This window comes from Dreissena polymorpha, chromosome 4, assembly GCF_020536995.1.
Source record: "Dreissena polymorpha isolate Duluth1 chromosome 4, UMN_Dpol_1.0, whole genome shotgun sequence".
NCBI lineage: Eukaryota > Metazoa > Mollusca > Bivalvia > Myida > Dreissenidae > Dreissena > Dreissena polymorpha.
In genome coordinates this window covers 6,354,871-6,499,049 of record NC_068358.1, presented here as the reverse complement: position 1 = coordinate 6,499,049, position 144,179 = coordinate 6,354,871, and the positions used below count along the sequence as shown (strand labels likewise).

At 36.8% G+C, this 144,179-nt stretch overlaps 2 protein-coding genes across 9 annotated transcripts in view; one reads left to right on the top strand and one right to left on the bottom strand.

Annotated features, from left to right (window-relative positions):
- Positions 1-30,110, top strand: part of LOC127876395 (chromodomain-helicase-DNA-binding protein 1-like) — an 85,472-nt gene extending 55,362 nt beyond the window's left edge. For 7 of the 8 annotated variants that reach the window (XM_052421592.1, XM_052421590.1, XM_052421588.1 and 4 more), the window contains 13 exons: positions 4,370-4,575; positions 5,900-6,045; positions 6,720-6,861; positions 7,640-7,790; positions 8,759-8,878; positions 11,591-11,950; positions 14,010-14,188; positions 15,118-15,226; positions 18,074-18,168; positions 18,447-18,641; positions 19,035-19,148; positions 23,125-23,286; positions 25,104-30,110. In XM_052421592.1, the coding sequence (XP_052277552.1) occupies positions 4,370-4,575; positions 5,900-6,045; positions 6,720-6,861; positions 7,640-7,790; positions 8,759-8,878; positions 11,591-11,950; positions 14,010-14,188; positions 15,118-15,226; positions 18,074-18,168; positions 18,447-18,641; positions 19,035-19,148; positions 23,125-23,286; positions 25,104-25,212 (2,088 nt within the window). In that variant the 3' untranslated portion in view covers positions 25,213-30,110. The remainder of the gene's footprint in view (positions 1-4,369; positions 4,576-5,899; positions 6,046-6,719; positions 6,862-7,639; positions 7,791-8,758; positions 8,879-11,590; positions 11,951-14,009; positions 14,189-15,117; positions 15,227-18,073; positions 18,169-18,446; positions 18,642-19,034; positions 19,149-23,124; positions 23,287-25,103) is intronic. The other variant, XM_052421595.1, reaches the window with a different exon arrangement.
- Positions 30,111-48,076: 17,966 nt separating this feature from the next.
- LOC127876614 (uncharacterized) lies at positions 48,077-138,634 on the bottom strand. Its single transcript, XM_052421964.1, is given in 16 exon segments — positions 48,077-49,017; positions 49,813-49,953; positions 56,736-56,855; positions 62,975-63,187; positions 63,930-64,112; positions 89,650-89,817; positions 91,678-91,764; positions 108,622-108,773; positions 112,812-112,842; positions 116,837-116,946; positions 118,336-118,483; positions 118,485-118,639; positions 123,562-123,642; positions 124,596-124,861; positions 133,387-135,077; positions 138,502-138,634. Coding segments are annotated over 15 exon segments (3,588 nt in total). The 5' UTR covers positions 135,048-135,077; positions 138,502-138,634; the 3' UTR covers positions 48,077-48,945.
- Between the last annotated feature and the right edge of the window lie 5,545 nt (positions 138,635-144,179).

Genomic DNA, 144,179 nt, shown 5'->3' with positions numbered 1-144,179 from the left:
TAATAATAAGAGAATGTTAATTAATTTCATTATGGGCAAATAATGATTTTATGTACCGTATGATAATCTGGTCTGTGACCAGTTTATTGTTTAAAAAGTTTTGCTCTTGTCTTTCATATAATCGACTACATGATGGTCGCAGAGACAAGAGTGGATTAATACCCGGTGACTTTGAAGACCACAGATGACATGTTGCAGCATCAGTCACCGGGTATCAGGCAAGATGTCGATCGTACTTTACATCGGAAAGTCGATCAACATCAGACCATATGGCGACAACCGTCAGCCGGTCTTTGCCTGATGGCATTGGTCAAGGACATCGACCAATGCCAGACCAATTGGCACCCGCCATACGGTCATTATCCAGTGACAACGCTGGTCATGTCACAGGGGACCGGTCCGGGCAACGACCGGTCACCGAGGACCGGTCCGGTCACCGGTCCGACCAACCGGTCAATGGAGACTTGTCCGGCCACCGGTCCGACCCACCGGTCAACGGAGACCGGTCTGACTCACCGGTCAACGTAGACCAGTCCGACCCACCAGAGACTGGTCCGGTCACCGGTCCGACCCATAGGTCACCGGTCAACGGAGACCGGTCCGACCCACCGATCAACGGAGACTGGTCCGGTCACCAGTCCGACCCACCGGTCACCAGTCATCTGTTACTGATGACCGGTCCGACCCACTGGGCTTCGGTCATCGGGTACTGATGACTGGTCTGACTCACCGGTCATCTGTCAACATGCACCGATCATTAACCCCTCAACAGTTGCTAGTCACCGGTCAATGATCAGAAACAGACGTTCGTCTTTATCGCATTATTCCACTTCTTCGTCGTCAAATGCACTATCGTCGTCGACTAGTTCCGATTATAGAGGTAGACATCGGACACACTCTTATTCATCGAGCAGTCCTCATTCCCGTCATCGTTATGATCATAGTCGATCATTACGGAAAGGATACTCGAGGAGACGTTATTCCCGTCATAGCTGTTCTAGCTCTCGGCATCATAGCCGTTCTAGATCTCGGCATCACAGGAATAAAGGTCGTAGACAAGCTTCACTGAAGCATTGTCGTTCCGACTTTTATGACTGGTCACATTACTATCCTATTTCTGATTGTAATGTCTCCTAACCCTATGCACCAGTTCCCAGTGTGATGTCAACACATATTGCATTCACTGATCCGATGTCACAGCCCTTCAATTCTGGTGTTCATCTCACCACAACGGCTGTTTTGTCTGCACCAAGGGTATCTACTACTATTCCTAGTCGGAAACCCCCGGCTGCTACTCCGTCTTTGCGTGACACATGGGGTCAAGATTCCTTTGGACAATATGTACCTGTCACTTCTGATAATTCACCGTTTATTTCTAGTTTTAATTATCAGTGTGTCGACTTTGCGGATAGTCATTCTTCGTTACCAGAGAATCATCATTTGGTGCAGGATAATCCTTCTATCATTCCTACCACTGACTACGGTCGAGAATTGGCAACATCAGTCATCTGGTATAGGGCAAGATGGAGATCGTACTATGCTAACTTCGTTAGAAAGTCGATCAACATCATACCATATGGTGACAACCGTCAGCCGGTCTATGCCTGATGGCATTGGTCAAGGACTACGACCAATGCCGGACCATTTAGCAGCCGCCATACGGTCATTGCCTGGTGACAACACTGGTCATAGCATGACTGGTTATTCATCGGATAACGGACCGGTCTCTGGTCACTGGTCATCTATCAACAGTGACCGGTCCGGTCATCGGTCAATACTGCCGGTCACCAACAGTACTACTTGGCACCGGTCATCGATCAAGAAGAGACATCGATCATCATCATCGGATTATTCCTCCTATTCTTCTTCTTCAAAGGCATCTGGGTTGTCAACTAGTACCGACAATAGAGGTAGACGTCGTGCACGATCTCCTTTATAGAGTAGCCCTCATTTACGGCATCAATATGATAGATAATGATCATCTCGAGACTCTAGGAGAAGTTACTTTACGAGAGGTCGTTCCCATCGCAGTCGATCTGAAGCGTGTTCAGTAGACGCGTTTTTGTTTGATTGGGACCAACTGGATGCTTACGCTTATCTTCCATGCTAATTCTCCAAATATTGGCGAAAACCAGGGTGAATTTGTGTAGCATAATCCTGATCGCCCCTTGGTGGCCCAGGAGATCGTGGTTCAACAATCTTCTCAGTCTCCTGTACGATTATCCCAGGACACTTCCTCACAGATCAGATCTTCTGACTCAAGAGAAAAACTTCATGCGGATCCAGCAATGTTCCACTTACACGTCTGGCCGTTAACAGGCAACCTCTGCAGAAGAAACGCTTTTCTGTCAGGGCTTCTACCCTCGTTGCTTCTGCAAGGAGAAAGTCCACTAGAGCAGTCTATGATGCTCGATGTAAACTCTTCTCTAATTGGTGTATTCAAGGGAAAATTGATCCCCTCAATCCTTCTGCTAGACACATAGCGGATTTTCTCATCTATCTTTTTGATGATAAGATATTTTCTCTTAGCTCCATCAAAAGATATAGATCTATGATTTCGCATACATTGGCATTTACTAAATCATCACAAGTCTGTGCTGATCCAGCGATTTCGGAACTGATTTGATCTATGGAACTTAAACGTCCTGTTTCTCGTACACTTGCGCCTAAATAGGATTTGGCTTGTGTTCTTGATTCTCTAGATCAAGCTTCTTTACAGTTTCTATCTAGGAAGACAGTTTTCCTTCTTACTATGGCTTCAGCCAAAGGAGAAGTGAAATTCATGCTCTGTCTATCGAGGATGGTCATCTTCGTTTTGATTCCTCAGATGGATCTGTAACTTTTTTATGTCAGCCAGGATTCCTTGCTAAATATCAACTCCCCTCTATGGCTTCTAACCCTTCAAAGTTCCTAGTCTTTCTAATACTTGTTGACATGAAGATGATGATAGACTTCTTTGCCCAGTCAGGGAGTTAAAATTCTATCTTAAAAGAGTGAAGTCTATTCGAGGTTCTCGTAAGATACTTTTCATTCCGTTAAAAGGGGGGGATGTGTCTGCGGCTTCGATTTCTCGTTGTGTAGCCTCGACTATTAAGAAGGCGTATTCATCTCTCTCATCTAGGGATTTATCCCTTTTTAAGATCAGACCGCATGAATTAAGAGCTCTTTCGGCTTCGTGGATGTATATGAATAATGTTCCACTTTCTGAAGTGCTTCAAGCTGCTTTCTGGAGGAATCCGACCACCTTTTCCTCATTCTATCTTCGTTCTCTTGAGTGTCAACAGGACAATTTATATATGTTGGGTCCTCTTGTGGTTGCTCAAATGTAGTTTCTTCCATGGCGTAAATGTACTGGTCCCATTGAGAAACTAAGTACAATTCTGTACTAACGAAGATTGTATGAGGATACATTTCTACTATCTCTGGCTGAAAAACCTGATTATGGGTTTTTGTTGTGCTGGGAAAATATAACGAGAACCTCCCGCCATACCTACAAAATCAGCTAGGGACAGCAGGTATGTATTTATGACATTAAAACAAATTTTCTTAAAATAAAATTCATTTTAATAATTAAATACTTACCTGCTATTGGTAAGTCCCACCTCCCAACCCCGCTCATCGTTTTATATTTTCATAATTGTATGAAAAGAAAGATGAGTTACGGTTCTTGATTTCCGGTTAGGTTACATTGTACTATGTTTAACCTGAATCTGTTTTTAGTAGGAGAGGTGGCCGAATTCCGGCACTTGAAGATTTCTGGAAAAGCTAACCCACCTAGAAAGGTATAGCTAGGGATAGCAGGTTAGTATTTAATAATTAAAATGAATTTTATTTTAAGAAAATTTGTTTTCGTTTAGAATTAACAAAAATGATAAAAGTGGAAAGTGTCGTTTCTGATTGGCTTGTGCGGATTGCAAAGCTAACCAGGGATGACACATTATACCAATCCCGGAACGTGTCAGTATGTACTTGTGATAGACTTGAGGAGAAGGATGGTAGTCAGGGGTGTTACTGTAGCTCCTCTTGCTCCCTAGGCAGCAAACCACACATGTAGAAAAGGGTGGGAGAAAGAGGCGAGCAAGGGAGGGGAGTGTAGCGGGATAAAGTTGAGAATGAGATACAAATGTAGCTTCTGGTACTTCACCTGCAATCCAGGCAGCACACCTTTCTTAAGCATGTAGGGGAGCCAGAGTTTTGTGCTTTTTGATAACTATCTTGTTTCAACTTGTTATGTTTACAATTACTTATGGCATGCGGTACTTTTTTCAACATCTTTTATTTAACTTTGGATGGCTTTATTTAAAAAAAATATTTGCATATTTAATATGAGTACAATCTTTCAGAATCCTATATGAGAACATATTTTCAGTTGGAGAAAAAGCTGGACTCAGATGATGAAGATGGCAACAATGATGAGGACTCTGATAGCGATGACTCCGGCAGTGACGATGATAAGCCCAAGAAACGAGGCCGTCCCAGAGCTGGCGGCAAAAATGACCAGATTAGAGGATTCACCAACGCTGAAATAAGACGGTTTATCAAGAGCTACAAAAAATTTCCAGATCCTTTGTCTAGGTAAACAGTAGATTAATTTTTCCAAAATTCCACTCACTTTTTAATTATTTTCTTATGTCTGTCATTTGTAATAGCGCCGGTCTTAATATGTAATTGCTTTGAGAAATGTTGAGAAGCTTGAATAGAAACAAAAATAAGACTTTATTTATGACATTTTCTGTATAAATATTGCAATAAAAATTGTGTTTGCATGTTCTACATGTACATTTTCTGCCCTTCCTTAAAATGAGTTTGCATATAAAAGTCGCACTGTCTGTCTGTAGGTGTGTCTGGATGTCCTTCCAACAATTCTGTCTCAGCCTTAACTTTGACATATGCTAATGGATTATAGAATAATTTGTCACAAATGTAAACCACCATAAGAATACATGTAACACCCGTCTCTTCACCTTAAAGGTGTATGTCATGCTTAAAGATGTTAAAGGTCAAATATAGTCTTTAACAAGATGTGTTTGTGAAACACAATGTCCCCCTATGACGTTTGACCTTGAAGGATGACCTTGACCCTTCACCACTCAAAATGTGCAGCTCCTTGAGAGCCACACGCATTTCAAATATAAAATTGCTAGCTTCAATATTGCAGAAGTGACATTACATGAGCAATTTTGACCCATATATTTGACCTTGAAGGATGACCTTGACCTTTCACCACTCAAAATGTGCAGCTCCATGAGATACACATGCATGCCAAATATCAAGTTGCTATCTTCAATATTGCAAAAGTATTCATAAAATAAGTGATTTGGGCTACATATATTTGACCTCTGACCTTGAAGGATGACCTTGACCTTTCACCACTCAAAATGTGCAGCTCCATGAGATACACATGCATGCCAAATATTAAGTTGCTATCTTCAATATTGCAAAAGTATTCATATAATAAGCGATTTGGGCCACATATATTTGACCTCTGACCTTGAAGGATGACCTTGACCTTTCACCACTCAAAATGTGCAGCTCCATGAGATACACATGCATGCCAAATATAAAGTTCCTATCTTCAATATTGCAAAAGTATTCATAAAATGAGCGATTTGGGCCACATATTTGACCTCTGACCTTGAAGGATGACCTTTCACCACTCAAAATGTGCAGCTTCATGAGATACACATGCATGCCAAATATGAAGTTGCTATCTTCAATATAGCAAAAGTTATTGCAAAATGTTAAAGTTGGCGCAAACCAACCAACAGACCAACCAACCAACCAACAGACAGACAGGGCAAAAACAATATGTCCCCCACTACTATAGTGGGGGACATAATTAGCTTGAAAACTCCTGTATCAGCCATAACTGGTCCATATACTGATGGATTTTTATCAGGTTGGACGACATTGCGTGCGATGCTGAACTGCAGGAGAAGTCTGAATCTGATCTCAAGAAGCTTGCCGAGCTGCTCAAGTCTCAATGTGACCAGGCAATGAAGGAATACACCACCAAAAAACAACAGGAAGAACAGAACGGGGAGGGTAAGTAACACAAGGGCCCTGTAGGTCAAAATGTTAGCCATTAGCCCTTTCACATTCAGAAGTAAAAATTGCTATGTGCAAACAGCATAAAACCATAACAGGCTGCAAGTAACTCACAGTCTGTTCAGGATTTATGCTGTTTGCTGCTCATCAGCATCTAAGGTTTTGAAATAAAGCCTTTAAAACTTGAATCTAGTAAGAAAGGACTTAAATTGCATTTAACTTTCGAAGGTACTACAAATGCATGAAAATACGTATCTAAGTGGTAAAGGGTTAACAGACCTTTCATCAGGGCCTGTAAGCAAGAATACCTGTCCCTCAATTACGAAATCAGGGGTGCCCATGATCATGACTTTCCAAAAAAATATTTAAAAAAAAACCCTGGAAACTTGCTCAGAATATTTGTTCTAATGATATCTTGGCCAAGTTTGAACATGGATCACAAAACCTACTCAAAACAGTTAAGTTTTCTGAAATCTCAGGTGAGCAACATATGGTTTGAGGTCCTATTATCATTAATATTGCAATACATAAAATACCTACTAAAAAACTATATACTGTTTGATGGTATGTATGTATATTGTTGCACCCCTTCATGTTTTACAAACATCTCTTGTTCTCAATTTTTCTATTCCATGTATGTAGAGTGACTCAATTTGCCCATCTTTTTATAGGGACTGCCAACAAGAAAGGTCCACGAAGCATCTCATGCAAGATTGCCAGTGTTGTTATTAATGTGCTGTCCATAGTGAAGTCAGAGACGGACCTAGAACCACTTGCAAGATACATACCAAAGAACAAGGCTGACAAAAAAAAGTGAGTCAGAGAGTGTTTTCCCACTTATCTGTGTCAATTTGTAAATTATGTGTTTGTAATTTGTTTTAGCACTTATTAAAATTTTACTTGGGCCCAAATTGTTTGTGCCAAAGAAAGATATTACAAGCCCTTTTAGATGAATCTAAAAATCTGAGAAAGCTCATGTCAAAGTTAACCTGTGCTGGGATTTTGGCCTTGTGCTAATTGTTACGCCCCCACCATCTACAGATGTGAGGAATGGCTTAGCAGTATTTTGGCTTTTTGAAATAAGCAGTGGGAATTTCCTTGTGAATGTGGTAAGTCTGAGCATATCTTTGAACTTAATACGTTTCAAAAGTTTAAGCATTCTTTCATTATAAATTCTGTTTATGGGCCCAGTTTAGCGACATTTCTCAGCTGCTTATCAATGCAATAACGCAGAGAAAAACAATAACAATTGCTGAGATACAAAACAACATATTAGAATAAAAGAATTGTTAGTGGCGCTTGAAGATTTCTGGAGTAGCTAACCCACCTTGAAAAGGTATAGCTAGGGATAGCAGGTAAGTATTTAATAATTAAAATGAATTTTATTTTAGAAAATTTGTATTTGTGACGACACTTTCCGCTTGTATTGTACTTTATGTTTCAAGGAAGTCTCTTCTTAGCACAAATCCAGTTTAGGCGGAAAGTAATGTGCCTGATTAGCCTGTGCAGTCAATCTGGGAAAACATTTAACGCACATCCATTTAACCCTGTTTTCCCAGAGTGTGGCTGAAGTGTTAATTGCCTGTTACAGGTTCCGCATAGACTTCCACTGCAAGGCCATACACTGGGACTGCCCCTGGGACATAGACGATGACTCAAACCTGCTGAAGGGAATATCTGACTACGGGTATGGCAACTGGGAACAGATCAAGATGGATACAGAGCTCGGCCTCTATGACAAGGTGACTTCATGCATGTGCGCAATGCGTCATTCCAGATTAGCTTTTGAATAATGTGAAGATGAGACCTCTTCAAAACATTTGTTTATATAAAAGTGGAAAGTGTTGTCCCTGATTAACCTGTGAGGACTGCACAGGCTAGTCTGGGATGGCTTTGTACACACATACATTAAGCCCGATTTGGTCAGAATGAGGATCAATTTAGCTTCTTTGCCATTAGGGTTATTTATATACCCTTGAGGTAGAGCAGGCTGATTTTCTTTGCCCCAAAAAGTACCAGTATTAAGCCAATTGGGTAAATTAAGCATGGAAAAACCCCACTGATATTGGGAAAATGTGTGTCTTGAAATCAGCAGATTAGGAATTAGGGGTCTTTTGTTTGGTAATTAATTGTGCATATCCATCTTCAGTTTCACTGCTCATTTTATGTGTTTACTTCAATGTCATGCTCTTTTGGAACACAATTTATGCATTAATCCGTCCATTCCAAATTTTCAGACGTCTGTCAGGAATTCTGTTAGTTTTACTAAATCGGAAAATTAGTCAGCTAGATGTTCAGAGCTATACACGTGCTGCCTGTTATCAATAATTTCAGTCCCTTGTATGCCTTTGGTTCCTCTTTCATGTGAGACTTGTGTGAGAACATGAGTCTTATGCCATTTGCCAGCATAGCTACAGACCAATCTACCTATTCAAGCAGCCTGGTCAGGAGGTACCTTGCGGTCAGTCCGCATAGGCTAATCAGGGACGACATTTTCCGTCTATACTGGATTTTTGTTTAGAAGATACTTTCTTTAAAGGATAACAATCCATAAACTAGGAAAGTGTCTTCCATAATTAGCCTTTGCAGAATACACAGGCTAATCTGTGACATCACTTTATGCATCTGCATCAATCCCAGTTTTCCAAGAATGTGTCAGATGTATAAAACTGTCCCACTTTTCTAACACGGCCCTTCTTGCCATGTTCAGATACTTCCTGATGGTGACAAGCGACCCCAGGGCAAGCAGCTCCAGACCAGAGTGGACTACCTTCTGAGGCTGCTGAAGAAACAACTGGACGGAGTTGTAGGTGCAACCAAGACCACAGGGGTATGTACATTGTTTGCTTGCAAGATAATTGCGATAAATACAGTTCAACTTCAAATTATTTGGACCTGGAGATCTGTATCAATCGAGACTTGAAATACAATTTAAAATTGTTATTATGCTTCAAATCTGAAATAGTTGGAAATGTTACCCCAAAAAATAAGATCAGAGCAACACTGAATTATGGGTTTATATTTTGTTGGTACATGAAAGAAGATGGTTGCTTAATTTAATCAATAACGTTCAGAATCCTTAGACAAACAATGTTGGACAATCAAAAAGGTGATGCGGTCTATTTTCATTCACAGGTTATTGTTATAAGTTAGGGAGGTGTCCACAGTGTGACATGGTTGTGTGTATAGCTCATAGCATTTCCAGTCCTCTACCTGTGAAACCAAAGGAATGGTAGGTTTATCCCCGTCGGTCTGTCGGTCACTCATTCCATTCCAACCTGGATCCTGCGATAAATGTATAGGTCATTAAGATGGGTTGATGAAAGTCAATATGTGCATAGGGGGCCATATGTCGAAGATGCACATTATTTTAGATATATTTTCCAGAAAAAAATGTGGTTTGCTATGAAAACTGCCCTAAGAAAGTGGATCCGAAGATATCTAAAAAAAGGTTAAGCTAGAATGATGAAACTCTGTGTGTGACTAAAGGTACATATGGGTGAGGGCACTATATTTATTATGCCCCCCTTCGAAGAAGAGGGGGTATATTGTTTTGCTCATGTCGGTCCGTCTGTATGTATGTCCGTATGTCCATATGTCTGTATGTCAGTCCACCAGATGGTTTCCGGATGATAACTCAAGAACGCTTAGGCCTAGGATCATGAATCTTCATAGTTGCATTGATCATGACTCGCAGATGACCCCTATTGATTTTCAGGTCACTAGGTCAAAGGTCAAGGTCACGGTGACCTGAAATAATAAAATGGTTTCCAGATGATAACTCAAGAACGCTTAGGCCTAGGATCATGAAACTTCATAGGTACATTGATCATGACTTGCAGATGACCCCTATTGATTTTCAGGTCACTAGGTCAAAGGTCAAGGTCACGGTGACTCGAAATAGTTAAATGGTTTCCAGATGATAACTCAAGAGCGCTTAGGCCTAGGATCATAAAACTTCATAGGTACATTGATCATGACTCGCAGATGACCACTATTGATTTTCAGGTCACTAGGTCAAAGGTCAAGGTCACGGTGACCCAAAATAGTAAAATGGTTTCCGGATGATAACTCAAAATCGCTTACGCTTAAGGATCATGAAACTTCATAGGTACATTGATCATGACTAGCAGATGACCCCTATTGATTTTCAGGTCACTAGGTCAAAGGTCAAGGTCATTTGAAAAAAAAGTTATAAGCTATTGTCATCACCTTGGCGTCGGTGTCTGGTTAAGTTTTGTGTTTAGGTCCACTTTTCTCATAAAGTATCAAAGCTATTGCATTCAAACTTGGTACACTTACTTACTATCATGAGGGGACTGGCAGGCAAAGTTAGATTACTCTGGCGTGCATTTTGACAGAATTATGTGCCCTTTTTATACTTAGAAAATTGAAAATTTGGTTAAGAAAAATGTATATTTTTTGTGATTGGGAATATAGCCGAATTTCGGCTATAAAATCGGGCCAAAACAAAACCCTGAAACTTCATAGGTACATTGATCATGACTGGCAGATGACCCCTATTGATTTTCAGGTCACTAGGTCAAAGGTCAAGGTCACAGTGACACGAAACAGTAAAATGGTTTTTGGGTGATAACTCAAGAATTCTTAGGCCTAGGATCACGAAACTTTATAGGTACATTTATCAAGACTTGCAGATGACCCCTATTGATTTTGAGGTCACTAGGTCAAAGGTCAAGGTCACAGTGACAAAAAACGTATTCACACAATGGCTGCCACTACAACTGACAGCCCATATGGGGGGCATGCATGTTTTCAAATAGCCCTTGTTAATCTTTTTATGCCTCCGGTACGGTGGCATATAGCAGTTGAACTGTCCGTCCGTCTGTCCATCTGTCCGTCCGTCAGTCTTAAAACTTGAAACATGGGCCATAATTTTTGTGATATTGAAGATGGCAACTTGATATTTGGCATGCATGTGTATCTCATGGAGCTGCACATTTTGAGTGGTGAAAGGTCAAGGTCATCCTTCTAGGTCAAAAAACAAATCCAAGGGAAGTAACAAGCTTTAAAGGGAGATCATTTCTATTTATCATTTGGCAGGTATAGATCATTTTCACAAGGGAAGTAATATTTTTTAAAGGGATATAAAAAAAAAAAATCAAAGTGGCGCAGTAGGGGGCATTGTGTTTCTGGCAAACATCTCTTGTTGTTAACAAAAACTACGGCTGCTGTGGTTACACATTCAAGTGAAACATGTCAAAAAATCATAACCCAAATGATACTTAAGCTAGATTGATAAAACTATAGGGATAGAGGTCAGTATGGGAAATATGCATGTTCATTAAGTTGTTTCATTTGGAAAAAATATGGTTGCTATGGTTACATAAATAAGTGAAAAAAAATCTGGATCTTGCAATGATTAAAAGAATATTTTAGCACAGTTGATTTAACTAACTTTGTATGTGGATTGAGGGCCATATGATGAATATGTTTGTTTTTCCTGTTTTTGTGGTTGCTATGACAAAACTCTTGTTTAAGTACAGAAGAGTGCATGCTATTTTTGTCTCTGTCTGTGCAGCGTGGTCGTAAAAGTAAAAAGCCACTCAAGTCAAAAGCTGAAGTGCCGGATTATATGGATGACTCAGACTCTAGTGCTAAAAGTGCCAATGACACAAACGTGACAATTGAGTCCATCAGTAAAAAGTACTCTAAGAAACCAGATAATAAGACTGATGCCAAGGATGGCAAGAAGTCTGGGGAGGGTGACCACGATCATCATCATCATCACCACCACCATGGGAAGAAGAAGAAGGAGAAGAGGAAGAAAGGCAAGGATAAGAAGGGGGGACCAATGCATTTCACGGCGATCAATGAGCCCGTGGCGATCTCACAGGACGGCGAGTTTGAGGGAGAACTGCCTGAGGATGTGTTCAAAGAGGTAGGCTTGCTTTCATGTTATCCCTTGACCACTTACATAGTTGCATGTTGACGCAATAGTAGTCTCTTAGAAAATCAAATAAGAACTTTGTATTTTTTTCTTGATTCAACTTCGTTTCGTCATTTCAAGATACTGATGAGTAGCAAACAGCATAAAACCTGAACAGACTGTAAGTCACTCGCAGGCTGTTCTGATTTGATGTTGTTTATGCTGGTTGCAAATAGCTGTTTACACTTTTTTTCTAGAAGCAGGGCTCTAGCTGGGTTATAATATTCTTGCACCATCCATTTTTGCCATATATTTTTTCCACTTTAAAAAAATATGAGCCATTTTGTAAACAATCTTTGTATTTAATGAGAGATACAATGCATTTTTTCTTTGTTTTATTATTAAAACCTGATATTACACTAGTCCTTACTTGAATGTCACGTTTTAATATGTGGTCATGATATACAATAAACATGCACTGTAACTCCAATATATGCTACAAACATATATTGGACCGCATTACAAATAAGTTCAATGCTCATGTATTTATCCCCACGTTTTTCAGAGAAAAAGTGGGGATATTGTATTGATGTGCGTCTGTCTGTCCGTCCGTTCGTCCTGGCCACCTGCTCCTCCTACACTATTAGCACAAGAACCTTGAAACTTACATACATGGTAGCTATGAGCATATGTGCGACGGTGATAGTGACGCAATTTTGATCTGACCCCTGGGTCAAAGTTATGGAGGGTTGGGGCGGGGATGGGTCAGAGATTTTCACTCATTTTTTTAGTATGTTATTTTACATTAACTTCTTCATTTCTGCAAAGATTTACTTCAAATTGATACCGAGTCTCTCTTATGACACTAAGGTCAATCTCAACTATGCATGGCCCCATTACCAACCCTGGGGCGCCCCGGCCACATAGGCCACGCACACCCAAACTCTCTTATGACACTAAGGTCAATCTCAACTATGCATGGCCCCATTACCAACCCTGGGGCGCCCCGGCCACATAGGCCACGCACACCCAAAATTGCCTTTTACTATAATTTCTTCATTTCTACACCGATTCACTTCAAATTGATACTGAATCTCTCTTATGACAATACGGTCAATCTCAGCTATGCATGGCCCCATTACCAACCCTAGGGCAACCCGCCCACATAGGCCACGCCCACCCAAAATTGCCTTTTACTATAATTTCTTCATTTCTACACCGTTTTACTTCAAATTGATACTGAACATCTCTTATGACAATACAGTAAATCTCAACTATGTAATGCCCCTTTACCAACCCTGTGGCACCCCGCCTATAATAGGCCACACCCACCCAAAATTGTCTTTAACCATAATTTCTTCATTTCTACACCGATTCACTTCTAATTGATACTGAACTTCTCTTATGACAATACGGTCAATCTTAACTATGTATGGCCCCATTACCAACCCTGGGGTGCCCCGCCCATAATAGGCCACACCCACATAGGCCACACCCACCCAAAATTGCCTTTTACTATAATTTCTTTATTTCAACACTGTTTCACTTAAAATTGATACTGAACCTCTCTTATGACAATACAGTTAATCTCATCTATGCATTACCATTACAAACCATGGGGCGCCCCGCCCAAATAGGCCACGCCCACCCAAAATTGCCTTTTACTATAATATCTTCATGTCTACACCGATTCACTTCAAATTGATACTGAACTTTTCTGTTGTTTGTGTAATTGTTTCTCTCCTGCTAAGTTAGCTGGAGTTACGCATTTTTCTTATCTTATTAAGAAAATGAAAACTTTGAGCCGGGCTGTGGCAAAATGGGTATTAATGCATGTGTGTTTAGTGTAGTCCCATATTGCAGTCTGCACTGGCTCATCAGGAATGACACTTTCTGCATACTGGTATGTTGATTTTATGTTTAAAGGAAGTCTCTTCTACATGAAAACCTAGTTTAGGCATAAAGTGACATCCCTGCTTGTGCAGACAACACTTAACACATGTGCATTAAGCCCCATTTACCCAGATTGAGGCTTATTTAGACTCTTAAGACTTTATTTCTGAAACCCCAGTGCAAGGAGAAGATGCGTCCAGTGAAGCGGTCACTGAAGCGCCTGGACAACCCAGAGGAGGGTTTGTCTGATCGAGACCAGGTGATGCACACGCAGCAGTGCCTGCTCAAGATCGGGGACCGCATCAATGAGTGCCTTGCTGACATGAATAACCCGGAGAAGATCAAACAGTGGCGATGGTATGACCTCTACCTCACGTATAAGTTAATTGTTTATTTAGATATATGTTTATTCAGCTGCAAATCAAGTTTAAGAAAACATATTTATAGCCCCCAACACTAAGTTTTAGAGTGCATATTCAAGGTACTCTTGTTCATAAAATGTCGCTAGTTGGTGGGGAAAGTACTTCCAAAGTTTTAACGGAATTTAATTAAAACTTGAAATATATCACCATGAAGTGAAGATGTGCAAGGCATTTTGTTATGCCCAATGATCCTCTTCAGTTTGTGACTTATTTGCCAACGATAAAAGTTGACAAACCAGTGCAGATTTACTACTCAAATTTTGACAATTCACCATGGGATATATAAGTTGATCTGGGGTCACAAAAACCAAGCTCTTTATGAAATATTGTTTAAGTGTATTTGGAAAGTTTATATAATTTTGTATTTAAACAACTATAAATATATTACAGTACGCATTTGTTGATTATGAAGATAGATTTCAAGCATTTATGATGAAAAGATTAACTAATTTCAGACTTTAAGAATTAGTTGTATTGTGGATACAGTATCTGAAATCATATCAATTTTTATGCCCTTGAAGGAGAGCATATAGTGATCGGACTGTCCATCCATCTGTCTGTCTTTCCGTCACACTTTGAGTTTAGGTTTCTGCGTTTAGGTTTTGAAAAATGCTCATAACTTCTATTTCCCTTCACATAGCCACTTGCTATTTGGCATGCATGTGTATCTCATGGACCTGCACATTTTGAGTGGTGAAAGGTCAAGGTCAAAGGTAAAAAAAACAAAATCAAAGGGGCGCAGTAGGGGGCATTCTGTTTCTGACAAACACATCTTTTGTTGTTTTTGAATTTATTGTTTTGTTGGACCATGTTGGATTTAATTAGAAAGCTTTTTTTTACGATTCAATGTTTTTACTTTTTCAGTTACTTGTGGAACTTTGTATCAAAGTTCACTGAATTTGATGCCAGAAAGTTACATAAGCTCTACAAGCATGCACTGAAGAAACGAGATATGGAGAGAGATAAAGATGAGGTATAATAGCCTGCTGGATGTTTAAAGGAAAAACATTTAAAATACTGAATGTTTATTGTAGGAGATGGGTGGTATTTAATTCATATTATATTATAATGGGTTGTTGATCCTTTTGTGATCATATGTCATCTTAAATGTTTGTAAACATATGAAATATTAATGTATTTATGTTTTATAAATATTTATCTGAACAGATTATTTTTATTATTAAATGTGTACACTTTTGTGATGAAAAGAACAGCGCCTGTTCTTAACAGACTGCAGAGGTAATAACACTTAACGCACATGCATTAAGCATGTTTTTTCTCAGATTGCAGCTCATATTAACAGAAAGTGCCTGCTGAGAAGCCCTGTTACTTCTATTATGGCACCAGTATTGACAGAAAGTGCCTGCTGAGAAGCCCTGTTACTTTTATTATGGCACCAGTATTGACAGAAAGTGCCTGCTGAGAAGCCCTGTTACTTCTATTATGGCACAAGTATTAACAGAAAGTACCTGCTGAGAAGCCCTGTTACTTCTATTATGGCACCAGTATTAACAGAAAGTGCCTGCTGAGAAGCCCTGTTACTTCTATTATGGCACCAGTATTGACAGAAAGTGCCTGCTGAGAAGCCCTGTTACTTCTATTATGGCACCAGTATTGACAGAAAGTGCCTGCTGAGAAGCCCTGTTACTTCTATTATGGCACCAGTATTGACAGAAAGTGCCTGCTGAGAAGCCCTGTTACTTCTATTATGGCACCAGTATTAACAGAAAGTGCCTGCTGAGAAGCCCTGTTACTTCTATTATGGCACCAGTATTGACAGAAAGTGCCTGCTGAGAAGCCCTGTTACTTCTATTATGGCACCAGTATTGACAGAAAGTGCCTGCTGAGAAGCCCTGTTACTTCTATTATGGCACCAGTATTGACAGAAAGTGCCTGCTGAGAAGCCCTGTAACTTCTATTATGGCACCAGTATTGATAGAAAGTGCATGCTGAGAAGCCCTGTTACTTCTATTATGGCACCAGTATTAACAGAAAGTGCATGCTGAGAAGCCCTGTTACTTCTATTATGGCACCAGTATTAACAGAAAGTGCATGCTGAGAAGCCCTGTTACTTCTATTATGGCACCAGTATTGATAGAAAGTGCCTGCTGAGAAGCCCTGTTACTTCTATTATGGCACCAGTATTGACAGAAAGTGCATGCTGAGAAGCCCTGTTACTTCTATTATGGCACCAGTATTGACAGAAAGTGCATGCTGAGAAGCCCTGTTACTTCTATTATGGCACCAGTATTGATAGAAAGTGCCTGCTGAGAAGCCCTGTTACTTCTATTATGGCACCAGTATTGACAGAAAGTGCATGCTGAGAAGCCCTGTTACTTCTATTATGGCACCAGTATTGACAGAAAGTGCATGCTGAGAAGCCCTGTTACTTCTATTATGGCACCAGTATTAACAGAAAGTGCATGCTGAGAAGCCCTGTTACTTCTATTATGGCACCAGTATTGACAGAAAGTGCATGCTGAGAAGCCCTGTTACTTCTATTATGGCACCAGTATTGACAGAAAGTGCCTGCTGAGAAGCCCTGTTACTTCTATTATGGCACCAGTATTAACAGAAAGTTCCTGCTGAGAAGCCCTGTTACTTCTATTATGGCACCAGTTTTGACAGAAAGTGCCTGATGAGAAGCCCTGTTACTTCTATTATGGCACCAGTATTGACAGAAAGTGCCTGCTGAGAAGCCCTGTTACTTCTATTATGGCACCAGTATTGACAGAAAGTTCCTGCTGAGAAGCCCTGTTACTTCTATTATGGCACCAGTATTGACAGAAAGTGCCTGCTGAGAAGCCCTGTTACTTCTATTATGGCACCAGTATTGACAGAAAGTGCATGCTGAGAAGCCCTGTTACTTCTATTATGGCACCAGTATTGACAGAAAGTGCCTGCTGAGAAGCCCTGTTACTTCTATTATGGCACCAGTATTAACAGAAAGTGCCTGCTGAGAAGCCCTGTTACTTCTATTATGGCACCAGTATTAACAGAAAGTGCATGCTGAGAAGCCCTGTTACTTCTATTATGGCACCAGTATTAACAGAAAGTGCCTGCTGAGAAGCCCTGTTACTTCTATTATGGCACCAGTATTGACAGAAAGTGCATGCTGAGAAGCCCTGTTACTTCTATTATGGCACCAGTATTAACAGAAAGTGCCTGCTGAGAAGCCCTGTTACTTCTATTATGGCACCAGTATTGACAGAAAGTGCATGCTGAGAAGCCCTGTTACTTCTATTATGGCACCAGTATTAACAGAAAGCGCCTGCTGAGAAGCCCTGTTACTTCTATTATGGCACCAGTATTAACAGAAAGTGCCTGCTGAGAAGCCCTGTTACTTCTATTATGGCACCAGTATTGACAGAAAGTGCCTGCTGAGAAGCCCTGTTACTTCTATTATGGCACCAGTATTAACAGAAAGTGCATGCTGAGAAGCCCTGTTACTTCTATTATGGCACAAGTATTAACAGAAAGTGCCTGCTGAGAAGCCCTGTTACTTCTATTATGGCACCAGTATTGACACTGTTTCCTCTCTGTGTATATATCAGCCTTGTTCTGGGAAAACTGAGCTTGATGCTTGTGCGATAAGTGTCATCCCAGATTAGCCTGTGAAATCCGCACAGGCAAATCAGGGATGACGCTTTCTGCTTAAAGTGGATTTTTGTTTTAAAGAGACTTCCTTTTAACAAAAAAAAAGCAAGCAATAAAAGTGGACAGTGTCTGCACAGGCTAATCTGGGATGACACATAACGTACAAGCTTTATACCCAGTTTTCTCAGAACAAGTCTGATATTGATGCTTTTATTGCCTGCAGTCCTCATCACGAGTCCATGACAAGCACAGTAAGCGCCCTCATGAGGACGGCAAATCCAACAACTACAACGCCAAGAGACCCCACATTGAAGACAGGTGCGTCCAGCATACCATACTTATTATATATTTGAACAAACGTTTAGTAGTTGCTTTAAAACACTGATCACAGCTTTATTTTATGAAAACTTAGCACATGTTTATACTCTTATACAAATATGTAAGAATATAAGAAAATATTTCCTGTAAAGGAAAGATTCCATATAACTGGTCTGCACAGGCTAATCAGGACAACATTTACACACATGCATTTAGTAAATTTTCCAGATAGAGGCTCAAATATTTTTAATATTTTAATATGAAATCCTGCATTCCAGTTCGAGTAACAGCACCTGGTCTCGTGTGACTCCCACGGCAGCCTCTCACCCTCACGGGGGGCTGACATCCTTCCACAATGCCCTGCCCCCCAACACATCCCAGGTCCCTGCCTCCAGCCCCTCAGACAGGTGGCAACATTCCAGTCCGCTTGATAGGCCCCAGACCGGCGACAATCAGCCATTCAATAGGAAAAGGTATTGAGCAATTTTTGCAGTTGTTTTATGAGTTTTTTTCTAGTTTTGGGAAGAACTGTTGACTAAAGTGTTACTATTGTACTATGTTCAAAGTGTGCATTTTTAAAACAGCAATATTTCGTCTCCATTGAGATAGCAATGACAGTATGCAAAATGTATTTTGGATATTATTGTGTGCTATGGGAAAATGAGTCTGTCTGTTTTATGCGAAACATTCACATGGGTCCCATGTATAATATATCATTTACTGACTTTTATGAAGAAATGAAGTTATAATTATGTGATTCACATGTATATCTTTAAGCAAAATTGCAAATACAATTTAAGTAGAGCTTACCTGATTCACATGACCACAAGCCTATGTTCTGCTCTGATCAATGTGTGTTCCTGTAGATATGACGCTGGCAACAACTCCTACTCAAGAGGTGGGGGCAGCGGCCAGCATAGCCACTACGACCATCAGCGATATCCAGATCACAAGCCACACTTTGCCGGGGACAACCGAGGGTAGGTCGGAGGGGGTATGGGGATCTAATGTTAGTACTGCACCAGTCTGCATGTAATGTTGTGTACAGAGATTATTGTACATTGTTTAAAACACATGGTTCAAGGGCTGACCTATGACTCGCATTTTATACAAATGAATGTTCATTTGCATGATTTTACAAATAAGTGAATATTTCGTGGATCCCCTGATTTCTGTGGAGCCAATTTATTTAAAAAACAATAAGGCTTGGTGTTACAACCGATTCAGCTGCATATTTCATCAGAGATCAGAAAAATCCAACTTTGAAGGCTCTCTGCAAATTAAATTGGAAGCCATATCTGCTTTCAGAATATTTTTTTTAACAAGCAATTTTATTATGCTCCCCCAAAATGAATCTGTCCGTGCGTCTGTCCGTCCGTGCACAATTTTTGTCCGGGCTATTTCTCAGCAACTAATGACCGGAATTCAATGAAACTTTATGGGAAGCTTCACTACCAAGAGGAGATGTGCATATTGTCAGCGGGTTCTATGATTTTTACAGAGTTAATTTTCCATTAACTGTACATATAGTGCAATTCTTGTCCGGGCTATTTCTCAGCAACTGATGACTGAAATTCAATGAAACTTTGTGGGAAGCTTCACGACCAAGAGGAGATCTGCATATTATCAGCAGGTTCTGGTCGGATGATTTTTCACAGAGTTATGGCCCTTTGAAATTTTCCATTAACTGTACATATAGTACAATTGTTGTCCGGGCTATTTCTCAGCAACTAATGACCGGAATTCAATGAAACATTATGGAAAGCTTCACGACCAAGAGGAGAACTGCATATTATCAGCAGGTTCTGGTCGGATGATTTTTCACAGAGTTATGGCCCTTTGAAATTTTCCATTTACTGTACATATAGTGCAATTTTTGTCCGGGCTGTTTCTCAGCAACTAATGACTGGAATTCAATGATACTTTATGGGAAGCTTCATGACCAAGAGGAGATGTGCATATTAGCAGCGGGTTCTGGTCGGATGAATTTTCACAGAGTTATGGCCCTTTGAAATTTGAAATTTTCTATAAAAAAAATTATTGTCCCCCCAACTACTGTGCCCTCAAGACGTTTCCTTTTATCTGAATATATAGTGCAGTATTGTGACAAAAAAAAACCTTTGGGGAGCATCACCCGTCTCCGACGGTTTCTTGTTGGCTGTTGTTTCCCAATCTTCCAATTAAAATATTGGAAAAAATGTGTTTATTGAAGAAATAATAAACAACTTGGTTTTGGTTGAAGACGGCACACAAGATGTTCTTTAGTCGTGATGACATCCATACATTTTGCATACATAACAAGTTTTGATGTGCAGTCATAAAACATAAGAGTTATGGCATGTTAGGTCACACACCGTACTTGTAGAGTTCAGGATGTCCTGATAAAATAGCTATTGAATCAACAAGTTCAAGGTTTGTATCTTTGCACATGATTTAAGATGTTCATGCAGAAGCTTGGCATTTTCCAAGAAGCACTCCCTACTATGTAGGGGCTTTATTTTAATGATTGCTTTATGTGTCCTTTACATGATTATTTCTTGTCAATGTTGTTTATAAGTTTCTCATTTTAGAGCAGCTTTTTCTGTGTTGTGTGTTTTCATCTGTCGTTGCAATTTGTGGAATTGATGTTTTAAGTGTAGAAAGTAGAAAACTGTTTTGTTGACTGCCCTGGTTGATGTTTCCACTTGCCTGCAAACTAAATATGGGCAAAACTATTGGTCTCTTCAATTCATTAATTCTAAAAGGAAGTCAATAACATAGTAACATGCTCTCCAGCTTATGAACCTTGGCAAGGAAGTCAATAACATAGTAACATGCTCTCCAGCTTATGAACCTTGGCAAGAAAGTCAATAACATAGTAACATGCTCTCCAGCTTATGAACCTTGGCAAGAAAGTCAATAACATAGTAACATGCTCTCCAGCTTATGAACCTTGGCAAGGAAGTCAATAACATAGTAACATGCTCTCCAGCTTATGAACCTTGGCAAGGAAGTCAATAACATAGTAACATGCTCTCCAGCTTATGAACCTTGGCAAGGTTATATTTTTTTAATGTATTAGTTAGAAAGAACAGCCGAAAGAATAACAGTGTCCAAACAATTTTTGATGACCTTGCTTGGGTCATCTTGATTAGAAGAAAGTACAAAATGACATGAAAACACAGTTGGAATTTAATTTACATCTCCAATAAGTGGGCACTTAATATTAAGACATATAAATTTAATTTAAGACACTTAAACTTTACTACATATCAGAGAAACAAAGAAATAGAATAGTGAATGTCATTTTAGTAAAGATGTTTTTTAACCATTTAAAAAGTAACTAGCCTATAGCTATTGTTGCTGCTGTTAGTGCTTACACAGGCATGAAGAGAACTTAGCAAATTTTGTTTGCTGTTATTTACGCCTAAACAAGAATGGGTAAAAAATTAGGTGTTGATTGGCCATGTGAGGTTTGTCCAGTGTTTTTCCTCACCACTTTGGGAATGGTTCCGGTACTGGTCAAACGGGGAAAATTAGCGGCATTTTCATTGAAACTGGGAAATTTATTAATTATGCTGACATCTTTATAAAAAAAGTGCAATTAATAAGTTGAATAGGAACATCAAAGTGGTGAATGATTTCGTGTGAAATCCTGTTTCTATCAACACTTAACAACGAGTTTATTACTAGTAGACCAAACACTATAAAATGAAGCCATGCTTGAAAATATCAGCATCTCTTAATCAGGATTCTTAGCTTTATGTTCCGTAGGATAACCTGCCTCTGAAAGAACCAGGTTTGCGTCAGTAGAGTAGACTCGACCGTTGATGAAAATTTGCTATAATTAACATCTGACAACTATGAAGTTGACTCAATATTTGATACATAATCCCTAATTTTGAAAGTCAGTATTGTATAAATACGCGAGTGATGATCAGTACCGGTTATTAATTTGGCTGTTTTCATTTTACACTGAAATTGGTTACATACAAGTAATAGAAGAGTATGGCTCCATGGCACTGAAGATGCGAACGATTATGAATCAGTTATAAGTGAATAAACCAGTGTCACTATCAATGGATAGTTTAGTGGTTTTGTGTCAGGTTGTTGGCGATGCAATACCTACCACACTCAGTCCTTACGGTGTACTCCTCCACGAAAAAAAATCGTGGCCAGTTAGTTAGAAGACTGATGATGGCAACCTGGTGTAAACCTTGTGGAAATTGTGCAGTTCATGCTTTTTTTGGCAAAACATTTATTTTGACAAGTAAAGCCATTTAACAAATGATTAATCATCTAATTACCTGGAACTGTTAATGTTTGTTGCATTATCTTTTGACCATTGTAATCAAAAATACACTTTTGAATTTTAATGTTAACGCCATGTTATCAAATTCTCGTGTTCATTCTTCATCCCGATGCTGCTTAGGCAAAACGTCACGTTACCACATGTAAAGCGTGGGTGTATTGATTTTTGTATAAAAACTTAAGAAGCGTAGCGACAACTGAAAATCAGGACAAAACAGGATTAAGTGTTGTGAAAACATGCTTAGCAGGTATACTGACCTTTTGTGTGGCCTTCGATGTTTTGACACAAGGAATGAACATGTGTGTGCAATTTTTGCCGATTTTTTTTTCCTGCGTATTGGACACTTTATTGATTGGGAATTTGTTACTTTGAAATAGGGAAAATGGTCCCATTGTGAATGGTGCTGTTGTATGGTACCAACTTTATATAGAGGAAAAACACTGTTGTCTATTTTGGTTAGGTTAACATTTCTTTTTTCTGATTTTTAAAACTAATTAATTAATTAATTAGACATTTGGGATTTGGGCTACTAATCAGGCTACTTCACTATAAGATAGTACAGTTATAATGCACATTAACTCCCAGGCAAAGTATTGGAGAGACAAAAACTCAACATATTTAAACTTATCTGGCTGGTAACGAAGGTTTGCCTGTATCTATTTAAGGTTTAATGAGAGGCGGGAAGGTGGTTACCCCCAGAGGGACTATTCCCATAACAGCTTCCGAGATCCTCGCACTAGCAACAGTCGCGATTATCGGAAATTTACAAATTCTGACGGGGTGTATCGTGAGTACCCGCCCGGCCGTGACCCTCACAATAGTGCCAGGTAGGAGACTGTTTGTGGCGTCCTTTTGAATCAAACTGAATCATAGCTGGGGAGGGTAGTTTACTGAAGAATGATATCATTCCATGCTAGTTGTTTTATCCGAAATATTTTATCCACAAAAGTAACATTTTTTCCATATATATTATGAAGCCAACCCGTGCCCATGTTTACGAAAATTAGATTTTAACTTTTATTTTGTGTTTGGAATGTACCATTTTGATGATTATCTTGTATTATTTTGATTCATTGTTTGTATTGTGGTTGTTCCATTACTTTTACACTTTCTGCTCTTTGTTCGATATCCTTCACTTGCTTCAGGAATGTTGATGTTTGTATTGTGCTATTTTAGCTTTCATGTAGTACATCTTAAATGTGATTCTTCTTTTTCAGCTTACTTTATATCTTTGAATACCGACATTCATGTACACATTTTAATGCAGGTTTTGTATCAGACTAATAAGTTGACATTGATCTTGTAAACAAATTACTCTTATACTGTACAGTACAATTTTCCCTTAAATAGGATTATTAGCTCGTCTATTTTTTGAAAAAAAATTATGAGCTATTGTCATCACCTTGGCGTCGGCATCAGCGTCCGGTTAAGTTTTGCGTTTAGGTCCACTTTTCTCATAAAGTATCAATGCTATTGCATTCAAACTTGGTACACTTACTTACTATCATGAGGGGACTGGGCAGGCAAAGTTAGATAACTCTGGCGTGCATTTTGACAGAATTATGTGCCCTTTTTATACTTAGAAAATTGAACATTTTGGTTAAGTTTTGTGTTTAGGTCCATTTATTTCTTAAGTATCAAAGCTATTGCTTTCATACTTGCAACACTTACTAACTATCATAAGGGGACTGTGCAGGCAAAGTTATGTAACTCTGACTGGAATTTCGACAGAATTATGTGCCCTTTTTATACTTAGAAAATAGAAAATTTGGTTAAGTTTTGTGTTTAGGTCCACTTTATTCCAAAAGTATCAAAGCTATTGCTTTCATACTTGCAACACTTACTAACTTTCATAAGGGGACTGTGCAGGCAAAGTTATGTAACTCTGACTGGCATTTTGACGGAATTATGGGCCCTTTATACTTAGAAAATTGAAAATTTGGTTAAGTTTTGTGTTTTGGTCCAATTTACCCCTAAAGTATCATAGATATATCCCCCCGCCCCGAATCCCCCCCCCCCCCAATATTTTTTTTTTTTTAAGATCATCTTATAAATGACCACCACACCCTCACACTATACCCTGCCTCCAACCCCCCCCCCCCCTGATGCATTTTTTTTGCATTTTTGGAAGATAATGTAATAAATTACCACACCCCACACTATACACCCTCTCCACTCCACCCCTCCCTCGTTTGTGATTGAAATTGAGATAGGTCCCTTCACCTTTAAAAAGAAAAATAGATGAGCGGTCTGCCCCCGCAAGGCGGTGCTCTTGTTTTTAATTGGCAGTGACAATGTACATCAAGCAGTTTCATTTCAATCTTTAAACATATATCATATAATTGCTGAATTAAGGCAGAATGCGCTACCTGCTTTCTTTGCTTCTATTCTAATGACAAATAATTTGAATTAAAAAGTTTAGGTGAAGAAAATGTGGGCCCCATGCAAAATTGACACTGTTGGCGCAGTCAGATTTAAAAAAAAATAGTTCTATGATTTTTAGGTGCAGCATTTTGGTCGACTTTGTTACGGCCTTAAGGAGGCTTGCTTGGTTGAACTGTTAATTTCAATGACAACATTTTGGCTTTTCAGGGACCGTTATCCTATTCTCAGTTACTAGCAGCCAGTCTATTTTCTGTTGCAGCTATGCCCAGGACCGAAAGCGTCGCAGTGACTACTATGAGCGGGACCCTCGAGATCCGCGCTACCGGAAAGAGCAACGCCTTGAGGATCACCACCCAGAGAGACATTGACACTCCCGAGTTAGTTGTTATGGAAACTGTGTTGTGAAATCGTTAACCTGCGATAACAAGTTAGGGGATGTAATTATTGATTGAAAAGGGCATTGTTTACGCGTGATAATTGGAAAGATGGATATGGCTATGTTTGTTGGCCCACGTTAAATATGTGATGTTAGGTAAGTGATATGAGATAAATTTGGTTTTAAAATGTGAAGAGAAGGTTTGGGAAAGAATTGTTTGATTTTCATGACAAAGGTTCATATATGACATGAAGAAAGTTGGATGGAGGATACAGGAATGGCAGAGTTGAGGCTCCAAGGCTGAACGGTCAATGTCTTCGAGAAACTGGACTGTAAATGATTCCCTGGCCAACAGCTTGCAACTTAACATGACCATGAACACGTGAAAAACAAGCATGTGAACTAGTTGAAGAATGACAAGGTCCTAACAGTGAACTGCCCAACTGTCACAGAGATGTTATTTGTCTGATTGATAAGTTTTCCTTCTATGTGTACAACATGCTGTGTAAGACTGCCCTATGCCACTGTAGGTCAGCATTGATGTGCTTCATCACGTCTCATAAAGCTGAATAGGCTGGAACCGGAGCATAAGGCAGCTTTCAATTACCCTGGAGTTGTTCATCCATGGCTTTGAGTTTGGATGCTTATGAACTATTAAAAAATTACATGTACATAGAACACAATTAGAGATAATAAGTTTGAGCAGGAGCTTAGTGTATGTAGTTCTAAACTACTTACAAATTAAATACACCAAAGGTTAAGTTAAATAAAAAAATTACATTATAGAATACCTTCCTGCAAAAGTTCTCTATATAAGTAAAATAGCAATGAAACTTCCTGTATTATGTAGACATCTGCAAGCAGAATGGCACATTGAATGTTTTGTGCTTTGTGATATTTGGTATATTGCATTCATTGGTCATGTATCGGGTTCATTCTGAACATTTATCAAACATCTCATTTTGCAAAATAATCACAAGAAAAGCATACAATTTATGGACATGTAAAATATGAAATGATATGATGTTTTTTTACAGTTATAATAAAATTACTTTTAAATAGCACTGCATACTTGAAAACCAAACTTGAAATTTGCGTCCAGAAAAAGTTGATATTTTTGTATGCTGAAATACACTCAATTTCTAGCTGTATTAAACCATGAAATGTTAATCATATGCAAAACATTGTCATGTGAACAAAAAAAACATAGCTTCAACATGAGGAATCTTTCATGTAAAATTAATAACATGTGCATTTATTTCGAAACATTTTCTACACTCAGACTTCACATGTTTCCACCCCATCTAGATTGTAAAAAATTCATGTGACATACATGTACATATTGTTCACAACATCTGTATCATTTCTGTGCATGTACAGGTCTGTAAAAAGTGTAAATACTACATGAATCTGCATATCTGTTTTTCCTTTTGTTGCTCATTTTATGTAAATCTGTCATTTATGTAACCACCCAGATGTACATTCATGTGATTCCTAACATATTATTCTGCTTTTAACCCTTTGCATGCTGGGAAATTTGTCGTCTGCTAAAATGTCGTCTGCTGAATTTCTAAAATAAGCATTTTCTTCATTTTTTTTCAAAGAATACTATCAGAATAGCAAACAGTTAGGATCCAGATGAGACGCCACGTTCTGTGGCGTCTCATCTGGATCCAAACTGTTTGCAAAGGCCTTCAAAATTCGGTTCCCGCACTGAAAGGGTTAAGTTGATCATATGAATTGATGTCAGAAATATTTTAATCATACCGGTATAAATGTTGTGTTTGTGTTTCACTTATTTATAGGATGTGTGGTTGTTACAATACATGACTAAAGAATATGTTTAGTGTACAGTATATAAGCCATGAGATGCAAAAATGGTTCTTGTGCCATATGCGGCAAGCCTAGCTCCAAACCAGATTGCAAAATAGTCACTGGATACGCTGTTGTCTATAAAGTCAGGCAACATTTTGTGATCTCATTGGCTCCTTACCAGACTGCATTGGCTGCATATGGTATAAGACCCATTTTCTCATGATGTGGCCCATATATTATGGTCTTACTAACTACATCATGGCTTTGCTGGACTCAGGGTAGTGGACATTAGAGATCTTAAAGTTTTAAGTTACAATCAACCGATATTGCATTTTATCAATGGGCCGTGCTCTATGGGAAAGGGGGTTTAATGCATGTGCGTAGTCGTCCCAGATTAGCCTGCGCAGTCAGCACTTTCTGCCTAAGAATGATAACTGCTAAGAAGAGATTTCTTAAAACAAAAAAAATATCATTAAAGCGGAAAGTCTCTTAAATGTTTTCAATATCCATTTGGGAGTTTTTTGTATGTTTTATTTTACCAGTAGTGCTATTTTCTTGCTATAATAAAGTGCTGTATTTGTCAGCTATTGGCTCTGTGCTAATGCTTTACAGCTTTATGAGTTCCTAGCACATGGTGAGTTTGTGGTCAGTCTGTGTCTCGCATCTTGAGTGGTGTGGCGTCAACATTTAGCTTGTAAATGCTCAAGAGGCCACATTTTTCATCCAATGTTGATCAAACTTGGTAAGAATGTTTATTATCCCTATAGAAATAGACATAGAAATGGATATAGAAGAAGCGTTGTCCGTCAGTCTGTCACACAATTTATTTTTGGCAGGGGATATCAAACCAACAAATTTGCTTGTTTTGACAATATCTAGGCTTAGTTAGAATCTGGTTCATTTGTGTCATAAATCATTAAATTTTATATCTGGTCAGCTAAAATCATTAAAAAACATTGTTACTACTCTAGAAGCCACATTTTTCATCCACTTTGATGTTACTCTGTAAGAATAATCTAGGCTGAGGTTGAATCTGGGTCGCATGCTTCCAAAAACTAGGTCGTGAGGCAGATTCTTATAAAAACTTTGGTATCGCAATATATATAACATTTGTCATCCATTATCTTGATGAAACTTGATCAGAATGTATATCTTGACAATATCAAGGCCATGTTCCTATCAGGGTTATGCTTGTCCAAAAACTAGGTCACCAGGTCAAATCGAAGAAAAACCTTTTATCCTTTATGGGCCACATTTATTACTCAATTATGATGGAACTTGATCAGAATGTTTATCCTGATTAGAATATAGGACAAATGCAACCAAAAACTAGGTCGCCGGGTCAGATCTTGCAAAAACATTGAAACCACTCTAGATGCCACATTTGTGACTTGGTGTTAATGAAACTTGTTCATAAATAAAATATGACAGTATAAAAGCCATGTTTGGATCTTGGTCAATCTACGTAAAACACTAGGTCACAGTGTAAAACACTAGGTCACAGTGTAAAACACTAGGTCACAGTGTAAAACACTAGGTCACAGTGTAAATCCTTCCACATTTATTACTTACATATTTGACTGTTTTAGTTTTCATGCTCTTATGCCACAACTTAATTGTGTCACATAACTTAATATTTTGAACTCAAAGCCAAAACTAATTGAATACACTGTTATACTTGTGTAACAAATAAGAAATACACAAATGTATATGTCTTTGAATATTTGTGCAATGTAAAGGTACAGGTTACCAATATGCAGTGCTGTTGAATTTGTATATCTACAGTTTTTCTTTTTGAAAAATTTATTTTTATGCATGAAATTGTACATGATTTTCACTCTTCCCATTTTCTCATATCTTCCTAAAATTGTGATATCTTGAAAAGATCTGCATATACCAAAGTTGGTCAGTAAGTTAAATGATATTCATTAGACTATATTGGATAATAAAAACAAAACTGACTGCAGTGGATTGAGTTTTGCATGAAAAAACTCTGTAATTGTGAATGTATGACCTGTTTGGTAAATATCAGCATTAAAATATAAATAATATGATACTACAGCTGTAGTTTCCTTGAAATATTAAACATCTTTGTGTGTTATTCTCACATAACTTACCTTTTTATTGAGGGCAAACTGACTTCAGCTATCTCTTTAACTAAGAGGAAACACTTATTAGATGGATTGTTTTGCATTTAGCATACTTACTGCTTAATCAGCTTATACTTTTGCAAGCGACACAGTTGCTTTAGAACAATTTCGATTGTTTAGACTTACTTTGTTATTAAACTCCTTGCCTTTAATGGTATGCATTTGTTACAATGTGTACAATTTTATCAAATGCCAGCATATGTTTTGGATGATTTGATCTGTTATGAATTTAAGCAATATTGAAATGTATTATTAAAGAAACCAAGTTGTGTATGTATGCCTTTGAGTATGACACTATTTTATGTTATTATTGTGCACAAATTAGCTACATGTCATGTTCATTGTTGATACCATCTTACAACAGTTGTGTCCTACTACATTGTTTCGTTATGTACTATATGATATATAAATGAGCCTCATTCTGGCAAAACGGGGAATTGATGCGTGTGCGTAGGGTCCCAGATTAGCCTGTGCTGATTTGGTATGACATTAACCCATTTATGCCTAGCATCATGAAAAAAGGACATTGCAAACAGCGTAGACCCAGATGAGGGTTTGCACTGTTTGCTTAAAGGAATTTCTGTAAGAATTATTCTAAATACAGAAATAACTATACTAGACATCCCTAATTTTGGAAATACATTGATCCAATTTAGAAGGATGGGAGAGTCCACTGGGCATAAATGGGTTAACGGTACATGCATTAATCCCAGTTTTATCCAGAGGGAGAATCAAATGCATTTCTTGGTACATTGTAGTCTCTCACATGTGCTAGATAAGCATCTTGTTAAAGTCTTCAAGTTTTTCTCGTGTTTTGTTGTGTGATTTGTGATTTATATTTTATTTGCAAACAAATTGTGTATAATTATGAAATTATTTACAAAATCTTAAAAAAGTACAAAAATATTAAAATATGATGACTTGATTGATGTTTTGTTGTGGTTTTCTTGCTTTTGAAACCATCAATTAGTGCAACAAAAATATATCAGAATATATGAACAAACATAATGTTTTGTAGGTTGTAAGTTGGGCGTCATCAACATTTTTGCTTGCCAACACAAGTAGTCAGATTAGTTTCCCAATCTCCATGAAAAGTGATCAAAACATGTCCAAATCATTTTTTGGCCAGTTTGAAATTGGGTCATATGGTTTGAAAAACTAGGTAACTTGCAAGTTGAATAACAACCTTAGGAAACCTGTGGGAGTTGCATTTTTTGCCCAAAACTACATGAAACTTTGTTAAAGCAATAAATTAAGGCTCCTAGATACTTGGTCAAAATTTGGCAAGCTAGGATTAATAGTTTTTTAGCTCCTCTGGCCAGAGGCCAGCAGGGCTTCTGTCATGGTCCTGTGTCCGTCGTGCCTGCGTGCGTCTGTCCGTGCGTATACTCTTTTTAAACATCTCCTAAACTACTGGTCCAATTCTGATGACATTTCTCAGGAATGTTCCTGGGGTGAACCTCTTTCAAATTGTTCAAATTATGCCCCTGGGGTCAAATTTGACCCTGCCCCGGGGGGTCAACAAATTGAAAATTTGCTTATATAAGGCCTATTTTGTGAAAACTTTAAACAAATTCTCGTCCATAACCATTGGGCCTAGGGCTACCAAATTTGGTGTGTATTGACATCTTATAGTCCTCTACCAAGTTTCTTCAAATTATGCCCCTGGGGTCAAATTTGACCCAGCCCTGGGGGGTCAGAAAATTGAAAATTTGCTTATATAAGGCCTATTTTGTGAAAACTTTAAAAATCTTCTTGTCCATAACCATTGGGCCTAGGGCTACAAAATTTGGTTTGTAGTGACATCTTATAGGCCTCTACCAAGTTTCTTCAAATTATGCCCCTGGGGTCAAATTTGACCCTGCCCCAGGGGGTCAAAAAATTGAAAATTTGCTTATATAAGGTCTATTTTGTGCAAACTTTAAAAAACTTTCTGTCCATAACCGTATGGCATAGGGCTTCCAAATTTGGTATGTAATGACATCTAATAGTCCTCTACCAAGTTTGTTATAATTAAGCCCCTGGGATCAAATTTGACCGTTCCCCAGGGGTCACAAAATTGAACATATGCTTATATTGGGCCCATTTTGTGCAAACTTTAAAAATCTTTCTGTCCATAAACATTGGGCCTATTTCTACCAAATTCGATATGTAGTGACATCTAATAGTTCTCTACTTAGTTTGTTCAAATTATGCCCCTGGGGACAAATTTGACCCTGCCCTGGGGGTCACAAAAATGAACATATGCTTAAATAAGGCCTATTTTGTGCAAACTTTAAAAATCTTCTTGTTCATAATTATAGAGCCTAGGGCTACTAAATTTGGTGTGTAGTAATATCTAATAGTCCTCTACCAAATTTGTTCAAATTATTCCCCTGGGCTCAAATTTGACCATGCCCCGGGGTCACAATACTGAACATATGAAGTTTACCAGGGGAGATTACTGCGGCCGTGTGGCTGTGACCAACAACAACAACATCTTGTAAACATGAGATAAAACCCTGTCATTTAGTGCCATTTTAGATCAGATGGTGACTGCTTACAAAGGAATTGAAGTAAGAAAAAGTGTTATGAATGTTTTTCTTATAAACTGAAAAAAGACTGGTTTTATTTAAATATGTCGAAAGTGAACATATATCCAGATAAAAATATTTCGGATGACATGTTAATTTCATGTCTTTTTTTGTAGTGTTTAAACCAGTTTAATAATATCTTATTGATTTTAAAAACACATCTTCAAGTCCAAAATGTGTTGTTTGGTAAAGGGTTAAGGCATTTTGATTCCTATGGGTCTTGTGAATCTGTTTCAAATCAAATACGTATATTTGATCTTTAGCATCTAAAAATATGTGAAATAGAAATAGCAACAATATCTTTTGGAGAGATAAATGTACCTACGTTATAAGCAAAGGACCTGTGCAACAATTCCCGGGCTTTTTAGTCTGTGTAGTTAACACTGTAGTAACTTTTTCCATATATAAAAATGCTCACCCTTCCAACTTTTAATCGCCCAGTGGGACGAGGGATAGAAAGAGAAAGTCACATTCTGAGTACATTTCAACCCATGCGCATTGCATGTTTTTTTTTCGCTTAAAAAAACAGTGGAGCTATACAGGGCCATCATGGCCCTCTTGTTAGCTCATCTATTTTTTGAAAAAAAAAAAAGAGCTATTGTCATCACCTTGGCGTCGGCGTCCGGTTAAGTTTTGCGTTTAGGACCACTTTTCTCATAAAGTATCAATGCTATTGCATTCAAACTTGGTACACTTACTTACTATCATGAGGGGACTGGGCAGGCAAAGTTAGATAACTCTGGCTTGCATTTTGACTGAATTATGTTCCCTTTTTATACTTAGAAAATTGAACATTTTGGTTAAGTTTTGTGTTTAGGTCCATTTTATTCCTTAAGTATCAAAGCTATTGCGTTCATACTTGCAACACTTACTAACTATCATAAGGCAAAGTAATGTAACTCTGGCATTTTGACAGAATTATGTGCCCTTTTTATACATACAAAATTTAAAATTTGGTTAAGTTTTGTGTTTAGGTCCAATTTTTCCCTAAAGTATCAAAGCTATTGCTTTCATACTTGCAACACTTACTAACTATTGTAAGGGGACTGTGCAGGCAAAGTTATGTAACTCTGACTGGCATTTTGATGGAATTATGGGCCCTTTATACTTGAATATTTGGTTAAGTTTTGTGTTTTGGTCCACTTAACCCCTAAAGTATCATATATATTGCTTTCATACTTGGAACACTCGCAAACTATCATAAGGGGACAGTAAAGGACAAGTTGCATAACTCTGGTTGTCATTTTAACGGAATTATGGCCCTTTTTTGACTTAGTAACTTTGAATATATAGTTACATTTTGTGTTTAGATCCACTTTACTTCTAAAGTATCAAGGCTATTGGTTTTTAACTTCAAATACTTGCATGCTAAAATGGCCATTACTTCTTTATTATGCCCCCCTTCGAAGAAGAGGGGGTATATTGCTTTGCACATGTTGGTCGGTCGGTCCGTCCACCAGGTGGTTTCCGGATGATAACTCAAGAACGCTTAGGCCTAGGATCATGAAACTTCATAGGTACATTGATCATGACTCGCAGATGACCCCTATTGATTTTGAGGTCACTAGGTCAAAGGTCAAGGTCACTGACCCGTAATAGTAAAATGGTTTCCGGATGATAATTCAAGAACGCTTATGCCTTGGATCATGAAACTTGATAGGTAGATTGATCATGACTCGCAGATGACCCCTATTGATTTTCAGGTCACTAGGTCCAAGGTCATGGTGACTCGAAATAGTTAAATGGTTTCCGGATGATAACTCAAGAACGCTTATGCCTAGGATCATGAAACTTGATAGGTACATTGATCATGACTCGAAGATGACCCCTATTGATTTTGAGGTCAAAGGTCAAGGTCAGGGTGACCCGAAATAGTAAAATGGTTTCCGGATGATAACTCAAGAACGCTTATGCCCAGGATCATAAAACTTGATAGGTAGATTGATCATGACTCGCAGATGACCCCTATTGATTTTCAGGTCACTCGGTCTAAGGTCAAGCTCACGGTGACCCGAAATAGTAAAATGGTTTCCGGATAATAACTCAAGAATGCTTATGCCTAGGATCATGAAACTTGATAGGTAGTTTGATCATGACTGGCAGAGGACCCCTATTGATTTTCAGGTCACTAGGTCAAAGGTCAAGGTCACGGTGACCCGAAATAGTAAAATGGTTTCTGGATGATAACTCAAGAACGCTTATGCTAGGATCATGAAACTTATAGGTACATTGATCATGACTGGCAGATGACCCCTATTGATTTTCAGGTCAAAGGTCAAGGTCACAGTGACCCAAAATAGTAAAATGGTTTCTGGATGATAACTCAAAAATGCTTGTGCCTAGGATCATGAAACTTGATAGGTAGATTGATCATGACTGGCAGATGACCCCTATTGATTTTCAGGTCACTAAGTCAAAGGTAAAGGTCACAGTGACCTGAAATAGTAAAATGGTTTCCCAATGATAACTCAAGAAAGCTTATGGCTAGGATCATGAAACTTCATAGGTACATTGATCATGACTCGCAGATGACCCCTATTGATTTTCAGGTCACTAAGTCAAAGGTCAAGGTCACGGTGACCTGAAATAGTAAAATGGTTTCCCGATGATAACTCAAGAAAGCTTATGGCTAGGATCATGAAACTTCATAGGTACATTGATCATGACTGGCAGATGTCCTCTATTGATTTTCAGGTCACTAGGTCAAAGGTCAAGGTCACAGTGACAAAAAACATATTTACAAAATGGCTGTCACTACAACTGAGAGCCCATACGGGGGGCATGCATGTTTTTTTAAATTAAAGATCATCTAATAAATGACCACCACACCCTCACACTATACCCCCACCCCAAACTTTTTTTTGCATGCCCCCGGTAGGGTTGCATATAGCAGTTGAACTGTTCTTCAGTATGTCAGTCAGTATGTCAGTCAGTCTGTCCGTCCGTCCGCAAAAAAACTTTAACATTGGCCATAACTTTTTCAACTTGCAAGATAGCAACTTGATATGCATGTGTATCTCATGGAGCTGCACATTTTGAGTGGTGAAAGGTCAAGGTCAATGTCATCCTTCAAGGTCAAATTTATGGTGTCTGTCCGTCTGAAAACTTTAACATTGGCCATAACTTTTTTAATATTGAATATAGCAACTTGATATTTGGCATGCATGTGTATCTCATGAAGCTGCACGTTTTGAGTGGTGGAAGTTCAAGGTCAAGGTCATCCTTCAAGGTCATTTTTTTTTTTTTAATTCAAAGCGGTGTTCTCATGAAGCTGCACATTTTGAGTGGTGGATGTTCAATGTCAAGGTCATCCTTCAAGGTCAAGGTCATCCTTCAAGGTAAAGGTCATCCTTCAAGGTCAAAGGTAAAAAAATATTTTTTTTCAAAGCGACGTTCTCATGAAGCTGCACATTTTGAGTGGTGGAAGTTCAAGGTCAAGGTCATTCTTCAAGGTCAAGGTCATCCTTCAAGATCAAAGGTAAACAAGATTTCTTTGAGAAATACAATGCCCCCCAGTAAGCAAAATCAATAGGGGTCATCTGCGAGTCATGATCAATGTACCTATGAAGTTTCATGATCCTAGCCCCAAGCGTTCTTGAGTTATCATCCGGAAACCACCTGGTGGACGGACCTACCGACCGACCGACATGAGCAAAGCAATATACCCCCTCTTCTTCGAAGGGGGGCAGGTGGTGGTGGAGGAGGAGGAGGAGTAGTAGTAGTAGTAGTAGTAGTAGTAGTAGTAGTAGTAGTAGTAGTAGTAGTAGTAGTAGTAGTAGTAGTAGTAGTAGAAGTAGTACTAGTAGTAGAAGTAGTAGTAGTAGAAGTAGTAGTAGAAGTAGTAGTAGTAGTAGTAGTAGTAGTAGTAGTAGTAGTAGTAGAAGTAGTAGCAGTAGCAGCAGCAGTAGCAGCATTACAATACAAATACTTAAGAATGATCAAATGGGAAAAGGTAACCTAGCACTGGCAGTAAATATGGGGCTCATTTACAGGTCAGATTTAGAATCTCTGCTGTAAAATGAGATTTCGAATGAATTAAAGGGAGGCAAATCTGTAATAAAAAGAACATGCATAAACCGTAGTTGTTTCCCTTGTTTGAACCATGCTTAATCCTTATAATGCCTATTTCCAGTAACTGTGACCTTCACCTGTGACCTTGACCTTTGACCTAGTGACCTCAAAATCAATAGGGGTCATCTGCGAGTCATGATCAATGTACCTATGAAGTTTCATGATCCTAGCCCCAAGCGTTCTTGAGTTATCATCCGGAAACCACCTGGTGGACGGACGGACCGACCTACCGACCGACATGAGCAAAGCAATATACCCCCTCTTCTTCGAAGGGGGGCATAAAAAAATAAATAAATCAAAGTGGTGTTATCAAAAAGCTGCACATTTTGAGTGGTGGAAGTTCAAGGTCAAGGTCACCCTTCAAGGTCAAGGTCATCCTTCAAGGTCAAAGGTAACAAAATATTTTTAAAAATTCAAAGCGGCATTATCATGAAGCTGCACATTTTGAGTGGTGGAAGTTCACAATCAAGGTCATCCTTCAAGGTCAAAAAAATCAAAAAAATCAAAGCGGCGTTCTCATGAAGCTGCACATTTTTAGTGGTGGAAGTTCAAGGTCAAGGTCATCCTTCAAGGTCAAGGTCATCCTTCAAGGTCAAAGGTAAAAATAAAAAAAACAATTTCAAAGCCGTGCTCTCATGAAGCTGCACATTTTGAGTGGTGGAAGTTCAAGGTAAAGGTCATTCTTCAAGGTCAAGGTCACCCTTCAAGGTCAAAGGTCAAAAAATAATAATTTTAAAGCGGCGTTATCATGAAAATGCACATTTTGAGTGGTGGAAGTTCAAGGTCATCCTTCAAGGTCAAGGTCATCCTTCAAGGTCAAAGGTCAATTTTTTTTTATTTCAAAGCGGTGTTCTCATAAAGATGCACATTTTGAGTGGTGGAAGTTCAAGGTCAAGGTCATACTTCAAGGTCAAAGGTAAAAAAAACATTATTTTTTTCAAAGCGGCGCAATAGGGGGCATTGTGTTTCTGACAAACACATCTCTTGTTTTTTTCAAACATGGTTTAAAACACAAATATTTATTTTTATTATTTTATTTTTGAAATACTGTCCAACCATCCCACCCAAGAATCCACCCCCCCCCACCCCCCAAAAACATAATAATTTTTTTTTGCCTTTTTTTGCATTTTTGGAAGATAATGTAATAAATGACCACACCCCTCTCCACTCCCCCCCTCCCTCCTGCGATTGAAATTGAGATAGGTCCCTACACCTTTAAAAAGAAAAATAGATGAGCGGTCTGCACCCGCAAGGTGTTGCTCTTGTTATTGTTATTTTTATGCACCCATTACGGTGGCATAAAGCAGTCGCACTGTCTATCCATCCGGCATTCTGTTTCCGTATGTTTTAAGCTTGACTATTATATATGAAATATATATAGTGGAGCTATCCTACTCACCCCAGCGTCGGCGTTCCTGTTCCCATTAGTGTGCAAATGTTAAAGTTTGCGTACTACCCCAAATATTTCCTATGTTCTTTGACATATTGCTTTTATATTTTGCATACTTGTTTACCAACATGACCCCAATCTATAAACAAGAGCAGACAACTGTATCAAGCATTTTGACAGAATTATGGCCCCTTTTATACTTAAAATATGCATATTATTGATAAATCTATGTTAAAGTTTGCGTACCACCTCAAATATTTTTTATGTCCTTTGATATATTGCTTTCATATTTTGCATAATTCTTTACCAACATGATCCTAATCTATAAACAAGATCAGACAACTGTATCAAGCATTTTGACAGAATTATGGCCCCTTTTATACAAAGATAATTGAACATTTTGCTTAAATTGCCATAACTTCTTTATTTATGATCACATTTGATTCATACTTCCATCCCCAATGCCCCACCCAGAATCCCCTCCCCCCCCCCCCCCCCACCAAAAACAATAATTTTTTTTTTCCTTATTTTTGAAAGATCATCTATTAAATGACCACACACCCACATTATACCCCCCCCCCCTCTCCATGATGGCTTACGTTATACTGTCAAGCCCTCGAATAGTTGAGGGCGTAGTCCTCGGACAGCTCTTTTGTATACGAAACGCTTTATGATCTTAAGCCGTTTTTGGTATGTGAGTCTACCTAATTAACCTAAAGATTAAGTGTATAATTTGTTCCGGTCAGTTAATTTATGAAGCAGATACGGGCCTTAGACTGATAAAAAAAATTGCCAAGGGAAGTAATAAAACTTTGAAGGGAGATATATATAATTTGTATATTTCATTTGGCAGTACAGGTCATTTTTGACAAGGGAAGTAATACTTTTAGATATTGAGCTTACTTTTCGTATGCGAGTCTACATACATGCCCTTCAGATGAAGTGTGAAATTCCTGCCAGTCCGTTTGATTTTTGGCAGAGTTATGGTACTTAGACTATAAAAAATGTTTTTTCAACGCAATGGTTTCAGATAAAAGGCTGATTTTTGGTATTTGAGTCTTACTACATGACCTACTGATGAAGTGAGAAATTTGTTCTGTTCATCGATTTAATGCAAAGTTATGGGCCTTGGACTTATAAACTTTCTCTATCATAACTGTTTTTCGGAGTTTTTTTATGAAAGGCTTTGAGATATTGGGCTGATTTGTTTGCCCCCCATAGGGTGACACACTGTCTCTCCGTCCGGCATTCTTTATTCTAGAGGTTTTCTACGCAAGGCCTTAAGATATTGAGCTGATTTTCTATGTCAGTCTACCTAAATGATTTACAAATGAAGTGTATAATTGGATCCGGTCCGTTAATTTTTTTACGAAGCTACAGGCCTTTGAGGCTTTGACTGATCTAAACTTTTGCCAAGGGAAGTCATAAGCTTTAAAGGGAGATGAATTGGTATTTATTACTTGGGAGGTACAATGTCATTTTTGACAAGGTGTAGTATATGTAGTGTGAAATTCTTTTCGGTTCATTGATGTGTGTGGAAGTTATGGGCCTTGGAATTTTCAGTATGATAACCGTTTTCCGGAGGTTTTTAAGGCAATGCTTTCAGATAATGAGCTGTCTACCTATATGACCTACAAATGAAGTGTAAAATTTGTTCTTGTCCATTGAGTTTTGACAAAGTCACGGGTCTTGAACTGAGAAATTTTCTGTATGATAACCATTTTTTTGAGTTTTTTTACGCAACCCTTTCAAATATTGAGCTGATTTTTGGTATGTGAGTCTACCTATATGACCTACATATGAAGTGTGGCATTTGTTGTGGTCCATTTATTTTTGGCGAAGTTATGGGCCTTTGACTTAGAAATTATCTGTATTTTCCGAAGGTTTTTTACACAAAGCTTTCAAATAGTGAGGTGAGTTTGGGTATTTGAGCTCTACTTACAGATGAAAAGTTACCTTCGTTTTGGTCCATTGATTTATGGCTAACTTATGGGCCTTATTTTCTCTAAAAAAGCTGCTGTGGGACTTAGAAGCGCATTATGGGTGCATTGTGTTTTACCGGCTCAGCTCTTGTTCATCAATTTATTGCAACATATGTGCCAATACCATCCACCTATGACATCAATACTAGTGAACAAGTCCAAGGTCACTTTTCAGCAACGTCACTGGTTAATACGGTAAAGCGTACTGTACACCAGTTGCATCTATGCGGAGGTAAATGATAGTGTATACAAATGTAATTACTTAAAAATCCCATAGTGTTACAAAACAACAATACATGCATTTACATAATATCGCGGTCCGTGGGGTCCAAAGATCACGATATATCCGGCGCGCAATATAACTTGCCAGGTCATTCATGCATGTATTTGTATGGATTATTATAGTTTGGCAATTTCAAAACACGCTATTTACCAACCTAATTGCAGTATGTCCATAAGTTATACATATTTATAACATAAAAACATTATTCTATATAAGTATTTTAAAATGTGTACAATAAAATGTGTTATCCGAAAAGAATTGCAAATTTTTATTGTTAACTAAAGATGGCAAAATTTGGCCACAAATAAACACTACAGTACTCGTGTATTTCCTGTAAATTATTTTCTGAGTAAAAGCATGCAAAAATAAGAGCTCATGTACTATATCACATCATTCTTCCGCATGGAAAGCATGGCCTTTCATTATTGAATTCTGAATACAAACTTCTTAGCGCATGAGAGACAATTCGCTCTAAGATGTTATGCAGGGGATCCAGATTTAAACTTGTCCAGAAAAAAATCTGCACATATTTCAAAGGTTGAGTTACAAATGTGGCCTTTTAGAGTGGTAACAAGTTTTTACTTGAAATTGACCAAGTTAACAATCTGACCAAGTCTCATCAAGATTTGATGAACAATTTTGCCTCTAGAGTGTTAACAAGCCAAAAGTTGACAACTGCAGGACAAAGGGTGATCACACTTAGATCAAAGGTGAGCTTTGACAGATACCCTATTAAACACCAACTAAATTTGTTTTTTCCTCATTTTATTGTCACATTAAATGAAAGACATGTAAAGCAATGAATTCATGAGTGAACACAGGAATGTAAGCAATTCTTGTCATCACAACATCTAGTGCAATTAAAAATCTCCATTGTGTTATAAAACAAAAGTTTACATATACACTTATGTACATAAAATATAAAGCTATATATTGACAAATTCATCAATGCTCAACGTCATGGAGTATTTTTACTTTTCTATTAATCCATGCAGTAATGTTTTTTTCCATGATGACAAATAAGTAAATTAATTATCTGTTCTTTTACTCTTAGTGATGTATATTATTGGAACCCTGAATCTTAAACAAATATTAAATACTATTACTAATAGATATGTCAGCATTATTGCAAGGAACTTTACCACAAGCTTTTTAATTGAACCCCACACTATTATACTTTCTCTTCGAACTTCATTTTACTTTAATAAAAAGTTTGGTAATCCAAGAAATATGCTTTACCACTTCAGACAACAGTATTGAAAAACTATATGATAAGACATAATGCAAGAAAAAAACATGATTTTTGGTAATACAAAGGAAGCATGAAATACTCCATATAATAAGATATTATATGATCAGAAAATTATCACAATTAAACAGGCTGATGGCTCCATCAAGCAAGGAAACCACTTAAAATGTAGAGCAATTCTTTCAAACATAGCTTAACATGCATTTAACCGACATAATTTTGCTGTTTAGATCTTTCTGTCATTAATAAGCCGGTATTATACTTGCATACAGGTTGAGGTACCGTATTTTACCATGCATAGCGCGCAGTTTTTTACCTTCAAATTTTAAAATAAAAATTCAGTGCGCGTAATACATTGACACAACGCTTTCCTGGTTGCTAAATTGCAAAAAATCCATTTCGTAATCGTAAATCTTCACAATTGCCGCCATTTTTTCATTGCAGAAAACTACACCCTATAATATTATAGACTGAAAGGGCCGTTGTCGAAACAACAAAAAGCGGGAAAGGGTAGGAATGAACGGGGTAGTAACAGTTTTGACCCAAATTAAAAGATGAAAAAATGTCTTTGTTGGTGTTTTCACACTTCTTTATTGATTGTTCATTAAAAAAAATCGAGGTATATCAATCCCCGCGTTGTCGCGGTAATGTTTGTTTAAGTTTTTGTTGTCATGAAAACTCGTTGATTTACAACGCAAAACATCTTATTTGAACTGACGCTAATTATTTCAATCATATTTCTCAACTTCGCTTTTGCTTTATTTTGATAATTTAATCCAAATTTTAATGTTAGCAATTCCGAAAATTTGCACTCTATGTGAATTGACAGTTTGACGTCATCAAAGGAAAGCCGCTTCCTGTCTGAAGCAATAAAGCGACAAGTTTCTCGCCGACAAAATTGGCTTCCTTTGTCTAGCAATCAACATGCCGAACCAATCGTGTGTTTGTTCCTCAATGGCAATCGTCCAATTAAATAATAGCACTTGCAAAGCTCCGCCTTCGAACCTTTTTGCAGAGAACGGAGGTGGAGTTAAACGGTTAATTGAGCAAGTGTTATACGTTAGTTGAGTTCCGATTTGCCGAAATTTCTCGGCCCTAAGCATTGAAACGACGAATACATTTATCAATGATTTTCCGATCTCTGCATTAATATGCTACCGTGCGAGTATACTACGTAGGTTACAAACCAACAATAGAGATATAGACTCATTTTAGTTTCTTTCAATAGAGACAAACAAATGATATTTGTCTAATGGCTTTACGCCGATAACACCAACTGTATGGAATTGAGCGTTCGGGTGTATTGTTTGACTCACTATAAATACCGATCAACTAGACGCAGTGACGGCGCGAAATACCGGGTCAAACTGGATTAAATCGGGAGCATCTCTTAATGGGAAAATATTTAAGTCGATGAAAAATAAAATGGGATCAACGGACGATTTGCGTAAAATTGGACATTGCGATGTTGCGGGTCTGCAGAAGACTATGTCATACGATGTTGTGAGCGGCAGGTAATGAAAATGTTACACTGTTCAAATGTGAGGAATAGGTAATAGTGGTTCGAATTTAACGCGCAGGGGTCTTGAAAAAACACGCGCAGTGCGCGACAATAAGGACATATACGGTGTTCTCGAGAGAATAATCTTAAAAATTGTCGAAAATATAGTGCTTTGCAACCCATGCTCCTGATCGTATAAACGCTCCCTACTTTAAAACAAAACATTAAGCACCCGAAAAACTCAGATTAAATGATTGCGCAATATAAGAATGGCGGCCATTTTCGGCCCAATTTTCAGGTTTTTGATCTTGAATTCTTTTTTTTCTCCATTTTTGCTTTAAAAAATCGCATGCGCGTTATACATGGGAGCGCGCTATACATGGTAAAATACGGTATGTAAGGCAGCTTACTGTTTTTGCAACATTGTAGAGTAAATTTCTGTAGGAAATCCAAGAAAATTACATGACCATGCAATTTAGGGTCTCGGAAACTACCTTGTAAGTTCTTATATTGGTAATATTGACGGCTTTAATAACAAGTATTGATACAGTATTATCAATACAAATGATTAAGTATTTTCAATTATGTTTATCTTATAATAATAATAAGCATAATATGCAATCTAAAACTTTTTCTAAAATTATATTAAAAGATATTATTCCTTTACTTACCGGTACCAACCAGCATTTAATTCTCAGACCACATCACTTCTTAATGCTTGATAAAACTATTTACATTTATGTAAACTGCAAAGATTACATTTATGTAAACTGCAAAGCTTAGTTCAGTAACCTTGTCTTCAAGTCTATAAAACTTAGTTAAATATATGTTATTAGTCAATCCAACGTCTAGGTATGTAATATTAAAATCCATTTTAAAATACTGTTACATAGTTTTATTCATTTACAATCAGTCCAGTAATACAGAAAACAGTTACACAAATTTCATTTACCCACTCTGTCCTAAGTTACAACATTACCAAGAACTAATACCATCAAACTAAAAGGCATGTTAAATGTGCACATATGTCATTTTTTTAATAAATAGTGCGAGATGTGTGCATTGTTTTCAAAGAACTTTACAAGTCTTTAAGCAATACATATGATATTACATAGTACAGGAATCTGATTTCAAACATTCAATAAATAAAATAATTAAACAACAACACAAACAATTACAACAATTATACCTCAGCCAAAATTGATTCATTCCAAGCAATTGTTGTTTGCAACATTTCACCACAAAAAATTGACACAACACTGAAGATATTGCACAATGTAGTTCATAAGCACAGCAGGATTTCATTCCTACTAATGACCTTAACAGTCCTGTCATGTTCTATAATATGTAAATTACAATGGTTGATACAGCTTGACATCAGAACACTGAAATGTCACAAAATGCGCAGTATGTCTTCTGATGTATATGTATTAAAGATTTGTCATTAAATAACGAAACCTAAAATAATGAATGCAAATTCCTTACAACATGGGGTCAGGTACGACCAGACATTCAAATGCCTACCAACATGGAGTCAGGTATGACCATCATTCAAATGAAATGTTTGAACTGAGGCATATGAGCCAGTCTCTGGGGAAACTAGGCTTCATGCACCTGCCTGTGTACAGTATCAGCACAGGCTAATCAAGGATGACACTTTCCGTCAAGACTCCATTTAAAAAAAAGGATAAAACCTTGAAAAGAAATATTCCATAAAAGCAGATAGTCAGGGGTGTCAATTAGCCAAAATCTAAAATCCTGAAAATAAGCCTATCGTTTTGGGACCAGAGCAAAAAAGGGTTAATAATTCATGTAACTTTGTTTACTATTGTATATAACTTTGTAAACAATATGTCAAAGTAAAATAATTTGTGTTTAAGATGACATTTTGTGACAATAATCTTAAAATTACAGAAAAAAATCCTCGGATTTATATCAATATCAAAATTGATCCTTAAGGGCGAAAATCCTGATTTCAGGAATAATCCTGAACTTTGATGCCTCTGATAGCGTCATCCCTGAGTAGCCTGTGCGGACTGAACAGCCTAATCTCAGACGATACTTTAAGCCTGCTGCTCCTATGCTTTAAAACGTGTATCCTTAAACTTAATCAATAGGCCATTTGGATTTTGTTTCTCTCACGTAAGGTTGTAACAATGTTTTTGACTTGTAGTAAAATGTACTCCCTTATATTCTTACCACTTACAGTTTAAAATGATATCAGTATTGAAATGCATTTTCAGGAGTATCAAATAAAATATACAAATGAGTTTCTTTACTAACGCAACATATAACAAAAGATGCAACTTATTTTTGCACAGCGACCTCAGATATTTGATGGATAAAGCCTTTAAACAATTAAGGGACATAAGGAAGATACAAGACGAATAGTAAATGATAAGATTAATGAAGACGCAGCTGCCTTTCACCAAACAACGCCACTGCATCATGGCTTGTACATCACACAAAAATTACTGTCAAAAGAAACATCAAAAACTAATGCCTCAGCGTAGTTTTTACAATAAAACGGATCATTATTAAACTCATTTAAAATCTTTTGACTAGTAGTCCACTCAGGTAAGTATAACTATAATAAGTGTCATTCTTTGAGGTTTATTGAATTTGGTGGAGAATGTAACGATTATATATCTTCCCATGTGTTACAAAATGACATGCTGGCTCAGTAGTTTACCCTGTGACTTTTCTAACAAACTCAATACATGTATCTGCTTGGTAGAGGTAATCAAGGGATTCAATAGATTACAAAACATACATGTACAATCCATTGCAACAGGCTGATTATTCAACAGTCTGCCTTTCATAAGAATAGAGCTACATTGATCAGCATAACCAGTATTTTTATTTTAAGGAAGAAATGAAGGCATTTAAAGGTAAAAGAAAACTTAATATTAAAGTGTTTTGGCAAATTAAAATCTTCATGATTAAAACAATTCTATCAGCAGCATACAAAACCATCACAATATATGTCCTCATCATTTTAAAGAATTACATTTTATTTTTCTTTAACATTGGTATCAAAGCTAATAAAATCCCTCTCCCCACACTAAAACTCACAACATAAACAAACTGACAAAGTATTGAAAATAGAAAAAAACACTATGAATAGTTAGACCACAACCATTCTTATCATAAATACATTTGTAATTACTTTGCCCATAGTGTATCTAGTAGAGCTAAAGGACTCAATCATCCTAAAATTTACAGTTTATATTCTTGTAAAATGTGATTTACACTTAATTTCTAACTATCCTTAAACCTTATGGCATTTGAGAGCAACTGTGAACAGTTCAATGAACCAAACAACCTGGGACTATTGACATCCCTTGATGTTCACGCTGTGATCCCTAGCTGTCCAGTGGCATCATTTGGTGGACACAATCGTGACACTCAATTCAGGTCCCAGATCTACAGATATATCCCGATGATGAAGAACCTCAATCATTATCACTTACTGTCCTTTAGTCTTTAGCTTCACATGCTCTCTGTTGATGCACATCAGTTTTTTTCACTTACAGCTGCTACCACTATCAACTATTCGTACTGTCATTACATCGAGACAAATTCTGAATTCTTTGACAAGAGAAATAGACAAGAGCTGTCAGAGGACAGCGCGCTCGACTATTCGAGAGCTTGACAGTATAATGTAAGCCATCATGGGGAAATTGTTCATATTCTATTATTTATTAGACAATCTTTCAAAAATGAAAAAAGGAAATATTTTTTTTTTTTGGGGGGGGGGGGGGGTGTGGGGGTGGGGGGGGGGGGTGAGAGGGGTGTTTAATGTGGGGTGTGGTAATTTATAATAAAAAAAATTGGGGGGCGGGTAGGGGTGAGAGGGGGGTATAATGTGGGGTGGGGTAATTTATTAGATGATGTTTAAAAAAAAATTGGGGGGGGGGGGGGAGGTTGGGGGGGGGAAGGGATTCTGGGTAGGGGCGTGGGGTATTGTTTGGGTGGAATCCATTGTGGTATTCAGGTAAGTGTTGTTTTGTCAAAGTAATAATAAAATGGGATCATAAATAAAGAAGTTATGGCAATTTAATTAAAATGTTCAATTATCTAAGTGTAAAAGGGGCCATAATTATGTCAAAATGCTTGATAAAGTGGTCTGCTCTTGTTTATAGGTTGGGGTCATGTTGGTTAACGAGTATGCAACATATAAAAGCAATATGTCAAAGGATATAGGAAATATTTGGGGTAGTACGAAAACTTTAACATAGATTTATCAATAATATGCATATTCTATGTATAAAAGGGGCAATAATTATGACAAAATGCTTGATAGAGTTGTCTGCTCTTGTTTATAGGTTGGGGTGATGTTGGTAAACAAGTATGCAAAATATGAAAGCAATATGTCAAGGGACAATGAAAATAAATGGGGTAGTACGAGAACTTTAAAGGGGCCTTTTCACAGATTTTGGCATATTTTGAAGTTTGTCATTACATGCTTTATATTGATAAATGTAAACATTAAATTTTAAAAGCTCCAGTAAAAAATCAAAAATAAAATTTAAAAAAGGAAAAAAAGTAGCCCGCAGCAGGGCTCGAACCAGTGACCCCCGGAATCCTGAAGTAAAAACGCATTAGCCAACTGAGCTATCCTGCCAATAATACATAAGATGCGTATTTAATACCTTATATAAGCAATCTTCGTAGTTTCACAAATTTAAACGGCAACAACATAACTCTCCAAATAATTCAATCATTTCGCGTTGCAAGGCTTTATCTTTTTTAGGTTTTTAAATCGTCAAAAGATGCATATAATGGCTATATTAGACCATGGCAAATGTTCAGTAATACTGTTTCCTCACAAATATCATAACTAAACCGAAAATTTGCAAATCTGAAACAACTTTTTTCAATTTTGTCAATTTACCAAACCGTGAAAAGATCCCTTTAACATTTGCTGCATATTCTAAGTGGAAAAGGGGCCATAATTATGACAAAATGCTTGATAGAGTTGTCTGCTCTTGTTTATAGGTTGGGGTGATGTTGGTTAACAAGTATGCAAAATATGAAAGCAATATGTCAAGGGACAATGAAAATAATTGGGTTAGTACGAAAACTTTAACATTTGCACGCTAGCGCCGTCGCCGGGGTGAGTAGGATAGCTCCACTATATATATTTCATATATAATAGTCAACTAAAAAGGACAAAATGTCTGAAGTTCAATGCATCAAACACACAGTTAAGAACAGTGTGGTCTCTGTACACGTACAACCTTGAACAATACAGGTAATGTCCACATGATTTGTTTAGTCCATAATGCATTGTGTCCTCTACTCTGATCAATCTAGCCTTATTCTGGGAAAACTGGGAGCAATAGATGTGTGTAAAGTGTTGTCACTTTCCACTTAAACTGGGCGCAATAGATGTGTGTAAAGTGTTGTCACTTTCCACTTAAACTGGGCGCAATAGATGTGTGTAAAGTGTTGTCACTTTCCACTTTAACTTGGCGCAATAGATGTGTGTAAAGTGTTGTCACTTTCCTTTTAAACTGGGCGCAATAGATGTGTGTAAAGTGTTGTCACTTTCCACTTAAACTGGGCTCAATAGATGTGTGTAAAGTGTTGTCACTTTGCACTTAAACTGGGCGCAATAGATGTGTGTAAAGTGTTGTCACTTTGCACTTAAACTGGGCGCAATAGATGTGTGTAAAGTGTTGTCACTTTGCACTTAAACTGGGCGCAATAGATGTGTGTAAAGTGTTGTCACTTTGCACTTAAACTGGGCGCAATAGATGTGTGTAAAGTGTTGTCACTTTGCACTTAAACTGGGCCCAATAGATGTGTGTAAAGTGTTGTCACTTTCCACTTAAACTGGGCGCAATAGATGTGTGTAAAGTGTTGTCACTTTCCACTTAAACTGGGCGCAATAGATGTGTGTAAAGTGTTGTCACTTTCCACTTAAACTGGGCGCAATAGATGTGTGTAAAGTGTTGTCACTTTCCACTTAAACTGGGCGCAATAGATGTGTGTAAAGTGTTGTCACTTTCCACTTAAACTGGGCGCAATAGATGTGTGTAAAGTGTTGTCACTTTCCACTTAAACTGGGCGCAATAGATGTGTGTAAAGTGTTGTCACTTTCCACTTAAACTGGGCGCAATAGATGTGTGTAAAGTGTTGTCACTTTCCACTTAAACTGGGCGCAATAGATGTGTGTAAAGTGTTGTCACTTTCCACTTAAACTGGGCGCAATAGATGTGTGTAAAGTGTTGTCTTTTTCCACTTTAACTGGGCGCAATAGATGTGTGTAAAGTGTTGTCACTTTCCACTTAAACTGGGCGCAATAGATGTGTGTAAAGTGTTGTCACTTTCCACTTAAACTGGGCGCAATAGATGTGTGTAAAGTGTTGTCACTTTCCACTTAAACTGGGCGCAATAGATGTGTGTAAAGTGTTGTCACTTTCCACTTAAACTGGGCGCAATAGATGTGTGTAAAGTGTTGTTACTTTCCACTTAAACTGGGCACAATAGATGTGTGTAAAGTGTTGTCACTTTCCACTTAAACTGGATTTTTGGTTATTTGAGACTTTCTATCAACAAAAAAATTCCATAAAAGCGGGAAGAAGCGTTCCTGATTAGCCTGTACTGACAGCACAGGCTAATTTGGGACAACTCTTAACGCACATGCATTAAGCCCAGTTTTCCCAGACTAGGGCTCACAGGATGGCTAGCAAGCAGCCAGTTCTACAAGTAGTGAGGGGTCTCCTGGCCAGTGAGCAAGCGGAATATCGATGTAGGCATCGTCTTCATGTGGATCTGTAACATGCAACACAGCCAGGTCAGCAACATAATATATGGTGAGTTATGGTATGTGAAAAATGTGTCAGCAATTATGAATGAATACTAATATACAGCTGCAGGGTCAATCAGATTAAAATGTAGGTAGTCCTTGGTAAGCGTTGAACTAGATGTTGTGAAGTAAACATTCTGACGCATCATGTCGTAATTTGTAGTATGATTATCATATTATAATGTTTTAGAATGTCCCAAATGAAAAAAGGGCATTACTTTTGTAATTTTTTTATCATACAGTAGGACATTACAAATGTGTATGCTTCATAATAAAAAAGGCCTTAAACTCTGAATGTCATACATTGATTAAATTTGCAAATTTAACATCTGCAGAAAGGCTTTTTTTCAATAGACCTCCATGTTTATTCTAGCATTCCCCCCTTACTTTGTTGAGTTGATTTAGTTAGAATTGAAAACTGGAACAATTATCCTTAATAATACTTATTTGTCATGGAACATACAACTTTCCCAAAAAATTCAGTTAACAAGAAATCCATTTAAGTAATTATACGGATACGATAAAAAAACATTTAAAATTTACAAATAACAAAGTTCTGAGAAAATGGGTTTTAATGCATGAGCCAGGCCTGGCATGAGCATAAAGGGTTGTCCCAGATAATCATCTGCAATAGACACAGGCTAATCAGGGACGGCACTCTCCACACAAACACTGGTGCTTCCCTCAGAAAAATTACTTCCTTGAAAAGAAAATCACAAAAAAACGGGAAAGTGTAGTCCCTGAATTAATATTTGACTAACCTCCCCAACTGAGTTTGCCAGCAAGGAGACAATCTTTTCATGTGGTACGGCCACCACAGACTGGTTGTTGATCTCTATGATACGATGTCCCACCCTCACTCCTCCTCTCTCAGCGATACCCCCTCGTAGCAGGCTGCAGATCTGTAGAAAACAAAACTCCACTGTATGTTTGTTTGGATTTGTTATATTTTTTAACAGCATTTCATCATTACCATTATTTGATTACAACCAATATTGGGGAACACATACATGGGCCTTGCTCTGGGAAAATGGGGCTTAATGCAGGTGTGTAATCCCAGATTAGCCTTAACCAGTCCACACGTGCTAATCAGCGACTAAACATTTTGCTTTAAAAGTATTTTTCATTTCAAGGAAGTCTCTACTTAGCAGAAATCACACTTTTGTGGAAAGAGTTGTCCCTGATATGCTAGTGCAGACAACACAGGCTAGTTTGGGCTGACACTTTATGCATGCCAGTGCGGACAACACAGGCTAGTTTGGGCTGACACTTTATGCATGTGCATTAAGCTCCTTTTCCCCAGAACGCAGTGCATATTATTACTTCCTGCACACAAATCAGCTTATTTGCTTTCCTTTAATCATTGTAGTTAATCGATGGATGACAACATGATACAGATCTGATTGACATGTGTTGGCACTCCATAATAACCAATATTATGTAGTCAGAACATATCAAGGTTTGAAAACATGACATGTGTTGGCACTCCATAATAACCAATATTATGGAGTCAGAACATATCAAGGTTTGAAAACATGACATGTGTTGGCACTCCATTATAACCAATATTATGGAGTCAGAACATATAAAGGTTTGAAAACATGACATGTGTTGGCACTCCATAATAACCAATATTATGGAGTCAGAACATATCAAGGTTTGAAAACATGACATATGTTGGCACTCCATAATAACCAATATTATGGAGTCAGAACATATCAAGGTTTGAAAACATGACATGTGTTGGCACTCCATAATAACCAATATTATGGAGTCAGAACATATCAAGGTTTGAAAACATTACATGTGTTGGCACTCCATTATAACCAATATTATGGAGTCAGAACATATAAAGGTTTGAAAACATGACATGTGTTGGCACTCCATAATAACCAATATTATGGAGTCAGAACATATCAAGGTTTGAAAACATGACATGTGTTGGCACTCCATAATAACCAATATTATGGAGTCAGAACATATCAAGGTTTGAAAACATGACATGTGTTGGCACTCCATAATAACCAATATTATGGAGTCAGAACATATCAAGGTTTGAAAACATGACATGTGTTGGCACTCCATTATAACCAATATTATGGAGTCAGAACATATCAAGGTTTGAAAACATGACATGTGTTGGCACTCCATAATAACCAATATTATGGAGTCAGAACATATCAAGGTTTGAAAACATGACATGTGTTGGCACCCAATAATAACCAATATTATGGAGTCAGAACATATCAAGGTTTGAAAACATGACATGTGTTGGCACTCCATTATAACCAATATTATGGAGTCAGAACATATCAAGGTTTGAAAACATGACATGTGTTGGCACTCCATAATAACCAATATTATGGAGTCAGAACATATCAAGGTTTGAAAACATGACATGTGTTGGCACTCCATAATAACCAATATTATGTAGTCAGAACATATCAAGGTTTGAAAACATGACATGTGTTGGCACTCCATAATAACCAATATTATGTAGTCAGAACATATCAAGGTTTGAAAACATGACATGTGTTGGCACTCCATAATAACCAATATTATGGAGTCAGAACATATCAAGGTTTGAAAACATGACATGTGTTGGTACTCCATAATAACCAATATTATGGAGTCAGAACATATCAAGGTTTGAAAACATAACATGTGTTGGCACTCCATTATAACCAATATTATGGAGTCAGAACATATCAAGGTTTGAAAACATGACATGTGTTGGCACTCCATTATAACCAATATTATGGAGTCAGAACATATCAAGGTTTGAAAACATGACATGTGTTGGCACTCCATAATAACCAATATTATGTAGTCAGAACATATCAAGGTTTGAAAACATGACATGTGTTGGCACTCCATTATAACCAATATTATGGAGTCAGAACATATCAAGGTTTGAAAACATGACATGTGTTGGCACTCCATTATAACCAATATTATGGAGTCAGAACATATCAAGGTTTGAAAATATGACATGAGCCTTTCTCAGGGAAAACAGTGCATAAAGCATGTGCATAAAGTGTCATCCCACATAAGCCTGTGAGGTCCCCATGTGCATAAAGTGTCATCCCACATAAGCCTGTGAGGTCCCCATGTGCATAAAAAGTCATCCCACATAAGCCTGTGAGGTCCCCACCAGCTAATCGGGGTCAACACTTTCCGAATAAACTTGATTTCTGCTAAATATAGACTTCCTGTAAATGTTAAATACTATACAAGCTGAAAGTGGAGTCCCTAATCTGGGACAACCCTCTACGCACATGCATTAAGTCCCATTTTCTCTGAACATGCCTCAAATGGAACTATTGCATTGACAATGACAATGAACTGTGTGGCATATACATCACTTTAAATTCTACTCTTTAAACATATTAGACGGCCTTTTCTTGAACACAATGGTGCATTATCAGTTCTTTCCAATGATCATCTGTTGATGCCAATAGAGAGCCAGCAGTTCAAGCAGATCTCAAATACAGACATAACTACCCATGAATTAAACTAATTGCCTTCAATTTATCACAGAAACTGAATAACACCGAAGTACAAAAAGTATTTGCTATTATGTTGCAAGGACCACAACAAAAACAGCTTAGTCAAAACAACAATAGTTTAAACATGTATTGTCTATAAAATCTTATGAAATTAAATTGTGTATGGCCTTTTAATATAATTTGAAAATTTCTCAAATACCATGTAATATCGTGTTAGTTTTTTAATTTAACTCACCTTCAGCAAAACAACTGCAATTTTCTTCACTAACACGTCAAAATATAGATTAAACCAAAAGTATTTATTTTCTATTTATAAAAAAATCAAGATCAAACATATTAAGAAGGTCTTCAGTCTTGTTGTTTTCACAAATACTAATATAAATAATATAAAATCTAGATTTAGCAATACATTTACAAAACATGCATATGATAAAGCCTAGATGTTATTAGACATAAACATAGATTTTCAGTAAAGGTGATTTATACCCCCCGCCCCAATACCACTTTGACAAAGGCATTGGACATCAACAATCGTCCAGAAAAAGGCTCAACCAATACCCTACCACTCCATTCTGTACACTGAAGCCCAGCTGATATATAACCTATCACTCCATTCTGAACACTGAAGCCCAGCTGACATATAACCTACCACTCCATTCTGTGTACTGAAGCCCAGCTGATATATAACCTACCAATCCATTCTGTACACTGAAGCCCAGCTGATATATACCCTACCACTCCATTCTGTACACTGAAGCCCAGCTGACATATAACCTACCACTCCATTCTGTATACTGAAGCCCAGCTGATATATAACCTACCACTCCATTCTGTACACTGAAGCCCAGCTGACATATAAACTACCACTCCATTCTGTACACTGAAGCCCAGCTGATATATAACCTACCACTCCATTTTGTACACTGAAGCCCAGCTGATATATAACCTACCACTCCATTCTGTATACTGAAGCCCAGCTGATATATAACCTACCACTCCATTTTGTACACTGAAGCCCAGCTGATATATAACCTACCACTCCATTCTGTACACTGAAGCCCAGCTGACATATACCCTACCACTCCATTCTGTACACTGAAGCCCAGCTGACATATAACCTACCACTCCATTCTGTATACTGAAGCCCAGCTGATATATAACCTATCACTCCATTCTGAACACTGAAGCCCAACTGACATATAACCTACCACTCCATTCTGTACACTGAAGCCCAGCTGATATATAACCTACCAATCCATTCTGTACACTGAAGCCCAGCTGATATATAACCTACCACTCCATTCTGTACACTGAAGCCCAGCTGATATATAACCTACCACTCCATTCTGTACACTGAAGCCCAGCTGATATATAACCTACCAATCCATTCTGTACACTGAAGCCCAGATGATATATACCCTACCACTCAATTCTGAACACTGAAGCCCAGCTTATATATAACCTACCACTCCATTCTGTACACTGAAGCCCAGCTGATATATAACCTACCACTCCATTCTGTACACTGAAGCCCAGCTGATATATAACCTACCACTCCATTCTGTACACTGAAGCCCAGCTGACATATAACCTACCACTCCATTCTGTACACTGAAGCCCAGCTGATATATACCCTACCACTCCATCCTGTACACTGAAGCCCAGCTAATATATAACCTACCACTCCATTCTGAACACTGAAGCCCAGCTGATATATAACCTACCACTCCATTCTGTACACTGAAGCCCAGCTGATATATAACCTACCACTCCATTCTGTACACTGAAGCCCAGCTGATATATAACCTACCACTCCATTCTGTACACTGAAGCCCAGCTGATATATAACCTACCAATCCATTCTGTACACTGAAGCCCAGCTGATATATAACCTACCACTCCATTCTGTACACTGAAGCCCAGCTGACATATAACCTACCACTCCATTCTGTACACTGAAGCCCAGCTGACATATAACCTACCACTCCATTCTGTACACTGAAGCCCAGCTGACATATAACCTACCACTCCATTCTGTACACTGAAGCCCAGCTGATATATAACCTACCACTCCATTCTGTACACTGAAGCCCAGCTGACATATAACCTACCACTCCATTCTGTACACTGAAGCCCAGCTGATATATACCCTACCACTCCATTCTGTACACTGAAGCCCAGCTGACATATAACCTACCACTCCATTCTGTACACTGAAGCCCAGCTGATATATAACCTACCACTCCATTCTGTACACTGAAGCCCAGCTTATATATACCCTACCACTCCATTCTGTACACTGAAGCCCAGCTGACGTATAACCTACCACTCCATTCTGTACACTGAAGCCCAGCTGATAAATACCCTACCACTCCATTCTGTACACTGAAGCCCAGCTGACATATAACCTACCACTCCATTCTGTACACTGAAGCCCAGCTGACATATAACCTACCAATCCATTCTGTACACTGAAGCCCAGCTGATATATAACCTACCACTCCATTCTGTACACTGAAGCCCAGCTGATATATACCCTACCACTCCATTCTGTACACTGAAGCCCAGCTGACATATAACCTACCACTCCATTCTGTACACTGAAGCCCAGCTGATATATAACCTACCAATCCATTCTGTACACTGAAGCCCAGCTGATATATAACCTATCACTCCATTCTGTACACTGAAGCCCAGCTGACATATAACCTACCACTCCATTCTGTATACTGAAGCCCAGCTGATATATAACCTATCACTCCATTCTGTACACTGAAGCCCAGCTGACATATAACCTACCACTCCATTCTGTATACTGAAGCCCAGCTGATATATAACCTATCACTCCATTCTGAACACTGAAGCCCAGCTGACATATAACCTACCACTCCATTCTGTACACTGAAGCCCAGCTGATATATAACCTATCACTCCATTCTGAACACTGAAGCCCAGCTGACATATAACCTACCACTCCATTCTGTACACTGAAGCCCAGCTGATATATACCCTACCACTCCATTCTGTACACTGAAGCCCAGCTGATATATAACCTACCACCCCATTCTGTACACTGAAGCCCAGCTGATATATAACCTACCACTCCATTCTGTACACTGAAGCCCAGCTGATATATACCCTACCACTCCATTTTGTACACTGAAGCCCAGCTGATATATAACCTACCACTCCATTCTGTACACTGAAGCCCAGCTGATATATAACCTACCACTCCATTCTGTAGACTGAAGCCCAGCTGATATATACCCTACCACTCCATTCTGAACACTGAAGCCCAGCTGATATATACCCTACCACTCCATTCTGTACACTGAAGCCCAGCTGATATATAACCTACCACTCCATTCTGTACACTGAAGCCCAGCTGATATATACCCTACCACTCCATTCTGTACACTGAAGCCCAGCTGATATATAACCTATCACTCCATTCTGTACACTGAAGCCCAGCTGATATATAACCTACCACTCCATTCTGTACACTGAAGCCCAGCTGATATATAACCTACCAATCCATTCTGTACACTGAAGCCCAGCTGATATATAACCTACCACTCCATTCTGTATACTGAAGCCCAGCTGATTTTTAACCTACCACTCCATTCTGTAGACTGAAGCCCAGCTGATATATAACCTATCACTCCATTCTGAACACTGAAGCCCAGCTGATATATAACCTATCACTCCATTCTGAACACTGAAGCCCAGCTGACATATACCCTACCACTCCATTCTGTACACTGAAGCCCAGCTGATATATAACCTATCACTCCATTCTGTACACTGAAGCCCAGCTGACATATAACCTACCAATCCATTCTGTACACTGAAGCCCAGCTGATATATAACCTATCACTCCATTCTGAACACTGAAGCCCAGCTGATATATAACCTACCACTCCATTTTGTACACTGAAGCCCAGCTGATATATAACCTACCAATCCATTCTGTACACTGAAGCCCAGCTGATATATAACCTACCAATCCATTCTGTACACTGAAGCCCAGCTGATATATAACCTACCACTCCATTCTGTACACTGAAGCCCAGCTGATATATACCCTACCACTCCATTCTGTACACTGAAGCCCAGCTGATATATAACCTACCAATCCATTCTGAACACTGAAGCCCAGCTGATATATAACCTACCACTCCATTCTGTACACTGAAGCCCAGCTGATATTTGACATCAGGTCGCTTGATTAGGACCTCCACCACTGGGGGACATGGCACAACTGTCAGCTTCACAACCGTTTGATGGCGAGTACCCTGCAACAGGACAAAACATACACAATTCAGCCTTGTTCTGGTAAAACTGTGCTTAATGCATGTGCAAAAGTGTCGTCCCAGATTAGCCTGTGTAGTCTGCACAGGCTTGTCAGGTTCAATACTCTCCGCCTTGACTGGATTTTCATTAAAAAGACACTTGTTTGAAACAAAAAAACAATTCAAAACACTTTTTGCACATTGCTTGAGCAAGGTTTTTTCTAGGGTTCGCTTTCAGAAGCCCATCTGGGAAGAAACTAACCCCCTTTCCTTCCACAGTTTTGATATATTTGTTTGTTTGCAGTAAATTGGAGCAAATTAATGCAAATTGAATGTGAGTGAATTACTTTTTAAAAGCAGCAAACCTTCTCATATAAGACAATTTACAAAATGTTTAATAACATAACTAGAGCTTTGTCACAGACGTGACGTATACCCCCACATGCCGCATTGACACATAATATTTTGCATGTCGTCTTCACTAAAAACAGCGGACACCATGCTCAATTTTTAAAACGCACTAAGTGACCCCTTGACCTAGTTTTTGACCAAGAAAGGCCCATGTTCTAACTTGGCCTTAAGATCATCTCCATAGAACTTCTGACCAAGTTTGGTGAAGATTGGATATAAACTACTTGAATTAGAGAGCGGACACCATGCTGAATGTTAAAAAACGCACTAAGTGACCCTGTGACCTAGTTTTAGGCTCGGAATGGCCCATGTTCAAACTTGTCCTAGAGATCATTTAGATAAAACTTGTGACCAAGTTTGGTGAGGATTGGATGAAAACTACTTGAATTAGAGAGCGGACAACATGGTGAGGTTTAAAATGCACTACCATACCCTGTGACCTAGTTTTTGACCAGACATGACCCATATTCAAACTTGACCTAGACATCATCTAGATACAACTTCTGACCAAGTTTGGTGAAGATTGGATGAAAACTACTTGAATTAGAGAGCGGACAACATTGTGATGTTTAAAACACCCTAAATGACCCCCTGACCTTGTTTTTGACCCGGCATGACCCATATTCAAACTTGCTCTAGACATTATCAAGATACAACTTCTGACCAATTTTGGTGAAGATTGGATAAAAACTACTTGAATTAGAGAGCGGACAACATGGTGAGGTTTAAAACACACTAAGTGACCCCGTGACCTTGTTTTTGACCCGGCATGGCCCATGTTCAAACTTGACTTACACATCATCTAGTTATAACTTCTGACCAAGTTTGGTGAAGATCGGATTTAAACTACTTGAAATAGAGAGCGGACACCATGATCAATGTGTAAAACGTAATAAGTGACCCTGTGACCTAGTTCATGACCCAACAAGGCCCATGTTTGTACTTGGCCTTAAGATCATCTAGATACAACTTCTGGCCAAGTTTGGTGAAGATCGGATGAAAACTACTTGAATTAGAGAGCGGACAACATGATGAATGTTTAAATCGCACTAAGTGACCCCGTGACCTATTTTTGACCTGGCAAGGCCTATGTTCGAACTTGGCCTTAAGATCATCTAGATACAACTTCTGACCAAGTTTGGTGAAGATCGGATGAAAACTACTTGAATTAGAGAGCGGACAACATGCTGAATGTTTAAAACGCACTAAGTGACCCCGTGACCTTGTTTTTGAACCGGCATGACCCATATTCAAACTTGCTCTAGAAATTATCAAGATTTAACTTCTGACCAATTTTAGTGAAGATTGGATAAAAACTACTTGAAATAGAGAGCGGACAACATGGTGAGGTTTAAAACACACTAAGTGACACGTGACCTAGTTTTTGACCCGGCATGGCCCATGTTCGAACTTGACCTACACATCATCTAGTTACAACTTTTGACCCAGTGTGGTGAAGATCGGATTTAAACTACTTGAAATAGAGATCGGACACCATGCTCAATGTGTAAAACGTACTAAGTGACGCTGTGACCTAGTTTTTGACCCGGCAAGGCCATGTTCGAATTTGGCCTAGACATCATATAGATACAACTTCTGACCAAGTTTGGTGAAGATCGGATGAAAACTACATGAATTAGAGAGCGGACAACATGCTAAATGTTTAAAACGCACAAAGTGACCCCGTGACCTAGTTTTTGACCCGGCAAGGCCCATGTTCGAACTTGGCCTTGAGATCATCTAGATACAACTTCTGACCAAGTTTGGTGAAGATCGGATGAAAACTACTTGAATTAGAGAGCGGACAACATGCTGAATGTGTAAAACGCACTAAGTGACCCCATGACCTAGTTTTTTACCCGACAAGGCCCATGTTTGAACTTGGCCTAGACATCATGTAGATACAACTTCTAATCAAGTTTGGTGAAAATCGGATGAAAACTATTTGAATTAGAGAGCGGACACTTAATACGGACCGACAGACAGACCGAAAGACAAGCTCACTCCTATATACCCCCCTAAACTTCGTTTGTGAGGGTATAATTACATTCAATATACTGATTCACATGTATTGTAAAGAAAAGAAGAATTAACTTTCAAATAAATACTTAAAATCTTCAACTTACAAAAAAATTGACGTAACTAAACTAAAATCTAAAGGCTCCAGGTAATACAAAATAGGGCGAAGAAATTCACTTATTTTTTGGGGGGATCAAAACCAGAAAGGCATTAAGAAACCAATGATGTGATAAACATCACAACTTTTTCACCCTCTTAACATTTGAGCAATGATTGATGAGACAAAAGTGGGAAACTAACATCCACTCAGAGACCCTTCTGATCATTCACCACGCCAGACAGGATGACAGGTTGATTTCCAATAAAACAAAGCCAGGACAAAAACACTGGAATGGCATTTAATGAGCGCCATTTACCACCAGCCATCAATCAAAATCCCCCACTCTGACATTATCAAATACTTCCAGCATGGATCAGATCTATTGTCCTGATCTGATCTTAAATTGCCACTATTGATTTTATTGGTTCAATAGAAGTAGTAAGGATTCATGATTGAAAATGTTCACTCATGTGTGACATGCTCACTGAAATGTTGATAAAGTATTTTTTGCTTGCAATATGGTTAATTAAGAAACCCAGGACTGCCTTTCATCCCTTGGGAAATGGTCAAATGAGATTACAAAAGCTCACTATCAGCACGTTGTGCTAAGCTCAGTTTAATACAATTAGCCCAGAAACTTTCCATATTATATACAGCTTTATAGTTTTCTAAACAAATGACAAAAAGGAAACAATACAATTAAAATCTATGATAAACTTTATTGCAAACATGTGATCATCATTAACTGTCAACATTGTCTTTGATCATTGGGTTTTTAGTCATTTAATAATCTAAAATACATTCATTTAAAATGACTGCCCTTAACACTTTTGAGAAATAAAATTAACTTCCAATCCATTATGTGATGATCAGTTATTGACTTACTATTGTTTTCATTAAGGCAACAAGAACTAATGAATTCAGATTAGCATGCAAAGTGTATATGACCTCATTTCCTGAAATCTTTAAAGCCTTCGCAGAGCACAGGCCTGTTCTTGGAAAGCTCATTTCTTCAATGTCACATGCAAAATACAGTATAATATGGCAATTAGTAATATCTCCATTTAGCATATGCTTTAATTAATATCTAGAATCTCAAGTGCGTTTTGGACCACTACCTAACTATTACTGGACCACTACCTAACTATTACTGGACCACTACCTAACTATTACTGGACCACTACCTAACTATTACTGGACCACTACCTATCTATTACTGGACCACTACCTAACTATTACTGGACCACTACCTAACTATTACTGGACCACTACCTAACTATTACTGGACCACTACCTAACTATTACTGGACCACTACCTAACTATTACTGGACCACTACCTAACTATTACTGGACCACTACCTAACTATTACTGGACCACTACCTAACTATTACTGGGTAATATAAAATGCCCCATGTGTTGATCAACCTACACTTAACATTTGATGTCAATGTGACCATAACCTTATTTTTGGTTTTAAAGTTTCAAACACACATAACAAAGTTCAAAAGTGAGCAAAAATGTTAAGTTTCTTTGGGCCGGAAAACATTTAACCAGTCTAGGCCAATTGAATGGTGGTACATGTAATGTGTGCAAATGGATCGTCAAGGAAAAACATCCCAAGGGAAATGTAAAACAGAATCAAAGCATATGCAATTAAATAAACAAACAGCAAAAGACAAAGTGCACAAGGAATGTTTGGAATACGATGAAGACTAGAACACTCATTGAAGAAAATACCCACCAAATGGGTCATCTCAAGCAGGTGCAAAAATAATCGTCGAAATTGTGTTGTTCCTTTCTTCACATTGATTACACACAAAGTCACATTGATTTTTTCAATCTATTGCAAACATACATGGGCACATAACTCGGCAGCAAATAGTGTGACTTTGACCACAGGAGCTGTCAAAATACAGCGTGCTTGACTAGTCTCACGCTTTGATGGTATAATGTACTGTTTCTGTCTGTCATCAGATATAATGACCAGGGAAAAAGTATTAGAAAATTTACATCTGAAATCATGAAAAATTACGTTATAATATATACCTTAGGAATTAGGCATTACATATATTAATTATTCCCTTGGGCATTTTTTTTTTAAACGGAACATACGAGTTTTCTCAATTGATTTTATCATTTGGAATTTCATTGTTGTTTCCTGAGCTGTTTTCATCAGACATTTTTTTTATTGTTGTCAACTATTATTAATCTGTGTAAATCGTTACCGATGTTTTAAATTGTTGTCGACTCGATAATAGCTTACAAACATGCACGGAACCAAACAAATGTCTGTGCAGAGGTTGGCTACTGACAATAACAAAACCAAATAATCGTTTTTTACTTTTATCTAAGATATTATGAAATTTATTACAGTTCACACAATGACACCGATAATCGAACTACATGTACATCACAGGCCTTAAGTCTCTTAAATTGTTTTGAGATTTTTACAGTTTGCAAAATTTTCAACCACCCTCATTAATTTCGGACGTGTCTTTAATCCGCTGTTCACAAGTTTTTTATTCTTTGTCTGAAGTGCAATAAACCAGTCCTGACAGGTTTAGAGACTGAAGCGATTGGTTTATCACAACTAATCGAGATAAGAAAGTAATTAGGGTGTGTTAGCATGTGCACTGTGTATGTAACTCGCAATCAATTTCATGACATAGAAATTTTAGCAAACAGAATCGGACTGACTGGGATTTTCCATCGTTTTTTTTATGACCCCAATTGGTCTAGGACAGACAAAACCGAAAGAAATATGATCCCATATAATGACATATATGTTTATAGTATATGTAAACTGAAAGCTAACAATGTATCAATGAATGATGAAATTATGCCTTGCCAGGAATCTACATTTTCAACTTTCAACTGTTTACCCATTATATTAGTTAAATTTAATTAACTTTGAAAGCAAGTTCTTCATCTAACCTACTAACACACAAAAAAATCGAACAATACCTCAATCCCATCTTTCACTACTGTATAGTATAGAACACCTACAAATGTAATATTGATAGACAGAAAATTGAGAGACTAGTTCACTTCACACAGTTCCGAGTGCAGACTGACAGACAAACCATCCAACAAACTGACCAACAAGGCGAGTCCAGTTTACGCCTCCACAAACTTTGTGGGGGTATAAATAAAAATGAATGTAAAAAAAAGACTATCAGCTTATATATAATTAAGATAAACAAGAAATACAGTTACCCAAGTTAGAGTTATAAGAAATTGACAGTAAGATAGAAACGGACAAAAATATAAATGTGCTCATATAATTTTTATAAAAACTCCATTCTTGACATATTATCATTATAAAAATGATATAATCTAGAGTGTTGAAGAGTTAATTAACAGATTGCCATGCTTTGATTTACATTTAGCTTTGCCATCCACAGAGATTGGACTTCATTATATTGCTATTCAGAGAGTTTGGACTTCATTATTAATTGTAGATGTCTTTTTAAAACATTTACTGTACACTGTGTTTGTAGAATATTTACCTCAGAAGTCATAATTATAAATCCATTAAATAAATAAATTAATTATATAGTCCCTGGTCAACTGTTGAGTGCGCCACTTACCTTGATATTAGACTGGCAGCTGGACAGTGGCAGTCCAACAAGACTGATGCCATTGACAGAGATGATCTGGTCCCCGATGTTGAGCTGTCCACAGCGGGCGGCGGGTCCTGTGGGGCTCATGTTGGCTAGCACCACTGTGGGGACCATGGAGCCCCAGCCTGACTCCACTATCACCACACCCAGCTGCTCGCCCTTCAACTTGGGCACTATCACCTGAACAGGTAAGGGGTTAGGTTTTCACATAATTTGATGTTCATAATCAATAAAATTCATACTCAAGAAACATGGAAACGCCACAAAACTGCTTTTATAATTCATTTACTTTACAATTTCTGGTTTTCTTTTTGAGAGAAAAATCAGCATACAAGGCAGGTAATTGACCTCTCTCAATGGTGCATAAATTCCAAATACTTGTAATTGTAGACTATATTTAGAGTTTCAAAATCTAGTATTTTTTCTGCAAAGCTTTATTTGATAAAGAATTTAAAAAAAGAGTATCTAAAATGGTTCTGTAAACTTAAGTTCATCAGTAACAAACATTTCATAATACTTATCATTTTTCTGTTATTTTATTATTATTTTTATTATTATAATTTTCTGTTAGAAACATGTTAACAAAAAGCCTTTCACTTTTCAAATGTGAAAATAATATAAATTCACAAAAAAGGGAAACAACTGGTCCATGAAAAGACCTGAAATAGAAATAATTTTCCTTGGCCCCTTATCTGTATTTTTTATACCAAAGAATTATGTATGTAGAACATATAACGTATTGATTTAATAGAAAATCATTCAAGTGTAAAACTCATGTTCAAAAAATATTATATGCAATCATAATATACTGGGTATTATCTGAATACTGATATCACCTTATACCTTGTTACCATAGAAATCATGAGGCAAGGTGAAGGGCAAAGACAGCATTTGTATTTTATGGACACTTCAGCATGTGTACCTCTTTCTGGTTCTCCTTGTTGGAGAACATAGTGAGCTCCTCTCCATAGATCTGCTGCTGATTGAGCACCTCCTGGTAGTCTATCTCCTTCAGCAGCCCAGTGTCCTCTATGCCATTGGCCTTCAGGAACTCCATGTAGGCCACCTGGAACGCCTGCCCAATAGACTGGGCTATCAGCTGGGCCTGAAACAAACCATCAGGAGAGGTGAATATGTGTGAGACAGTCTGCCCAATAGACTGGGCTATCAGCTGGGCCTGAAATAGACAGTCAGGAGAGGTGAATATGTGTGTGACAGTCTGCCCAAAAGACTGGACTATCAGCTGGGCCTGAAATACCATACATACCTTTGTATAGCGCACAGTTTTTTGCTTTCAAATTTCAAATTAAAAAGTTGTTGCGGGTAATACATTGATACAACGCTTTCCTTGCTGTTAAATTGCGATCATTCATTATACGTAATCATAAACAATCATAATAGCCGCCATTTTTATATTCCTGAAAACTACACCCTATAATCTTACAGACTGAAGGGCCGTTGTCGAAACAACAAAAAGTCGGTATCTGCAGATATGAACTGGGTAGCATTAGTTATTTACAATAAAATAAAATGTTTGAATAAAGTATGCGAAGATTTATTTGTCTGTGTTTGTGCACTTCTACATTCGCAGCTTACGTTAGACTGGTAAAGGTATTTGGTCTTTTTTACAGTTAACCATAGGTGTAAACAGGGACTTCTTAAGTGTTTTCCAGTTTGGTCCAGGTTTTTGGCGCATTCATTGTTCATCACATTCACGATAAACGCGACAAACAATAACCCAACTTGTCCAACATAATAGATTAACAGTTTAACGTCAATACTGACATATCTCAACAACTGTCTCCCATGCGCCACAAAGTTTTATTCAGCATTCAAATTTCAAGCCATGCTTTCCCTGAGGAAGAATGACATGATGTACATGAATTCTTATTTTCTCACGTTTTAAACGAAATGCACGAGGACTGTTAATCTGTTCCTAGAAATATACAAAATTGTCAGAAAAGTATAGTGCTATGCAACCCATGCTCCAAATCATAATGACCCTTCCTATTTTGAATGCTTACCGGTAATAAAGCTTTCCAATGCCCCGGATTATTGGATTGCGCAATAGCAAAATGGCGGCCATTTTCGGTCCGATTTGGCGGTTTTATTGTCTATAAATATGTTTTTCTCCAGTTTTGCATTTATAAAACAGCTTGCGCGCTATACATGGGAGCGCGCTATACGAGGGAAAATTCGGTAGACAATCAGGAGAGGTGAATATGTAAGAGACAGTCTGTCCAATAGATTGGGCTATCATATGGCCCTAAAATAGACAGTCGGGAGAGGGGAATATGTGTGAGACATACTGCCCAATAGACTGGGCTATCATATGGCCCTAAAATAGACAGTAGGGAGAGGGGAATATGTGTGATATAGTCTGCCCAATAGACGGGGCTATCAGCTGGGCCAGGAATAGACACACAGGAGTGGTGAATATGAATGTCTTCTTAAAGACTGGTAGAGTGGGTTTGGCCTAAAAAAAGGTAGCCTAGAGTGATAAATTTAAGTGTTACAATGTTAGCAAACAAACTGGACATGTTTTGTGATAATAGGATGGTGTGAACGTTAAGGTTTAAGTATGGTAGCTTTGACGTTCACTGCAAAATTTGGATGTGTGAATTTGAATGAAAATGAAAATCACCACAGTTTTGTCACCTTTTAAACTTATATCTACCACAATTAACTTTTATTTCAGGTTGATCAAAACATCACAAGCTTTCAAAGTATTCAATATTGCCCTTAGAAAAAACAGTAGACCTCTCACTCCAGTTTGCCAATTTGCCTCTGATTATAAATACAACAGCAAAGAGATGTCAAATAAAAAATGAAAGCGGCTTTCCAATTTCTATTTCATCAGCCATAAAGCGTCATTCTATTAGGACTGCTTGTCTAAAAGCACACAATCCCCATCAAGTTGATTCCAATCAACATTTGGTCCTAGAAAAGGCCGTCAATAAAGCACTTCAAACAATTGTTAAGGTCAGGTGTACAGCACTACAATAGCCTTTCTTGGACCATTTTTATGGCGAAATATTTTATAAGAAGATTTGCTATGACGCAGACAGGCTGTGTTTGCTGTTATGGAAATTTTTTCAATAACAATATAAATACATTAAATCATGATCACCACCACCATCATCATAATCATCATCATTACAAACAACTCCACAAAACTCAAACATAAACTGAACAAGAGTGCCAAACTGTCACAAGACATGCCCGTTTGAAGGTTTTGGACAACTTGATAACTTTACCATGACCCATATTTGAACTTGACCTACATATCATCTAGACCCAACTTCTGACCAAATTTGGTGAAGATCAGAATGAAAACTACTTCAATTAGAGAGCGGCCACCATGCTAAATGCTTGAAATGCACTAAGTGACCTCGTGATCTAGTTTTTGACCCAGCATGACCCATATTTGAACTTGACCTAGATATTGTCTAGACACAACTTCTGACCAAATTTGGTGAAGATTGGATGAAAAACTACTTCAATTAGAGAGCAGACACCATGCTAAATGCTTGAAATGCACTAAATGACCCTGTGACCTAGTTTTTGACCCTGCATGACCCATATTCGAACTTGACCTAGATATTGTCTAGATACAACTTCTGACCAAGTATGGTGATTATTGGATGAAAACTACTTCTATTACAGAGCGGACACCATGCTAAATGCTTGAAATGCACTAAGTGACCCCGTGACCTAGTTTTTGACCCGGCATGACCCATATTCGAACTTGACCTAGATCTTGTCTAGATACAACTTCTGACCAAGTTTGGTGAAGATCAGATAAAAACTACTTCAATTAAAACGGTCTTATAAAAATGAACAACATCATAATGAACAGCATACTTATCACCATCACCACAAACTAAATCATCATCATAAGCATCAACATCAATTTTAGCAGCAGAAACACAACAACAGGTAACCCTTTTCCCCATAAGAAGCAAAGTGAAAATGGCTTTTGCAAACAGCATAAAAACAGAACAGCCTGCAAGTAACTCGCAGTCTGTTCAGGTTGTATGCTGTTTGCTGCTCATCAGTATCAGGTTGAAAATGAAGCCTTTAAAACTTGAGTTTAGTAAGAGCTGTATTAAATTAAATGTAACTTTTTAAGGGACTTCAAATGTGTCAAAATACGTATCTAAGTGGAAAAGGATTAAGCATATAACTGTTTTTTGCCTTTCCCCCCAATACATTGGTCACATCCTTCATATGCACAAGCAGAGACCACTCAGACATCTCGAACCATTCATCACTCTTAGAAGCTTCACTTATAAAAGAATAATTGTTCCATCAATCATGCCCATGATAATTGTCTCTGCTATGTTGTTCAGGAAATCCTGCCATTTGTATTCCAGACGGTTTGCCACAGTGAGACCTGTCCCCAACTGCAGGGACAGCCCAAGGCTTGTTGACATTTCAGAGCTTGACAACATAGCGGGTCAACTGATTTTTTTTCCGCTAGATAACACATTTTATTTAACCAATTTATGCCTAGTGGACTCTCCCATCCTTCTAAATTGGATCAATTTATTAAAAAATTTTAGGGATGTCTAGTATATTTATTTCTATATTTAGAATATTTCTTACAGAAATTTCTTTAAGCAAACCGCGCAGACCCTGATGAGACGCCGCAATGCTGTTTGCCAAGGCCTTTTTTCTAGACGCTTATCATAAATGGGTTAAACATGTAAATAAGGACTGGATCATTGCAAGCAAGGAGTACTGAGTCATTTTTTGTCTATTTTCTTTCTTTATCTCCAAACAAATACATAAATCTGAGAGTTATTTAAACACAATATACTCAACAAATGCAAAAAAAAATTCATTGCTGGACAAATTTAAAGTAAAGATTTATCTGATTTACTAATTTAAAAAATCCAAGAAGAATTTTTTTATTCAACAAGAGGACAAAAGGCTTTAAGGCACTCACCTGCAACCACTAGGAAACAAAATTTAAGCAGGTTGTGTTTACAAGATTTTACAATAGATCTACAAGATAAACTGCCTTAACATGTGCAAGCCATTCTTTTCAACACATCATTATCTTGCTCAAACTCAATCCAGATATTATATGAACACATTTTTTGTATGTTCTCAAAAAAAATTCATTAGACATTAGGTAAAAAATTTGACAATTACAGTACTACCAAAAAATGTTCTGATCAGGTTTCATGCTCTGATTTAGTTTCAAACCCAAGGACCCCACCACAAGATATAATTCTGTTTTGTCCAATTCCTGAAGATTGGGCAATAAATGTGGCCTCTATAGTGTTCACAATAAATGTGGCCTCTATAGTGTTAACAATAAATGTGGCCTCTATAGTGTTCACAGCAATAAATGTTGCCTCTAAAGTGTTCACAAGCTTATACATGTGGCCTCTATAGTGTTCACAAGCTTATAAATGTGGCCTCTATAGTGTTCACAAGCTTGTAAATGTGGCCTCTATAGTGTTCACAAGCTTATAAATGTGGCCTCTATAGTGTTCACAAGCTTATAAATGTGGCCTCTATAGTGTTAACAGCAATAAATGTGGCCTCTATAGTGTTCACAAGCTTATAAATGTGGCCTCTATAGTGGTCACAAGCTTATAAATGTGGCCTCTATAGTGTTCACAGCAATAAATGTGGCCTCTATAGTGTTCACAAGCTTATAAATGTGTCCTTTATAGTGTTCACAAGCTTATAAATGTGGCCTCTATAGTGTTCACAAGCTTATAAATGTGGCCTCTTTAGTGTTCACAGCAATAAATGTGGCCTCTATAGTGTTCACAAGCTTATAAATGTGGCCTCTATAGTGTTCACAAGCTTATAAATGTGGCCTCTATAGTGTTCACAAGCTTAGGCAAGTCATTCATCAGTGTGATGAAACTGAAAATATGGAAAACACATATAACAGTTAAAATAGATCAACTAAACCATAAACAATTCTAGTTTCAATATTTCAGCACTAAGGAAATGTTGAGTATGGGACAGATTCCAGCCATACATTTCTGATGTTACAGATACAATGTCTCTGGGGATTTCTGTGAGGGAGCAACTCTGGTTAATTGCTTTGGGAAATGCTTGCTGTCTCTATGCTATTTGAAAATAGGCATTTAATAATTATGTACAAAGTGCATTGTGCATTTAGTCCACAGTTTTGTAAGCTCAATTGCACATGCATAAAAGAAACATAAAACTATGAATTATATTAATATATTGATTCTACAAAACAGCCCTAACCTGTTTACACATTTATAATACAACACGTTTTTGAGTTGTTATGTGGAAAAAACCGATTAGTCTCAGCAACCGATTAGTCTCAGCAACCGATTAGTCTCAGCAACCAATTAGTCTCAGCAAATGATTAGTCTCAGCAAACGATTAGTCTCAGCAAACGATTAGTCTCAGCAACCGATTAGTCTCAGCAAACGATTAGTCTCAGCAACCGATTAGTCTCAGCAAACCGATTAGTCTCAGCAAACCGATTAGTCTCAGCAACCGATTAGTCTCAGCAACCGATAAGTCTCAGCAACCGATTAGTCTCAGCAACCGATTAGTCTCAGCAAACGATTAGTCTCGGCAAATGATTAGTCTCAGCAAACGATTAGTCTCAGCAAATGATTAGTCTCAGCAAACGATTAGTCTCAGCAACCGATTAGTCTCAGCAACCGATTAGTCTCAGCGAACGATAAGTCTCGGCAAATGATTAGTCTCAGCAAACGATTAGTCTCAGCAAATGATTAGTCTCCGCAAACGATTAGTCTCAGCAAACGGCACAGGGTAATCAGGGATGACACTTTTATGGAATTTGTGTTTCAAGGAAGTCTGCACAGGTTATCTGGGACAGCACTTTCCCACATGTATTAAGCTGATTTTCCAAGAGCAAAGTTTATATGCATTAATAATTCCAAATAGTCTCTATCACTGTCATTATTTTTTACCACAATAAGCCACAATGTAGCACCAAAGTTGAATGTTTGGCTTTACAAAATAATGATTAATTTGATTTCAAATAAATACAATTCATTCTTACAAAATAACGAATAAATAAAAATGGTTCACTCGAAAAATCAAGACATAAAAACTACTAAAATAATTTACAAGGACATTGATCTAAAACTATTTAAGAAACACATGTCTTGAGAGCCTGTAATTAAATATCACTTGACTGGTCTATGCTTAAGATGAGACCCTGTTAGGTAAAATCTTCCAGCAATAATTCTAAATGTCTATGCTTAAGTTCAGATGCAGACAGTTAACCACAAGCAATACTTCTAAATGAGTACATATTCCTGTGGGAAATCTTGTATGGTATATCAAATTAATATCAGGAACTGAATAATTTAAACGTTACAATTCTTATGCAACAGTTCTGGTCATAATATTACACTTAATTAAGCCATTTTAGATGTTTGTAGCGAAGACTACAATCCTTTGCTACCTCAAGTGTTTTATTCGACCTGTATTATCAATTAATATATAAATATTACCTTCTTTATTGCATTAAATGTTTCCTTTTGACAAGAGTGTTCACTTTCTGGTAAGTAAACAATAATAATAACTTTTACTTACTGTTTAATATAAAAAAGCAATCTCATTTCTTAACAACTTAAGAAACCAGACTATAAATAATAGAACATATGTATATAGAATTAGCATATTTTAAAGTATTTGAAAGGCCAGGTAATTTTGTAAAATGTTAATATATCACTATATTGCAAAAAAACTTACACATCACTTTTGGTGAACTAAGATTCTAATGACCCAGATGAATTAATGGTCATTTCATCATGTACTACTATGGACTACAATGATAATTCAATGTCATTCAACCATCGTTTACCATGGTAGACCATATTTTGTTTAATGGTACCATGGATTTTATTTGAAAACACACAAGGTCGATAAACACTATGAAATACCATGAAAAAACATGGTTGACCATAGTCACAAAAACAATGGTCTATAATGTTAATTCATGTTTTTATTGACATTGGTTTGCCTTAAAAAACTGTGGTGCCATATAACAAAACACTGTATATTATGTTTAGATGGGCATGAAATATGTCGAAACACACATCTAAATAACTGTTTCATAACACATTTCATGATATTGATGGTTAATTCAATTTTTTTTGTATTTTCAGATTAACATCCTGATTTTAAACTCTGTTATAATGGCACTTTATCTAAGATAACATTAAACTATCAAAATAATTTACTGTAAAGCATTGATCATTTCAAGCTACTGGTATAACTTGAATTGCTCAATTGTATATGTTGAGTGTGAATTGTCTTTACCTAAAGATATGAGAAACTTGTGCATCAGTTTATAAAAAATTTAGTAGACTGAGTGAGAAACTTTTTTTAATTTCTGCATAAGTACCTATTAATAGATTTAATGAAATATTGCCACTGAACATGCGTATATCGCTTGACGTGGTGTGGGCTTGTTAATGCAAGGCTCAATAAACCCACGCTTTCTATGCACATGACGCGACGTTGTACATGCTGCATAATTTTCGCACCCTTTTTATTGAGACAAAGGGTCAACACGAAATAAATTATCACTGTTTATTTGAAGCAAGAATCTGTTAACGTAGAGTTATCATTTACATTTGGAAGTGGGTTTCGGATTACAAATTTAATTATGCTCATTTGAGACAAGAAAACATTAACAGTTGCGTAATGAATGAAACGATAATTTGTTAAAAGGCTTTATGAGTCGAGTAAATGTTTTGACAGTATTATTCATGAAATGCACAACTTCCACGAGGATTACAGCCATCATCATTCATCTTAGTAACTGGACAAGATTTCTGTGGCAATTACATGTACGTCACGAGTTGTCTGCATGATTTAACTGCAGGTAGTGCCTCCCTACAAGTGCTGTCGCTTATACAATGCGTACGCTCTCATTGGCCAATATTGATTTTCAAATACAGCGACGCTCCGCCCTTAAGCGGGCTTTAGTTGGGTAAAGCGTTAGATGTAGTTGACAGAGGATCGTAAATCGCCTTTCAATTTTTTTTGGCGAAGTCGATATTGCTTTGATCTTAAGAATGGCTAGCTAGTTGCAGTAACAGCCAAAACACTGATCGGAAAATTTCAGGCACCCCGCGGACTCTGATTTCGAAATTCAAGCGCCCCGGTGAGCGACCATTAAATGGCCTGTGGAAAGCACTGATGTGTAATATACATTTTAAGCATTTTCATTGGCTTGTTTTCGTTCAATTGACTAATCGCATTTTGTTATTTTGCTGAAATGACGTTGCAAACAACATTCGGGATTTATCATTATGTTTGCGTAAATATTTATTTAATTTGATCATTTAAAAGCATGTGATAAAAAAGATCTGACACTCAATGTCATTTCATACCATATTTTATTAAACTCGTCCAGGAATTTTTGTTAGTAGGCTCGCCAAGGCTTGCTTACTAACAAAATTCCTGAACTCAGTTTAAAACAAGGGACAAAATTGTCACAAAACCACGTTTTCATTGTGAAAAAAAATCTGATAAAGGGAGAAAACTCAAACTGAACTTTTGAAATGAACAAACAAAATTAACCCCCTTTGTAAGTTTGTTTTTTTTTAAATCTATTTTTAGTCGTGGCGACCTTGACATTGGAGATATTGACGTGATTCTTTCGTGCGACACACCGTCCCATGATGGTGAAAAAATGCGCTAAATGATTTTAAAATCTCACAATGAATGACATAGTTATGGCCAGGACAAGCTCATTTATGGCTATTTTTGACCTTTGAACTCAAAGTGTGACCTTGACCTTGGAGATATCGACGTAATTATTTCGCGCGACACACCATCCAATGATGGTGAACAAATGTGCCAAATGATTTTAAAATCTGACAATGAACGACATAATTATTGCCCGGACAAGCTTGTTCCGCCCGCCCGCCCGCCCGCATTCGCCAATCTAATAACCAGTTTTTTCCTTCGGAAAACCTGGTTAAAAATATGGTATGATATGACAACTCAAGCCAGATCCTATATGTATCATATACAAGAATTTTAAGTAGATTGAATGTTAAACAGGTGTGAAACATGTGTGTCACATATGGACATTTTCAGTAGATAAAGGGTGAACCTTTTGAATCAGAATCATTTAGAAATGTTTTGAGGACAGGAATGTGAAGAAGATACAAAGAAGATAAGTTTTATTTGTTTTAGCGTAAGTTAATGTATTATATCTTCACTTGACAAATTGTCCATGAAAGTCTTCATAATCTTCTTTTCATCCATGATAAAACAAGTGTTCATGAACAAATGTTCTTTAAATTTATACTACAGTAAATATGTAAATATTATTAAAACAAGAAATCCAGGTAAGTGAAACAAGAATTTATCATACATGTATTTATATTTGTGTATACTTCACTTAATAACATACAACAAAGTATTTTGAATCCCCATAATCCAGCCCCGTATTCTTACCTCTTCTTGTGCCTCCATGATCAGTCCCAGGGGCTCATACTTGGTATCCTTGTATGCAGACACATGCATGTTACCCCCTATAGAAAACATCCTCTCTGACAGACCCATCGTCAATTAATAATAATAGGACCCCCGCTTGGCTAGGATTCGCACTTACACTGCTTCTCTTTTTATGGCATCCTGGCACTTGCTGGCTTTCAGTGAAATATTAATAATTGCACAGAATTCCGCTCAACATAGTTTGAAAGTGATTTGTTTCAGTTGATATTTTTCGTAATATTCCATCTCCCACACATGTACCAGACTTCTGTTTCAAGTATCAGTTGCATGTATTAGGCTTCAAATCCAAAATTCCAGGTTAACCCATTTATGCCTAGCGTCCTGAAAAAAGGACATTGCAAACAGCGTAGACCCAGATGAGACGCCGCATAATGCGGCGTCTCATCTGGGTCTGCGCTGTTTGCTTAAATGAATTTCTTTATGAAATATTCTAAATATAGAAATAAATATACTTTACACCCCTAATTTTGGAAATAAATTGATCCAATTTAGAAGGATGGGAGAGTCCACTTGGCATAAATGGATTAATTTTCATGCTCCATGTGCATAGCCATGGTAAAATACATGTTAAACATTTTCTTCTGTCATGATAATGTTCACATATCTCAGGGTGTTTTTTTGTGTGTGTGGAAAGTTTTATTTCATTCCGCTTTTTGGGTACAGTAAAACATTTCAGCACACAAAAGCTACCATCCCTCAGATGCAATCATAGAGGATAAGAAAAAAAAAGACATGAATAAAAACAAAATTCTGATTCTTTATTCAAATTCCAATAAAATAATCTCTGAATTTTAAGATGTGGGATAAATCCAGAAACACAATTTCACAACACATTCTACTTGATTTAAGACTTTGTTTCTCTTGATAAAAATGGCCTGTAAATACTTAAACAGATCAAATGTCATTGAAAAGATTGCACCTCACATTGAAGCTGACATCTTACCAGTATGTTTAATTTTTACTTGTATTTTAACTTGACCTCTTCTAATACCAATGAAATAGGCTGATTAAATATATGAAAGGTAAAATGTACCTTATGCTTTTACATCCATACATTTTTCACTACATGTAAATTACACTCAAGTTTCCAATTAGCAGGTAAATAATTTCATGTACATGTATAGTGTTTATTTAATTACTAAGGGTAAAACTTGCCCATCAGTAATAATTTTGTTACAGTCATGTGAATGAAACAGGGCGTATTAAATTTACAACAAATCAAAAAGTGTGTGCTTTCAACAAAATACCACTAGAACATATTATTTTAAAATATTTAACAACTCTCTCTTCTAATCCATTTAAACACCATTTCAAGTTTCTAAAAGACCAGCTACATGCCCCTAGATGGTAAGAAAATGTGAGGATCTTATAATATTATCTTCATATTCTCAGGCCATACTGAACATGTCTTATGTGGCCATAGGGAGCAGTTAACTGGAGCTGAATGGAGGAATGATGTGGTTAGATGACCTGTTAATGAGCATCAATGAAGACTTATAGCTATAAAATAGGCATCTTTAAACATTGTCTCATAAATATTAATTATTTCATCAAATGAAGACATTCGGAGATTACTAATAATACATAAACACAGACATGTTGCTAGGTCGAATGCGAGTTTTTTTTTCTGAACAATAAAAACCAATTATTGTTTCCAAGAAGAAAAAAACAAACTGGTCTTTGATTAGTAAAAACAAGTGAATGATGCAACCCAAAAAGGAAAAGAATATTTAGAACTAACATATACACTAAAAAGGAAAATAATAATTATTACTTGTATATAATTTTACTTACAGTGATTTTTAAGACCCACTTTGGGCTGATATTCAGCCACATTTCTAAGCTAAAAAAATAGATATTTTCCATTTAAAACTGACTTAAAGTTAAAGTTAATTAATAAATTTAAGCTTTATTTTGAAAAAAGAGAAGACTTGATTTGGACAAAAAATTATCAAGTTAGAGGCATTTTAATTTCAATATAGGTTGAAATATTGTTTTAAAATTAGATATTGCAGTGCTTTACTTTACTCATAAAATTGCGCGATGGCGGACATTTGCAACATGCGTTAAATGGTACTGTTTTCATAAAGTAGCGAAAGCATGAATAGTTGCAACATTGCAAAACTCAAGTTTTTATACTACTTACATTTTGAGAAGTTTCGAATGTTTTTAACGTTAATTAGTATTTTGAGCAACAAAAACACATAAATTATAGAAAAATAATAAAATCAGCTTCTTTATTTTAAACAAAGATCTATTAATATATCTTTGGGTATCATTTGAGCAACGTAAACAAAATAATTACAAACAAAATTGAAATCATTATCACACATCAAGAAATGTTGAAGCAGACGCCAGATAGCGGTAATGACGGGGATAATTAGTTGATGGCGATTAAATCATTATTTAATCAAGAAATGTTCAACGTAATCTAATTGCAGAAAAAAACGGCGTGAAAAACTAACCCAGCCGACAATATTTGCGGCGATTTTCAAAATTTACGCTTTGAAAAATAATAATTGGCGAAAAAATAACGAAAATCTAACAGTTACCGATACTTGGTAAAGCACTGGGAGATTAAAGACGTATTTTTCGAAATATATCACTTCTGTCGGACAATGACTCAGAAAAACGCTCTAGGCCACGATGTCGCAGTTCTAAGTTATTGACATGTGTATGACAATACACAGGGCCGAGTGTGTACACAGGTAATCTCGTTATTGATTTTTTCTGCTTGATGGCCCAGATTTACAGGCATTTTGCATTCGCCAGAAAACTAATAGAGGCAAATTTATTTTTGATGTAGGCGGATAAAATAATCGCCATTTTTTCTAGACAATTTTAAGAAATAATAGCCAGTTGGATTAAATAATTGCCATTGGCGATAATGTCTGGCAGCAGCGTGAGCACTGACATTGATATCTATACACCCATGAAGTTTCATGTTGAAATATCGTAACTTATCTGAGATACAGCTCTGCGAAATTACTTATAAAAAAGGGCAAAAAACTCTTGTTTAAGAAATTTAAGGGTTACAGTTCTTGTGCAAGGCCATTCTCCTTATTGATATTTATATACCTTTAAAGTTTCATGTTGAAATCTTGTATGGTATCTCAGATATAGCACTGAAAAGTTACATCATAAACAAGAGATGTGTTTGTCAGAAACACAATGCCCCATATTGCGCCGCTTTGAAATAAAATTTCAATATATCATTTGGCAGGTTTACAAATTATCTCCCTTTTAAAGCTTATTACTTCCCTTGGATTGTATTTTTTTACTTTTGACCTTGAAGGATGATCTTGACCTTGACCATTCACCGCTCAAAATGTGCATGCATGCACATGCATGCCAAATATCAAGTTGCTATCTTCAATATTCAAAAAGTTATTACCAAACTTTAACGAAGGTTTAAGTTTTGGTTAAAGTTTTGGGACACACACATACAATGACAGACAGACAGGCCAAAAACAATATACCCCTGATTTTTCAATCCGGGCCATAAAAAACAACGAAGGGCAATAATTCTTATTAGAAAAAGTGTAGGGTTATGGTTATTGAGCATGGCCCTTCTCCTGATTTGTATCTGTACACCCATGAAGTTTCATTTTGATACCTTGTATGGTATCTGAGAAAAAGCCCTGAACAGTTTGTGACAGATGAATGGTTGGATGGACTGACGGCTGGGGATAATAATTCAAGCACTTGATTAACGTTTTATAAAAAACTAGAAGAACACGAATATTTATTACTTATATACATATTAACTATATTTGTAGGTTTATTATAATATTCAATTTAGCTGTAATACAAATATTTGTGAGCAATTGTACACAACAATCCTGAGTAAAGAATGAAAGTTCAAATACAACAGTATAGATATAGCATTATAAAAAATTGTTCAGTCGCTTTAATGAAGAAATTGGCTGAAGATATTATGCAGATCTGCACTCTTTATTCACAGAAATTTCAGTAGCAAACCAATTTAAGCAATTTTCCAGAGGCTTGTGATGTCAAATTAGTTGTAAAATGCCTGTGTGTTTATGCACTATGTCAAAAGACTTTTAATCTGCTTGCCAGAGAAACATCAAATTAAGGATGTAAATCACAAGTTTGAAGTTAAGGTGTTTAGATTTGTGCACAGCATGAACTATACACAATAATTATCAAAAATTGTAATATGACACTGTGTGATTTGCCCGCAGCAAAAAAAAAATGGCTTCATAAAACACATCAGAAATTGAAATTTATTTCTTAAATAATAGATAATTCAATTTGAAATATGTAAGCCCTGACAACAACTTCAGATAAAAATAATTGTTCACATTATTTTACAGTAATCACAATCTGGTCACTGAAATTTCTATGTTCTTATTCTGTCTTTATATTTAGTATATCCAAATTTATTTCAAAATGTACATGAACATAAAAGTTAAATATGAAAATCTGAATACCCCAAATAAAAAGTATGTATATCAAGTTTCATATTTATGAATCACAAATGGAAAGAAACAAGCATCGAGTTTGCATTACAGGCAAATTCAGTTCCACATTTTCCAAAGATCCATTTCACTTTCACTATTTCATCTGATTAGATCATTTATCAAATTTTTAAAAGAATATTCCACTAAATAATATATTTAATCTCATCAAACTCTTCAAATGAAGGCAGAATTTGCTTACACAGGTCAAACATTAGGCACATCCGCACAGAGGGCTTACTTTCCATCAAAACGATGACAGCAGAGTCAAATGTCTATGTTAAGTGTTGCTACATTGCAACCACGCGCTTGCCAGGGCTCGATATTGATAAAACCAATGACCAAACAAAACCTCTTTCTGAACATAATGAATTTTACAGGAGTCATTGGCTAGGAAAGATGGTTTCACTTAAACATGGTGTCAGGAATGCTGGTCATTTCAAGATTGGATTTTGTTTTCAATGTCAAAGGCAATTAGCACAGACACTTGCACTTTCTTTCAACTTGCTGGCTACAGAGGATTTGGTTTTATCAGGAAAGTGATGCCAATTTCTGTTTTATTCACTTATATAGCAAAACTGATGGAAGGGCACCTATTTGATTGTTTGGATTAAAGGCATTACACAAAATACTATAAGCCTGGATTGCCATTTCTACATAGTAGCAAATATTACATTCTTACCAACTTAACTAACTATAATGAAAGGACAAACTAGACTGAGTTAAATAATTTAGTGCAAAAAAGTAGTAATCACAATTTATTTACATGGTATTTGACATACTTTTTTACAACTGAGCATATTTCAGATGAGTTATTATAGTTGTCTTAAAATCTGTTCACAGAAAAGACATGAATTCATAAATAGTGCATACAAATGGTACTGTATTGAAATGCATGCAAGGGTTGATACCAAAAATATTTCTTCCCAATTAAGATAGGTTTCCAGACTGATTGGTCCCATCCGTCAATTACAAGCATGATTGATGATCAATTACATGAACTTCCCATCGCAGACCAACATAATTAACATGGATGACCGCAGAGGACAATCTGTATGTAACAAGTCAACCAAGTTACCAAATGAGGGAAAATTAACATGAAATGCTTTACTTAAGTTAAGCCTAAATACAAAAGTTGAAGTGTTACATGTTGAAAACTAAAAAGAACAGCCTACCAAACACTGGCCTAGTCTTAATTAAGAGATGAATAGAGATGAACAGAAAATAGTAAATAACTTAATGTAATTAAAAATAACTTCATTATATGACAAATTAGTTTACCAAGCAAAGATCGGAACATAACTTTGTACAAAATAGTAAATTTTCTAATTTCCATCAATCACGAAAAAGATATATAGCCACAGTTTTGGAAGAATTTTGTAAAATTTGGGAGTTTTATGTAAAGAATATTCATTTGGGTCTTATGGTGGGAAATTTCTCCATTATTTGATTGACTATTTGACTATTCATAAAATTCAAGACCTGGATAAGACAGCTTTGAAAAAAAAAACTTCAAACTTTTTCAATCATCATTTAACAAGTGACACTGTGTAAGTGCTGAACACCCCAAAAGAAATGTTTAAAAAAAGAAATATGATCTAGACCTTCAAATTAAGGGAAATCTTTGATTTGGGACGTCCTCTGTGAAAAGGGGGTTTAATGCATCTGCGTTAAGTGTCGTCCCAGATTAGCATGTACAATCTGCACAGGCTAAGCTGGGATGACACTTTCCACTTATATGATATTTTCTATTTCAAGAAAGTCTCTTCTTAGCAAAAATTCATTTTAGGCCGAAAGTGACGTCCCTGATTAGCCTGTGCAGACTGCAATATACTAATTACAGTAAAGGTGGCATGATTGATCGTTTTTGGTGTCCTGCTTTTTGGTCAAATGTCCCGACTTTTTTATGGAATGTCCCTATTTGGACCTGAAAAATTCTGGCATGTATGCTTACATCAGAGTGTGAAAGCCGATTCCATATCTGTTGACTCCATGACAGCTAATTCTAAATAATTGGCAATAAATCCTGAATCAATACAACAGCTACTTTCTGATCAAGGCATTACTCCTGTGAAGAGAACCAAGGCTATGAATGTCTCCACTGAGGTGTGGGGTTGAACCAGGAAATTGGAAGTCAAGAGCCTTTGTTAGAGTTAATCAAGGGCTCATGGGAGGACAGTGCCATGCTTTGGAATTTGATTTCCAATTGAAAGGCATGATAGAAAGCAGACCTAGGCTGAATCCCATGTTTTTCTCTGGAAGCTTTAACCTTGACAAAAGTGTGTAAAACAACCAACATAGGTTATAATTGTTCAATTTCATGTCAATATAAATCTTTTTTAGCTCACCTGAGCACAACGTCGTCCGTCTGTCGTGTGTCCGTCATGCGTCCGTCGTCAACATTTTGCCTTGTGAACACTCTAGAGGCCACATTTCTTGTCCGATCTTCATGAAACTTGGTCAGAACATTTGTCTTATTGATACCTCGATTGAGTTCGAAACTGGGTCATGCTGGGTCAAAAACTAGGTCACTAGGTCAAAAAAAAGAAAAACCTTGTGAACACAGTAAAGTCACATTTGATGCCCAATCTTCAAGTAACTTTGTCAAAATGTTTGTCTTAATTATAAATTATGTTGGTTGAGTTCAAAAATTGTTCCTGTCCTTTGAAAAACATGGCCGCCAGGGGGCGGGGCAGTATTCCTTATATGACTATAGGGAAACCTTGTGAACACTCTAGAAGTCACAATTTTTGCCCAATCATCATGAAACTTGGTCAAAAGATTGGTTTCATTGATATCTCGGATGAGTTTGAAAATGGTCCAGATCGGTGAAAAAACATGGCCGCCAGGGGGCGGGGCAGTTTTATCTATATGTATATAGTGAAAACATGTGAACACTGTAGAAGTCACATTTTTGGTCCATTAGTCATGAACTTTGGTCAGAACATATGTTTCCTGGATACGACGGTTGAGTTCGAAAATGGTTCAGATCAGTAAAAAAACATGGCGTCCAGAAGGGCGGGGGCTTTTTCCTTATATTTATATAGTAAAAAAGCTTGTGAACACTCTAAAAGTCACATTTTTTTACTAATCATCATGAAATTTTGTCAAAACATCGGTTATCTGGATATCTCGGACAAGTTTGAAAATAGTCGTGAACATTTGAAAAACATGGCCGCCAGGCGGCGTGGGGCAGTTTTCTCTATATGTATATAGTGAAAACATGTTAACAGTCTATAAGACACGTTTTTTGCCCAATCTTTATGAAATTTGGTCAGCACATTTGTTTCCTTGATACAACAGTTGAGTTAAAAAATGCTTCAGATCGGTAAAAAAACATGGCCGCCGGGGGGGGGGGGGGCTTTTTCCTTATATTCATATAGTAAAAAAAGCTTGTGAACACTCTAGAAGTCATATTTTTTGTCCAATCATTATGAAACTTGGTCAAAACATTGGTTTTATGGATATCTTGTTATGATATCTAGGCCGAGTTCCTTTATGGTTGTGGTCTGTTGAAAAACATGGCTTTAAATGGCTATATAGTGTAACCTTGTTTACACTCTATAACTAAGAAATTACCAATGTACACGTTGAATGAAATATTATGATATTCATGATCTCCATCTGAATATTAATTCTGCCCATAAGATATACAGTTAAATTGCCAATTTTTTTTATATTTATTTTTGTTTCTTTCTGAAGAGGATTATTATGTTGATGATCGGTTGGGGATGAAGTGCAACATTTTTTTGCCATCTGCAAACCCTTATCAAATATTCTCAGAATTTTAAGTAGTAATATTGATTTCACAGAAAATTAGTTAGGGGAGAAACAACTGTATATAATTTGAATTGTGTTTGACCTCCAATCATAAATGTATGGCTTGTCAGGAATGCACTCTTATTTCTCCAATGATCCCGTTCATCTACCTGCTTATCAGCAACTAATTAATTCTCTATGTGCCTGAATTGTTAATGTGATGTAACAGGCTTGCAGCTTAAAAGCCCTTAGTCCGTAGAAATAGGCCCCAGCTGGGAACTCACACCAAAGACCTTTAGACTGATAAGAGTGGAACACAAATTGTTATGACACACAGTTTATGGATGTCAGGTCAGTAGTTTTGGTGTGATTATCAAAGATTTGTGTTTTAAAAAGGGTTGATTGTTGTTTTATTTGGAAATATCATTGCAAGGTGAGTCTGAAAATAGTTCCAGTTTGTTTAAAAGCAAGCCCCTGAGGTGGGTGGCAGATTTCTTTTTATTGCTATAGTGAAACATTGTGAACTCTATAAGTCACATTTTAGTTCAATCTTAATGAAACATGCTTAGAACATATGTTCCTATAATATCTTGATTTACTTTGAAAATAGCTCCGGTGCTCTGAAGAGCATGGTTTCCAGGGGCGTGCGAATTTCTTCTTGTGAACCTTATGATAATATTTATGTTTCATGAAGTACTTTTATTATTTTGAACTCCACCTTCCCAGAATAGTTTAGTTCCTTTGGGTCTCAGGTGAGTGCCTTAGGGCCCATGGCCCTCTTGTTTTTTTTAATTGAATAATTTCAGCTGCAACATAATGGCAGTACTATTATTAACTATTAAATAAAAACCAATGTTCACTTTTGCATGTATAGGGTAAGAGATCAGAAAAGCATAGCAGGGTGATGTGACTAACACATAAGCAAGAATAACGAGGGTAAGACTATGACATTGACTTTATCAAGCAGATTATTAGAAGTTGTCTTCAGACCGGTATGGCTGTCCTTCCTCATATTGTAGCAGTGGCCTCTATTTTGAGTGATCCTTAGTAGAGTTGTACAGAATGTACAGATTACAATGAAGCAGAATTAAGAATATGATAATAACTATAACTTTGACTATCAGACTACAAGTTTATTTGGACTACAACTTGCAAAAGAATGCACAAGTGTAACCATTTGAAGCGTTATTGTGTAGTTATCAAACACAATTTATAGATGAGCAATGTGTAAAAGGGGGCTTGAAGAGGTTTCTCTCTCTTCATGTTCAGCATCAGCAGTGCAGCAGCTGCCGACTTGAAATATCTTGTACCAAACAGATCTCTGTAGAGGAATCAATCTCCAGAGATTATTAAATTCAGACCTCTCCATGCAGGAAGGCCATTATGTGCAAACATCAATGACTGGGAGTAAACTGGCTATTTCATTCAGTCTAGAGTATCCTACACAAAACAATTAGCTTACAATTTTCCCCAGGATTAATACCCATGAAGCTCTTTCAAATCAATAAAGGATCCAAATAACGTTTGACTGAAGACTAAAAAACCTAGAGCTTTGTCACAGACGTGACGAATACCCCCACATGCTGCATTGACACATAATATTTTGCATGTCGTCTTCACAAAAAACAGCGGACACCATGCTCAATTTTTAAAACCTTGACCTAGTTTTTGACCCAGAAAGGCCCATGTTCTAACTTGGCCTTAAGATCATCTCCATAAAACTTCTGACCAAGTTTGGTGAAGATCGGATGTAAACTACTTGAATTAGAGAGCGGACACCATGCTGAATGTTAAAAACCGTGACCCCGTGACCTATTTTTAGGCCCGGAATGGCCCATGTTCAAACTTGTCCTAGAGATCATTTAGATAAAACTTGTGACCAAGTTTGGTGAGGATTGGATGAAAACTACTTGAATTAGAGAGCGGACAACATGGTGGGGTTTAAAACACACTAAGTGACCCCATGACCTAGTTTTTAACCCGGCATGGCCCATGTTCGAACTTGACCTACACATCATCTAGTTACAACTTCTGACCAAATGTGGTGAAGATCTGATTTAAACTACTTGAAATAGAGAGCGGGCACCATGCTCAATGTGTAAAACGTACTAAGTGACCCTGTGACCTAGTTTTTGATCTGGCATGGCCCATATTCGAACTTGGCCTTCAGATCATCTAGATAAAACTTCTGAACAAGTTTGGTGAAGATTGGATGAAAACTACTTGAATAAGAGAGAGGACACCATGCTGAATGTTAAAAAACGCACTTAGTGACCCCGTGAACTAGTTTTTGACCCGGCAAAGCCCATGTTCGAACTTGGCCTTAAGATCATCTAGATACAACATCTGACCAAGTTTGGTGAAGATCGGATGAAAACTACTTGAATTAGAGAGCGGACAACATGCTGAATGTTTAAAACGCAATTAGTGACCCCACGACCTAGTTTTTGACCCGGCAAGGTCCTTGTTCGAACTTGGCCTAGACATCATGAAGTTACAACTTCTGACCAAGTTTAGTGAAGATTGGATGAAAACTACTTGAATTAGAGAGCGGACAACATGCTGAATGTTTAAAACGCACTAAGTGACCCCGTGACCTAGTTTTTGACCCGGCAAGGCCCATGTTCAAACTTGGCCTAAACATCATCTAGATACAACTTCTGACCAAGTTTGGTGAAGATCGGAAGAAAACTACTTGAATTAGAGAGCGGACAACATGCTGAATGTTTAAAACGCACTAAGTGATCCCGTGACCTAGTTTTTGACCTGGCAAGGCCCATGTTCGAACTTGGCCTAGACATCATCTAGATACAACTTCTGACCAAGTTTGGTGAAGATCAGATGAAAACTACTTGAATTAGAGAGCGGACACTTAATACGGACCGACAGAGAAACCGACAGACCGACCGACAGACCGACCGACGGACCAACCGACTGACCGACCTACCGACAGACAAGTTCACTCCTATATACCCCCCTTTACTTCGTTTGTGGGGGTATAATCAAACTTTATAAACTACTCTGCCATGACATATGTGAGAGGACACATCATTATGTTCTTCAAAGGTTTTGAAAGAGACCGACTAAAGCATAATCATGTACATTCAAGTTTCAACAAGAGATTGCCAAGCAATATGGTCACCTACCGGTGAAACTCCACCATTGTCAGAATCTTTTTTTTTTGTTGTTGCCATAGCAACCATAATTATTGACGTAGGAACAAAATGAAATGACGTGCATTATCTCCATATTGCCATCTATCCATATTTTAAGTTTCATGAAAAAATATAAAGAACTTTTAAAGTTATCGCAGGATCCAAAAAAGTGTGATGGACAGAATGACGGACAGACTGACAGACAGACAGACTGAATGAGCGAAAACCATAAGTCCCCTCCGGTTTCACCGGTAGGGGACAATTAAGCTGCTTCATACGAAAATAGGTCTTATGCCATATGCTGCCAGTGTAGCATTCCCATTAGGCCTAGTGCTACAAAGGATATAGCTTAATAAAAACAAATATTTGCATGACTTCTCAATTAATACAACTGCTAACACTATATACAACTATTTGAAGTACTCTGATCCTATCAAATTACTTGTACAAAATAATCCATAAGCCATTTTCTTATTATCTTAAAAACACAACTACAACAAGGGCTGTTTGTGAAACATGCATGCCCCCCATATGGGCTGTCCGTTGTAGTGGCAGCCATTGTGTGAATACGATATTTGTCACTGTGACCTTGACCTTTGACCTAGTGACCTGAAAATCAATAGGGGTCATCTGCGAGTCACGATCAATGTACCTATGAAGTGTCATGATCCTAGGCAAAAGCATTCTTGAGTTATCATCCGAAAATCATTTTACTATTTCGGGTCACCGTGACCTTGACCTTTGACCTTGTGACCTAAAATCAATAGGGGTCATCTGCAAGTCATGATCAATCTACCTATGAAGTTCATGATCCTAGGCGTATGCGTTCTCGAGTTATCATCCAAAAACCATTTTACTATTTCGGTTAACCGTGACCTTGACCTTTGACCTAGTGACCTCAAAATCAATTGGGGTCATCTGCGAGTTATGATCAATCTACCCATGAAGTTTCATGATCCTAGGCATATGCATTCTTGAGTTATCATCCGGAAACCGTTTTACTATTTGGGGTTACCGTGACCTTGACCTTTGACCTAGTGACCTCAAAATCAATAGGGGTCATCTGCAAGTCATGATCAATCTACCCATGAAGTTTCATGATCCTAGGCGTATGAGTTCTTAAGTTATCATTCAAAAACCATTTTACTATTTCGGGTCACCGTGACCTTGACCTTTGACCTAGTGACCTCAAAATCAATAGGGGTCATCTGCGAGTCATGATCAATGTACCTATGAAGTTTCATGATCCTAGGCCCAAGCGTTCTTGAGTTATCGTCTGACAACCACCTGGTGGACGGACAGACCGACTGACCGACAGACCGACATGAGCAAAGCAATATACCCCCTCTTCTTCGAAGGGGGGCATAAAAATATATTATACAAACCAAATTACAGACCCCAATACATTTATTTGATTTTTAATCTTCATATATAATAGTTTTATACTTAACCTTTAAGGCGGATAAAATGATTTTTATATGGGCCTTGCTCTGTGAAAAGGGGGTTTAATGCATGTGCGTAAAAAGTCGTCCCAGATACTGCAAAGGCTAATCAGTGACGACACTTTCCACCGATACTGTTTTTTTGCTTAGAAGAGACTTTCTTTCAACGAAAAATATCATACAAGCAGAAAGTGACTTCCCTGATTACCCTTTGCAGACTGCACAGGCTAATCTGGGATGAAACGTTACGCACATGCATTAAACCCCTTTTCACAGAGCAAGACCCATATATAAAAAAAACTCACATTGACAACTCCCAAATTAAGGGGTCATGTATGAAGCATCAGATATTTCTCAAATTGAAAATAAGACCAGACCATGCAGCAGAGGAACAGACACCGACATAACAAAAATCCAGAAATCTTTGGAAAACAGAGCCCTTGTGTAATTACTAATCTCATACAATTCTCTCAATTCTGTTTCCAAGAAAGTATATTGTCTTCACCAGATGTTTGGATTGTCACTGCTAATGGAATTAGCAACCACCCAAGATTGTATTCAGTTTTCTTCAGGCAAGAAATCATTACCGCTGCTTCATTTTCACATCAACAATACATTCTGACTGAATCATCTGTCCATGTGATAGGTTAGTTTTTTCCTTCTGAACTCTCAACCTATGCCAACTAAATCCTAAACATTAATGACTCTACTACTTTTCATAAGCAAGGTCATTCATTTATTGAAACATCACAGTTATGCCTGAACATCAACAATATGGCATTGAACAAAATGAAAACAAAATGGAAGATTCAAATGCTAGCACTTAGACATCCCTTTGCATCATATAGAGTGTGAACAGCTAAATATTGTTTTGTGTATTAATTATAAGAATTTAAGAGTATTTTTCTGTGTTTCATTAATAAATAATCGGTCAGGAACATTATGCCTTATATTAGCACACACGCCATCATCTTTTATGCAAATTGAGCATTATTTTATTAACAGTTTACAACCAGATGAAATGAAGAATAATGCTTTTCATGTCTTATAATAAACACCACTTGAGGTTATAGACTCTGTATGTACTACAAACTCAAATTGTATGAAACTTGTGCCATCAAAGCAACTTTATTAAAAGGGAAACGTCGTCATCATTACGAAAAAAACATATCAGCAGAGCAAATATATATTAAACTTGCTTAAATTTGCTACAGACTATAATTATATGAAAATTCTAAACCTGATGTTCACATGAAATTGTTCGTCAACTTGAAATTGAAGATCCTCTGAATAACATACCCTGCTGCATTGGATAAAAAACATTATGTAACACACACCACCCAAGTTGAACTTTTACATTCATGTACAAACCGTTCCATTATGATACCACCCCCAACTAAGCAATTTGTAGTTTTTAGGCCTTGCTGTCAGTCTATTAATGTCAGCCTATCCACAGGGACATGGAGCAATATGTCTTGCATGTTAAACAGAATTGCAGTGTTTCCCCACAGAACACGCAACAAGATGGTGTGTTCTGAAAACTAATCTCAACAGAAAAATGTGTGACTGTATCAGTTTACAAGTCTAAATAAACTGCAAAGGCAGGACAAAAATTAAGATGGCTCCTGTTATCAACTGATCACATTTAATAAAAACTTGCCATAAATTGTTTATTTTTATGACCTTGGGTTTATTTTAATATGGGGAATACATCTTCTAAGTTTCAAAGAAATCCCTAAAGCTATTCCTAAGAAATAAGATTTGCAAAAACATTAACCTGGCTTAGATGCAGACAAGAACATGCATGGGGTGAGTAATATAACTAGACTTATCTTTGAAAAGTCAAGCTCCACACAAAAAAGTTGGGTCTATTCATTGTTATATATCATGGAAATAAAGCCAAAGACAGCTAGTTTCCCTTGAGCAAGATGTATTAAAAGAAGCCCATTCATTGACTTGAAATCCTCCGCTAAATATAATTTGTTAATAAACGGTTAAAAATCCCTTGTTGTATGGTAGAATCCTAAATGAAATAAGGCATATTTAATAAATATGTGTAGTATTTTCCCTCATACCTCCTACACAACCACCATCAGAGCTCCAGATAAAAATTTGGTCAAAATCTTATTTACTACCTATTTCAAAAATTAATTCTTATTTAACCCCCTATTTATAAAATTAATTCTTAACAATATATTACCAAATAATGTTTTATTCATTGTTTTTGACACATCAACAATTCAACATTTTGGTTGATAGTTTTGGAAAAGCCTGGCTTTCCTTTTCCGTTTCTTGCTTTCCCATAATCGGACAGCTTCGCAAGAGCTTATAAGTTCATAAATTATTGACGAAACCATGCTTTGGGTATTTGAATCTAATTGAAAGAATGCATGCAGCGTGGACTTTTGACACTGAAATGGCTTTTATTGCCTTCCACGCTTTGATACACCGCTTCAGTCGACCATTTTGATTTTTTATGTAAAACGGTCACTGACACTTCGGCTTAGGTCATAATGGCCTATTGGTCGCCGTTAAAGTCATATCAAAAACTATATTTAACATTTAATTTTAATGACATTTTGAATAGGTATACAGTATATTACTTGTGTATAAAAATTACGATAAGTGTAATTAAAAAGGTACAATAAACAATAATGACTCGCCTGCAATACTAGGAGAACAGAATCTAGACCGCTTTGCCTTTCGACCGTTCTTAGGTGTGGCTTTTCCTCACAGCAAATGCTTGAGTGACGTTGACTTATAGGTAGTTTTAATTGAGCGCCTAGACGAGTCAGAACCGGGATAAAATGTTTACCGTATATAATTTGCTACTGGAAGTTTTACGCACGTTCGAAAATTTCAATTCGTGTTTTATTTTTTCAATGCGTAACTTTACGCAAAGATTTTAAATCTAAATTGTTATTTAAGACATTTAATTCGTTTTTACGCCTTTACGCATGTTATCTGGAGCACTGACCACCATAACATCATAATTATGTAAAAACACTGTGTGTCAAGCAGTGATCATCACTGCAGTGATAATCAGGTAATTGTTTGTTTGTTCTTTTTTTTTCACCATATTTAACAATAACTTGGTCATATAACTGCAGTAATTTACTTTTCCTGGGTTAGCTGTTTTTTTTATAGAACTAAGCACAGATATTTATGACAATATATAAGCACCAGTTACATGGCTGAGACAGGAACAGAACCAAGAGGCTCAGAGTTGTAGTCCACCAAACATAATCATGTAATTAACTTAGCACCTGTATATAGGGTTTACCTACCTCTTCGCTCTCGAAGACATGACATATGATCTTGGCCTGCTTTCTTCTCCGCATGGAGTCAGTGTCACCAGGGCTGCCAATCAAGCGTCTCCGGGCCATGATGACCAGGATCTCGCCAATGTCCGCAATGTAGGAAATTGTGCGCAACGAATGGTCCATCATGATCTCCTAGAAACATATTTTAGCAATAATTTGAGAAATAGCATAAATGTTTAAATCGAAAAAAATTAAACTGAAATGAAAATAAAAAGAGTCACCATTGTTTCATATTTATAATTTACCAAAATTGAGGTTTTATCAATTGCTGCTTTTTTTAATTTTATTTATTCTATTAAATAATGACAACTAAACTTGGAAAGATAATGGAATGTGAATTAATGTGCAGGTTGGATACACATATTGCTTTATATTGGTAAACTAAGATTGAAACCAAGGTCAAATATGCAAATATATAATTACACATATAAATACATATTTTAAGATACCATAAAAAGGGAAGGTTTTAAGAGCTGAGGAGAGTCTTGAGGGCCTAAAACACTCACCTGAGATCAAGTTATTTAAAATATTATGATAATTGAGGTAATAAATTGTGTGCAAGCTTCCGTACTATTAACAAGTACCATGTAAGCAAAACTGCCCCATCCGCTGACAGTCATGCTTTTCGACAGAGTTTAAGCTTTTTTGCAACTAGGCCAGGATATTGTAAGACCATTTTTATACCGAACGCAAAAAAGAGCCTTCAAGAGAATTAACAAGCTTCTGTTAATGCCATATAATGCAAACTTCCAGAACCTTGCAGCCATGTTTTTGAACAAAGCAAAACGATTTTGCCAAGATTCAAACTAATTTTTTATTATGTATAGGCACAGCTTTGAACTAAAGAAATCAAGATATCATTGCGACTAATTTTCTGACCATTAAATGGGAATCACAAGCTAAATGTTGACATTTTGATGACGGACAAAAAGCAATCAAAACAGCGCAACATGGGCATGTACTACATGTACTCAGGTTTTATAACATGAACAAAGACAAAAAACACCATCTGCATACATGTTACATAAAGTACAAATAACCCAATAAAACAAATGAACAATTGCCAACACAAAGATGGGTGGTTTTTAGCCTATTGAGAGGTTTGGAAAAAATGATTGGTCAGGATTCAATAAATGTATCAACTTACCCTATAGTCATCCTAAACATGAATCACACACCAATATATTGAAAATGAACATATGATGAGGTGTACATACAAATGTGCAATCTGGTCAGGAGGTACATGGTCCATTTATACACACAAATGCAAGGTTCCGTGATCTCAAAAACATACACTGGCTGCATATGGCATGATACCTATTTTCCCATGATGTGGGCCATATTAAATACGAACATACAAAGATGCAAACATACATACCAATGAACATCAATTCAAAGCAAATGTATTATGTAGATTGATAATTCAAGTAATATTAACACCACAAACACATTTGGTTACAGACAAATAATTCCTGATATCAGTAGTAATGAAATTAAAGCTGTAATTGTCATCTATATGTACACTGAAATCTTTTGCAAATCTTGTTTCTATATTTTCAATTAATCAAAGAACTACCTGCCTTATATCCTTTTCAAAGGCAAAAAAAACTAATCTTGACTTTTGTCTAAACATATTTTTTATTTACAATAACAACATATGATGAAATATATATACGTAAAAAATCAGCCACTCAAATATTGGTCAATTCTTCTTCATGATATTCACTAGCTTGATTTGCAAACAAACAATTCCCTATGGATATCCTGCGGATATCCTGTCCCAACAAACATCATGATTTACAAAGAAGCTTCTTTGAAAGTTATTACAACATTGAATGAGAACTAATGGCCCAAAGAATATCCTCACAAGAGCCACTAAATCATAACTAAGTTACGAATGTTCATTAAACCAGTATCCATATTTGCCTTGTTTACCCGTAATTTTCCCACAAAGCTAATTTATCAATCACTGCAAACTAAATCATGACTCACCTGAAGGTCTGTGTTGAGGACCATGATTTTCTCTGTGGAAACAAAGAGGTCTACATCTGTACTTGGCTGATTCTCACCCTCAGGGGCCTGAATAGGAACCAATAATACACAAATACATTCAAAACGTATAGTGTATTTAGCTGTCTTACATTATTCTCATACTTGTAGGCTATACAATTATATATTACATGCTTGAATTGTGTCATAAGTAAGTTAGCTGGATATGCATTTATCTATATCTAACCAGATTTCAGTGAAAAAACTAATATGAGCTGCATCATGCAAAAATGTCTCTAATGCCATATTCAACTAGTGAAGCCTCAGACCTGCACATTGGTGCCATCTGGTCAGAAGTTGACCTGTTTGCAAATGAGACCATAAAACCTTGTGTGAATGCAAATGCACAGGCTAGTCTGGCGCTAAGAGAGCCAAATATGTCATGTAATCCATTACCACACGACACTGGCTGGATATTGCATAAGACCCATATCTGTATGATGAAGCTCATATGTTCAGGATAATAGTGCATTAATATATTAATGCATAAAGGTTAGTGTTGTGTTCATGTTATCAAGCTTAAAACAGATTTCAAGTACAGCATGTCATTTATGTTATCATGTAGCAAAATGACATTCATATGTGCCATGCTCTGTTAAAAAGGGGTTTAATGCTTGTGCATAAAGTGTTGTCCCAGATCAGCCTGTGGAGTCTGCACAGGCTAATAAGGGACAACATTTTCTACCTGAACTGGATTTTTGCTAAGAAGAGACTTTCTTAAAACAGAAAATATCATAAAAGTGGAAAGTGTCGTCCCTGATTAGCCTGTGCAGACTGCACAGGCTAATCTGGGACGACACTTTACGCACATGCATTAAACCCCTTTTTCACAGAACTTGGCCCATATACATTTAATAGCATTAGGACTTTTTTAAAGTAATTAAGACACAATTAACTTCCAATTAATATATATGAACAAGAAATATTCGTGTGACCTTGGTTAATGTTTGAAAGAAGTATTAATTTATTTTTTATTTTGACAATAACACAACTAATTTACTTAATCAAGTGACTTTCATTCAAAGAAGACACACTTGACACCATACTAATTATATTGTTATACATGCAGACACAAAGCAAATATTCCTGAAACTAGATGGTCTACCAATTTGTTTTTTCAGAATACAATATCAGTATTAGAAATATTAGCTCAAAGGAAATCTATAAAACATTTCTTCAAAACTAACAAAATGTGCAAATAGTACACTATCAATGTTGAACAAAATAACAAAATTCAAAACTGAAAGTAGCATTTCTAGATAACTACCAACTAAACACATTTCACTTAACGTACACATGAGCTGTTCTTGGTTTAAAATTAAAAATACAGCATACAAAAACTAGTGAGAAAATGTATACAATAATGTGTCCACTTTTAAAGAATTTGATTAGATAATGTTGAGGACAATTCTTATTCTTAAATAGTACACACAGATGTGAAACACACAGAAAAAACAGAATCATGTGAAAATGATGGATGCTCCCTTATGATGCCCTTTGTCTACTTATGCCAAAAACTCTTTGAAAGATCAACAGATGAGAACATTGAACATTGGAGCAGAATGATGTGACTTAATTCCATCAAAATTATAATTCAGACATATGGACAAGGCAGTAACTATTTGCTTTTCCTCCTCTTAAAGGACGCATACAAATCTACATAATACCATCCATGTATATTAATAAAAATGTAACTCATTAAATATTATAATTAACCAAACACAGTTTGAAGACCTGGTATGTTTATAGTCAAATACACACAATTACAATGGACCTATCCATGTTTGCATATCAAATTTTAAATTGCTACTCTAAACAAAATCTAAATTAAAAGATTTTCATCAACTGAGCTTCCCGTTCTCTCTTTGCATGCCAATTGTAAGTTAGTAATATGGCCTACATAAAAGTCGACTGCTTAACTTGCTATATCTGAAAACATTGATTGGTTGACTGCTTAGCTTGTGATATCTCATTACAATAATTGGTTAACAGATTAAAAAGTGATATCTGACTACAGTGATTGGTTGAAATGTTAACTTGTGATATCTGACTAGCGTGATTGGTTGAAATGTTAACTTGTTATATCTGACTACAGTGATTGGTTGAAATGTTAACTTGTTATATTTGACTAGTGATTGGTTGAAATGTTAACTTGTGATATCTGACTACAGTGATTGGTTGAAATGTTAACTTGTGATATCTGACTAGAGTGATTGGTTGAAATGTTAACTTGTGATATCTGACTACAGTGATTGGTTGAAATGTTAACTTCTGATATAGGACTACATTGATTGGTTGACATCTCAACTTCTGATATCTGACTTCAGTTATTGGTTGGCATCTTAACTTCTGATATCAGACTGCAGTGATTAGTTGAAATGTTAACTTGTGATATCGGACTACAGTGATTGGTTGAAATGTTAACTTCTGATATAGGACTACATTGATTGGTTAACATCTTAACTTCTGATATCTGACTTCAGTGATTGGTTGACATCTTAACTTCTGATATCAGACTACAGTGAGTGGTTGAAACATTAACTTGTTATATCTTACAGTGATTGGTTGACAGCTTAACTTCTGATATCAGACTACAGTGAGTGGTTGAAACATTAACTTGTTATATCTGACTACAGTGATTGGTTGACAGCTTAACTTCTGATATCAGACTACAGTGAGTGGTTGAAACATTAACTTGTTATATCTGACTACAGTGATTGGTTGACATCTTAACTTCTTATATCAGACTACAGTGAGTGGTTGAAACATTAACTTGTTATATCTGACTACAGTGATTGGTTGACATCTTAACTTCTGATATCAGACTACAGTGAGTGGTTGAAACATTAACTTGTTATATCTGACTACAGTGATTGGTTGACATCTTAAACTGTAATATCAACTACATGAATGGTTTAATCATTGTATCAAGTTGGCTATGATTGCATTTGTTAAAATGCCCTGTTATGTTTCATAAGCACACAACACAAACATGGTAACAACATTACACAAACTGACAATGTACAATGAAGAGGGGCATTTTGAATCAATTAGTGTAGTTTTTACAATTACTTTCAACAATCTATATTAAACTTTGACTGACATAGTTTGCAGACTTCTTATTTGAGTCAATCAATAATTTTATTTCAATAAGACAAATTGTCATTTTAAAGATGAAATAACTACATGTACTTTGTATTTTATTAACTTCATCCTATGTCATGACTTTTATTCAATCAAGCATATCTAAAAGCTGATTCGGAATAGGTAAAACAAAAACAAACATAATTATTATACCTATCTTAGCTATTGTTAGGTAAATCTTTTATTCAACATCAATGACTAATTTTTCTCCTATTCAGTATAAATCTATAAAGAACTAAAATGTTATTCCACATATTTTTTTTGTTAAAAAATAACAGAGACAAAACAAAGTCGCATAAACCATGAATTAATTACAGAACAAAGTTGTATTCCCATGTTTGAATAAGTAAATTTACAAGCGTTTAGCCAACAATACAAAGCAAAACAAGAGCACCGCATAACGGTTGCCAACGCTCGGCTGCGGTTGCAGTTTTGAAGAAATGAAAGCTTGTCAGATTTTATTTTTTTTTAGAGGTCACAGTGACCTTGACCTTTGAGCTAGTGACCCCAAAATGGGTGTGGCGTGTAGAACTCATCAAGGTGCATGTATATATGAAGATTCAAAGTTGTAGGTGAAAGCACTTTGATTTTAGAGCCAATGTTCAAAAGGTTAACAAAATGTAAAGGTTTTAGCACAACGCCGGAAGACAAGCTGGCTATGACGATACCTCGGGTTTTCTCCGAAAACAGCCGAGCTAAAAAAGTGGCCATGATTTTGGAAGCGCAGTAGCAGACAATGTGACCAAACAACATGACGGTACCAAATCAATGTCATCCCCTTCAACACTCTCCGACTTTCCTTTAGAGACCAACTACAACAACATAATGAATTGGAATTGATTACTGCTCGCTGCATAAGATTTAAGCTCCATCATGCAAAAATGAGTCTCATACAATATGCGGCAAGCGTAGCTCCAGACCAGTCTGGGCTCTAGCGTAGTCCTTTCAGGAGCTCCTCTTCAGCCAATGGGGCCACGAAACCTTTTGTGAATTGGGACAATGTAACACCTGACCCGACTGCTAGATTAATTTACGAAGACAGACTGGAGCTTTGGTGGACGCATATGGCATAAGACTCATTTTTGGATACAATGCTACTATGTAGTTCTAATTAATGAATTATCTCATATGTAGAACATATTTTATATCATGTTGACACATGTCCTTAAACCATAATTTGTTTAAAGTTTCTAAACAATATGTTTTGTATAATCATGTTTGGCTTAGGGCTTTTTACTAAAATAAACTTTCAGAGACAAAGATAGTTGGAAATGATTACTGATGGCTAAGAATAGACAGCTTTCATGTTTGTGAAAATTGTTCAAGTAATTTATTGTTAATTCGAAAGAGCCATTATTCCTGTTTAATTTAACCCTTTACCACTTAAATATGTATTTGTATGCTAATGTAGTCCCTTAGAAAGTTTAATTTAATTAAAGACATGTCTCACTAGATTCAAGTTTCAAAGGCTTCTATTCCAACCCTTAGATACTGATGAGCAGCAAACAGCATAAAACCTGAACAGACTCAGAGTTACTTGCAGGCTGTTCTGGTTTTATGCTGTTTGCACATAGCAATTTTCACTTTGCCTCTCAGTGGGAAAGGATTTTACAACAGGGCTATAGATAACAAGCGTATTTGCCTTATTACGCAATTAAAATAACCAAAAACGTAATTAAATTCAAAATAAAGCGTACAAAAACGCAAATACAAATTTAATAATGTAATTCCCGTAAAAAACCTTGCGTCACAAAACACAATTCTTACGAACACAGGGCATGGTGTATACACCGGTCTTACTGACCATAACGTAGTGACGTCACCATCAATGTATAGAATGAACACCGGGCGTATTTTTAGACTGGTTATTTTCCGTACAAAACTGTACCGGATAGTTTATATGCCGTCCTATGAAGAAAAGAAGGCAGTCTTTCAAGTGGTTATCAATCTTTGGGGTATTATTGTTTATATTCGTAGACCCGTCCGATTTCTACTTTTATTTTCAAGGTATTCAACTCAAATTTAACCGAAAACGGGTTGAATTGCTTTGAACAGCCATAACTTCATCAATTGTGCAGCGATTTTCACGAACTCGGTTTTATTCAACGCAAATATGAATAAACTTTGATCAGAAATTCAGTAATTCTTTGTTGTTACGTACAGGTACCTTTTTGAATTCCATTTGTATAAATAATATAGTAACCTTTGTAGATATTTACTATATCATATATGTCATTCCCTAAATTACCCAATTGAGTTAAACAAAACAGGGTTGAAAACCCCAATTAAGCTCAAAAGTAGGGGGTGAAAATTTTTGCTAAAACCCTATTGAATTTACAAAAACCCTATTGTTGTCAAAAACAGGGGGTGAATTACCCAGTATATCCCAAAAGTTATCTATAGCCCTGATACAATATAACAAGAGCACTGCATAACAGGTGCCACGCTCAGCTGCAGGTGCAGTTTTGAATATATGAAAGCTTGTCAGATTTTTTTGGGATTTTTTTTAAGAGGTCACAGTGACCTTGACCTTTGACCTTGTGACCCAAAAATGGGTGTGGCATGTAGAACTCATCAAGGTGCAGCTACATATGAAGTTTTAAAGTTGTAGGTTGAAGCACTTTGATTTTAGAGCCAATGTTCAAAACCTTGACAAAATGTAAAGGCTTTAGCACGACGCGGACGACACGACACGACAAGCTGGCTATGACAATACCTCGGGTTTTCTCTGAAAACAGCCGTGCTAAAAATCATGTTTCAATCAAGAAATGCTGCAAACATACAATTTGGTACACTGCATAAGTTTTGTTGACATAAACAAATAATTACACCAAAACGTTTGGTATTGTTTCTATGAATTCTGAACCAATAAAGCACAACAATGGCCAGTATAAAACATGTTGACGGAAGGTGAGGAAACAAGAGATGTGTTCGTCAGAAATACAATGCCCCCTATTGCGCCGCTTTAAAAAATATTTATTTTTTTGTTTTTTTTACCTTTGACCTTGAACTTCCACCACTCAAAATGTGAAGCTTCATGAGATACACATGCATGCCAAATATCAAGTTGCTATCTTCAATATTGAAAAAGTTATGGTCAATGTTAAAGTTTTCGGACGGACAGACGACATATATTTGACATTTGACCTTGAAGGATGACCTTGACCTTCACCTTTCACCACTCAAAATGTTCAGCTCCATGAGATACACATGCACGCAAAATATCAAGTTGCTATCTTCAATAGTGAAAAAGTTATGGCCAATGTTAAAGTTTTTGGACGGACGGACAGACGCCATATATTAGACATTTGACCTTGAAAGATGACCTTTGACCTTGAACTTCCACCACTCAAAATGTTCAGCTCCATGAGATACACATGCACGCCAAATATCAAGTTGCTATCTTCAATAGTGAAAAAGTTATGGCCAATGTTAAAGTTTTTGGACGGACGGACAGACGCCATATATTAGACATTTGACCTTGAAGGATGACCTTTGACCTTGAACTTCCACCACTCAAAATGTGCAGCTTCATGAGATGCACATGCATGCCAAATATCAAGTTGCTATCTTCAATATTTAAGAGTTATGGCCAATATTAAAGTTTTCGGACGAACAGACGCCATATATTTGACATTTGACCTTAAAGGATGACCTTGACCTTTCACCACTCAAAATGTTCAGCTCCATGAGATACACATGCATGCCAAATATCAAGTTGCTATCTTCAATAGTGAACAAGTTATGGCCAATGTTCAAGTTTTTTTCGGACGGACAGTCGACTGACAGACATACTGACTGACGGACATTTCAACTGCTATATGCCAACCTACCGGGGGCATAATAAAACAATGCATGACCAAATTTTTTAAAAACATGGTTCTCTCAAAAAATACTTGTGACTAATTGTGAATTCAACAACAACACAAAATATATTACGATTATCAACTACTCTCGTAGAAGTGAGTCATTCAAAACATAATGCTTTTATTGATATATTGTTAAAGGGGCCTTTTCACAGATTTTGGCATTTTTTAACTTATTCATTAAATGCTTTATATCGATAAATGTAAACATTGGATCGTAAAAGCTCCAGTAAAAAATCAAGAATAAAATTTAAAAAAAGGAAAAGAACATTGCCCGGACCAGGTTTCGAACCAGTGACCCCTGGAGTCCTGCCAGAGTCCTGAAGTAAAAACGCTCTAGCCTACTGAGCTATTCCGCCGAGTACATATATTTGAAGTATTTTATACCTTATATAAGCAATCTTCGTAGTTTCACAAAATTTAACGACAAAAACAGAACTCTCCAAATTATTCAATCGTTTCGCGTTGCAACGCTTTATATAATTTTTAGGTTTTAAAATCGTCAAAAGATGCATATAATGGCTATATTAGACCATGGTAAATGTTCAGTATTACTGTTTCCTCACAAATATCATAAATAAAACGAAAATTTGCGAATCTGAAACAACTTTTTTCAATTTTGTCAATTTACCAAAGCGTGAAAAGATCCCTTTAAAATACATGTATTGAAAATAAGGCATCATGTACAATTGATAACAACATTGATATTTTGTGCCATGCAACATTATACATAAATCAATAACAAGGGTACACAATATTTGTACAATGATCAGAATCTATTCCACTTTTCTAACTCATAATAACATAAATAATAAGACAGACAGACTATTGGCCAAATTGCACCAGCCATAAAATTGCACATATACATAAAAACAACCATGCAAAGCAATCACACAAATACAATAACTCTATGAAATCAAAAAAAATACTGAAGGCTTACTAAAAGGCATGATCATAGAGTTATAATACAAAAAGCCAAATTATCAATATATATAGCACACATTTTCCATGAGTACCTTATAATGCCGACCAAAATGCATTTGCCCTACAATCTGCGAAAAAATATTACAGAAAATTACATGAAAGCATATCACTAAAATATTATGATAAACTACAACAACAACCAAGCTCAACCAGTAATCTATTACTTCTGTTTTCAACTTTTAGACTTTAAAGCTATTTGCACATGGCGGTAATTTTATAGACTTGAAATGCTATTTGAATAAGGGACTGACTTCATAGGCTTGAATGTTATTTGCATAAGGGGCTCACTTTATAGACTTGAATGCTATTTGTAAAAGGGGCTACATTTTCGCACTTGAATGGTGTTTGCAAAAATGGACTGATCTGAATGCTTTTTGGATACCAGGTAGACTTTATAGACTTGAATTCGATTTGCAAAAGGGACCAACTTGGAAGAATTTTGCATAAGGAGCTGACTCAATCAATTTGAATGCTGTTTGCATGAAGGGCTGACTCTATAGACATGGTTGCTGTTTGCATGAAGGGCTGACTCTATAGACATGGTTGCTGTTTGCATGAAGGGCTGACTCTATAGACATGGTTGCTGTTTGCATGAAGGGCTGACTCTATAGACATGGTTGCTGTTTGCATGAAGGGCTGACTCTATAGACATGGTTGCTGTTTGCATGAAGGGCTGACTCTATAGACATGGTTGCTGTTTGCATGAAGGGCTGACTCTATAGACATGGTTGCTGTTTGCATGAAGGGCTGACTCTATAGACATGGTTGCTGTTTGCATGAAGGGCTGACTCTATAGACATGGTTGCTGTTTGCATGAAGGGCTGACTCTATAGACATGGTTGCTGTTTGCATGAAGGGCTGACTCTATAGACATGGTTGCTGTTTGCATGAAGGGCTGACTCTATAGACATGGTTGCTTTTTGCTTAAGGGTCTGACTCAGATATGGTAATATCTATGGCTCCTAGAAAATGCATTTATTATACTTAAGAAAAGTTCAAAACCATTCTCTGTTAAAAGCACTTTACAAAAACTGGCCATTGAACTGATATAGTTTACATAAGATCAAGGCAAAAAAAATCTCTTTGGTCATTATTATTATTTCTGTCCCTGGTAAATGAATAAATAATGGCAACACATTTTTGCAGAGATCACAGGAATGGATTTTCTTAATGATACGGTTCTTGTTTGAAGATGGTAAATTATGAACAAAGACATTCAGTGGTTTTAATGCAATCTATAATCTTTATCCTTTATCGCGCACTAATGTGTACCATCTATGATATGAACTCACTTGAGACTTTATAAAGACTGAAGAAATGAAATCCTAATTAGAATGTGAACGTGGAAAGTTATACAAATATTGTATATAAAATGTTATTGACTACAAGCAAAAACCACGTTCTACAGAGCCATTCTATGCCAATGCTGCAAGTCAAAGATCCATACACATTGCACAACATATAGCCAAGTATACGAGCTTGTTCTGAGGAAACTGGGCTTAATGCATGTGCTTTAAGTGTCATCTCAGATTAGCCTATGCAGTCCGCACAGTCTTTTCTAAAACGACACTTTCCGTCTAGCCTGGATTTTTGTTAAGAAGCGAAATCCAATGAAAAACCAAAAAAATCATTAAGGGGGAAAATGTTGTCCCTGATTAGCCTGTGCACAGAGCACACTGACAACACTTAATGCACATGCTTCAAGACCAGTTTTCCCAGAATCATATACATTTATGAAAATGCAATGGCTATTCTAGAAACAAGTAATCACACAAAATCAACAATGATAAACCCTTTTTTCCTATGAAATGGTCTTAAGATAATATGCCAATTTAAATAAAAACAACTGAATATGATAACAATTCAAGAAAGAATGACTTTTCATGGTAGTATATGTTTTAGTAAGTTATGTTTGTGTAGTTTTTTCCAAATAATGATGTAACAAAAGTTCAACAAGTAAAAATGAGAGAAAAATATTGTTTGTTGTTCTTGCATCTAAAAGGCTACAATAAATTGTACATAAAGCTCTGCTTGGTGTTTGATCATTATAACTTGATTGTCTTTGGACTGGTGCACCAGTATGCTTCATTTGTTGCACTCATATTATGTACAGTGTAAGCAATCTAGCAACAGTTAAAGAAAGTTAACAACAGACATCCTTGAAGGAACACAGCATTAATACTAATACTAATCATATACAAATACATAAAAGCATAACCACCAATAGAAATTTTACTTTTTCTCAAAATAAATGAAATTTGACTGATAAAATTATAATTTTCTTTTTTAAAGTTTGTTGTATTTTCGAGTAAACAAACATGTAAATCAAACAATTCAAATTCTGTTATTGTAGTGAATCAAAAGTTACAATTTTGGTGGCTGTCCAAAACACATATACTTTGATAAGATTGTTAAAGACTATAACTACTGCACATTAAGAAAACCAACCCAATACGAAATGTATTCATAAGTGGTTAGATATTTATCATTATAACTTTTAGTATATTGTTAAATGAATAATTTATTTCAATGTGTGTATACTGTTCAAAATATTTAATACTCAGTCCTCAAAGTGACTAGAGCAGCTTCAGGTGGTATAAGAAGTAGAACATCAAGAAAAGCATCAAACTCAAGACAATCTGAACACTGGGTAATAAACAAAGCTTGTGTTTACTAACTGTTGAACTTGGGGGACAGTTTAAACAAGAGTTGTCAGAGGACAGCGTGCTCGACTATTCGAGTGCTTGAAAGTATAACGTAAGCCATCATGGAGAGGGGGGTATAATGTGGGTGTGTGGTCATTTAATAGATGATCTTTCTTTTCTTTGGGGGGGGGGGGATCTTGGTTGGGGCTTGGGGGAAGGTTTGGGTGGAGTCCATTGTGGTATGTCAGGTAAGTGTTGTTATGTGTCAAAGTATGAATCAAATGTGATAATAAATAAAGAAGTTATGGAAATTTAAGCAAAATTTATTAATTTGACTTTGAGTCAAGGTCATTGAAAGGTCAAGGTAAAATAAAACTTGCCAGGTACACTACCCTAATGATGATAAGAATGTATTTGAAGTTTGAAAGCAATATATAGTCAAGCTAAAAAAGAAATATTTTGGGGTGGGGTGGGGGGAATGGGGTGGGGGTGGAGAGAGGGGTATAATGTGGAAGGGTGGTAATTTATAAGATTATATTTCCAAAATAAGGAAACAAAAGGCCCATGAGAGCCTGAATTGCTCTACTGCTATAAACACTGTGCAAGTTTGGAAAGAATAAGATGGAAACTGTGTACTTAATCGCGCACACAAGGAGAATTTTCTCAAAATCACGGGGAGATTATTGTGTACTTATTTCGCCGATACTGCTCATTTTTAATAGGGTTCAAGTCCTCATTGATATAAAGATACTGTGCAAATTTGGAAATAATTGGAAAAGTATGGAATTAATTGCGTAAACAAGTGGAATTTCAAAATTTTCTCATATTCAAGGGGAAGTCATTCTGGACTTATTGCTTCGATATTGCTCTTTTTACAAAAGGGTTTGAGTCCTTATTGATACAAAGACACTGTGCAAGTTTGCCAAGAATTGGATGAAAATGATGGACTTTATAACATAAAAAAACTGCATTTTAATTTTTTCTCAAATTCAAGGGGAGATAATTCTGGACTTATAACTCCGATATTGCTCATTTTCAATAGGGTTTGACTCATCAGTCAGATAAAGACACTGTGCAAGTTGGGAAATAATTGGATGAAAACTGTGGACCTAATTGCGTAAACAAGCCTTATTTCACAATTTTCTCAAATTCAAGGGGAGATAATTCTGGAATTTTTTACTCTGATGTAACCCATTTTCAATAGGGTTCGAGTCCTAATTAATATAAAGACACTGAACAAGTTTGAAAAGAATCGGATGAAAACTGTGGACTTTATCGCGTAAACAAGAAAAAGTCTAACGCACTGACGGACGGAGGGACAGACGACGGAAACAACACCATGACAAAAGGAAGAAAAAACACTTTTTTTTTGGGGGGGGGGGGGGGGTGATTCTGGGGTGGGTATGGGGGATGGTTTGGGTGGAGTCCATTGTGGTATGTCAGGTAAGTGTTGTTTTGTGAAAGTATGAATGAAATTATGATGATAAATAAAGAAGTTATGGCAATTTAGGCAAAATTTATTAATTTGACCTTGAGAGTCAAGGTCATTCAAAGATCAAGGTCAAATTAAACTTGCCAGGTAAAGTTCCCTCATGATAATAAGAAAGTATTTGAAGTTTGAAAGCAATAGCCTTGATACTGAAGAAGTAAAGTGGATGTAAACACAAAATGTAACAAGGGCTGTTTGTAAAACATGCATGCCCCCCTATATGGGCTATAATTTGTAGTAACAGCCATTGTGTGAATACCGTGGCGGTGGTGGTGGTGGTGTTTATTGATACAATGCATTACAAAAATGCAGTTAGCCTTACATTTGGTAAAATTTAAAGATATTACAAGGGAGGCAAATGCTGTAACAAAAAGAACATGCATAAACGGTAGTTGTTTCCCTTGTTTGAACCATGCTAAATCCTTAAAATGCCTATTTCCAGTATCTGTGACCTTCACCTGTGACCTTGACCTTTGACCTAGTGACCTCAAAATCAATAGGGGTCATCTGTGAGCCATGATCAATGTACCTATGAAGTTTCATGATCCTAGGCCCAAGCATTCTTGAGTTATCATTTGACAACCACCTGGTGGACGGACCGACCGACAGACCGACCTACCGACAGACCGACCAACCGACATGAGCAAAGCAATATACCCCTCTTCTTCGAAGGGGGGCGGTGGTGGTGGTGTTTATTGATACAATGCATTACAAAAATGCAGTTAGCCTTACATTTGGTAAAATTTAAATATATTACAAGGGAGGCAAATGCTGTAACAAAAAGAACATGCATAAACGGTAGTTGTTTCCCTTGTTTGAACCATGCTAAATCCTTAAAATGCCTATTTCCAGTAACTGTGACCTTCACCTGTGACCTTGACCTTTGACCTAGTGACCTCAAAATCAATAGGGGTCATCTGCGAGTCATGATCAATGTACCTATAAAGTTTCATGACCCTAGGCCCAAGCGTTCTTGAGTTATCATCTGACAACCACCTGGTGGACGGACAGACAGACCGACCGACAGACCGACCGACCGACATGAGCAAAGCAATATACCCCCTCTTCTTCGAAGGGGGGCGGTGGTGGTGGTGTTTATTGATACAATGCATTACAAAAATGCAGTTAGCCTTACATTTGGTAAAATTTAAATATATTACAAGGGAGGCAAATGCTGTAACAAAAAGAACATGCATAAACGGTAGTTGTTTCCCTTGTTTGAACCATGCTAAATCCTTAAAATGCCTATTTCCAGTAACTGTGACCTTCACCTGTGACCTTGACCTTTGACCTAGTGACCTCAAAATCAATAGGGGTCATCTGCAAGTCATGATCAATGTACCTATGAAGTTTCATGATCCTAGGCCCAAGCGTTCTTGAGTTATCATCTGACAACCACCTGGTGGACGGACCGACCAACAGACCGACCGACCGACATGAGCAAAGCAATATACCCCCTCTTCTTCGAAGGGGGGCGGTGGTGGTGGTGTTTATTGATACAATGCATTACAAAAATGCAGTTAGCCTTACATTTGGTAAAATTTAAAGATATTACAAGGGAGGCAAATGCTGTAACAAAAAGAACATGCATAAACAGTAGTTGTTTCCCTTGTTTGAACCATGCTAAATCCTTAAAATGCCTATTTCCAGTAACTGTGACCTTCACCTGTGACCTTGACCTTTGACCTAGTGACCTCAAAATCAATAGGGGTCATCTGCGAGTCATGATCAATGTACCTATGCAGTTTCATGATCCTAGGCCCAAGCGTTCTTGAGTTTTCATCTGACAACCACCTGGTGGACGGACCGACAGACTGACCGATTGACAGACCGACATGAACAAAGCAATATACCCCCTCTTCTTCGAAGGGGGGCATAATTAAATATTCAAAGTGACTTAGTATGGATGTAAACACAAAATTTAATAAAATATTCAAAGTGACTAAGTAAAAAAGGGCCATAATTGCTTTAAAATGCCAACAAGAGTTATGCAACTTTTCCTGTAAAGTGCCCATATGATAGTTAGCGAGTGATCCAAGTATGAATGCAATTATAGCTATAATACTATAGGAGTAAAATGGACCAACACACAAAACTTAAACTAATGTTCAATTATATAAGTATAAAAGGGGCCATAATTGTGTCAAAATGCCAGTCAGAGTAACATAACTTTGCCTGCACAGTCCCCTTATTATAGTTAATAAGTGTTGCAAGTATGAAAGCAATGGGTTCGATACTTTAGGAATAAAGTGGAGCTAAACACAAAACTTAACCAAATTTTCAATTTTCTAAGTGAAAAAAGGGCCATAATTCGTACAAAATGATTGATACAGTTGTCTGCTCTTGTTTATAGATTGGGTTCATGCTGGTAAAGAAGTATGAAAAATATGAAAGCAATATGTCAAGGGATATAAAAAATATTTGAGGTGGTATGCAAACTTTAACATAGATTTATCAAAAATATTCATATTTTAAGTGAAAAAAGGGCAATAATTCTTACAAAAAGCTTGATACAGTTGTCTGCTCTTGTTTTTAAAATTGGGGTTATGTTGGTAAAGAAGTATGCAAATATAAAAACAATATGACAAGGTACATAGAAAATATTTGAGGTGGTACGAAAACTTTTACATAGATTTATCAATAATATGCAGATTTTAAGTGGAAAAAGGGCCATAATTCTTACAAAATGATTGATACAGTTGTCTGCTCTAGTTTATAGGTTGGGGTCATGTTGGTAACGAAGTATGCAAATATAAAAACAATATAACAAGGGATATGGAAAATATTTGAGGTGGTACGCAAACATTAACATTGGCCAATGGGAACGCCGACGCCGGGGTGAGTAGGATAGCTCCACTATATATATATATATATATATATATATATATATATATATATATATATATATATATATATATATATATATATATAGATAGTCGAGCTAAACATATTTGAGGTGGTACCCAAACTTAAACATAGATTTATCAATAATATGCAAATTCTCAGTGGAAAAAGGGCCATAATTCTTACAAAATGATTGATACAGTTGTCTGCTCTTGTTATCCCCGCCATAGGCACAGGGATATTGTTTTGGCGTTGTCCGTCCTTCCGTGCGTCTCTCCGTCCTTCCGGCACTTTTGTGTCCAGAGCCATATCTTGAAAGTTCTTTGGCGGATTTCATTGAAACTTGGTATGAGTATATATATATGGATAAGAGGATGATGCACGCCAATTGGCATTGTACACCATCTGTTAATAACGGAGTTATGGCCCTTTGTATCTAGAAAATATGCTTTTTTCAGTGTCAAATATAACACTTTTGTGTCCAGAAGCATAATTGGCAGGGGATATCAATTCAAAGAATTTGCTTGTTTATAGGTTGGGGTCATGTTGGTTAAGAAGTATGGAAAATATAAAAGTAATATGTCAAGGGACATTGAAAATAGTTGAGGTGGTACGCAAACTTTAGACTTGTCCAATGCGAAAGCCGATGCCGGGGTGAGTAGGATAGCTCCACTATATATCTATATATATATAGTCGAGCTAAAAATTTAAGTGCAAAATGAAATAAATTCTTCTCACAGAATTAAATGAGGTTTCACCTCAATGAAACAATTAGTTGCATGACCATAAAAGTCAATTGTAATGGTTTATTCTGAATTTGAACATGTTCACTTGTATTGGGACTTTAAAAGAAAATACAATAATAAAACATAACTCTTGAAAATGTTCTCTGACAAAAATACAATTGTTCACTCCCTTTCTTTAGATCCGCAAGCATTTACTTCATTGCTTTTCTTAAAAAGTAATCAAATGTGATTGGCCAAAAAATGTGAATTATTTTGACATGAAAACATGATTCTGCACCTAACAGCATATGAATTCTACACTTACCAGGCTATGAACAAGCATGAATAATGAATATTTTCCTTAGATAAGAATCATGCAAAATTATTCTTTAATGTACACAGAAATCTCAGTTAAGTCAGTCATTTATCCATATAAACAAGCCAACCAGTTCATTAGATATTGAACACAAACACAAAACAATTCAGGGTTTTAACCATAATTTATAAATTGGACACATGGAACAAGGATTCAAAACATCTCACTACAAGTTTAAATGGGCCATACAATTGAAACAAACTTACATAGATGAATCTGATTTTTCTACAATAAACATGCAGCGTACAACGTGTTGTCACTTACCGCTGCCTGGGAGGCCATATGGCAACAAGAATTTTGTCAATTTCAGGACGAGAAATATCAGAGAAACAAAAACTGGCATAAAGTAAAGTAATGTTAAAGATGATATTTACTCACTTATTGTTATAATTGGACATGTGATGCAATATGTCCATTAATTTCTGACAGCTTGAAAGGCTGGGGAAAAATATAACACAGAGGTTGGTCATAAAATCTGATTATTGACAAAGGGATGGAAAATGAGACCCATTTTGCATTAAGTTTGTTTTATCTACAATAATTCAAGATAAGCACACTATCTGTATGAGCTAAATAGATAATTGCAAGAGGCTTTGGCCAATGACATGCAGGAAAATTCTAACCATCAGAACAGCCCAACAAAGTAAATACGAACACCAACAAGGTTAGGTTATCTTGAAACTATTATTCATCACTACAATTAACAGTCCAGTCAACAAATAGGCATTTGATCTGACATTTTCGCCCATTACAATTTTACTAGCCTTGCCTTGTTCCAACAGACTTATACTGGAACAGGCCATGCATTCATTACCTTAATTCGGCCAACAGCTTCCTGGGCTTGCATCATCCTCATGGCCTTGGAGGGCTGACCCTCGGATATGAGCTGGGTGGAGCCCAGGTATCGGGCCCTGAACAGGACGCCCTCAATCAACACTGAAGGGTTATCAGGGTCATTGATTTGAACTGAAACAAAATCAGAACCTTATATTAAAATTAGTTAATGTATCTTGTAATGGTGGTTTAGGTCCCATTTGGGTCTGTAGAACTCAAGCCACTTTTGCTGTCAGCTTGTATACTCTGTTTATTATAAACACACGACAGGATAACATAATTTTATTTACTAAGATGATAGTTGTTTGCAATTCCAAATGTTAATGGCTCATGTTTATAAGCAGAAAATACCTAATCCTATACTACTTTCTCATATAGATCTTAACAGTTGCTATGTGTGGAATTAAGTGTACTGTAAATCATATAATAAACCCATGTCATGTGAAAATGGGTCTTATGCCATATGCCGTAGCTTCAGCTAAGCTTTGCGCAGATAGTGGCTACCTGTCCGCTTATGAGACCACGAAACCTTGCATGACTTTATATTAGTCATTGAAGATTGGCGGGCAGGTTATGGCATTAGATCCGTTTTCATGGAGTGGCTTAAAATAAATTTTACACAATTTTGACGTCTTTCTTACAAGTTCAATCCTTGTGTTAATGTTCATAAATTAAGTAAATGCCTATGCAGGGGCCATTCATGAAACACTTAGCACATAAACATGTTCCAAAACATATATGGAAAATGAAGATGATAAACTTATGGACAATTGAACATATACACCAATTCAAATGTAAGAATGGTTTCAATTTTAATACAACCAAACATTGAAAGCTCACTGATTTATTTTTAGCTCACTGATTCATTTTTACAATTCAAATCTTCACTTCAGCTGGTCTCTGTGAAAACCAGGCTGAATGCATGTGCCAAAAGTGTCTCCCAGATAAGCCTGTGCAGTCTCCCAGATAAGCCTGTGCAGTCTCCCAGGTAAGCCTGTGCAGTCTCCCAGATAAGCCTGTGCAGTCTCCCAGATAAGCCTGTGCAGTCTCCCAGATAAGCCTGTGCAGTCTCCCAGATAAGCCTGTGCAGTCTCCCAGATAAGCCTGTGCAGTCTCCCAGATAAGCCTGTGCAGTCTCCCAGATAAGCCTGTGCAGTCTCCCAGATAAGCCTGTGCAGTCTCCCAGATAAGCCTGTGCAGTCTCCCAGATAAGCCTGTGCAGTCTTCCAGATAAGCCTGTGCAGTCTTCCAGATAAGCCTGTGCAGTCTTCCAGATAAGCCTGTGCAGTCTTCCAGATAAGCCTGTGCAGTCTCCCAGATAAGCCTGTGCAGTCTCCCAGATAAGCCTGTGCAGTCTTCCAGATAAGCCTGTGCAGTCTCCCAGATAAGCCTGTGCAGTCTCCCAGATAAGCCTGTGCAGTCTCCCAGATAAGCCTGTGCAGTCTCCCAGATAAGCCTGTGCAGTCTCCCAGATAAGCCTGTGCAGTCTATACAAGCTTATCTGGGACAACAATTTAAGTTGCTCCCAGACAAACAATCCATAAGGCTTAAAGTGTAGTGTCTAATAAGCCTGTGTGGATTGCACAGTCAAATCTTGGAAATACTTTAAGCACATGCAATAAGCCTGATTTTTTCCAAAGGGAGCTTAACTAATTCTAACCTATTTAAACCACAAAAAGATGGTATGAACACTTACACAAATAAAATTTAATATTGTGAGACCTGATTAACATAAAGATTACACTGTAACTTTATTACAAAACATGTCTTATAAGACACAAAGAAAACATTACACAGAACAATACCAACTGCTGCTAACCATGGAGACATCATAATTACACCTTATTCCATTAAATGTTAATTGAGCTTTTTTTAATTGTTACAAAATCACCAAGTTCCAAGATTACTAAAAATGTAAATTTTCTCTATTACATTTTTTAAATTAAGAAACTATGCAAACTGAGCATGTGACATTTGATCTATGAGGAGAAATTGCAGAATATACATGTAATAGAATATGGCACATTAATGAGTTATTCAACTTATCAGAAAAATTAAGAAACAAACAAAGCCCCATGCAAAATCTACCTAAAAAGCCCACGTATTAAAATTGATAAGCAACAACAAGTAGCAGTAAGCACAAAAGTGCCTTTCAAAACTGGTTTTGACTGGCAAAAATAAACAAGAGCTAATGTGATGAATACCTCACCGCTAAGTCAACAATGTGTGGATCACTATAGATAGAAAGTATCTTACAAATCTATACTTTATAGGAATGACACAATTGGAGTTTACCATTGAATTGCTGCAGACATTTCATAGTAGTTAACTCCACATTTAACCCTTTCCCACTCAGAAGCAAAGTGAAAATGGCTATCTGCAAACAGCATAAAGCCAGAACAGTCTGCAAGTAACTTACAGTCTGTTCAGGTTTTATGCTGTTTGCTGCTCATCAGTATCTAAGGTTTGAAAATGAAGCCTTAAAAACTTAACTCTAGTAAGAAAAGTCTTTAATTAAATTTAACTTTCTAAAGGACTACAAATGCGTCTAAAAACATACCTAAGTGGCAAAGGTTTAATGTGGAAAAACCGACCGACAAACTTACAGAGTGACTCCAATATACCTGCTCCCTGCAGGGGTATAGTAAGCAAAGTGAAACGTCCCTTACCAACATCAATGAAACACCAATAAAAACTGAAGCAGTTACTCAAATATTCTTATAAAGGGATCAGAATGAATGCAAAGAGTAACATTTATATTTGCCTTTTATTTTTACATTATTATAACTATTATAGCAGATATTTAAAACTTCAAATATCTGAATTGGACAGTAAACATGTATACATATGTAACATATAAAGGTCTGATTTATCTAACTTGATCTTAGCAAACAAGAGTAGGAAGCTTTCATAAACAGATAGGACAAAACACATTTTCAGACACAATATTACCAGTCCTTTTTTTATAAAACAATGTTACATAATCTGATCCCCATGCAAGAATTAAAATATAATGACATAAAATTAGCATTAACTGCCTATATTTGTTTGTACATGAACTTACCAGTTTTGATACAGTTAGTAGTGAATGATGGGTCCAATGAAAAAGATATGAAACAGGGTTAAAATGTGTGATATCTTCTGATCAGTAAATACAACTGCATGTAATATTTGTACTTTAAAACCGTACTTAGTCTCAAAGTCTTTACAGACAAACACATAAAACTGTATAATTTCAAAATGTGTACCATTATTCTTCTAGACACAACACAAACTTGCCTCTGCATATGTTTTGAAGGAAACAAACATTCTTGAGGCATCATTTAGTCACAAATACTTTTTTATTCTTTGTTAAAATATTACAAAAACAAGAAACATAGCAATGCCATGAAAACCATGTTTGCAACATATTCGTTTTTATTTACAAGTAATTTAGATAATTGTGCAATGTCAAGCTAGGTCTGCATGTAAGCTACCTAGATAATTGTGCAATGTCAAGCTAGGTCTGCATGTAAGCTACCTACACACAAAAACTCTAGCACAATATCTCCATCCAAACTGAAGTACTTTAACAGAAAACAGTTTTTCTATTACAAGTAACAGTGACCTTGACCTTACTGCGACTAATACAAATGCAATCCCAAGATAGGTCTAAACGTAACTTATCTACACACAAAATTTCAGAGAAAAATCTCCCACCAAACTCAAGGTTTTGAGCGGAAATTATTTTCTGTTTTAAATACCAGCGACCTTGACTTGAAATGTCACAAATACAATGTAAAGCTCTGTCTCCATGTATGTTTGCTTCATCAAAAGTTCTATCAAGGTTAGGTAAATGTAAAGTGAACATATCCACCAAAAGCCACCTATTTGATACCAACAGACTACGCACCTGCCATACCCAATCTAATATTTCACAATTTGTTGAAAACCTAGTTACTACATTGATTTTGATTACTGATGAAATATTGATAGGATGCTAGGCAGACACTTTGCAATAGCATTTTTCAAATGCAGTCAAACTTCACAAACATTATCAGCCTAAATTATTGTATAAATTAAAGGCAAGATTCAAAGGCAAAACATTTCCTGAATGCCTGAAAGATAAACTGCTTATTCTATCAAAAGATGAAATGAAGAGATATCAGTTGCTTTTTTTTCCAGACATACCTTCTTTTGCACGAGACTTTCTCTTTTCAGCCTGAAACAAAATAAACATCAGTGAAACTGATGGATGCTGCATGATGGTACATTTTTAGAATGAATTGGACCATGCTCTGTGAAGAAGGAGTTTGATGCATGTGCGTGAAGTGTCATCCCAGATTAGCCTGTACAGTTTACACAGGCAAATCAGCGACCACACTTTTCGCCTAAACAGGATTTTTGCTAAGAAGAGACTTTCTGTAAATGAAAAATACCATACAAGCAGAAACACTTTAGGCACATGCATTAAACCCACTTTTCACAGAGCGAGGCCCAATTAATATTCAATGGGACCATAAACAAGAGCTGTCAGAGGACAGCGCGCTCGACTATTCGAGTGCTTGACAGTATAACGCAAGCCATCATGGGGAAATTGTTCATATTCAATAATTTATTAGACGATCTTTCAAAAATAAAAAAAGGAAAAAAAAAATAAAAAATTTGGGGGGTAGGGGGGGGGACAGGGGGGTTATAATGTGGGGTGTCGTAATTTATCAGATGATGTTTAAAAAAAAAATTGGGGGGGTAGGGGGGGGGGGGTAGGGGGGTGAGAGGGGGGTATAATGTGGGGTGTTGTAATTTATTAGATGATGTTTAAAACAAGAGTTCCGCGGTCGGAGATGACCGCATTGAAGCCGGATTTTTGATTTAAATGACAGGAAAGTACCTTTCGTGTTTTTGTCAATGCAATACTTAAATTACTGAAATATTGTTCAAAGGTCAAAATGAAATGTAAGTACTTTTCAAGGCATGAGCAAACCTTGTGTTATGTTTTGAATGCATGCATATACATGAACAACAATAACATTTAAGGTCACAAATATGAACTTGAATTGACAATTAGGAAAGTTTGATCTCAATTTTTTTATTAGCAAATTAGTAAGATATTGTTTGAAGTTTCCATCAATTTCATTATCAAATGTAAGAAAATAAACTTAGATTAAAATAAAGTTTGAAGACTCTAGGTACAAGCATACCAAAGTTATAACATGGAATAAGAACTTTAACATTTTTACCTACCAAAGTTATAAGAACTTTAACATTTTTACATTCAAGGTCACAGTGACCTTGACCTTAAAATGAATGACCTTGAAATGACCAGTGGTCATCTAAGTGTGCTTGCAAACCTTCATGTCAAGTTTGAAGACTCTATGTCCAAGCATACCAAAGTTATAACAATTTTAACATTTTAACATTTAAGGTCACAGTGACCTTGACCTTCAAATGAATGACATTGAAATGACCAGTGGTCATCTTCTAGTACTGGCCAATCTTTATTTCAAGTTTGAAGACTCTAGGTACAAGCATACCAAAGTTATAACATGAAATAAGAACTTTAACATTTTTACATTCAAGGTCACAGTGACCTTGACCTTCAAATGAATGACCTTGAAATGTCCAGTGGTTACTTACTAGTTCTGGCCAACCTTCATGTCAAGTTTCAAGACTCTAGGTCCAAGCATACCAAAGTTATAACAACTTTAACATTTTTACATTCAAGGTCACAGTGACCTTGACCTTCAAATGAATGACCTTGAAATGTCCAGTGGTTACTTACTAGTTCTGGCCAACCTTCATGTCAAGTTTCAAGACTCTAGGTCCAAGCATACCAAAGTTATAACAACTTTAACATTTTTATATTGAAGGTCACAGTGACCTTCACCTTCAAATGAATGACCTTGAAATGACCAGTGGTCATCTGTTAATCCTGGCCAACCTTCATGTCAAGTTTGAAGACTCTAGGTCCAAGCATACCAAAGTTATACCATGAAATAAGAACTTTAACATTTTTACATTCAAGGTCACAGTGACCTTGACCTTCAAATGAATGACCTTGAAATGACCAGTGGTTACTAACTAGTTATGGCCAACCTTCATGTCAAGTTTCAAGACTCTAGGTCCAAGCATACCAAAGTTATAAGAACTTTAACATTTTTTATATTGAAGGTCACAGTGACCTTGACCTTCAAATGAATGACCTTGAAATGACCAGTGGTCATCTGTTAATCCTGGCCAACCTTCATGTCAAGTTTGAAGACTCTAGGTCCAAGCATACCAAAGTTATACCATGAAATAAGAACTTTAACATTTTCGAGCACGCTGCCACCCCGCCCGCCCGCCCGCCCCCCGCCCGCCCGACAACATCAATCTATAAGCCGAGATTTTTTCGAAAAAAATCCGGCTAAAAAACAAAAAACATTTGGGGGGGTTGGGGGGGATTCTGGGTAGGGGCGTCGGGTATTGTTTGGTAGGAATCCATTGTGGTATTCAGGTAAGTGTTGTTTTGTGAAAGTAATAATAAAATGTGATCACAAATAACGAAGTTATGGCAATTTAAGCAAAATGTTCAACTATATAAGTGTAAAAGGGGCCATAAGTATGTCAAAATGCTTGTTACAGTGGTCTGCTCTTGTTTATAAGTTGGGGTCATGATGGTTAACAAGTATGCAAAATATGAAAGCAATATGTCAAGGGACATTGAAAATAGTTGGGGTAGAACGCAAACGTTAACATTTGCTGCATATTCTAAGTGGAAAAGGGGCCATAATTATGACAAAATGCTTGATAGAGTTGTCTGCTCTTGTTTATAGGTTGGGGTCATGTTGGTAAACAAGTATGCAAAATATGAAAGCAATATGTCAAGGGACATTGAAAATAGTTTGGGCAGTACGCAAACTTTAACATTTGCTGCATATTCTAAGTGGAAAAGGGGCCATAATTATGACAAAATGCTTGATAGAGTTGTCTGCTATTGTTTATAGGTTAGGGTCATGTTGGTAAACAAGTATGCAAAATATGAAAGCAATATGTCAAGGGACAAAGAAAATATTTGGGGTAGTACGAAAACTTTAACATTTGCACGCTAACGCATACGCTAACGCAGACGCTCACGCCGAGGTGAGTAGGATAGCTCCATTATATATATTTCATATATAATAGTCGAGCTAAAAATACTATGAATAATGGACTTGAGTGCCTCTCCTTTCATGTCCCTTGAATGATAAAAGACCAAATTCTATATAGGATCTGACAATTTTTAATCCTTTCTTATTTCTGTATCTCATTGAAAATACTGCAGGATTTAGTTGTTTTGTTTTTCCATATTTATTTTTACAAAAGTGTGTCATAACAAAGGATATAAATTATCACATGTCATACCCTGTTTCCCATGTATTATAACCATTACATATATTTTTATCTTACACATGTGTAATATACTTTTTAAGCGTTTTCCTTGGCTTAGTTTTCGTATATTGACCAATCGCATTTTGTTATTTTGCTGAAATGACGTTGCAACATCAAATGACGTCACGAAATGTAAACAACATTCGGGATTTATCATTATGTTTGCGTAAATATTTATTTAATTTGCTCATTTAAAAGCATGTGATAAAAAGATCTTATACTCATTGTCATATTTTATTAAACTCATCCATGAAATTCGTTAGTAAGCTTGCCAAAGGCTCGTTAACTAAAAAAAATACTTAAACTCGTTCAATAAAATATGGTATGATATGACAACTCGTTCCAGGTCCTATATATATAGATATAATATTGAAAGGCATATATACCAAAATGTTATTCCTTACATATGGCAGACATATCAGAAATGAAAATTTACCATGCTGAGAAAAAGACGAATGAGCAAACCAACTAAATAATGAAAAATTTACTTCAAAGGTAAACATGATCTTTTGAGTTATGAATACTGCCATTTCATATGATCTTGCCTGCAACACATCATCTCTACACGGTGATCATTCGTGGCAAGATATATTAAGATTAAATTAGTCTAGACAAATTGTATAATTATCTAAATATTACATATGCCCTCTTAGTATCACCTTGACCTTAGTGCTAGAGAGATGGGTGTTAAACGCAAAATTCATTTCTCACAAGTTGAGCATTTGTGGTAGTTCATTTTAAATTTACATGTGAGATGAAAACATTTCAGAATTTACAATAAAAGTTATAGTTTTATCTTCAGGTACCTGAGCGCTCCTGTTGACAGGGGGCTGGGCGAGCTCTGGAATGTCCACATACTGGTTGCCTTGGTACTGCTTCTCCAGCAGCTGGTCTGTCTCCTCATCTGTGTCAAAATCTACAGCAGGAACAGACACAAGTGCTAGCAGCTAGTCGTGTATGAATATGATATGTATATTAACAATTAGTTATGAGGTCACAGTAGCGGACAGCCGGACACAAGAGCTCTCTTCCCGACTGTTTGAAGGATGTTCAGGAGCTATGCTTTCCGCACATGGCATAATACACATTTATTGAATAACGGTCACCCAGATCATAAGTACAATCATTTCTAAAAGGTCTTATATGATCATAAGCAATATTAATTTTGAAAGGTAAATGTACATTTTATTGGGAAATGGTGAACAGAAAAGAGACCTAGATATTTCAATTGTATTATCTTAGTTAATGAACTGTCATGCAAAAATAAAACATACAATAATTTCAAATGTATTTAATGTAAATTCACCCCATATATGAGCCATCCAAGAATGTACAATGAACTTCATGCAGTTTTTAATTCTTCAACTCAATCATGCTCTATTCCACATACAATAACAACAGTGCCTGGACACCAATTTCAGGCCATGCTTCCTAACTAAATGAGAAAGTTCATGATTTTATTTGGAAAGATGTAAATGAATTATGGAATAAAACAAACAATCTCACTTATTGAGCCTCATTCTAAGAAATATGGGCTTAACACATGTGTGTTAAGTATAATACCAGATTAGCCTGTGCTGTCAGCACTGCCAATTCAGGAACGACACTTTCCCTTTTTATGGAATTTTTGTTTAAAAGAAGACTCTTCTAAACCAAAATCCAATCTAGGTGGAAAGTGTTGTCCTTGATTAGCCTGTGCAGACAGCATAGGAAATCATGGACATTTCATGCATGTGCATAAAGCCCATTTTCCCACGAAAGGCTTTATTATATTTTTTTACGTCAAAAAGGTATTGAAAGAATCTTTCAGAATGCCTAACTTAATTAACACCTGTATTGCTATATTATTATCACAACATGCACAAGTCTACAGTGGTTTATACAGTCTATGTGCAATCAAAACATATCACTGCCATTCCCCAGTTAAAGCATTTTTGAATGAACATAATACTTGCTCATTAATCCGAGATTAATATTGTTTCTTTTTTTTTTTTTTTATTTGGGGCAAGTTAAAAAAATCTGAGCAGGTGCTGCATAATGGATTAATGTGCATGACTTTAAAGATTGAATTTTCATATTTTAATTCCCTTTCTGGCATTACAAATACCTCTAAATGTTTGTGAAGTACAAACACATATAATCATATTAAATTAAACCTATGGATGTTGAGATGTTAAACCCCTTAAGAAAATACAGACTTATGGACATGTAACTTTTTTTGTTACACAAACATTCAGGACCAATTGTCACATAAAACAAGATTCCTGATTATTTTGATGCAGCTTGTGATCTTGTCACATTGTACCTCCTTCCCTCCTGTTGTGGCCAAAGCATGGGCGACCACTAATTTCTGTCTCACTACCCAAGTCTTCTGACGAAGTGATCGACTCCCTTCGCTCGCTATGACTGTCCTGCGTAAATGCGTACGAGTTGGAGTCCCCGTACATACTAACTGCTATCTACCCGAGCATTTGATATGCCATTACCACCACATTTATTGTGACTGTGCTCAGTTGAATCGTCCTTTGGAATCTGAGAATACTTTTTTCCGCGGTTTCTTCTCGTGTAACGAATGTCATCTTCATTGTATTCTTCATCCGAATCATAGCCTACAATAATAATAACCATGCGAATCTCATGCAACAATGATCTATAAGAAATAATAAACTAAACAATGAAACACACTGTAATTTGGCTGAACCTATTATAACCAAAGTTAGTAAAATTTATTCACTCTATATAAAACTAACAAATACACAAAAAGCTACCACTGCTCCTCATCTATTAACCCTTTACCACTTGGACTTGTATTTAACCCTTTACCACTTGGATACGTATTTTGATGCATTTGTAGTCCCTTGGAAAGTTATATTCAATTTCAGGCCTTTCTTACATGTACTTGATTCAAGTTTTAAAGGCTTCATTTCCAACCTTTAGTTATTGATGTGCAGCAAACAGCATAAAACCTGAACAGACTGCGAGTTACTCGCAGGCTGTTCTGGTTCTATGCTGGTTGCAAAAGCCGTTTTCACTTTGCTTCTTCTGTAGGGAAGGGTTAACATTCTAGGATTGCAGCAACAAATAATTGAGCCTTGCTCTGGCAAAACTGTTCTTAATGCGTGTGCATAGTGTCTGCACAGGCTCATAAGGTACGACACTTTCCATCTAAACTGGATTTTCCGCTCAGAAAAAAACTTGCACTAAATTAAAAATATGTTAATAGGAAAATGTTTTCCATGATCAGGCTGTGCAGACAACACATTATGCACATGCATTAAGCCCGGTTTTATCAGAGCAAGACTCCATTCTTGTACTGGTCATAAACGCTCCATTCTGACTTAAGCCACTGAAAAGCACCTTGTAAGTAAGGACTTCATAAAATCTGTCCTTTCAACTCAAGAATCTTTATTTACACCAAAAACTGTGTCCTAATAAAATACAGACCTTAAACAAGAGGGCCTGAAAGGCCGATAGTCGCTCACCTGAGATAACAAGATATTATTGGGACAAATCTTCTGACCAAGTTTCATGAAGATCGGAAAATAAATGTGGCCTCTAGAGTGTTAACAAGGTTTTACTATAGCCATTTAAGGAAAAATGCCCCGCCCGCTGGCAGCCATGTTTTTCAACCAACAGGCATCATTTTTGAACTCGTCCAAGATATTATCGGGATTAATCTTCTGACCAAGTTTCATGAAGATCGGACAGTAAATGTGGCCTCTAGAGTGTTAACAAGATTTTACTATAGCCATATAAAGAAAAATGCCCCGCCCCTTGGAAGCCATGTTTTTCAAGCAAACATTATTATTCTCGAACTCATCCAAGATATCATTGAGACCAATCTTCTGACCAAATTTCATGAAGATCCGACTATAAATGTGGCCTCTAGAGTGTTAACAAGGTTTTACTATAGCCATATATAGCCATATAAGGAAAAATGCCTCGCCCCTGGTGGCCATGTTTTTAAAGCAACCAAAACCATTTTCGAACTCATCCAAGATATCATTGGGACAAATCTTCTGACAAAGTTTCATGACGATCGGAAAATAAATGTGACCTCTAGAGTGTTAACAAGGTTTTACTTAAGCCATATAAGGAAAAATGCCCTGCCACCGTGGTGGCCATTTTTTTCAACCAACCGGCATCATTTTTAACTCATCCAAGATATTATTGGGATGAATCTTCTGACCAAATTTCATGAAGATTGGACAATTAATGTGGCCTCTAGAGTGTTAACAAGATTTTACTATAGCCATATATAGCCATATTAGGAAAAATGCCCCGCCCCTTGGCAGCCATGTTTTTCAAGCAAGGTTCCAATTTTCAAAGTCATCCAAGATATAATTGGGACAAATCATCTGACCAAGTTTCATGAAGATCGCAAAATCAATGTGGCCTTTAGAGTGTTAACAAGGTTTTACTATAGCCATATAAGGAAAAACGCACCGCCCCCTGGCGGCCATGTTTTTCAACCAACGGGCATCATTTTCAAACTCGTCCAAGATATTATTGGGATAAATCTTCTGACCAAGTGTCATGAAGATCAGACAATAAATGTGGCCTCTAGAGTGTTAACAAGATTTTACTATAGCCATATATAGCCATATAAAGAAAAATGCCCCGCCCCTTGGCAGCCATGTTTTTCAAGCAAACGTAACCATTTTCGAGCTCATTTTAGATATCATTGAGATCAATCTTCTGATTTCATGAAGATTGGACAATAAATGTTAGATGTATATTTGTTACAAGGCAAAGAGTTAACAAGGCAAATATTGACGCCGCACAACGCATGACGCACAAAGGATGACGCACAAAGGACGGCGCACGACGCACAAAAGGCGATCACAAAGCTTACCATGAGCATGTTGTGCTCAGGTGAGCTATAAATGCATTGATTCTAACAGTTTCTAAGCACCCTTTTGGTAGAACAACATATCAAAAATGCATTTTTATGCACAAACAGTTTTTGCAATCCAACAATAAAACTACATAATCAAAAATACATGTAGCAAAGTTATGTTGACATGCATTTAATGCTACTTGTCATTACTTATCATATACATGTAGTATATGGTTTAATAAAAATGTTAACCTTCAAATTTATATGTTCTATAATGGATGTGCACTGAATCAAATGAGGTGATTTTTTTGTTCAATTTTAGTGTAAATATAAAGTTAAGTTCTTCTGAATTTAAACATCAACAAGGGACAAAATTGTCACAAAACCAGGTTTTCATTGTGAAAAAAAAATCTGATAAAGGCAGAAAACTCAAACTGAACTTTTGAAATGACCAAAAAAAATTAACCCCCATTGTAAGTTTTTTTTTTTTTAAATCTATTTTTAGTCGTGGCGACCTTGACATTGGAGATATTGACGTGATTCTTTCGTGGGACACACCGTCCCATGATGGTGAACAAATGTGCCAAATGATTTTAAAATCTCACAATGAATGACATAGTTATGGCCAGGACAAGCTCATTTATGGCCATTTTTGACCTTTGAACTCAAAGTGTGACCTTGACCTTGGAGATATCGACGTAATTATTTCGCGCGACACACCGTCCAATAATGGTGAACAAATGTGCCAAATGATTTTAAAATCTGACGATGAACGACATAGTTATGGCTTGGACAAGCTCATTTATGGCCATTTTTGACCTTTGAACTCAAAGTGTGACCTTGACCTTGGAGATATCGACGTAATTATTTCGCGCGACACACCGTCCAATGATGGTGAACAAATGTGCCAAATGACTTTAAAATCTGACAATGAACGACATAGTTATGACCCGGACAAGCTTATTCCGCCAGCCCGCCAGCCAGCCAGCCCGCCAGCCAGCCAGCCCGCATTCGCCAATCTAATAACCAGTTTTTTCCTTCGGAAAACCTGGTTAAAAAGTGATTATACATGTAGAATCAGAAATGAATCATACCTCAGTAATACTTGAAAGACATGCAAACACTTTAACAACATATTCAATGTAGAGCAGGCCTTTTCCGCCCTATGCCACGGGTCCGAATATCGGCCCCATTCCCAATGCAAATCTGGTTGTTTTTTTCCCAATTGAAAAAAAAATCCCAATTCCCAAAAAAAACACTTTAAATATATAAGTTAACCTGATCCAGTGTAGAAAATAGAAAAATATTGCATAATTAAATTATCTGTTGCCTTGAATTTGTTTTTAAAGTTAAATATGTTAAATTGATTATTTAAGACTTTCCTTATTTTCCCCAGAATCCGGCGTTTCGAGCGATTTTTTTGCCCTCAAAAAAGGCCATGCCCTTTCCCCAAAATCAGATAAAAAACCTGCACTTATCACACATGTTCATAATATTTTGTAAAATTTTAATACTATGTTATCAAAAGAGTCGTTATTTACCAGTTAACAACTTCTTTGAAATATAAGAAACACTATTTACATGCGATTATTTTTCCCAATTGAGCCAGTTTTGCGATTATTTTTTTCCCAAAATGGTTTTTTTTCACGACGCGAAATTCCCAAAATTCCAGTGTGGCGTTTTCCCAAAATGGAGTGGAAAAGGCCTGTAGATAAATTATACTATAAAATACAAAATCATTATAAAACAGATTAAATATAATGTTTAAATTTATCATTGTTATTGAATAAAAAAAGCTGTCCCAAGGCAGCGCGCTCCACTATTTAGCCACTTTAATAGTTTAACTGCCAAACTAGTTCATTTGTATCAATTTACAATCAATGTACATTATAGCACAGGAACAGCATAACAACAACAACAAAAAATTACTATCATATTAAAAAAATCTCATATCTGCATCTGACTATGATAAAAAATAACCATGTAATTTGTCAATTTCTGCATTAAGACATACATGCTTTAAAAGTAACATACATGTATAATTTCATGTGAAATTTATTTTATTGATATTTCATGACAGAGAAATGTATTATGAATAAATAAATCTGGAATTGAAAAGAAAAATACTTGTTTAGCAAGTATTCATTATTGTCTTATTCAAAATGTAAAAAATAAATAAATATGAGTATTATTAATAGGAAAACCCCAAAATAGCCGTACATGTTGACAACAAATCAGTGACTGCATAGGAGTAAGCTGACTTCCAAATTATAGAGCTAACATTCTAGCTTGAAAGATGCAAATGAACAAATCAATTAACCCTTTCCAACTCAGAAGCATAGGGAAAATGGCTATATGCAAACAGCATAAAACCAGAACAGCCTGCAGCCTGCTAGTAACTCGCAGGCTGTTCAGTTCAGGCTTTTTGCTGTTTGCTGTTCATCAGTATCTATGGGTTGGAAATGAAGCCTTTAAAACTTGAATTCAGAAAAAAGGTATTTAACTAAATTTTACTTTCTAAGGGACTACACATGCGTCAAAGTATGTATCTAAGTGGGAAAGGGTTAATCTGATCAGTACATGTAGAACTTAAAATGGACATGTTGATTTTTAATTTATAATGACTGAATAATGTTGATCATTTACTACCACAATATCACACAGACAATACATTGCATATTATGTATTTACCTCTCGATGTCTGGCTGCCTTTTCCATCTCTTACACTAGGACTGGTCAGAAGCCGATCTTTCTCATGAGTTGCCTCATAAACTACAATACATCAGTCGCTATGGAAAACAGGGCTTGTGCATGCGCGTAAAGCTTTCTCCCAAATTTGGCTAATCAGGGACAACACTTTCCGCCTGTACTGGATTTTTGCTAAGAAGCAACTTCCTTGAAATGAATACATGTAAAGCGGAAAGTGTTATACCTGACAAGCCTGTGCAATCTGCACAGGCTCATCTAGAAAGATTTGTTATGCCCTAGTATTAGACCCAGTTTTCTGAAAGCAAGGCTCATATAAAACATTTTTTGAACATCAGTGCAATTACAGGTGGTAATTATTAATTAAGTACAAGCTCAATCAGAGTGTAAAAGTTAAAAACTGAAACACAAAGAGTGCAGCAAGTGTTTGTTTTTACATAGAAACTAGTGCTTGTATAAAGGCACAAAGATATTTTCCTTTTTTATAGAACTTGTCAACTATAACCTGTCTCTTATGTAAGCATAACATGTGTATAAATGCCTTAATCTGAACCATTCAACCTAAAGCACATGCTTACATGTACAACTCTCCAGTTTCATTTAAATGAAACAGCAGCTATAATGCAGATCAAGAGTAACAAATATACATCTCCAATGTCTTATAAAAGCAAACACTTCTAGCCAGATAATGCTTAAGAAAAGTCTTTTAAGAAAAACTTTCATACTGAAAAACATACAATTCAATCACCAAACATACTTAACCCTTTCACACGCAGAAGCAAAGTAAAAATGGCTATGTCATTGTGCAAACAGAATAAAACCAGAACAGCCTGCACAGTCAGTTCAGGTTTTATGCTGTTTGCTGCTCATCAGTATCTAAGGGTTGGAAATGAAGCCTTTAAAACTTTAAAACTTGAATTTAGTAAGAAAGGTATTTAATTTAATGTAACTTACTAAGGGATCATAAATGCCTCAAAATACGTATCTAAGTGGTAAAGGTTAAACAGCCAATCACTCACTATGCTCTTCATGTTTGTCAGCAATATCGTGCGGCAGTCGCTGACCCCCCGTATCTGACCTGGTACCAGTTTTACTGTCAACCCCCTGCTTATGGGTCACCACGCTTTGCCTGGTGTCTTGGTCCGGCTTGCTGCCACTGACTGCTGACCGGTGGTCAAGATCCTGTTTGTAGCCCCCTCCAACATTCTGGGCTTTGTTGACCTCACTTTTGCCGTTTATGACCTCATATGTGGAGCTCCCTTTTGGAATCACTGGAGGTTCTTCCCTACATGATGGTAAAAGAAAAACGTGATGTTTCCAGTATAAAAAATATTACAAATGAGCCTCGCTTTGGGACAAAAACAATAAAACCAGAAATCCCCTGATTAGCCTGCGTGGACTACACAGGCTAATCTGGGACAACACTTAATGCAAATTCATTAAGCCTGTTTTTATTTAGCTATGCTGTATACCTATCAATTACTTCAAATATAAGCATGTTCCTCACACTGATTCAACAATCATTGATTTCTTGATGAAGTTGATTTATTTTATGTTGATATAAGTTAATAGAAATTAGAGACAATTAAATACTGGTAATACTTAATCATTTCCATACATTATTTTCAATATCAACAAAAATAAACACAAATCACCACAAAACTGTCCATTTACATGATTTCATATACTCCGAGTAGCAGACTTCGTATCAATATCCAAAATATCACTTAAAAGCAGCTTTCTAGATTTTTGTTTCATCCACAATAGAAAAGATTACATAAAATGCCAGTCTAGTATTATTAGCATTGATCTGGTAACTGTAATGCATCTTTGCAAACCCACGGATAGCAATTATAGCCGTTTTGTAAATACTTCTTTTAATGGACAGGGAGTGATTTATTCTAGCCACGTTCCAAACACAATACAAGAGCATCCAAAGAGTCCCATATCATACTTAGTCCAGCATATTTGCATCTTTGATGATATAAACTGCTTTGAACTGAGAAAGAAATTCAGAAAGCATAATGGCTGTTTTGTAAGATCTAAATAACCTGTACCAGTATATATTAGATGGACACAACAAAGGTCCTACCAGTTCGTTTTTTTTAATGCATGGCTTTAAAGAAATTTTCTCTCTTACTGGAAAAAATCCTTGCACAGTAATTTACTAAACTTACATCAGAAAACATGCATATGTATACTGCAGATTTTCGGTAAAAATACCATTTTCTGCATCAAACATCATGAAAACGTTTTTCAAATGCATTAAAGCTCATCAAAGGATCATTTTTTACAATCAGCACTTCCTGAATACATATTCACACACAAATATGTCTCAAAGCTTTTTTCACACATTCCTTTTCCAACTAGACCGAAAATGCTCAAAGCAAACTAACCGATCCAAACTCTGTGACAGAAAACATCACTTCATATGTAGATTTTGTCAACATCTTCTGCCAAAAGCAATCTTGGCAGCTGCAATCATGATGACATCCATTGATTTCTCCTTCAGGAACCCTTATTACAATCTTGTAAATGTTCAATCACTAACATAAACATCTCCACTAGTCAGATAGAGAGAAACCTAATTTCCCTGCCACATTTGCCTCAGAGATTACATTCCCTCCAGCTAGATAGGCTGTGAAGACATTTCACATATAATGTGTTCAGGCTGATAACAATGTCACAACAGTAAATTAATGGCACATGTCTCTAGTAGACTTACAAAGTCATGATGATATAAGCGGTACTAATTTCTATGAAAGGAAAATTAAATCAAACTATAAACAATGAATTATTTTGAAGCTTATTTACCAGTAGCTATGTTCATTAGAACAACAATCTGAGAATGAAATGTTGGTCTGTACATGCACATGTATATGCAATTATGCATGCCCCTTCATTTCCATAATATCCTGAAATCACTTTGAGATTCATGAAAAATGTGTTATGGTTCATGGCCCTCGATATGCACTTTTTACCGCCAAATATCAGTGGCTTCCACTATGAAAAAAATACTTTTTCCCCCTATTTCAGCTAAAAATTCCCCCCTCAAAAAAAAAAAAAAATCTTTTTTTTCTTTTATACCTATGTTGCCAGCTGGTATCGTGCTATTAACCTTTATTAAATGTATATTTATTTAAACAAGGGCTGTTTGTAAAACATGCATGCCCCCCATATGGGCTCTCCGTTGTAATGACAGCCATTGTGTGAGTATGTTTTTGTCACTGTGACCTTGACCTTTGACCTAGTGACCTGAAAATCAATAGGGGTCATCTGCCAGTCATGATCAATGTACCTATGAAGTTTCATGATCCTAGTCATAAGCGTTCTTGAGTTATCATCCGGAAACCATTTTACTATTTCAGGTCACCGTGACCTTGACCTTTGACCTAGTGACCTGAAAATCAATAGGGGTCATCTGCGAGTCATGATCAATCTACCTATGAAGTTTCATGATCCTAGGCATAAGCGTTCTTGAGTTATCATCCGGAAACCATTTTACTATTTCGGGTCACCATGACCTTGACCTTTGACCTAGTGACCTCAAAATCAATAGGGGTCATCTGCAAGTCATGATCAATGTACCTGTGAAGTTTCATGATCGTAACCATTAGCGTTCTTGAGTTATCATCCGGAAACCATTTTACTATTTCAGGTCACAGTGACCTTGACCTTGATATAGTGACCTCAAAATCAATAGGGGTCAACTGCGAGTAATGATCAATCTACCTATCAAGTTTCATGATCCTAGGCATAAGCGTTTTTGAGTTATCATCCGGAAACCATTTTACTTTTTCGGGTCACCATGACCTTAACCTTTGACCTAGTGACCTGACAATCAATAGGGGTCATCTGCCAGCCATTATCAATCTACCTACGAAGTTTCATGATCCTAGGCATAAGCGTTCAATCTACCTACGAAGTTTCATGATCCTAGGCATAAGCGTTCTTGAGTAATCATCCGGAAACCATTTTACTATTTCGGGTCACTGTGACCTTGACCTTTGACCTAGTGATCTGAAAACCAATAGGGGTCATCTGTGAGTCATGATCAATCTACCTATCAAGTTTCATGATCATAGGCCTAAGTGTTCTTGAGTTATCATCCGGAAACCATTTTACTATTTCGGGTCACTGTGACCTTGACCTTTGACCTAGTGACCTGAAAATCAATAGGGGTCATCTGCGAGTCATGATCAATCTACCTATCAAGTTTCATGATCCTAGGCCTAAGCGTTCTTGAGTTATCATCCGGAAACCATTTTACTATTTCGGGTCACCGTGACCTTGACCTTTGACCTAAAAAAAAATAGGGGTCATCTGCAAGTCATGATCAATGTACCTATGAAGTTTCATGATCCTAGGCCCAAGCGTTCTTGAGTTATCATCCGGAAACCACCTGGTGGACTGACCGACCGACAGACCGACCGACAGACCGACATGTGCAAAGCAATATACCCCCTCTTCTTCGAAGGGGAGCATAATTACATTAAAATATAGCAATTTTAAGTGTTGAAAGGTTGGTGGAAAGATCTTCTGAAATTCCCTTTTTCGCCCAAAACGATGCGAAATTCCCCCCTCTAAGTGCCCCGGCCCCAATCCCCCAAAGTGTAGCAAGGGCCCTGTGGTTTTCAGCAAATATCACAAACAAAATGTCTAAATGGGATAGACATTAATTTCCATATCCTTTGACTAGCATGGTATAGTCAGCAAAAATTAAACAACATTCAAGTTGCAGTTAACACCATTGGCTAGTGGATAAGTTACAAATTCATTAAAATAACAAGAGCACCGCGTAACGGGTGCCAAAGCTCGGCTGTGGGTGCAGTTTTGAATAAATGAAAGCTTGTCCGAATTTATTTTTTTAGAGGTCACAGTGACCTTGACCTTTGACCTAGTGAGCCAAAAATGGGTGTGGCGTGTAAAACTCTTCAAGGTGCATCTACATATGAAGTTTCAAAGTTGTGGGTGGAAGCGCTTTGATAAGAGCAAAATGTCAACGTTTTAGCACGACGCCGGGACAGTGGACGACGAGCTGGCTATGACAATACCTCGGTTTTTCTCCGAAAACAGCCAAGCTAAAAATGAGATTCCGGGATCAGGGATTCTTTTAAAGCCTTTTTTACACTGGAACAAAGCAGGAGATGTACAATATTTCCAGACAATTCATGTTTTAAGGAGGAATACAAATGGGAATGCTGCCCCTCCCATTCGCCTTCGGTTTCAGTACTTAAAGTCTGTTTTTGTTGCTTAAATCTTTTTCCATATTTACAAATATATTACAAAAACAAGTATACATGTACCTAAGTCACACAACAGTAATTTCAATAAATGAAAGAAATACTAACTATTAATGACTCATTAAAATAATCAGCGTTGTACAAATTCCAGTTTGTTACTCTTAATTGTAATATATATCTTATTTGGCTTTTGATGGAACAGTTTTTCAATTCCTTATTTTAATCTTCATTTCAGTAAAATTTCATTGAAGCAAACATTTCATTACTTGATGCCATGAATGCGCACATAATAACCTTTTCTTTCTGATGTAAAGATTTATAGTTCAGAGTAATTTTTTTACCTCCTTATACATCAACGTATGCTTTCATAGAAAAGGTCTTGGCCTTAAAAAAAAACACTAAATTAATTGAGGCCTTTTCCTGGCCATTTTGGGAAAAAGTTAATTTAATTTTGGAATTGAGAAATTTTTTCGCACCAAAAGTCATATGATTTGGGAAAACCTAAGTTAATATAACTCTTTATAATAATTAACTAGAGCTTTGTAACAGACGTGACGTATACCCCCACGGCACGTGCCGCATCGACACAGACTATTTTGCATGCTGTCTTCACAAAACAAGAGAATCAAATTTATGGCGATTTTTAAGAATTATAATGCCATTATCATTTTTGGCCATTTCGACCTTTGAACTCTTGAATTCTTTTGCATGACATGCCGTCCAAATTTATGGCCATTTTTTTTATTTTGAACTCCAAGTGTGACCTAGACCTTGGAGTTATCAACATAATTCTTTTGATGACACATCGTCCAATGATTGTGAACAAATGTACCAGGTATTTTTAAAATCTCACAATAAATGACATAGTCATGGCCCGCACAAGATCATTTATGGCCATTTTTGACCTTTGAACTCAAAGTGTGACCTTGACATTGCAGATATTGATGTAATTCTTTCGCGCAACACACCGTCTAATAATGGTGAACAAATATGCCAAATGGGTTTAAAATCTCACAATGAATGACATAGTTATGGCCCGTACAAGCTCATTTATGGCCATTTTTGACCTTTGAACTCAAAGTGTGACCTTAACCTTTGAGATATTGACGTAATTCTTTCGCGCCACACACCGTCCAATGATGGGTGAACAAATGTGCCAAATGATTTTAAAATCTCACAATGAACGACATAGTTATTGCCCAGACAAGCTCATTTATGGCCATTTTTAATCTTTGAACTCAAAGTGTGACCTTGACCTTCGCGATATTTTTTTTCTATAATTCTTTCGCGCGACACACCGTCCCATGATGGTGAACAAATTTGCCAAATGATTTTAAAATCTCACAATAAATGATAAAGTTATGGCCCGGGTAAGCATTTGACCCTTGAACTCCAAGTATGACCTTGACCTTGGAGATATTGATGTACTTTTTTCACGCGACACACCGTCCCATGATGGTGAACAAACGTACCAAGTTATTTTAAAATCTAACGATAAATGACTAAGTTATGGTCCGGACATACTTTCGGTTTAAAACACACTAAGTGACCCCGTGACTTAGTTTTTTACCCGGCATGACCCATATTCAAACTTGACCTATACATCATCAAGATACAACTTGTGACCAAGTTTGGTGAAGATCAGATGAAATTTCAGGACACGCCGACAGACCGACCGACCGCCAAAGTGACTCCTATTTACTATTAGCCCCCATTACCAATGGTAATGGGGGTATAATAATAAATGCAGTCATTGAAATTTAGATGTAAATCTACAAGTAAGTCGGTCTAGTAATATGGGAATTTGAACTAGCCCGAGTCAGATTTTACTAGCCCAAACATTTTTGTTAAAAATGCAGGTAAACATAACATAAAACATCAAAAGAAGCATTCATTTATTCAATCTTTAGAACACAATACAATTCTCTTATTAATTTCATCCTCATTCAAGTCAGCTTCCTCTTCATCTGAGCCAGCCTCTTTCGGATCCTGAAATAAGAAGAAATTAATTTCACACACGGATTTCAATATAATCACAATTATAAATATATACATTAAGTTTAGGTAAAAAATTAGCAGAAATGTATCCCATATATCCATGTGAAAGAGAGAGCAAACCTGAACCACCAGAAAATATATAAGCAATTTAGTGCCAGGTTATTCTACAAAAAGCCAGTTGACAAATGCGTCAATCACACTTACCTCAGATTCGCATTCCTCAACGACATACTTCAATGACAACTGTTCGGCCATTACTCTCTGCAGGGTTGTCATTATGATTGTAAACAAAGGATTTTTTTGGAAAAGTAACCGATTCGGCCGGGTGTCAAGGGGGCCACCTAGGCCCCCTTGTAGGTCCAGGGCAAGGCCCTGGTAGGGAGGTCAGGTGGGCGAAGCCCTCCGACCGAAAACGAATTATAGACATTTTAGGGACAAAATACTGCTATTCTCAGAGCATAAAAAGTTAAAATGAGGTCTAAAAAGAATAGCGAATTTTAAGATTTTCACATTTTTAGTATAATGTACAATGTAAAAACATATTATATTGATAGATCTTTGCATGTTCCAATAATATCCATTACCCGATAATCCAGTATTATTACGATTTCTTTTTTTTAAAACCAAATTACGCCCAATGTTGACGATGAATGTCGTCCGCCATTTAGTGCAAGTGCATATACAAATTGAATTGTGGGATTAGGAAATTCCGATTGAACATGCGTGAATCACGTGACGCGATTTGAGAGCATTGAGAACCGTTTATATTTAGTAATAACGACAAGTCAAACAGTCAATCTAAACTGTTACATGTACGGTACCTCCTTTCAGAAAAGTTTGCGAAAGTGAAAGTGGATTTCTGAAAATAAAAACGCGCCTTTCTTTAAATTTTACCGAGTACTTTTCATTCCGGATCGTGGTATAACTTGTCAGATCATTCATGCATGTAGACCTATATGTATGCATAGTTTGGCAATCTCAAAACACGTTAGTTACCTACTTATTACATTATGTGTTATGACCATTTGTATAACAAAATGCATTATTTAATTAAAGTATTTTCAAATGCGTATAATTAAATGTGTTATCCGAAATCATTTTCAGATTTCATTATTCATGGAAAATTAAGAAAATTATAGCAACAGAGACACATTTCTCGTGTTTTTCATGTACAGATTAAAATCATGCCAAAGTTAGACTTCATGTATAACATCACGTCATTCTTCCTTGGAGAAAGCGTGGACTTTAATATTTAGATGCTGAATAACAACTTCGTAGCGCAGAGGTCGCATGGTAGAAAATCAGAGAGCATTTTTTAATATGATTTTTTTAATATGTGGAAACTTTTTCTCTAACTAAAAAAACTAGTTAATTACGCTCTACAGTGCAGCATTTGTTGAGATACGGTCAGTAATAATCTGTCAAATGTACAGCTATTTGATACAATTTCACGTGGAGTCGGCGTGTATTCGGCTGCCCGAGCGCTGATTGGTTGACGTTCTTACCAAGAAGAATTTGATTGACAGCTGAAAAAAATCAATATTGGCCACTCGCTGAGAAATTCATTGAAAACAGTAGCTCTTAGGCGGAGTTAATGGACTGACTGAATGACCGGGCGTCGCTCTACTATAGTACGTTTATTCCTCGTCAATTATTTTAGGTTTGCATGATACAAACTTCCGATCGCAATTTTAAAGATTCGGGAAAAACAACCGATTTTCTGGCGATTTTAACCGATGAGTTCGATCGGCAATCGGTTAATAATGACAACCCTGTCTCTGTGTCCCGAACGAAACGCAAAACATTTATTTTACATAATAATAATCCGGGAACCACAAAACCATGCACTTTATGCGCATTCTATACATAGATGGTGACGTCACTACGTTATTGTCAGTAAGACCGGTGGGACACAATGCTTTATGCGCAGAATCCAATTATCGGCTGATTGCCCAGCACGTGTGCGCAATGTGTTAAGACATAAGAGGCAGTTGATATAAGCGGCTCAAAACTTTGTTTACAAATATTGAAAATGAAAGTGGAACTCGTTTTCTGTTTTCTGAATTGTACAAGCACGTCGGGCTTGTAATATTGGATTTCCTACAAGCCCGAAAGAAAAAATACTAGTTTTTTGCTGTCGGACAAGTGCGAATTTCGACGACTGTAAATGTAATAATAATTAAAAAATGATCATAATAAATTAGAAGAACAAAATCATATAAATTATAGTTATATATTTGTGCAAGATGTTCTTGAAATGAAATTGAAAAAATATATACTTTTTTTTAAATTGGGATTTTGTTCACATTAGGATTCTTTTTAACCATTGCGCATTGGGAATGGGTCAGATTAACGGACCCGTAGATACGCTGGTGAAGAAAAGGCCTGTGATTTGCATTTATCCACACTTTAGCAAACAAATGTGTCATCTCTTTTTTGTTTGTTTAGCATAACAGTTTTACTTGTATTAATTAAATATCACACTTAACAAAGGTATATGGCTTAGCCCAATAAACAAAATGTGATGTTAATAAAGAAAAATCTAATGGCTGACATGTAATTAACTTACCTTTTTATCCAGATGGGATCCTCAGCATCATCCGTGGAAGGGGGTTCAAGTGAAACCCCTTTGCTCTTTCTGATAGCATTTTTAATTTCGGATATTGCATGGTCCAGGGCCTCTCTCTTCATCTTCAGGTCGTCCATTATCGCCTCTGCATCCATCTCCAGTGGCTTCATGGCCGCACATTCCACACCATACAGCTTCCTCTCCACCTCCTCCTGTTGTCTCTTCTGTAGCATCTTCTTTGGAGTGTTATGTTCAGACCTCACATTCTCCTCATTGTCACTTGTCTGACTACTTGACAAACCATCTTCCACATTTGGCATTCCTCTAGTCTCGCTGTCACCTTCGGAAACCACACTTTCAATTTCTAGACTCTCACAGTCAGTGTTTTCAGGGGACAGAGTGAAGGCTTTGCCATCTTCCCCTAATTCTGGACCATTAAGGGGAATTTCAGTTAAAACATCTTCATTTATGTTCACGTTAACATGTCCAACATGGGAATCCGGGCTGAAGAAACCCCCAAGATGATTTTCTGGATCCCCAATATCTGCTCCAGAATGCATGTCTTCCAGTCCACCATCAACAGACTTTTGTAAGTGACCATCTGACTCAGAACTACTGTATGCCAGCCTCATACCTATATAGGAATTACCCTCTTGTATGCGTGAGTATTTCACATATTCATACTCATTCACAATATCAGTTGGTGGCAGGCTGCCTGTCACAGTTTGACAAGTGTGAGGTAAAGATTCTGATATATCATCATTGTTTTCTTTAAGAGACTTATTTAATGCCGCAGCATTTGCCTTTGATACCTGAATCAGATCATTAATTATCTGTGTAGCATTGCTGTCCATAATACGTTTCCCTTCCTCGTTTAATGTGTTTTCTTCTACTCTACAAGCAAGACCAGGTGACTGTTTAGGTATTTTAGGCTTAGCACCATGACTGTAAGAAGTTGTTTCAAAATGAATGTCCTTCTGATAATTTTTCACTTCACCTGCAACAGGTATATTATTGCGGATTTCTAAACTATTCCTTTTCTTCTCTATTGCCACATTTTGTTCAGCAGGAGGCAATGACTTACTTCTCTGCTGATCTCGCATGGTCAAAACAAGTTCGTGTTTCCTAAAGCTATCTTGAACATTTAATGGTGGATTGACTGAATTGGATTTCAATTGTTTTAACTGTAAGTCTGACAGCACCTGGGCATCAAGACCAGGATCACTGTTCACACTATTACAACTTTTAGGCAGATTCCTATCCTCCACTTTCATAATGTCTTTCTCATAAACCTGTTTTGAGATTCTCTCAGAGAGTCTTTCTCTGTAGTCATCAGTGCATGCTGTGTCTAGTTTCTGATTGTCCTCATTATAGTCCTGCAAGTATGAATCCACACTGTCTTCACTGCCTCTTCTTGACAACTCAGCACCAGTGGCATCATCGTCTAACAGATTCTGATAGGAAACGGACGATATATCGCTAGCATGGTGAGAACTGCCCTCACTAAATCTCACTTCCATGCTAAGATTGTCCCCATTTTCGCTGTATGGGGTCGACGGCCTAAAACCTCCAAGTTCAGTTCCACAAGCCCCTTCTACCTGCTCTGTTGGACTCTCTTTTAGTGACTTAATACTGGCCTGCTTATCCTCTGTTACAGACATCACTATGAAATGTGGCGATATGTGGATCTTCTGAAAAAATGGCAAAGAATAAATGCTACCACATAAGTCTGTTAATAAAGCCATGAACAACAAGAAATGTGTTTGTCGGAAACACTATGTCCCCTGCTGCGCCGCTTTGAAGCTATATATTTGACCTTTGACCTTGAAGGATGACCTTGACCTTTCACCACTAAAAATGTGCAGCTCCATGAGATACACATGCATGCCAAATATGAAGTCGCTATCTTCAATATTGCAAAAGTTATGGCAAAATGTTAAAGATGGAGCAAACAAACCAACAGACCAACAGACAGGGCAAAAACAGTATGTCCCCCACTATAGTGCTGGTGGACATAAAAATACAGTTAACTTTGTGAATAGATGTATTGGTAAAGTTTGGCATTAAAGGAAACTGTGTATTCTTCTGTGTATACCACTGAAATTGATATTCATAATAAAATATGTTTTTTGACGCTTGAATTAATACAATATTTGTTTGTACACAAAATCACGACAGGAAGTCACACACTAACTGGTGTTTGCTTTCAAGTTTCTTTCCATAAAAAACTCTTTAAAAATCACTTGCATGCGCATCCATTTTGTACCAAATACATGGTCAATAATCTATAATAAATGGATCATGCTCTGTAAACAAGAGGTTTAATAAATGTGTGCAAAGTGATGTCCCAGATTAGCCTGTGCAGTCTGCACAGGCTAATCAGGGACAACACTTTCCGCTTTAATGATATTTTTTGTTTAAAGAAAGTCTCTTCTTAGCAAAAATCCAGTTAAGGCAGAAAGTGTCGCCTCTTATTAGCCTGTGCTAACTGCACAGGCTAATCTTGGACAACACTTTACGCACATGCAAATCCCCTTTTCACAGAGCAAGGCTCAAATTCATTCAAACAAAAAGTTCGATACTGTCAATTGCATTAATCGTGAAAACATTACCTTTCTAGTTATGGTTGATAATACAAATTGACGAATGTGTACTGGTCGTGTACGCAATTCCGGCCACTTTTGGGACTATTTTAACAAAATCTTTTGTTTTAGGCAACTGGTTAAAACTAAACTTCACATATATAATCCTGGGTTCAAAACTCATCTAGCATGAAAATTTCAATAGAATTAGATCAGTGTATGTTACTTTAATGAACAGAAATTAATGACATATAAACTATCAATTTTCATAGGGAAATTGTACCTAAAAAATCGGCCACCTTTTAGTTTAATCTGCAGGTAAAATTACAAAGCAATATCTTTAGACAAATGTCCTCATTTTAGGAGTATTAATAAAGGTTTACACAAACAAAAAATTTTCACTTGAAACTTAAAATATATGCGACATTATATACCAGTTAATCCCCCTACCTATCTTATAATAAATAAAGTAAACAAGCACTGTCAATTGGCAACTGCAAATTCCTAAAAACTATTTGTTTTTAATATGTTTTATAAAAAAAATTAATATAGCTAAGAAATTGAACACATTTTGTATAAAAAGTTGACTTCATTGTCGATTTTTAGTAAACGCTTGTATTTAATTTTACAACAAATAACCTTCTAATCAAGGGAGGTAATTCATATATTAAAAAAGTATATATTAGGTCCTAATTTTTATGTTTTGATATATGTTTTTATACAATTAATTGAAAATACCTTAGTTAAAGTTTATTAGACAAAAGATAACAACAATTTTAACAAATATATTTGTTTCTTATATAAATATAAGTAATACAAATATCAGTGATGTCACTTTTCCCACATGACAAAAACATCGTCCTACAATTGTGACATTTTGATATAAAAGTTCACAGTGATATGCTTCTTTAATTTGCAAATATTGAGAAAAGGGTTGGTTTTCAAGTTGATTTTAATAAAAATCAGCAAAATGTGTATGCTAAGATCATGAAAATGATTTAACACAGGTGGCCGATTTTTTACGTACAGGCCGGAATTACGTCCAAAACCAGTAGTATTACTTGCTAAATTTGAGGCATGTCTGCTGTTTCGATTGGTTATTTATAGTAATTTCATAGCCTAGGTTACCAAAGTGTTTCAATTTTTTAATACTGATTTTAATGTAGAACTAAAACTCTGCCAACAGGTGGTGCAACATGGTTATTGATTGTGGCTTAAGCAGGGCATGTTTCATTCAATTTTCTGGTATGATTGCAAGACCAATTTCCCCAGCCTTTGTTAAAAATTCTCCTAGCAAATTAAATTATAAAATGTTTTAATCTATCTATTATGTTATTGTTTCTTCTTAGTATTTTGTTATTGTGATATCATGTAAATACAGATAAGTTTCCTTCTAGTTATTTATCACCAGATTACCAAATTAGGGTGGCTTTGGACTACCTGTATTCAGATTTAGAATTAATGGTTGAACCTTTATTTATAACATTAGTGACCAATTTCAACTAAATAATAACAAGTTATTGATTTACAATGAAGTCAGACACAGTCAGTCATTAAGAAATTGCAAAACTCTTAGACAACAAGATGTGTATCTTATATGCTATCCAATAGTCGCAATAATTTAACTTTCAGCTTTTTAACCAAAAGGGATGCTGAGACTTGCAATGCGCTGTCTATTGTCCTTATAAGGAGCAAATTTGATTACCTTGATCTGCAAGGGCTAAAGAACAATGATACTGCCAAAGGTGTCAAAAGCACAAACTCATGCAAATGGTACCATTTAAGCAAGAAATAATCGTTTTTTATTTATTTTGTTATTCTTTGGTACGCTCTCTCCTCCATATTGGAAAACTGTCGCAATGTTGCCGACTTAAAGTGTCGCTATAGGTTACGTTGCAGTAGACAAATCTTTTGCACATCGTGATTTTTTATGTTGCCTAAGTTGATAACAATGTTAAACAGATATTGAAAATAAACACTGTTCCAAATTTCAACATTCAAATGTCAACAAGAATAGTGTGTTGAAACATTGTCATGCTTAGGTTGCAATTTAGGTTAATTTGATGTGTTCTTGAAGTTTATGAATTGCTTCCCTCTTTTTGTCACGAACAACATTAGTTTATTGATACGCGCTGATCAGCTGCGGAGGACTGCAGTTGTATTCATGAAGGGATGCATATGGACTCCCAGAGCTGTCATAGCAAAAATTATCAAAGGCTCTGGAACTCCTTTTTTCACAGATTCTCTGACAAGTAATTGTAAAAGAGTAACAAACATGTGTGTAATAATGCGCTGATATTACTTCATAATAAAAAAGTAATGACTTAATCGGTCATTATCAGGCATTAAACAATTTTTACAGTTTAGAGTTTTCATGCTGCAGCATTGTTGGAACTTGGAACTTTTTGTCTCTGACTGTGACAACATGTAAACAATCAATAATCGGTATGACTTGCAAAATACAAGGGTGAAAAGCTATTTATTAAATAAAACATAACAAAATAAGTTCACAACAGTTAAAAGACAATCTTACATTTTTCGTTCATTGTTATTCTGGATTAAATGACAAATCATCTGTTTGACAGGAATCATCAGAACCCTGTGCTGCCATCTGCTAGCAGTGCTTGCATCCAAGAGCAGCAACTCGGTGTAACATAACGAACATTTGTGTCGTTACCGACACGTGGGATCTTGTTGTTGAGAAAATTAGATCTAACACTTCCAATAGTCTACGCCAAAGCTCTTGTTTTTTTTGTTCGGCATAGCTGTTTAAGCCAGCTTTTTACCTTATCTGACCTTTGTAAGTGTCCAATAAAATTCAAATAAAATTTCCCGCGGCTAGACACGAATGAATACACTTCATTTAGTCCGTTGGCTGATTTGAGCATACCACCAGAAACATGAACGCGTCTTTGTAACACTGTTTTACTGCGTGTTCAGCATGAAACAATTTTATCTCAAATGAAAAGGCTTGATAGATAGAACAGTTTTACACTAAACATTCGACATCAATACAGTTTGTGCGTGCACCTTTTATTTTCAGAGGATTGCCAGCGCTAGAGCGTTTGTACTTAAAGGCTTTGTTCTCATATTTAGTAATTACTTTCATATTCCTGTCTGTGTACTAGTATATTTAAGTTCATAAAAGTATCGTTTTCCCTATCCTGATATTCGTTTTGGATAAACCATTTTAAATTGTTTTCAAAATTGAATATTTAACCTGTAAAGGTATAAAGTTTTAAACAAGCCGTCTTCCAGCATTGGAAGCGTGGCCTCTCTTTAATGCATCGCATTCCAATCCGCAAGGTATCAGGGTCAGTTCGCGGCCAGTAAAACAATCGTTATATAATATAGACGCTATCGCGTGAACTAGGTGAACTGGAATTTTCTTTAGACCAGAAATATGTTAAATGAAGATATTCAGCGATATAATTATGTTTATGTCAATAATAGATTCTTTATGTGTTTTCAACAATACCATGATAATATTATTTTTGATTAATTTTACAAGAATTATTCCACCATATTGACTGATGTATTAAGCATGAGCGCGATGACTCTTGATACTGTTGATAATCGAATCAAATAGCAATGCCCGACAAACCACTAACACAGTTTTGTTCGAAGAACGCGCGTATAAAATTTAAAAAAATATGTACGGATACTTCGCGTGTGGCCGGTTGACTCATCTGTTTTAATTAAGCCCCCCTTCGAAGAAGAGGGGTCATATTGTTTTGCACATGTCGGTCCGTCGGTAGGTCGGTCGGTCGGTCCGTCCACCAAATGGTTTCAGGATGATAACTCAAGAACGCTTAGGCCTAGGATCATGAAACTTCATTGATAATGACTGGCAGATGACCCCTATTGATTTTCATGTCAATAGGTCAAAGGTCAAGGTCAAAGTGACTCGAAATAGTAAAATGGTTTCCGGATGATAACACAACAATGCTTACGCCTAGGATCATGAAACTTCATAGGTACATTGATCATGACTGGCAGATCACTCCTATTGATTTTCAGGTCACTATGTCAAAAGTCAAGGTCACAGTGACTCGAAACAGTAAAATGGTTTCCGGATGATACCTCAATAATGCTTACGCTAGGATCATAAAACTTCATAGGAACATTGATCATGGCTGGCAAATGACCCCTATTGATTTTCAGGTCACTAGGTCTAAGGTCAAGGTCACATTGACTCGAAACAGTAAAATGGTTTCAGGATGATAACTCAAGAATGCTTACGCCTAGGATCATTAAAACTTCATAGGTACATTGATCATGACTGGCAGATGACCCCAATTGATTTTCAGGTCACTAGGTCAAAGGTCAAGGTCACAGTGACTCAAAACAGTTAAATGCTTTCCTGTTGATAACTCAAGAATTATTTGGCCTAGGATCATGAAACTTCATAGTTACATTGATCATGACTGGCAGATGACCCCTATTAATTTTCAGGTCACTGGGTCAAAGGTCAAGGTCACAGTGACAAAAAACGTATTCACACAATGGCCGCCACTACAACTGACAGCCCATATGGGAGTCATGCAGGTTTTACAAACAGCCCTTGTTTCACTTCCATTCTTCTTTTGGTTTTTTTGTTTTGTATCTATAGGTTTATGGCCAGCAATATGTAATAATGTAAAATGAGCCGCGAAAACTTCGCGAAACATCCCGTACTGCGTGTGATGCAGCTATAAGAACTACATAAAAAGACATTCGCTATCTTTGATCTCATTCGTTGAACTCTTCACCTTTCACCATCTCCTACATCAATCAACGCCGTATATCTTTTTAAAAGATATTTCTTGTTTATAATCACCAAATACACGTAAATATTCATTGGAAATTATTTATCCAAGACATATATTGATAAGATTACGAAAACAGGGAATGTATTGATAAGATTAAGAAAACAGGGAATGTATACAAGTCCTTGGTAAAAAGCTTCGTTTATGACTTTTTCCCAGGTGGTTTTAGTACAACGGCACCGCGGTGCCTGGACGTTAAAATCCATTTTTCCGCAGCGTACCAGTAGGTATCTGTCTACCATTTATGGCAGAATTATCAATAAACATGTTTATCGATAGATGTAGATCTTTGAAGCATGTGTTGACCAATCACGTGCCAATGTTTATATTTGGTGTGGTAAATAAAAGCACATACATGCATAAACCAATCGATTCACTAAAAAGCCTTGGGGCTTGGGTAAACAATACAGCATGAAAAGGTGTGGTTATAAACGTCTGTTTCATTGTTAATTTTGAGATATGGGCCGTGCTCTGTGAAAATGGGGTTTAATGCATGTGCGTATTCGGCTTTTATGATATTTTTCGTTTACAAAAAGTCTGTTCTTGGCAAAAATCAAGTTTAGTAATGGACTCATGCATATTTAACAGCATTCCTTCCAAGATCCGACAGGCGGTTGCCAAAACGAACATCGCGACATTATTTTGGGGTATTTTTTGTAAGTGAGTCACCTTTTTTAACCAAATGAATATATGATATCACAATAATAAGTCGATTATCACAGCACGAAGTGGGTAAAAAATACGACAAACAGACAGACAGGCAGACAGACAGACAGACAGACAGACAGACAGACAGACAAACAGACAGACAGACAGACCTGTACAAAAGTACATCGTCTTAATACACAAATATACACATTATTCTCTGTAAAAATACGTCAAATGACGTTTGACCGAACGAACTATAACCTGGCCATTGGTTGAGAGATTTCTTGATTGCTTAAAATTAAGACGGAATGTTACGTTCATGAACCTAAATTAACTCGTCGGTAAAAGGTCGTGGTTAAACTTTTAAGGCGAACGTACTACTTGGATTTGTTGCTTCAATTACTATCTCATATTGAATTAATGGATGTATTTTAAAATCACGCGTTCGACTTAATTAAACAACATGCATGTTTTTGAATCTGATCCATACTTTCAAGGTCAGTGTCACTATAAGAGACGAACGCGGCTTCAGGGGGCATCCATTGTTTTTTGTGGTATTGTGTTTCATTCTTTGAATTGACGTTAGAAGTTCATACCATGAAGTTACGTACCGGTAATTAAGTACCAATCATCTAGAGTCCGTGGTGAGACGATAGAACAAACGGATATATTAAATACGTCATCCAAATTCAAACTTTCCAATGGTGCGACTTTTTACACCAAAAAAAAAAAATCATAGACAAAAAACATGATATCTCGGTAGTATGAGCTGCCCGGTCGCGCTGTAGTAAGTACAGCCGCCTCTCATCCCGGTTCACGCTGTGGTAACTACAGTCGCCTCTCATCTAGGCGACACGGGTTCAAATCCCGTTAGGGTCCATCTGAGCTTGGTAAGTGGTCAACATACCGGACAGTTGGGGTCAACATACCGTGCAGTTAGGGTTTCCACCAGGTACATCGGTTACCTTACAGCATAAGACCACTCCAAAATTAAATTACTTTTATTTAAAAAAAAATTCACATAGCTGGAAATTGTAGCTATATTAAACAATTCGTCGTTATTTTCGTGAGTCTTAAAAGTTAATTAGGTAGGAGTGATTGGACACTTCGGTTCCCATCATAATCCAGACTCCGGCGCGGAATGAACTTATTAACGTCGAACCATTGTAAGGTTTTGCTACCTGCGGTCGTTGCCTCGAACACCGATTAAATCATCATTTTTTTAATTTCTATTTTCCTTTTTAACTATTCCGAGTATTATGATTTTTTATTAAGCACGAAAATCTGTGAACATTAGATCGCTACCATAAACTTGTTCTTGCCAATACAATTGATCATTAAAATGTTCAAAAACAGAGCATTTTCGTTAAAACACTCGACCCGATATTAGCTCACAGTTATATGATACTCTTATGAATACTGGAAGTTAGGATGAGATCACATATTTTAACTCACGTGTTGAATGCGATGTCTCATTAAAATTAACATCGTTAGTTGAGAGTATCAGTTGATAATGAAACACCGCATATCCGTGGGAATGGAAACCAGATATTAATATCTACCTAGAGTACACCATCGGGATGCACTTGTGTCTGCGCTCGAGTTTGCCTGTATCAAATTCGTAGAACATCCCACGTAATAAATATATGCATCACTCTGGAAAAAAATGGGTTTTAATGCACATGGGCGTCACGCCCCAGATAAGTTGCACAGTCTAATCAGGGACAATATTGTACGCCCCAGATAAGTTGCACATGCTGGTCAGGGACAATATTGTACGCCCCAGATAAGTTGCACATGCTGGTCAGGGACAATATTGTGCGCCCCAGATAAGTTGCACATGCTGGTCAGGGACAATATTGTACGCCCCAGATAAGTTACACATGCTGGTCAGGGACAATATTGTACGCCCCAGATAAGTTGCACATGCTGGTCAGGGACAATATTGTACGCCCCAGATAAGTTGCACATGCTGGTCAGGGACAATATTGTACGCCCCAGATAAGTTACACATGCTGGTCAGGGACAATATTGTACGCCCCAGATAAGTTGCACATGCTGGTCAGGGACAATATTGTACGCCCCAGATAAGTTGCACATGCTGGTCAAGGAAAATATTGTACGCCCCAGATAAGTTGCACATGCTGGTCAGGGACAATATTGTACGCCCCAGATAAGTTGCACATGCTGGTCAGGGACAATATTTTACGCCCCAGATTAGTTGCACATGCTGGTCAGGGACAATATTTAACGCCCCAGATAAGTTGCACATGCTGGTCAAGGACAATATTTTCCGCCTAGACTGGAATTTTGTTCAGTGCAGATTTCCTTTCAACGAAAACTTCCACGTAAGCGTAAAGTTTCATCTCTGATGAGCCTGTGCGGACTGCACAGGCTAGTCAGGGACGACATTTTCCGCGTAGAATGGAATTTCGCTAAGTACAGATTTTATTTCAACAAAAACTTCCACATACGCGTAAAGTGTCATCTCTAATTAGCCTGCGCGGACTGAATAGGCTAGTCTGGGACGACACTTCACGCACATGCACGAAGTCAGGTTTCATTAGAGCTGGGCTCATATTATACATGTGAACATGGCGGTGGATACACGTGGAGACAATTCAGTTAATGTTTAACTGGGCGTATGTATGCTTGCTCTTTTTTGCTTGTTAAGCTACTAGGTGTGTTTAACCAACGACATAATATCATGTAGTTTATTAACTTGCCGATTTTTTTCATTACCGATATGTTGAAT